Here is a 102,935-nt window from a genome sequence, read left to right on the forward strand (position 1 = left end):
CTTCTCCAGGCCTGAGACCTCTGTCAGACGCCTGAGGGCTGGGGGGACACCAGCATCATTGCCCACGGACGTACAGAGTGCCTGCGCATTCCTGGAGCCCCCTCCCTTCCTGAGGTCTGACCACGGTCGCTGTGCACGAGGGCCACTCAGTGGAGCCCAGGACAAGCCCAGTTCGACCAGCCAGGCAGGCACAGGTGAAGCTCCTACTGTGTGCCCCAGCCCGTGCAAAACTCAGGAGCGAAGGAAGCCCTCAGGCTAGTTAGGAAGTCAGGACCCCCAGAGACAGACCCATCCAGCTGCCGAACCAGGAATGAGGTGAGAGGCGGGGGCCGAGAAGATTCAGAGGTGGAGGAGCCCAGCGGAGCAGGCTTCTGCTTTCTGAAGCAGGTCGCTGGGCCAGCCTCTTTCTGCAAGACGTTCTCTCTACTCCGACCGAGTCATTTCTGGGCTGGTGTGCCTCTGTTTCCCATCTGATAAATGGGTGCAATAAATCCTACCTCGGAGGATTTAACGAGATAATATTAATACAAGGAAAGGGGTTGCTTAGCATACAATAGCAGGCACATTCGAAGCTCTAGCTAAGGGTTGGCCACTATTATTGTTGTTATTATTATTTTTAATCTTCTTAGTGTTTTTTGGTTTACAGGTTGCCAAGGGCTTGGTGGAGGCCAGGTGGAGTTAGGCTCTGGGACTATGGAGGAAACCAGAGTGTGGAAATAAATCAGTGTCCAGGGCTTCCCTGGTGGCGCAGTGGTCAAGAATCCGCCTACCAATGCAGGGGACATGGGTTCGAGCCCTGTTCCGGGAAGATCCCACATGCCACGGAGCAACTAAGCCCATGCACCACAACTACTGAGCTTGCACTCTAGAGCCCGCGAGCCATAACTACTGAGCCCAAATGCCACAATTACTGAAGCCCGCGCGCCTAGAGCCCGTGCTCCACAACAAGAGAAGCCACTGCAAAGAGAAGAAGCCCACGCACCGCAACGAAGAGTAGCTCCCGCTCGCCGCAACTAGAGAAAGCCCGCACACAGCAACAGAGACCCAACACAGCCAAAAATAAATTAAAAATAAAATTAATTAATTAAAAACAAAATCAGTGTCTAACCACTGGAGTCCACCAGCCAAGAAAGAGAACGTTCTCTGTCAAGACAGCGCAGATCAAAGGTGAAAGGGCTCCGATGGGCACAAGTCCAGTTTATACAACCGCCAAAGGGGCTGGAACCGGCTCCCGGGCTGGAGAGCAGGGCCCGGCTCAGCCCAGCTTCCAGAAAGAGCTTTGGGCTGGTGGGTCTTTGAAGGCGATGGAGGGGTGGCGACGGGGCTGGGCGGGGGCTTCTGCGGGGGCCCCCTCGCCGCCCTGAGCAGCGTCCTCGTCAACCCGCCAGGCCAGCGCCAGCTGCAGGTCCAGCTCCTCCAGGTCCTCGCCCTCGGGGCTCTCGGGCAGCTCTCGGGGGGCATCCTCCTGGTCCGGCTTCGGGCCGAATGCCCAGTCTGAGGCAGGAGGTTGGTGAGGAGCATCCCCGGGCCCGGCCACCCTCTGCCCCCTCCCTGGCCAAGGAGAGGCCCTCGGACACCCCCCACCAAGTGGCCCAGCAACTAGCCCAAGCCCAGGCTCGTCAAGTGGGTAGCGGCTCACCGGCCAGGTCGTGGGCGAGGTCCTTGATGAGATGACCGACAATGCGTAGGCTACGGCCACCACCAGGAACGCAGCCAGCAGCAGGTAGAGAGCGTACCTGGGGAGGCGGATGGTGTCCAGCGGCGGCGGGCGGGTACTCCTCATAGAGTGGCGAGGCCGGGCTCCAGCCCTCCATCCCCTCCTGACTGCCAGCGCTGGCATGGCAGCCACCTGGAGCAGGAGAGGCCCGGTGGTGACCCGCCGGGCGGAAAGTATTAAGGAGCTTTTGGGTAAGAGGATTTGGGGCTCCCCACGGCCTCCATCTGCCTGGATGGATCACATTGCAAATCACTTCCGCCCCCTGGCCCCCTCCCTCGCTCAGCTCCAGCCCGCCAGGTACTACCCTGCACGTCCATCCCCACCTCAGGCCTTTGCACAGAATTCTCCCTCTTCTGGAAAATCCCTGCTCTCGTGGAGCTGACGTCAAGATGGAGAGATAGACTGAGAAATGCATAACCTTAGAGTAAATGATATATCGTGTTAGAAAGCAAAGAGTGGTTTGAGGGTACTGTGGGGGGAGACCATGGTCTAAGGGGTGGGACAGCTAGGAGGGAAGGTAAAGTTCACAACAGAGCAGCCAAGCCCATGTTCAGATGACATTTGAGCAGAGACCCAGAGGAGGAAGGGAACCGGCCATGGGAGTACCAAAGGCAAGAGCTTTCCAGGCAGAGGAAACATTCGGTGCAAAGACCCTGGGGCAGGACCTTGCTGGGCTTGTTGGACGGGACCTGACTCAGGTGCTCACGGGCGCCCTGCGGTGGCTGCTGCGGGGAAGACAGGCTGTGGGGCGACGGTGGACCCGACTCAGGTGCTCACGGGCGCCCTCAGGTGGCTTTTCTGGGGAAGACAGACTGTGGGCTGAGGATGGGAGCCAGGGATGGGGAGGAGGGATTGAGCTGGTCCAGGTGGGCAATAATGATGCTGGACCAGGTGGAGGCAGAGGCTTGGCGGGGGGGGCAATGGGCAGAGCTGGGGTAGATTTTAAACTGATCAAACCCCAATGTTTGCAGGGCTGAGCAACTGAAATGGAGTTTCCATTTCCTGTGGGAGGAGCCACTTTGGGAGGGTACATGAGGAATTCTAAGGACATGCTAAATTTGGGATGCCTCATCATATCTAAGTAGAGATGTCGAAACTGGACCCGAGTCAGGAGCTCAGAGGAGGCCCCGGGCTAGAGTCAGGACAGTGGGCGTCATTGGGTCATAGATGGGGTTGGAGCCCCAAGAGTGGATGAGACCGCCCGGGCGGGGGTGTGGGTGGGGCCGGAGGACTCAGCCCTGGGCCAGTGAGGGAGCGGAACGGGGAGATGGAGGCGGGCCCGGAGGCGGAGTCCCTGAGAATTTCCCAGGAGCAGGGTGGCTGCTGAGAGGGGGAGGGCGCAGACTGAGATGTGACCACCATATTTGGACACTGGGAGGTCACCTGTGGGCAAGGACGGTTCTGGGGACAGGAGGGGCGGGGTTTGACAGAGCTGCAAGTCATGGAGTCAGGAAGGGCTGTGGGTGGTGGTGGTTCATGTTTTTAAGAAATTACAGATTGAAGGGGGGAAAACGGCGGAGGGGGTGGTGGTGGGATGAATTGGGAGATTGGGATTGACATATATACACTAATATGTATAAAATAGATAAATAAGAACCTGCTGTATAAAAAATAAATTAAATTAAATTTAAAAAAAAAGAAGAAAAAAAGAAATTACAGCCTGTCTATGCTGACGGGCAAAGAGGGAAAACTGGAGAAGGGAGAAAGGCTGAAGTGATGGCCGAGTTGGCGAGAGGGGCTGGGGGCCAGGGGATAAATGGGGGGGGGGCCCGCAGCCAGCGCCCGAGGGGTGACGCTGTGAGATAACAAGAGCTCTGTTTGGTCTTCGTCCTGGTTCCTGGCTTGGAGCTCCCAGGACCGTGTAATTTCCTGAGTGATGGGGAGAGATGAGCCGCCTTTGTGGTTCATAATCAGCCCCTTTCCACCACGCCTGCGTGTATGCTAATGAGGGCAGGGGCGTGGAGCTTCGGGATGGGGGCTGGTGGCCAGGGGAACTGACCCTGGGATTAGAGGGATGGAACTTTCAGCCCCACCCCCCAGGGAGAGGAGAGGGGCTGGGGACTGAGCTTATTGCCAATGGCCAGTGATTTGCCAAATCATGCCCACGTGATGGAACCCTCCATTAAAACCCTACAGGAAGGGGCTTGGAGAGCTTCCGAGCAGGTTAAAAGCATCCACCCCAAACTCCACGGGGACAGAAGCTCCTGTGTTTCCGACCCTTCAGACCTTGTGCCTCTTCATCTGGCTGTTCATTTGCCTCGTTTATGATAAACAGGTTAAGTAAAGTGCTCTCCTGATTCTGTGAGCCATTCTTGCAAATCATCAAATGTGAAGAGGGGGTGGTGGGAACCCCAATTCATAACCAGTCGGTCAGAAGTATGGGAGGTCCGGACTTGGGACCTGCATCTGAAGTGGGGGCAGTCCTGCAGGACTGAACCCTGAACCTGGAGGGTCTGCACTGATTCAGGGTAGATAGTGTCAGAACTGAATTGAATTGCAGGACGCCCAGCTGACATCCACGGAGAAACGGAGAATTGCTTGGTGTGGAAAATGCGTCACATGTAAAATTAGGTTCTCTTGTTAACACCCATTTTATAGAGCGGTAAATGGGCTGCTTGAGACTGCATGAGGAGGAAGTAAGGGGAGGTAGGTAGGATGGGAACTCATAGCCCGGACTCTTAGTCATACCACTAAACCCCTTCTCCTATGCCCCCAATAGTAGGTGAGGATAAGGCTTAGAGAGGGCCAGGATGTAGGGCTGTTCCCCCTCAACCCCCTTGGAGGGGGTCTGGCTGGGCAGATTTTACCCCTGGGAACTGATGTGAAACAGGGCCACAGGCTTGTGTCAGTCACACAGTGTCTGGGACAGGGCAGATCCCAGAGCTGAGCTCTCCAAACGCCCTGGCCCCCCACACTTAGGATATGTTCCTTTAGAGCAGCTGACCCTCACCCCAGAGGCCCCCCAACACACTCTGAGAGTCATCGCTTGGCAAAAATAATTTAATAGTCCATTTGGGGAATGTCCTGGGACCTGCTTGTCCCTGCCTGAACTCCAGCCCAGGCCACCCCACCCAGGGACCACCTGCCCACCCCAAGGACAGCCCTCAGACCCTGCCCAAGCCCGACGGGGACGGGTTTGCCCACAGCACCTTTCCCTGCACCCCCTCATTCCTAGAGAAGCTGGGCCACAGCACCCCAACCCCCCAGAGCATAGCCCTGTCCCCGGATCCCCTAGATACCCCTCCCACACCAACACTGCAGCCCTGCACTCAGAGGGGCAGAGAAGAGACCTCAGCCTGGCCCCGGGGAGCCTGCAGTCCACTTGGGGGTTCAAGATGCGAAAGCGGCTGGGAGACAGGGAAGCGAGATGCAATTCATTCCAACATGGTTTATGGGCAGAGTCCTCGAGGGAGACAGCCGGGCGCGGCCCTAGGAGGGGGGTGGGCGCAGGTGCTCCAGCCCGTCCGCGTACTGGAAGGCCGGCCCCGTCTCATACTCGTACATGTCCAGGGCCACCTCGCAGCTCTCCCGCACCACACGCTCGGGGTCTGCCGCGTGGGCCCGCAGGGCGGCCAGGCAGGCAGGCCGGGCGATGGCCCCCAGGGCCTCCGCGCACTCGTGCCGCACCATGGGGTTCTCGGTGGGTCGCGCCAGGGCCGCCACCAACTGGGGCACGGCCGCCTCATGCTGCAGCTGGCCCAGGACGTAGCCGATCTCGTGGCGGAAGAGGGCACTGCCGCAGCGCAGGCCGGTGGGAGAGAGAGTTGCGGGCTGGGGGCGCCATCGGGACAGGGGGGAGCTGAGGCGGGGCAGCCTGGGGACAGAAGTGTCCAAGAGGGGTGGAAAGGGTTCCCGTCTCGAGGACCACCCCGCCCTGGTGACTCAGCGCTGCTCAGAGGGAGGACCGGAGACACGGGGCAGGAGAAGCAGCGAGGGTCCAGCCAGGCACTGGGAACTCCGCCCTCCCTCCGGCCGGACCAGGCATGGCCTCCTCCTTCCCAGGCCCAGGGTCCCTCCCGGCCTCTGCCTGGGCTTCTGTACTCTGCGTTGTCCTCACACCAGCCAGTGCTATTTGCAGGCATGTTGTGCATTTGTGCTTCTGGGTTGCTTCCCACACGACTCCACACACGATAGAGTCTTATCAGTGACACTGGGAGTCCCGGGCCTTTCACCCCACCACAGCCAGACAGGCCACACTTCTCCTGATGGGGACCCGCGGCCGGACCTGGGAGCGACCTGCCTGCGATCAGGTGCCACTTCTCAGGCAGAGCTGGTTTGAAGCAGGCCCACCAGACTGTGCAGCCCCCTGCTCCGAGCATTACCCCAGGACAAACCCACCACCCACCCGCTCTGTGCTCCCACCCAGCATCCCCTGGGTCCCGGGTCATGGTGATGGCCGGGCATCTCCTCTGCCAGACAGGAAGCTCCAGGAGGGCAGAGGGGGCTCTGAGTGCTCTGTGGACCAGAAGCAGACCACCTCAGGCATGGGGGGGGGTGCCAGGGGACCCCAGGATTCCCTGAGTCCCCCCCCCTCCTTTTCAGGAGGGGGAACCACAGCCCCACAGGCTTGCACGGGGCTCCCTGCAGAGCTGGGATGAAAATGACACAAGTAAATGATGACAGGGCCTCTGGGGAATTCCCTGGTGGGCCAGTGGTTAAGACTCTGCGCTTCCAATGCAGGGGGTGCAGGTTTGATCCCTAGTCGGGGAACTAAGATCCCGCATGCCTCGCGGCATGGCCAAAAAAATTTAAAAAACAAAAACAAAAAACAAAAAAACAGGGCCTCTGGGGATCAAATCCCAACTCTGCTGCTCGGACCACTGTGTGATCTTGGGCAAGTATCTCTGCCTCTCTGGGCCTAGGCTTCCTCCACAGAGAAGAGGGGGTAATAAGAGGAGTACCTGCCCCAGGATGCAAGTGCCCTGGGACGCTGGGCTGCCCCGTATGACAGATGTGGCCACTGGGCCTCCCCAAGGGGCCCCGACCCTGCCCCCCGGGGCCCCTCCTCACCCTCGGCCAGCGCCAGGGCAGCCTCCTCCCCGCCAGCGTCGCGCAGGGCGAACATGGCTCGGTATCGGTCGAAGAGCGGCCGGGCCTCATCCAGCAGCGCCCCCCGCAGCTGCCCCACGTCGCGTTCCTCGGCGGATGGGGCCGGATCCACGGAGCGGTAGGGCCCCTGAGCCACCGGCTCCCCGCTGTGCTGCTGCAGCCACTCCAGCCGCCGGACGGCCAGCTGGCACGTCTCTGCCACCTGCGGGGACAGCGGGGTGGATGTGCCGGGCCCTCCCCCAGCCCCCAGGGCTCCCGGTTTAGCAGGGGTGGAGCCAGCAGACACAGGACCAACTGATCCTTCCAGACTGGAGACAAACCAGCAGGGGCTGCTGTTGTTAGAAAGTGACCAGGGGCAGAGGGCCAGGAGGGGCTAGCTCGAAGGTGACATCAGAACCAGTGAGAGAGGCGTCAGGTGGAATCAGCCAGTGCAAAGGCCCCGAGGCAGGACGTGCCGGACCTGTCAGGGAAGAGCCAACAACAGAGATGACCTGAGGTGGCTGGGCCAGACTACTTGGGGCCTGCGGGCTTGGGATTTTGTCCTAAAGGTGATGACAAACCGTGAGTCTTTAGGCACAGAGTAGGTTAACAGATGATGGATAAACAAATGTGGTCCCTCCACACACGGGAACATCACTCAGCCAGGAAAAGGAGAGAAGCACTGACACTCGCTACCACGTGGATGGACCCTGAGAACACGATGCTCAGTGAGAGAAGCCAGACACAGAAGGACACACAGTGTGTGATTCCACTGATGGGAAACGTCCAGAACAGGCAGATCCACAGACACAGAGAGTGGGTTCATGGTTGTCAGGGGCCGGGGAGGGGGTGGGGAGTGACTGCTGATGGGGGTGGGGTTTCCTTTTGGGGGGGATGGAATGTTCTGGAATTAGATAGTGGCGACGGCTGTACAACTCTGTGGATGTACTAAAAACCACCCAAGTGTATATTTTCAAAGGGTGGATATTATGGTATGTGACATATCTCAATAAAACTGTTATTTAAAGAAAAAAGAAGGAAGGAGGAAGGCAGCAGGGAGACCCTGGACGAGGCTGGGTGGCCCCGGGCGGCAGAGGTGGAGAAGTGGGTGGGTTGGGGGATCTCCCACAGGTGCAGGGACTGCCGGTGGGAGTCCGGGAGAGGGGAGAGGGGGACAGGGCCGGCCGACCAGGGCAGGTGTTACATGTGAATCAAGAGTTCAGCTTTGCCCAGTGGGGCAGTGGTCCTCTCTTGGCATCCCTGGGCCAGGTGGTTACCCTGGCAACCAGGCACAGGGTCTGAGGGGGTGTGGGGGAGGGGCTGCGTTACCTCGATGACAGGGTCGGTGGAGTACTGCTTCAGGATCTCCAGCACCTCTGGGTTCCCAATGGCCCCCAGGGCCTCCCCTGAGAAGAACGGGGCAGAGAGCTCATGTTGGTTGGCTGGAAAACGCCCTGAATGCCTCGGCGGGTGGAGAGGCGCTAACCAGCACCAACGCCTCCTCCGTGATCCCCCTCCCCATCGCTCTGCCTGTATCCTGCAGGCTGCTCCAGCCACTGAGGTTTGGAGCTGGAGCCGGTCCAGCCCTGAAGCTGTGCCAATTAGAGTCCCTTCCCCAGAAATCAGGCTTTGCTGGAACCAGACTCGGACCCCGCCCCGGCCCGCACCCCCAGAGCTCATGGCCTAGAGGGGAGACACAGACAAGCGTGTCATTACAACTTGGGGACACGGGTGGCAAGGAGCCAAGAACAGCTGGCTGAGTCGAGCCCATCAAGGGGAGCCCTGAAAACCTGGAGGAGGTTTTTAAGTTGCAGTGTGGGCAAGGAGGGTCAGCAGACCAGCACCATCCTGTCTCAGGGCCTTTGCAAAGGCTTTGCCCGCTACCTGGAGCACCTTTCCCCAGACATCTACCTAGATAACTCCCTTACTTCACTCGGGTCTTTAATTGGTACCACCAATTAAAAATGGCAACACCGGACTTCCCTTGTGGTCCACTGGTTAAGACTCTGCGCGTCAAATGCAGGGGGTGCGGGTTCAATCCCTGGTCGGGGAACTAGGATCCCACATGCCCCGTGGTGAGGCCAAAAAAAAAAAAGGCAACACCTCCAGCACCCCCATCCCGCCCCTTGCTTTATTTTCCTCCTTAGCACTTACATAAGTGTTTCCACCATAACACGATTGGGTGTTCTACAAAATCACACACTCAAACAAACAGCGCTTATGCGACAAGAGAGGTTTGGGGTCGAACATTCTTTGTAAGGAGAGCTCCAACAGGATCAGTGATTGCGATCTTGAGAGGTCCCCAGGGCAGCCTGGCATAGCTGGAGATTACCGTGGGGAATATTAAAAAGGCCCAAAAACAATCAAATGGCAACAATGCGCCCTGCTGGGCTCGCTGGATATATCAATACAAACGCAGCCTCGGCTGCACAGACCCGCCAGGGATGTTCCTATTCCATCTTGTTTGCCGTCTGAGTCCCTTGTGAGAACAGGGCCTGGCCCACAGCAGGCAGTCCATAAACATGTCCGGTGAATGAACTGAATGAGTGACCTCAGGGGTTGACCATCCATGGCCACCATCCAAAGACACCATATGTCTTTGTATGAGCGAAGAATGGTTTTTTTCCGTTTTAAATGGTTTTTTAAAAATCAAAAGGGGACTTCCCTGGTGGTGCAGTGGTTAAGAATCCGCCTGCCAATGCAGGGGACACGGGTTCGATCCCTGGTCTGGGAAGATCCCACATGCCGCGGAGCAACTAAGCCCGTGAGCCATTTAAAAAAAAAAAAAAAAAAAAAGAAAAAATCAAAATCAAAAGGATCACATTCTATGACGCGTAAAAGTGATGTGAGATCCAAATCTCAGGGTCCATACAGTTGGACTGGCTGGCGGCCACACGCCCATCTGTTGACTGGGGTTCAGGGTGGCGCTTATGCTGCAGGGGCAGAGTTGAGACCCGGGACAGAGACCGTGGGAAGATATTTATCGCCCACCCCTTCCAGAGCCAGCCTGGTATAGCCCGCACCCTCACCCGCCGCTCACCTGCCTCGTGGCGCACCATGGGCTCCTGGCGGGTGTCACGCAGCACGGCCACCAGCACGGGGATGGCCCGCGAGTCCTGCATCTGGCCCAGGCAGTAGGCCAGCTCGTGCTTGAGTAGGGCCGAGTCGTCGCTGAAGGCCCGGCTGATCCAGGAGATGGCTGCTGGACCCCCGAGCCCGCGCAGTGTGAACAACGCCCGGAAGCGGGCCTGCAGGGGCTTCTGGGGGTCCACCAGCGTCTGCCCCACGCCCTCCACCTCCTGCTCCGTCACCATGGCGCCGCCGCTGGGCTTGGGCTAAACCAGGGGACTCGTGGGCTTGAGAACCTGCGGCAGAAAACCAAGAGGCCAGGTGAGAGGCGCCCTTCGCCGCTCGCTGACTTGTTCGTTTCAGAGTTAGGACCTCGGGGGTGGGGGTGGTTTCCTAACTGCTGACCAGCCTGGGCATCTGGGTTCAAAGCCCGGCTCCGGCCCTGCCTACTTGCTGTGTGGCCTTCCCTAAGGTACTTTCCCTCTCTGAGCCTCTGGCCTATACAGTAAGTCCCCTACATACAAACGAGTTCCCATTCCAAGAGCGCTTCTGTAAGTCCAATTTGTTCATAAGTCCAACAAAGTTAGCCTAGGTACCCAACTAACACAATCGGCTATAGAGTACTGTAATAGGTTTATAATACTTTTCACACAGATAATACATAAAAAAAAAAACCACAAAAAAATAAAGGAAATTGAGAAGTTTCTCTATCTCCTCCATCACTTTTCCACACTTCTTTGGTATTATCGTTGACATCATTGGTACAGCAGATTTCACACGTTCCATGATCTTGTCCTTGTTCTTTAGAATTTTTCCGATGGCTGAACGATTCACGTTATAAGAACGAGTGACGTCTACCATCTTTTCGCCTGACCCCAGTCTCTCAATTATTTTCACTTTTGTTTCCATTGTTATTGCTTGGCGGTTCTTAGCAGTACCAGCTACATCACCACTGCTTTTACGCTTGCTTCCGGACATCCTGGGCTTGAAATAAAGATACTGTACTACTGTACTCTACACAGTACTGTAAAGTACACAAAAGCACAACCACTTGTAGAGGATGCACACACGTGACAAGGCACGCCAGACACATGAACTAACTTACTGGACATGTGAACGCACGTCCACGTCTTTGAAAGTTCGCAACTTGAAGGTCTGTATGTAGGGGACTTACTGTCCACTGGCAATGACCTCTGCTGGTCTGCTCTCTACACAGCAGCCAGAGGGAATGTGGTAGCTGGTCCCCAAGATGACCCTCAATGACCCCCACCTCCTGGTATCCGTGCCCTGTGTGGCCCCCTCCCACACCAAATAGGGCTGACCTGGGTGAATAACAGGATATGGGAGAAATGGCAGTGTGACTTCTGCGGGTCATAAGAGACACTGTGGCTTCCTCCTTGCTGGCTCTAGCGGAAGCCAGCAGCCATACTGTGAGGAGGCTCAACCAGCCGTATGTAGGGGCCCACGTGGTGGGGAACGAGGCCTCCCACCAACAGCCAGGTGAGAGCAGCGGGTTGAGAGCAGCTTCTCCAGCCTTCAGATGACGCAGCCCCAGCCAGTGTCTGCACTGCAACGTCACAAGAGATGAGAGCCACAACCACCTGGCTAAACCTGGTCCAGATCCCTGGCCCACAGAAGCTGTGGGAAGTAGTGTTTACTATTCTTTAAAGCTACTAAGTATGGAGTAATTTGTTACAAAGCACAGGTAACTGATACAAGAATCCTTTCAGTATATAAACTGGACCCTGTGACTCCCTCACAAAATCCTCCTATGGGCCTCAAGACTCCAAACTCCTTAACTGTCCCAATGGCCCTGCACGACCTGCCCCCATCACCTCCCCACTCTCCCCTCCTCCCTCTCTCCCCCTCACTCACTCTGCTCCACCAACCAGGCTTCCCCACTGTTCCTCCAACACACCAGGCACGGTCCTGCCCCAGGGTCTCTGCACGGGCTATTCCCGCCCTCAGGAACACTCTTCCCCAAATGCCCCCATGCTCACTCTCTCATTTCCTTGGGTCGCAAATGCCACAGGGGAAGCCTTCCCCTGATCCCGGTCTTGTTCTGCTTTATCTTTCTTCGAAGCAATTACCACCACGAGATATCATATTTGATATTTCGGTTTAGCTGCTTATGGTTGGTCTTAACCCTCGTATGAGAACTCTGAAGGCAGGGACTGAGTCTCTCTTAGTCACTGCTGTACTCCCAGCCCACAACTCCTCAGTAAGAACAATGACCATAATAATAACAGCAACTGACATTTACCATAGGATGTGCTATGTGCCACACATCTCTTCTAAGCCCTTTACATTCCTGAACTCATTCCATCCTCGCCATAACCCTTTGAGACAAGCACCATGATTGTCACCGTTTTACTGGAGAGGACACACAAGCACAAAGAGGTGAATCACTTGCTTAGGAACCACTGAAGAGTTATAAATCCAGGCAGCTGGGCTCCAGCTCTAAACCACAAACACCATGTTGAATAGATGGATTAAGATTAAAAGACACAGCTAAGGCTGGGCTCCATCCTCCAGACCAATGACATGCTTCGTAAACCTGACAAGCAGGCTGTAGCTCCCAGAGGCGTCAGTAGGGCTGAGCAGGTATAATGGGGGAAGTGCAGCTGCCTGCACACAGGTGACCATCAAAGGACGTGACATGCAAAAGAGCGGTCATCAGAAACCACAGAAGCCAGGGGTGAGCAAGCTGGCAAGGCATCATGGACCGTCGAGACCCAACTCTTTCTTCTACACAGATGAACTGTGACCTGTCTGGGGTCACACAGCAAGTCAAGTGCAGACAGCGCCCAGGACTCCTGAATCCCGGTCTCTGCAGGGCCTCCCTCAAGACACAAAGGAGAGACACACACTATTTTGTTCGCTGTTGTATCCCCAAGGCCAGGGCAGTGTCTGTCGCTATGGCAGCAGGCACTCAATAAGTGTTGTTGAATGAACTGAGCATCCACTGCCTGCCAGGCACGGTACTGAGTGGTTTATACACAGTATAAATCTGTATCATCTGTAAAATGGGCGTAAGGGGCACATGGACATCACAGAGTTGCTGTGAATGGAATGATGCTCATAGAGCACTTAGTACCCACTGCTGGTACTTAGTAGGCACTTGATAAACCAGAGCTGGTATTAAATATTTCCACAGGGAGGGCCTTCCCTGGTGGCGCAGTGGTTAAGAATCCGCCTGCCAATGCAGGGGACACGGGCTCGAGCCCTGGTCCGGGAAGATCCCACATGCCGCGGAGCAACTAAGTCTGTGCGCCACAACTACTGAGCCTGCTCTTTAGAGCCCGCGAGCCACAACTACTGAAGCCCGCACGCCTAGAGCCTGTTCTCCTCAACAAGAGAAGCCTGCGCACCGCAACGAAGAGTAGCCCCCGCTCGCCGCAACGAAGACCCAACGCAGCCAAAAATAAATAAATAAATTTATTTTAAGAAAAATCTCCACAGGGAGCCCAACACCCACCTCTATACGCAGGAAGCCAAGTAAGGCGGTACACCTGGAAGTCTGCTACTCATATTTTAGGCCCATTTTTCAGTGGGAAGGGGGACAGGGGTATGGACATGGGGTTGAGGGGATCAGCCCCCAACCAAGGCAGAATCTGGGAATCCGCTCACCCCTGCGAAGGTGTGTCTTAGAGACAGACACGTAGAATTAGCAAGGGATGGAGGAAGAGACGTTCTGGATACTGGAAATCCGCCCCCTTGAGAATTCTCTAAACCAAGAATTCCCAACAAAAAGATCTCCGATAACTAGACGCGCCCCTCAGAGAGGGGTCGCCCCGACACGGCATACCTCGGGGCTGCTCGCAGGATCCCCCAGCGACGACCAGCTCCCCAAAGCTCCTTGGAAGAGACTCCCAGGAACTGGGTGTCTCTAGCTCTGTTTATGTGGATCCCCCAGTACTGGATCCCTCACAGGTTGGTTCTCCCAGAACCCCAATAAAGGCGTTGCCCAACATGGGACCCCCGCCCCACGTGCTGACTCTTTAGTGAAGAGATCCCCGGAGGCAGAGTCTCCAGTGTTCGTGGGGAAGAGCTCGCCGGGACCTGTCAGAAGAAAGCCCTTCGACACCCCCAGCCAAAGAATCCCAGAGCCGGGACCCACAGCGAGGCGTCCTCCACGTTCCCCCCGCCGCCGGAACGCCCCAGCGAGCTCCCGGATCAGAGGACCTACCGGACCGGCCTGCTCCCACCGCTGCCACCAACCGAGACGCTCCTAGAGCGCTTTGGGGGCCGCCATCTTGACGCCCACGTGACAGGGCCGGACGGTACCAACGCAGCACCGAGGGGGAAATCTAGTCAAAGGCTCCGCAGCGTGAGGAGGCCCGGAAGCGCGAGTTAGCACTGGTGCCATAGCTCACCCTCACATATCAGGCGGAGTCTAAGGGAATTTCTCAGGGAAAGGGAAGGGCAACTTCCATCCTTTCCCTGCAAGAGATTTTCTCCGGCCTCCCCAGCCAGTACGACCAGTGGAAATGGTTTGTGCCGATTCAGCCCGGAGGTAGGGCCGGCTAGCGATAGAGCATGCGTAGCGTCCCTGGGGCGCGGTCAAGTTTCAGGGGCGCGGCCAATGGAGTCGCGTGGCTAGACGCGAGATTGGGAGGGATGAAAAAAAGGACTTGACCCAGTCGTTCGTTTATTCATTCATTTAACAAATAGTTTATGGGCGCTGAGGACAAGACGGCCTGCAGCCCTTACCCTTATCAACCTCACAGTCTGGTTGTCTGAAGGAGACAAACAGTAATAGGATAAGTAAAAATACATATTAGGTGGTGACAGGCTAAGGAGGAAAAAATAGGCACGTTGGTGCGTGTATGGCGTGGGCAGTTTTAGGAAGGACTTGGCTTTACTCTGACAAAATGAGAAACCACTGGAGTGTCGTAATCAGGGAAATGGCATGCTCTGACTGTTAACAGGATCATTCAGGCTGGTGAGTAGAACACAGGAGGGACGGTGAAGGGAGAGAGAAGTATTCAGATTCTGGATTAATTCTGAAGGTGGAGCAAACAGGATTTGTGGCTGGATTGGATATGGCATTTGGAAGAAAGAGTTCTGTTAAGGCTAAGTGCAAGGTTTTGACACGTAGGAAGGATGGAGCAACCATGAACCATTAGCCTCCCCATCCTAGACATCCAGGGTCCTGTTAACTCTACCTCTGAAATAGAGTCGTAATTCAGGCACTTTGCTCATCTACCGCCCCCATGAAGGTCCAAGCCACCACTGGCTGCCACCAGCCAGAGAAAAGAGAGCTTGTAAGCGATTGTGTCAAAAGAATATAGCGGTACCTCCAAAAGTTAAACATAGAACTACCATATGATCCAGCAATTCCACTCCTAGTTACACCCAAGAGAAATGAAAGCAGGGACTCAGATAACTGTACATCCATCTTCATCAAAGCATTATTCACAGTGGCCTCAGGCCCTGGTAACCTCTATTATATTTTCTGTCTCTGATTTTGACTACTCTAGGAAGCTTAGAAAGTGGGATCGAACAATATTTGTCCTTTTGTGTCTGGCTTATTTCACTGAGCATAGTTACCCTCAGGGTTCATCCACGCTGTAGCGTGAATCACAATTTCCTTCCTTTTTAATTTCCTTCCTATTGCATGAATGGACCACATTTTGTTTATCTGTTCATCCATCAATGGACATTTGGATTGTCTCCACCTTTTGGCTATTTTAAATAATGCTGCTCTGAACATTGGTGTACAAGTACCTCTTTGATTCCCTATTTTCAAATCTTTTGGGCATATACCCAGGAGTGGAATTTCTGGATCATATGGTAGTTCTATGTTTCACTTTTTGAGGAACTGCTGAACTTTGTCCACAGCAGCTGCACCACTTTACATTCTCAGCAGCAACATTCAAGGATTCCAATTCCTCCACATTGTCACCAGCACTTGTTATTTTCTGTTTTGATAGTAGCCATCCTAATGGATGTGAAGGGTGTGACTTATTTGGAGATGCATAAAAAGTGAGATATATTGATGGATGGATAAAAGGATGGATAAATACATAATAGGGCAAATATAGTAAAATGTTCATTGGAGAAAGTGGACGGTGGGCATATGACAGTGCACTGTAAAATTCTTTCAACTTTTCTGTACATCTGAAAGTTTCCTCAACAAACTGTTGGAAAAATAGGTGGCAGGGAAAAGGAGAGCTACTTCTATTCTCAGTGATTAAACATTTCAAAGTTAAACATTAGAAAAGTGTCTTAACTTTTAAATGTGGAACCTTTGAGTCTGCAAATCCATTTTGAGGAATTTCGCTGACACTAGTGTAAAGAAAAGTGAAAAAAGAAGTATTCATTGCAACATTATTTAAAATGGCAAAAAAGGGCTTCCCTGGTGGCGCAGTGGTTAAGAATCTGCCTGCCAATGCAGGGGACATGGGTTTGAGACCTACAAAAGGATGGGAAGATCTACCCACGTTGAATGAAACCTGGTCCAAGATGTACTTCCAAAAAGTGAAGAGAGCAAGGCACAGCATCAATAATGTGATCTCATTTACATAAATGGATTTAGATATGTAAATTACATATGGGTAAAATTTTTGAAAAATGGCCAACAATTTACCCAGAGTACTTACTTTAAATCTTATACCTCCTTGTGCTGCTTGAATTTTTTTTACTGTACTATTTTATTTGGACATTTGTTAGGGATGTGACAGCAGCCCCTTCAGGGCGAGCTGGCAGCCTTCACAAGGTGGTCACTTTGATCAGGGGACAGAATTCGCCTGGCTACTCAGGGTCCTGTTCTCAGCCATCTCCTGCTTTCTGGGTCAGGCAGGAAGCATAAGGGGGTGAATCAAACATAACGGGGGCCTGGGGCACCCAAGCTCCTTCTATGGGTGGCTGCCACCCCTCTCCAGCCAGTCATTGCCCTTTTTGGCCGGATGTTCCTTTTTTTTTTTAATTTTAAATCTTTATTTTTTGGTCGCACCGCGTGGCATGTGGGATCCTAGTTCCCTGACCAGGGATTGAACCCGAGCTCCCTGCATTGCGAGCATGGAGTCCCAACCACTGGACCACCAGGGAAGTTCCCTAGATGTTCCATTTTTAAGGGAAGCCAGGCAGCAATTGATTTTACATGCAATCTCTCCTTTAAAACATGAGGGCGATTAATGAAAAACATCAACATGCCACGCACAGCAAATAAGTCACTTTGATAGGCCAACTGCTGATTTAAACATTCAGTTATTCATTTTGCAAATATTTATTATCTGCTGTGTGGCAGGCGCTGTCCTGGGACAGAGGGCAGAAAACGAACAGACGGTCTCTGGCCTCATGGAGCCGACATCCCGATTATTGTTACTTTTCTTTTCTTTTTTTAAATTTTATTGGGGTATAGTTGGTTTACAATGTTAGTTTCAGGTGTTCAGCATAGAGGTTCAGTTATACATATACCTATTTCCATTCTTTTTTAGGTTCTTTTCTCATATAGGTTATCACAGAATATTGAGTAGAGGGACTTACCTGGTGGTCCAGTGGTTAAGACTCCACACTCCCAATGCAGGGGGCCCGGGTTCGACCCCTGGTCGGGGAATAGATCCCGCATGCCACAACTAAAGATCCCACGTGCCATAACTAAGACCCGGCACAGCCTAAATAAATAAATAATAAAATAAATAAATATTTTTTTTGAAGTATATTGAGTAGAGTTCCCTGTGCTCTACAGTAGGTCCTTGATGGCTATCTAGTTTATATATAGTAGTGTCTTACTTTTCTATTGTCTTTCTGTGTGTTGGAAAGCTGACGCAGAGAACTGGCTTTACAGTGGACCTGCCTGGCTCGCAGGGCCGCCATCTGGACCACGTTTGGTGGCTCACACTAATGTCCACACAGGACTACCCTGGGTGCTGTGTTGACTCTGGAAGGCTTCGGGGCAGCGTGCCAGGTGTGATCGGGCCCAAGGATGCTCTGGGAGTGAGTGGAGATAGACCCAGGGGTGCAGGAAGCAGATATGGGAGGCCACACCCAAAAGCCGGGCCTGTGTATGTCCGAGAACTTGGAATCTTGAACCTGCAGATCTATTGACAATAGATCTAAAGCCAATCTATTGACACTAGGTTGTGGTATAGAAAGTGCAGCGTATATTGCAGGGTCAAGCAAGGAGTCCAGGTAGCTAGTACTTAAGAGACCCAAACTCCCCAAAGCCTTTCAGGGAAAGGTGTTTTTGTTTTGGTTTGGTTTTTGTTTGTTTGTTTGTTTTGTTTTGCTTTTTAATTGAAGTATAGTTGATTTACAATCTTGTGCCAATCTCTGCTGTATAGCAAAGTGGCTCAGTTATACACATATATACATTTTTTATATTCTTTTCCATTATGGTTTATCACAGGATATTGAATATAATTCCCTGTGCTATACATTAGGACCTTGATGTTCATCCATTATAAATGTAATAGTTTGTATTTACCAGCCCCAAACTCCCAGTCCGTCACTCTCCTTCCCCCCCCCACCTTGGCAACCACAAATCTGTTTTCTATGTCTATGAGTCAGTTTCTGTTTTGTAGATAGGTTCATCTGTGCCATATTTTAGATTCCACATATAAGTGATATCATATGGTATTTGTCTTTCTCTTTCTGACTTACTTCACTTGGTATGAGAATCTCTAGTTGCAACCATGTTGCTGCAAATGGCATTATTTCATTCTTTTTTTACGGCTGAGTAATATTCCATTGTATGTCTGCACCACATCTTCTTTATCCATTCAGCTGCTGATGGGTTGTTATAAACAAAAAGTCCATTGGAGAAAACTGGGGGTTCAGACTGTAGTTTAAGTTGTTTCCACGTTTTGGCTATTGTGAACAGTGTTGCTATGAACATAGGAGTGCATGTATCTTTTTGAATTACAGTTTTGTCCAGGTATATTCCCAGGAGTGGGATTGCTGGATAACATGGTAATTCTATTTTTAGTTTTCTGAGGAACCTCCACACTGTTTTCCATAGGAGCTGTACCAACTTACATTCCCACCAACTGTGTAGGAGGGAAAGGTTTTTAAAGACAGGGTAAGGGAGAGGGTTTGTGGGGTGTGTGATCAGCTCATGGACATTCTTCTGATTGGGTGATGGTGAGGTAACTGGGAGTCAACATCGTCAGCCTTCTGATTCCAACCGGTCTGGGGTCTATGTGCTTGTGGGCATCATGCAGTTAACTTCTTCCACCTGGTGGGGGTTTCAGTATCTGCAAAACAGCTCAAAGGACATGGCTCAGAATATCATCTATAGCCCTTGAGGACGAACTAAAAGTCCTTGACTTTGTTTAATGGCTAAAATATTATTAGTTTGTCTTGCTTGACTGTTTTCCTTCCTTTCTGCATTTTCTCACTTCTGATAAAATTTACTCTTTTGAACTTGGGGAAGGCCTAGAAGGCTAAAGTCCTTCTACAGACAAGAGGCAGGCAGAGACTTCCTTGGTGGTCCAGTGGTTAAGAATCCACCTTCCAATGCAGGGGACGTGGGTTCGATCCTTGGTCGGGGAACTAAGATCCCGCACACCATGGGGCAACTAAGCCTTCATGCCACAACTAGAGAGCCCACGCACCACAACTAGAGAGAAGCCTGCGCGCTGCAACTGGAGAAGCCCACGCACCGCATGCCGCAACTAAGATCCAACGCAGCCAAATAAATAAATATTTAAAAACAACAACAAAAAAGGAGGCAGGCGGAGGACATGGAGGTGGGGGTGGTGTGTCTGTTCCGGGAAGGCTCCATAGCGTCCTGCTCCGTTACAGTAGAAATTAAGAATGCCCCATTCTGGCTTCCTGACTCCACTTTTTTTTTTTTTTTTTTTGGCCGTGAGGCGCGTCTTGCAGGATCTTAGTTCCCCGACCAAGGATCAAACCCAGGCCACAGCAGTGAAAGCTCCGAGTCCTAACCACTGGACCTCCAGGGAACTCCCTACTCCATTTTAAATGAGGTTTCTGTTTACTAATTTTCACACAGATCTCCAATTGTAGGAGTGGAATAGCTGGGCCATCCGGTAATTCTACATATAACTTTATGGGTAACAGCCAGTGTTCCCATAGTCGCTTCCCTATTTTACAATCCCACAGCAATGTATGAGGGTTCCACGTCTTTGTCAACACTTCTTTTCCTGGGTTGGGGTGATGGGGTGTTTATTTTTATTATTATTTTTAAAATCACAGCCATCCAGAAGGCTAAAGTGGTAGCTCTGTGGTTTTGATTTGCATTTCTCCATGGACTAAAGGTGGTGACCATTTTCTCATGAATTGGCCATTATTTTCTTGGGAGAAATGTCCGTTTGGATCCTTTGCCCATTTTTTGAGCAGAGATTTTTATCTGTTTTGTTCCCTGCTTGGAGGGCCTGGAGGAGCACTCATAGGAACGCAATAAGTGTTGTTCAATGAATGAGTGCATGTGTTTCAGTAGGCAGTGGGGTTTGCACGACCCTCACCTGCACCTGTTGTGGGCCTCACCTGCGCTTATCACGCGGTGTGACTACATCCTTGCGGTGTGCATCTGCCCAAGAGTACCTGTTTCTGCGACCGTCCCCTACTAAGAATGACACCCTAAACTGAGAAGGGCCACTCCCCCCAGATTCCCACGTAGCCGCCTCCGCGGGCCTCGGATCCTGTTCCCGCGCGGTTACCCTGGGCAACCCATGGCGCCACGCTTCCTGTATTGATTCGAATCTCGGGCTACGTCACGTCCTCCAGCGACGCCTGAGGCGCGCAAGCGCAGCCGCACGCAGGGGGGACGGGGTTGGCGCACGCAGCGCGCCGGTGCGGGGGCGTGGCCGGCCGCGGGAGCGCGCCCGCCGGCGGGCGCCGGACGGCGCGGAGTCGCGACCGACGCCATACTAAGGAGCGCGGAGCCCGGGATACCGTCAGCGGCGACCGCGGCCGGACGCGGCGTAGCTGCGCTCAGCGGAGGCGGGCGCGGCGTGGCGCCGGGAGAGGCGGGGCCGGCGGAGCCAGCGGGCGACGGGAGCGAGCCAGGTGAGGCGGCCGAGGTCTGGGGACCCGCCACTTGGATCCGAGCGCGACCCCCGAGCCGGGCGGGCCTGCCCGGCCCCCGAAACCGAGCCGGCGGCCCGGCCCGCCGCCCCCAAGCTCAGGCGCCCCCCACCCCTCGGGAGCCGGCCGGACGCCGGCGCGCCGCCCCGCAAGCCGAGCTAGGCCCGGGTGACCTCAGCATCCCATCTCCCGTCCTAACCCCCACGTCCGAGCCTCCGCCTAGAGCAGGCCCTGCGTGACCTCCGCAAGCCGAGCCACCTGCGGCCCGCCACCTCCCCGCGCGGTCAGCGTCCCTATCCTTTTGTAATTAGCAGGTTGAGCTCCGATCGCTCCCCGCCCCAAACCGGGGGACTCCCCACTCCGTCCCCCAGAACGGCAGGCCCACGCCCTAATTGGCCATGGCAGCTACTAAACAACAGCTTAGAACCTTTTTAGGTTGGCAGGCTTCTGCCGAATTTGTATCCCTACTTATGGCCTGTTAATTAAGCCTCTTCATGACGCTCTCAGAGGACCAGGAGATCTCACTCTTAAATGGATCCCTGAAATGGAGGCAGCCTTTAAACAAATAAAGAAGACCCTAGTCAGGCCCCGGCCCTAGGCTTACCAGACTTAACAAAACTCTTCTCTCTCTTTGTTCATGAGAAAATGGGGGTAGCTCTGGGAGTGTTGACACAATCCTTGGGACCATCTTAATGCCCAGTGGCCTACCTATCTAAAACCCTAGAGTTGACACTTTAGGGATGGTCTCCCTGTCTAAGGGCATTAGCTGCTGCGGCACTACTAACAGAAGAAGCCACCAAACCGACAACAGGACAACCGCTTACTGTTGACACTCCGCACCAGGTCATGGATGTCCTTAATTCCAAGGCATTCCGTTGAATTTCAGATAGTAGAATCCAAAAATGTCAAGCTGGGGCTTCCCTGGTGGCGCAGTGGTTAAGAATCCGCCTGCCATTGCAGGGGACACGGGTTCGAGCCCTGGTCTGGGAAGATCCCACATGCCGCAGAGCAACTAAGCCCGTGCACCACAACTACTGAGCCTGCACTCTAGAGCCCACGAGCCACAACTGTGGAGCCCACGCTCCACAATTACTGAAGCCTGCGCGCCTAGAGCCCACGCTCCACAACAAGAGAAGCCACCGCAATGAGAAGCCCGCGCACCACAACGAAGAGTAGCCCCCGCTCACCACAACTAGAGAAAGCCCTCGTGCAGCAACGAAGACCCAACGCAGCCAAAAATTTAAAAAAAAAAGAAAAAAGAAAAAATCAAGGTTTATTCCTAGAGGGGTCAGAAATATCAGTCAAGCCTTGTACCACTCTAAACCATGCCACTCTCTTGCCCAGCCCAAATCCCAACGCCCCTCTACTACATTCCTGTTTAGAAGTTGTTGATCATGCCTACAGTGCTAGGGCAGCTCTACAGGACACCCCTTTACCCAACCCAGATGCAGAATGGTGTACAGACAGCAGTCGTTTCATTTGAGAAGGTCGAAAGGTTTCGGGATATGCAATAGTCAGTTTAACAGAGGTGGTAAGAGTCAGGCCCACTCCATGGGGCAACTACCTCTGCCCAGAAAGCAGAGCTTATAGCACTAGCTAGAGCGCTCCAACTGGGAAAAGGACTACGAATTAACATTTACACAGACTCAGCATACGCCTTCCATGTAGTCCATGCTCATGCGGCCATTTGGAAGGAAAGGGCCTACTGACCACACATAACACCCCAATCAAACATGGACCAGACATCTTGGACCTATTAGAGGCCATAAAATCCCCTAAGGAATTAGCTATCATCCACTGCAGGGCACACCAGAAGGACCTGCTGGACATAACCAAAGGAAATAATATAGCAGATAGGGAAGCCAAAGCGCCCCCCAAAACGTCCTACAGGTTCTCCTGATCCGAAGTTTAGACCCTTCACCACCACAGTACTCACCATCGGCACTTAAAGAGGGACAAAACCGTGGGTTCACTCTAACCCCTGAAGGGTAGCTACAGAGCCCAGACACCAAACTTCTTTTACTAGAAGCCTCCCAATGGAAGATTCTAAACCACCTTCAGCAGGCTACCCATTTAGGAGCCAAATCCCTCTTCAGACTGGTGGGGACAATATTCACAGGAAAAGGAATCCTCTCAATCCTCCAATCTATATCCCAGCCCTGTCCGGTCTGTCACCGGGCCAACCGAGAAGGGGCTATAAACACCCCCGCCGCTGTTCCATCCAATCCAAAGGCAGGGGAGCCAACCAGGAGAAGATTGGCAGATGTATTTCACCCACATGCCCCCTTGTAAAGGCTTCAGGTATTTCCTAGTCATGGTAGATACCTTCATGGGATGGGTAGAGGCCTTCCCTACTAAGACTGAGAGCATCCGAGGTTACCACTACCCTCGTGGAACATATCGTACCTCGGTTTGGAATGCCACGCTCATTACAATCGGATAATGGCCCTGCATTTATTTCAGGTATGACCCAAGGCATCAGCGAGGCCCTCCAAATCAGTTATTATCTTCATTTGGCGCCCTCAGGCATCAGGCAAGGTAGAAAGAGCCAATCAAGCCCTCAAGAAATATCTAAGTTAGCAATAGAGACACACCAGACATGGGTCACCCTTCTTGCTATTGCTCTCTTAAGAGTCCAGATCACTCCAAAGGCCAGGCCTCATATAAGGCCTTATGAAATCTGTGGAGGATCATTCTTAAGCACAGACCTCCTGGGCGATCCAGAGACCCACTATTTAGTACAGTATCTCCCAACGTTAGGATTGACTCTTAAGAATATCTGGGAATACCAGGACCAAAATAGTCCTAAGCCAGATCCCAAATTCTCAGAAACCGCTCCCCACTTACATCCAGGCGAGGGGGTATATGTTAAGAACCTTCCACAGGAATGGAGACCACTCGAAGCAGTGTGGACAGGACCATACAAAGCCCCGCTGGCCACCCCTACCGCTGCCAATATACAAGGCTTTACTCTTTGGATCCATATGTCGTGACTAAAGGCAGCCCCTCCTCCAGAGGACAAGAATCCTCAATCCACCAGTGATTCACCAGATGCCTCCTATAGTTGCGAGCCTTTGGACAGCCTCCGCTTTCTCTTCAAAAGACAGGTGATGCCTCCCCAGCCCTCAAGCCTCGATAGCCTGATTTTTTAATCTTGTCACCCTCCTTTTCTTTTTCTGGGCTTTTTCCCTCCCGTGGGTTATTCTATTCTACTCCTGTGGAACTGCCTCTTGGTATTTTTGTCTTAACTCAAATATCCCAAAGGTGGTATAACTCTAATTCCACCCACACCATCCGCTCCTAATTTAAATATGCACTATGAGTCAACTCCTCAGTCTGACCTTTTCGTCGTCTCCCTCCGATTGGCCTCGGATTTCTGCCTCAGCACTCTGCTTTTATTGCTCCTTATTACAAGATATAAACCTCCAAAACCCCCATCTATTGAATCTAACCCCAACCCAACAACGACAGTACATGTATCAGTTAGCATGGGACAAAACCCTCCAAGGAGACTTTCAAGATTATACCCCGGACCAACTTTATCAATACTTAAAACATAGCCTCCTAAAAACCGTTCTGATTCTTCTCCCTTTTTCCATTCCTGTGCATACATACAGTCGTCACCCATATTTACCGCCAGTTCAGGAAGCCCTCAGACTCCTCAGTCTTCACCAGGTTCATACAGAAACTGTTGGATGTGTACCACTGTCTCCAGTCAGTATGGCCTAAAGGCAATTCCCATTCCACCAGATGAATGGAACCAACTTGAATCCTATTTAGCCCCCTCATATTTCGATAGACCAGGATGGGCCGTCAATTCTAGAGTAAAACCTACAGTGGACCATATACTTCTCAACCACATACATCAGAGGCCTCACTATAACTTTCAAGGGCCCATATTCTCCTCAGTCTCTATGGCACAACCGGCTCCTCTATATGTATCCTCTCTCTCTTGATCAGGGCCCCCTGTAGGTAAATTCCTCAATATTTCCCAGGCCTGTAATCATACGTTCACCCTTTCCTGTACCCAAACATGGGTTTCCCTCATAACTGACAACAAAACAAACTATCCCCATACTTACTATTTTGATTCCCCTTTCTACAGCATTTACTTCCCCAAACCTTCCAATGTTACCACCAATTGGACACAGGCTAGCTATTTTGGGACCTCCATCTGCCCCACCCCATCCCCAAGTTGTCCCTATCAGAACCACAATTTTTGATTCCAACCCTGTAATATTAAACAAGAAGACGACAGAAAACTCAAGACACCCGAGGACTATGACATAGGGTGGAACCCTACTATTCCTTCTTTTAACTGGACTTATAACTTTTCCCATTCCTCAAAGATTGCTCGCCTCTCCCCTTTAGCTGGAATGACTTTAGCTACCACCTATGGGGGCATAGAACATTCCCGTACTCATTTAGGGAAACCCTATTTCAACATCACTTTAGCAATCAATGCTTTTTTTAAAAAATTTTTATTTATTTTTATTTATTTTTGGCTGTGTTGGGTCTTCGTTTCTGTGCGAGGGCTTTCTCTAGTTGCGGCAAGTGGGGACCACTCTTCATCGCGGTGCGCGGGCCTCTCACTATCGTGGCCTCTCTTGTTGCGGAGCACAGGCTCCAGACGCGCAGGCTCAGTAATTGTGGCTCACGGGCCCAGCTGCTCCGCGGCATGTGGGATCTTCCCAGACCAGGGCTTGAACCCGTGTCCCCTGCATTGGCAGGCAGATCCTCAACCACTGTGCCACCAGGGAAGCCCCCAACATCACTTTAGACATCTGCTTAGACCATACAAATCAGCACCTATTTCCTTTGCTGATCCAATGTTTATTTATGCCTTCCAGCCAACTGAATGGGGACCTGTACCCTTGCATACATTATTCCTAACTTTATCCTTATCAGTGACTGTATCCTGCTTTCCTTATACTCTCAATCACATAAACAAAAGCAGGCAGCCCTCACTGTAATACCAGTCCTAGGGATTATCATTGGGATAGGAACAGGCTCAGCTGGATTTTAAACTCTATTTTCACTGCCCCACAGCTCTCGAACTCACACAACAGATTGTCAACCTAGCAGCGCAAATTAACACTCTACAAGAACAAATAAATTCTCCAGCAGGAGTGGTTGTACAGAATAGGAGAGCTGTAGCCTTACTGCTAACCAAGGTGGGACCGGTGCAATGTTAAAGGAGGATTGCTGTTTTATTTGCTTATTTAAAGAGAGGGAGAAATGTGGTGCTCCAAGGACAGAGAAAAGATAAACTCAGAAGGCCAACATCGCCGGAACAGAGAGTTATGGGACTCATCACTCTGTCACGTAGCAACCATTACGTCTTTGAGCCCTCCCAGCCGTTCTGCCCTGCTCCTTTCACGTCCCATATAAGGAAGGGTATTTGTCCTGTTCTTCCCCCACTCTCTGCACACTGGAAGTATGCATACCCTACCCAATCAGCAGATGACTCGCAAGTTCCTTTGTTCCCTGGCTATAAAAACAGACAAGTAACCCATGCTCGTGGTCAGCTCTCCCTATCAGAAAGTCAGCCCGCTGTTCTGGCAGCGACCCTTCAATAAATTCTATCTTTTTTACATTCTGCCTTGTGTCTGGAAATTCTTTTCCAACCCGTTGAATGAGTGAATGTGTTTCAGTAGGCAGTGGGGTTTGCACGACCCTCACATGCACCTGTTGTGGGTCTCACCTGCGCTTATCACGCGGTGTGACACCGTCACTGCGGTATGGGTCTGCCCAGGGGTACCTGTTTCTGCGACCGTCCCCTGCTAAGAACAACGCTCTAAACTGAGAGGAGCCACTCCCCCGGATTCCCACGTAGCCGCGTTCGCGGGCCGCGGATCCTGTTCCCGCGCGGTTGCCCTGGGCAACCCGTGGCGCCACGCTTACTGTATTGATTCGAATCGCGGGCTACGTCACGTCCTCCCGAGATGCCCGCGGCGAGCAGGCACACCCGCGCGGAGTGGGCGGGGCGGGACGCGGACCCGAGGCCCCGGCGCGCGGGGGCGGGGCGGCGGCACGCAGCGCGGGGGCGGGGCCGGCCGCGGGAGCGCGCCCGGAGGAGGGCGCCGGAGGGCGCGGAGCCGCGACCGACGCCATATTAAGGAGCGGGGAGCCCGGGATTCCGTCAGCGGCTGCCGCGGCCGGACGCGGCGTAGCTGCGCTCAGCGGAGGCGGGCGCGGCGTGGCGCCGGGAGAGGCGGGGCCGGCGGAGCCAGCGGGCGACGGGAGCGAGCCAGGTGAGGCGGCCGAGGTCTGGGGACCCGCCCCCTGGACCCGAGCGCGACCCCCGAGTCGGGCGGGCTTGGCAGCGGCGTGGGCCTGCCCTGCCCCCGAAACCGAGCTGGCGGCCCGGCCCGCCGCCCCCAAGCTCAGGCCCCCCCCCACCCCTCGGGAGCCGGCCGGACGCCGGCGCGCCGCCCCGCAAGCCGAGCTAGGCCCGGGTGACCTCAGCATCCCATCTCCCGTCCTAACCCCCACGTCCGAGCCTCCGCCTAGAGCAGGTCCTGCGTGACCTCCGCAAGCCGAGACACCTGCGGCCCGCCACCTCCCCGCGCGGTCAGCGTCCCTATCCTTTTGTAATTAGCAGGTTGAGCTCTGACCGCTCCCCGCCCCAAACCGGGGGACTCCCCACTCCGTCCCCCAGAACGGCAGGCCCACGCCCTAATTTGTGCTCTTCATCATTGGCCTGTCAACCCCGGGTCTCCCAAGTTCACACCATCCAGCTGGGGCCTGCCCAAATTGAAACTGCCCCCCCCCAACCCCGCCCCGATCTGTCACAACTCCCCCAGGCTCGGACCAGCCCCCGCCCCCCGCCCGGATAAAATACAATCTGAGGCTCGTGGACCCTGGAACAGCCAGGCTGAGGTGCGGAGACCCTGCCCGAATGGGCTCCCCATTGTGCTCACCGCGCCCCTCTCTGCTCCTGGCACACGGAAGCAGTTAGGCGACGAGTTTTGAATACATAAGTGCCCCACTGGCTCCCAGCCCGTCTGGTTTCTGCTCCCCGCACCCTTACGGCTTGACCCATTCTGGGCATGACCCACCCAGAATCCAGCGCTCCCATCTCGCCACTGACCTCCCCAAAATGTGACACCGCCTGGTGGTGCCCAACTGCCCTCCAAAAAGGGACCATTCTGGGTCTTCCAACAAGCACCAGCCCGGCCACCCCGGATCCCGCAAGTGTGGCACAGTCACGCCATCACAGCCGTTTTCCCCTGCTAAAAACTGACCCCCACCTCCCATTGGTCCTGCACTGTCCAGACCTGCCCCCAATTCAAAGCCTGAGTCCCACTGTTGTGCAGCTGTCCAGCCTAAACCCGTTTGGTTTTTCCCTGTTCTCTTTCCCCTCAAGTCATCCCTTGGTTCAAGGTGCCTCTCAGACTGGGAACTAGATCCCCCCACCCCCAGTCCGCTAAGCGATGACCTCATGCCTCTAGCTGGTGAGGCTGCAGCCCACTCTCCTCGCCCCCCGCACCCGGTCCCCGCCACTTCTTAGCATACTTGGAACAAGGACAGTTTACCTAAAGAAAAACCGTCCACCCAGACCTCATGCAGCCAGCGCCTGCCAGATCCACCTTCCAGATCGGGGCCAGGTGGGAATGCCTTTGAAATGAAGAAGGTTGGTTGGTCCCTCCTGGAGGTGGGGACGGACGGGATTTGCACTCTTGGAAGCTGATGAGATCCTGGGTGGGAGGAGGCAGCGTGCAGTCCTCAGAGTGGGTACACGTTGTCCCCCTGGCCCATTTATGGGCAGAGTGTCTCGTGGGCCGTCGTGACTGTTGATGTCGAGGGCCCCTTCTGTTTCGGCCACGCTGAGCCGGCTTTTCTTCTGAACCTGAGAGTGGAAGCAGGTGCGCTGGCTGCCCAGCGGGGCTTTGCATAGCGAGTGAGGTTGGATTGCTCCAAGAGCGTTGTGTTAAGGATGCAGGCTACTCCCCCTCCAAACGCCGGGGCTCTGGTCCTTGGACAGCTCTTGGTTCAGAGGACAGTTGCTTTGCTGTGGCTGGGGGCCACATCTCACGTGACTGTGCTGGCCAGCGTGCCACCGTGACCATTTCCCAGGACGAGCTCAGAATCTGTGCCCTGGCTGTTGCTATCTGTCTGGGGCTGGGCAAGGAGGACCTCGGAGCCTGATGAGTCTTCAAAAGCAGGTCTGCATCGATTTTCACACCAGGTCCTCTGTCTCCTGCCATTCGTAGTTTTGGGGGCCTCTGACTGGGGCAGGTTTTGTATACCCAGGACTTCTGAGTTTGGGGAGGCCCAGAGTGGGGTTGGTTGTGGGACCTTTCGCTCAGTGTTACTGAGACGGATGAGGATCCAAAGTCATTCAGTCTGGAGGGTCGATCCTGGGGACTTCCGGGTAGCATCAAGGGACTTGGTCTTTAAGAAAGCAGCCAACTTGCAGCACTCTTGTAATCCTTCTCTTCTAGAGCAGAGGCTCTCAACTGGGGACACTGGTGATGTCTGGGGACATCTGTGGTTGTCATGATTGGGCTGCTCGTGACATCGAGGGGGTGGGGGCCAGGGGTGCTGCTCCGCACCCCGCAGCGCCCAGGACGGTCCCCCACAGAGGATGATCTGGCCCTGAATGTCCACAGTGCCGAGGGGGAGAGACCTTGGACTAGAGTCCTGACCAGGAGGCCTGTGAGTACAGGGACTCCATCCCCAGATCCTGCACAGGGCCCGGTGAGGCTGGGGCTGTAGAATGCTGGCTTGAGTGGGTGCGGGGGTCCTGGCCGGCCCTGGGGGTTGGCACCGGGAGCCGGTGGCCTGCAGAGCCGGGAAGGGAGTGTTTGGCTCCCCCTCTTCCGCCCCAGGAGCTCCCTGTGGTCCGACTTCTGCTCCCTCACAGGCCCCAGTGGCTTCTTGCTCGTCGGCTCCACTGATCACGGCCCTGCCCACCCCGCACTGGCCTCCCCCAGGCTTTGGCCGCTTCGGAGCCTGCCCGGTGCAGGCAGGGAGTGTTTAAGTCAGGGGACAGGCGCGCAACCGGAGCCCCCCGAACATGGCACTGACAGTCTCGACGGGACGTTGGCCGCCTGACCGCCACGTCCTGTGTTCTTGGCGAGTGACTGCTGTCTCCTGCCTCAGCGTCCTCAGGTGTGAATGGAAGGAGAGAACGTGCTGTGCACCTTCCCGGCCTTGCTTCCTTTAGTCATCTGACTACTGCGAGTCGTAAAAAAAAGTGGAACGTGGAACCCACTCGCCTGACTTCCTGTGCCTCCCCCTTCGTCCTTCACTCGCCCTCCTTTTATCATCTTATTTATTTTTGTTGGTAACAGCTTTCCTCAGATGTAATTGTTGTATTCCACACTTCACTCATTTAAATTGTACAGTTGGGAGGTTTTCAGTGTATTTACAAGGTTGTGCAGCCATCGCCGCCATCTAGTTTAGAGCGTCTCCATCAGCAGTCACTCCCCATCCCCTTCCCAGCCCCTGGCAACCACTAACCACTCTGTCTGGCTTTGCCTGTTCTGGGCGTTTCATATAAATGGAATCACACAGTATGTGGCCTTTCATATTTGGCTTTTCTCACTGAGCATCACATCTTTAAGGTTTGTTCACATTGCAGCGTGTCCTCCCTTTTTTGTGGCTGGATAGTATTCCGTCGTATGGATGGGCCATATTGTGTTTGTCTGTCCACCAGCTGGGGGGCCCTTGGGCCGTTGACCCCTTCTGCGTATTGCGAATAGAGCTGCCAGGAACAGCCGGGCACGGTTTCTTGGGGGGCGGCCCTCCTGTTTAATCGGGACTCAGATGCCTCTGCATGCGCTCCTTGGTGGCCTGCCCCTCGCCCTTAGCTTCCCGTCCTCATTTGCTGCTGATGCCCAGAGCTGGCTCCTGACTGCAGGCCCACGCGGCCAGCAGCCAGTCGATCCTCTCCTGGGTGTCCTGCGGTGCGTCCAGAAAAGGTTGCTCTTTCCACAGACCTGCCCGCCCCCCTCCCCTACTTCCCCCAGCCTCACCTGGGCCCCTCCTTTCCGTCCCCCCATCTTTTCAGGACCATCTGCGTTCTCACCTGGGAAAGCAGGCCCCGTCTCCCTGCTCCCTGCCGCTCTGCCCAGTGCACCACCGCCGGCCTGCAAACGCGCATCTCATCAAGCCCCTCCACCCGTCCCTTCCCCACCTCCCTGCCACCAGCCGCCCTAGGGCACAGCCCAGGAGACTGCCATTCTGGCCTTGTCACCTTTCCCTCTTCCTGCCCCCAGTGTGCTCCTTACACCCCAGCCTCCCCAAACCATTCTTTCCAGACCCCCCATGCCCTTCCCCAGATCAGAATGGGCCCAGGAACCATTGCATTGTGACCATCAGGGAGGGTCTCATCCCTGCCAGGCATGACAGCCACTGCAGGAAGGGGGTCAGGCTGTATTTGCACTGGGTCTCACAGTGAGGAGGGGCCGCTGGGTGGAGGGGTGGAAGGATGGTGGGGGGAGGGAAAGATGGGGGTTGGGGCATGTCTGTCTGTCTGTCTGTCTCTCTGCACTTACAGAAGGGCTGAGCAGCTGAGAGGTCAGTGCTAGTCTTTCAAACCGGGGGGGGGGGAAGCAACTAGTCCCCCTAAGGAGTTCCCTAAACCAGAGGGTCTCCACTGGTTTAGGCGGTTGTCAAACCTGGGGGTGGGACATCCAGGGGGCGGGGCCAGGGAAGCTGCTCAACCCCCCACAGTGCCCAGGACGGCCCGCCGCAGAGCAGGACCCCGCCTGAGTGTCAGCAGTGCCAGGGCTGCCCAAAACACACTAGGCTTTTCCTTCTGCCACCGCCCCCCAGGACCCATGGGTGGGAACTGCGGTGAGACAGATTGAGGAAGCACTTTCTGTTGCTCAAGGCTGCCTGTGAGGGGGTGAGATCCCTGTCCCTGCAGGTGTGCACGCGGATGCAGAGATGTGTAAGGGCTCTGGGGTCCTGATGGGACATCCAGCCTTGAGAGTCAGGCTTCCGACATAAATCACAGTTGTGTGGCCCCCAAGTTGTTCTTCCTTTGCGTGGGGTTTGCATCCTCTGGGTTGCTGCAGACCCAGACGCCCTTACGGTCTGAACGTTTCACCAAGTCAGACGGGAGTGGGTGCTTCGTGTGCTGAGAGGTGGGGGGATGAGAAACTGCGCTTCAGGCATCATTTCTGAGGTTTCGAGCAGCAATCTCACATGGGGTGGAGGTGCCCTGCTGCCAGCAGTGTGCTCTTGGGGGTGTTGTCACGGAGAAAAGAGGTGTTGACGGGATTCTCCTCTCCTTGAGGCTGTGAGCCCGGGGGTGGGACGTAACTCTGGCTCCCTGCTTTGCAGCTCCTGCACCTGCCTGCACACAGAAGGGCAGTAGCCTCAGCTGAATGAATGAATGAATGAGCAAACGAACAAAAGGAAGATGCTCCTCAGGGCTCCGCCACCAGGCCTCCCTCTCCTAGTGATTCCCTTCGGCCACTCGGGAAGGTGCGCTGTCCCCCGTCCAGTGCCGGGCACGGTCCTTTCTGACTCTGGCCGTTCCCAGCCTTGTCCTTTGCTGTCCTTAGACATAAGGGGCCGCTAGATCGTTGTGTTCCCCCTGCAGGGGGAGACCACTCCCTTCACAGGAGCCCAGGTCCTAGCCTTGTACAACCACAGCCCACAACCCTGCTCCTCCCACGTCCTCAGGACGGTCCTCCCTCCTCCAAGGGGAGACCAGTCCTTTTCACCTTCGGGGGCAGCGTGGGAGAAGATGGGGCCCTGCCTGGTCACCTGGCCCACAGCTGTGGCCACCAGGATACCTCCCGTGCCGCACAGCCCACATCACCGCGCGGTGGAGCAGGAAGCAGGGGCGTCTGGGATCTGTTGTGCGCCTGTCACTGAGCCCGTGAGACCAGCCCCCATTTCCTAGCGTCTCCTTTGGGTCAGGCCCTCTACCTGCTGCTTCACGGAAGCTGCGCCCAGGTCACCGCAACATGTGCGGTGTTATCCCATTACCCCCATCTTTGAGCTGAAGAGACTGAGGTTCAGAGAGGGGAAGTTGCTTGCCCAGAGCCATGCAGCCAGGGAGGGGTGAAGCCAGGACTCAGAGCAGGTCTGTCCCTGTCTGCAGCCCGCCCTTTCTCATCCACCCTGCTGGGACTGGTTGACGATCGTGTGGGGAGGGGGCCGCCAGGCCGGCCTGCCTGCCTGGGCCCAGGAAGAAGAGGCAGAGCCAGACTCTGACTGGAGCGGAAGAGTAGGCGACCCCCATTTTCTGGTTGGGTCTCTCATGTGGGACTTCTCCCCCAACCCCTCAGAGACCGGCTGGAAGAAGACGACCAGCCCCCCGCCTTTCTCGGGGGCTGGTAGTCAGGAAGCCGGGGACGGGCACCAGAGCCAGCCCCGGTCTCCAGGTTCTTCCGCCTGCACGCTTCCGGGAAGGAGGGCGCTTCCCCGAGGTGTTGGGCCCGTTGCCCGTTGAAAGTCTGTGCCCCGAGATGACGGTTTTCAGGGAGCCCCAGCCGTTTGTCACCGTGATCCCTAATTGGATGGCTCCTGCTGGAGCAGGCCGGCGACGAGGCACACGTGGCCGTGATGACCCGTCCTGAGTGGGCCTTGGAGCTTTAGACGGCTGGCCTGCTGGTGCTGGCCTGGGGAGCCTCTCACTGCGGAGCCCGAGCAGCCGTGGGCAGGTGGGGGCGGGCGGGATGGAGCTGGACCGCCCCCCAGCCGCCCGAGCCCCGGTTTTGTGGAATGGAGATAGGATGGCACCTGGGGACCGAGTTGAGTCAAGCGCCTGGACTGCCTGGCGCTGTGCTGGCTGCTGGAGAGGCACAGGTGGCCTTCATGTCACCGCTCTCACTGTCCTCACCTGTGTTCTGACGGTCTCCCCACAGGGCCAGGGCAGTGCCCCGTTCGCCGGGGACGCAGTGCCCACATTGGACCTGGCAGGGCGGTGTCCCCAGGCTCCTGCTGGCATGCTTTCTTCCCCTCCCTTCCCTGTGCCCCGTGTGGGGAGCTGGTGTGGCCAGCCCCCCCAGAGGCCTCAGTTACCCTCACTCGGGGTGATCCTGCACCCCGCCCCCCCCAGGGGACACTGGGCTACGTATGGGGACATCTCTGACCCACACAACTCGGAGGGAGTCTCCCCTGACGTCGAGCAGGTGGGGGCCAGGGAGGCTGCTCCACACCCCGCAGTGCCCAGGACGGCCCAGATGTCAGCGGTGCCACGGGCAGGCAGGCAGGCAGGCGGCCACATGCCACACGCAGACCGTGCTCAGCCTCGAGTACTGAGTCACGAACCACGTCACACGGTATCTCCTTGGCCTCCGAGGCTCACAGCAGGAGAACTGCAGGACCGGTTTTAAAGATAAGCACAGCCTTGAGGGACTTGCAGTTTGAGCACTTCTGGAAGCCGTGCTGGCTGGGCCTGGCGTGAACTAGTGGAGGGTGTGCCCAGGATGCTGCCCTCGTGCTGCCCTCTGCACCGCACGCCCCCCGGGGAGGCCTTGACAGTGACAGTCAGAGGGGCTGCGCTGTCATGGGTCCGCCCCACATGCCCCTGTCTGACCTTTCCTCCTCTGTGGGCTGGGGGAGGGAGGGCCGGCTCCTGCCCGCACCTGGGGGCTGTTAGTGACTTGAGGTGAAAGCTTGCTCTTGGTATTGTTTCTCACGTGGGACCCCAGCCACCTCTGGCTCCAGCGGGAAGGAGGGCTCACAGGGCTGGGGCACTGGCTTATCTTCAGGCCCCTTGGTCCTTGCTAACCCCAGGGCCAGCCCGTGCCCCATCATCTCACTCACCAGGGAGCCTCCCTGGCCTGGCCCTACAGGGCCCTCCCCCCAGCACTGCGGACACGGGGGTCGGGTCATTCTCCGGGGGCGGGGGTGGGGCGCATCCCAGGCGCTGGGATGTAGAGTAGCGTCCCGGGCACCCACAGTCATGACAACCACAGACGTCCCCAGACCTGGCCCAGTGTCCCCTGGGGGCAGAACCACCCTGGTGAGGACCCCTGGGTTGTACTGACAGTGAACCATCCTGCTGAGTACCTGGTGCCTGGAACCCTGGCACGCTGTAGGGCCGAGCAAGGTCAGGGGTATCGAGGAGCCGCAGGGAAGGCCTCCTCAGGAGGGGCAGCCAGCTGTTGAGCAGCTGGCTTGAAAGCAAGGGCCCTGCTCTGTCACTGGGACCTCTTCATCCAGCATGAGTCAGCCTCACTCTCGGAGAGGACCGGGGCCGGGGTTGAACGTGGGGAGCGCACAGGAGGGCAGCCCTGAGGGGTCAGGCGGTCTGTGACACGTGCAGGCCCTACTCCTAGCCTTGTAGGGACCTCATCCTGTCCCTTCAAGTGACCAGGATCATGCCCATTTCCCAGAGGACTAGGCTGAGGCTTGGAGACTGAAGGCTAGTCTGAAGCAATGAGAGAAGGTGTGGGCCGCCTGGCTCTTCATTCTGGGGGCCACGAGGGGTAAAGAGGAGACGCACCTTCAGGGCTGGCTTGGCGGGTGGGCGAGCCTCCCAGTGACAGTGCCCTGCAGAGGGGGCCCTGGCAGCCAGCGACTGAGGACCCCAGCCCACCTCACAGACCACGGACACCAGCCTGCAGGTGCCGGCTCCTGGGCAGAGCGTCTCTAGGGCCAGGGTTCTGGCCCCTCTGAGCAGGCTCTCGTCGCTTCCTAACCCCGCTCTGTCTCCCGAGGCAGCTCTAAACCCCCTGCAGCCTGGGGGAGCCTTTCTCAGCCGCCTTGCAGATCCTCTGTGCTCGGAACTTCTTTTCAACAGAAAAGTCACTACTCTGTCTCTGCCTTTTACTAGGAAACTTTGCAGATACACAGCAAAGGTGGCAGAGCGTTCCCCTGCACAGCCAGCCATGCCCCTGCTGCCCAAACTCTTCTGGTCTCGAGCCGGGGCATGCATGGTCCCCGCTCTCCCCGGCTGCTCGTTTCTTTGAATGGCCGGCAAGTTCCCATGATGCAGAATCCAAGAAGCACAGAGTGACAAGGCAGGGGGACCAGGGCTTCCTTCCTCCCCTGACCCCGTCCTCTAGTTCCTCTTCCCCAGCCGACCTTCCCAAACCTTCCAGAAATGGCTTGTTCTACACAGCATGTTGTCACGTGCACTGGGTCCCAGAGACCCGCCCCCCTTTTACTGCAGTGCCTCCTGTGGGGAGATGGGCCACACCCTGCAGGTGGACGTCTGGTCTGTAGACGTCTCTCGTCCCCTGCTTTCCTAAGCAGCCTGCGGAGAAGTCTCCGTACACAGGCTTTTGCCCACACGCGCCAGAGTTTCTAAGGGTAAATTCTTAGAAGTCAGAGAGGATGTGCGTTTTTAGATTCTGAAAGCAGTTGCCAAATTCCGGCTCCTGCCAAGCGTGGGTGCGAGGGTGCGTCATCTGATCGTGGAGTTGCGCGGGGATGGGGGGAGCGGGCTCTGGGCTGGGTTCGCAGCCCTCTGGCCGCGCGTGCAGCCGAGCCTCTTTTTCCGGGAACCGTTTGTATCCTCTGCCGCTTTGGTCTGTCCTGAGGGTGGCAGGTACTTTTCCCTGTTATGTCGTTCTTTTTTTAGAAAACTGTGTTTGTGGTGTGTTTGCTTGCAGACACTTCTCATTTCTCCACACGTGAATCTATCAGCCTTTTCTCTCAGGGCTTCGGGCTCTTCTGGTCTTCTGCAGTGCGGCAAGCAGCAGTCTTAGAGGAGGTGGGCGGGCGTCCCCGAGGTCCTGGGACCGAGGACTCTCTCGGATGCCACCTCCACTCTCTAGGCCGCTTGCAGCCTGGCGGAGGCGCAGGCCCTCGGCTCTGAGAATGGGCTGGAGTGGGGGCTCAGCCCGGTTTTGTCGCCAGCATCATGTGGTTTGGGTGTGACTGCGGCCGACCAATGCTGCGAGTTACCGCTCTCCTCCAGAGATCTTGGTTGAGGCCCTTGGCGTCTACCTCCTCATCGAGACAGCCTGGGTGTGCGGGGCGGGTGCCCCTGAGGGCGCCGGCTTGTCACTTTAGAGAAGAGGGCAGCGTCCATGGTGGGGCGCGTCATCTGCATCTACAAGGGCAGAGCTTGAGAAGGCGTTAGTCCTGGAGCCCCTGCACCCGTGCCCGTGCCTCCGCGAGTCCCTCTGCGAGGGGTCGGGTCTCGGAGACACCATCCTGGGCTGGATGCTGGCATCTGACGGCCCCACACACTCACCCACTGCCCAATCTGGACCTCGCGTCCGCCTTGCCCCTCCGTAGACAGCTGGCCGCTGGGGCGCGCTGCCACCGGCATGGCTGCTCTTCCCCTGGTGACTTGTCTCTGGCTCACCGCCCCGCTCGGCAGGGAGCTCAGCACGGTGGGGCTGTGTCCTCACTGCCTGCTCCAGCCCAGCACCTGCCCCAGGCCTGGGGCTGCTCAGAAAACATGGGATTGGCGGGGTGAATGAAGACTCTCCGACACGCGTGAGCCGCACGGGCTGGGGCAGAGAGCAGGCCTCTGAGGGCCCCCGTTGAGGACACCCTCTCGACAGCCACCTCCCCCTAAAGATCAGCAAAGGTGGTCTCGGTGCTCTACCTTCCTCCGCCTGCCCCTAGTGTGTGTGTGTCCTGCAGTTGTAACAAATTACTACAAACTCCGTGGCTTAAAACAACAGAAATTTCTTCACACAGTCCTGGAAGTCAGGAGACTGGCTCGGGCCTCACGGGGCTAAAATCCAGGCCTGGGCAGTGCTAGTCCTTCCAGAGGCTCCAGGGAAGCATCTGTTCCCGCCTTTTCTAGCTTCTAGAGGCGCCGCCTCCCTGGCTCGCGGCCCCGTCCTCTATCCTCGTATCTCTATCGTATCCAGCAGTGCAGCATCTCCCGTCTCTCTCTGCCTCTGACCCTCTGCCTCCACTGGGCCCCCCGGGACATCCCCATCCCAGGGGGCCTTAACCCCATCTGCAAAGCCTGTTCTGCTATATAAGGGAACATACCCAGAGGTTGGGGACTAGGAACCTCTCTGACCCTCAACACACACATCTGTCAGCAGTGAGACGTCCGCCAGCTGCACGGGCTTCTGCAGAGTGTCCCGTTGGGATGTCGCCGGCAGATGGGGTGGGGCGCGCCACTCTGGGCGTACTCGCTGGACTCGGATTCAGCGCACCCCCGGCGCAAGGCCACTTGGCGTCTTAGGAGCAGCTTCTTTGCGCATCCCAGGAAACCAGTCTCCCGCTGCGTGTGCTCCGAGATGACCGCGGTGCTTTGCGCTCTGCTTAGGTTCTGGCGTGCGGGCGGCGTCCAAGCTGTTGTCTGGGCCCTGCCGTCTGACCACGCAGGGAGCCGCTGGGGGCATTGGCACGGTGGCTTTGGTCTGTGAATGGAGGGGCCGTGGTTTCCGTCGGAGATGAGCTCATGTGGACCGAGAGGCTTAGAGGGCTGATGATGAGGCCCCTCGTTCCCCTGGGCCCCGCCGGCCCCGAGCTGTAGCCCAGCAGTGGGGGCCCTGGAGGTGGTGCCGCCGAGCGCACGGCCGAGGGCGCCTGCACCTGCTCTCCCGAGGGCTCACTGCCCGGCGGGCGGCACACGAGGCCCTGGTCAGGGCCGCCGCGGTTGACCACACACGTCGGGCCAGGAAGTTAGCCAGGCTCTCTGAGCCTCATTTCCGTGTCTGCAGAGCAGGGACAGCCAACTGGCCCAACTCTGGAGCCGCTAGAACAGGGCCGTGACGGCTCTTCCTGGTGTCCGGCCCCACTCGAAGCCCGTTCACGGGCCCCTCAGTCGCCGTAGACGCCCGTCCTGCTGGGGCTTGGTTCTGGCTTGCACTTGGCCTGGCACTGTGGTCAGCGAGACGGCCGGGTCCACCCTTGGGAAACGGTCCCCTGAATGGGTGTCTCCCCCCAGGCCAGATGCTCAGATGGGCGCCTTTGTGTCCCGCTATGGCCCTGCTGCCCAGGAGCCGTCGGGTGTGGTGAGGGCTTGCGGGGGGCTCTGGGTGGGCGCGTGGGGAGGGGGAGGGCAAGGCCAGAGACGGAGACAGCCGTCTGTCATTTCAGAGACTATGTTCTGGGGCCAGAATGGACAAAATGTGTCTAGGGACGCCTGCTGGGGCAGGAAGCCGTTGGCCAACAAGGGGGTGCCTGCTCCCAAAGGTTTACCTGAAATGGGGGGGGGCTGCGGAGGTGTTGCAACCCTGCTTCTCACCGAAGCAGGAAGCCCGCTGTCTGTCGATGACAGGGCATGGGTGGCTCTGGGCCAGCACGGGCTCAGAAGGGCCCCAGGCTGAGTGGAGGGAGGGCCATGGGCACGGGGGCGGGTGGGCGTCCAGGCAGGAGCCCTGTCTCTTCCCCCACCTGACCCCTTGCCCAGCTTCGACAGCCTCATCTTTGCAAGGGGGTGCAGGCATCCAGTTCACGGGGCCACGTGGAGGGAACACGGCGTAAGATAGGCACGCTGAGGTGACCAGTGGCTGCGTTACTGTCCCGTGGGCTCTAACCCGACTGGCTCCGCTTCGGCCGAGCATCTGGCTTTGGGCCGAAGCCACACCAAGGCAGCCCTGTGCATCACATAATCCCGGCGAGGGACAAGGACCTGACCGGCTCATGCCGGTGCTTCAGCCCAGGGTTAGGCCCAGGAGCTCGGAGAGGCCGTTTGGGGGCATGAAAGTGGCACTTCAGCAGATTGGCCTGAGTGTCTCGTAGTCTCCTGGTCACACAGAGACGCGAGCGCTGGACTTTCCTCAGGTGTCTTTTTTTTTTTTTTTAAGGGCAAACGTTCTCTCTGGTTTACTTTCTTTTTTTTTTTTTTTTTTTAATTTATTTATTTTTGGTTGTGTTGGGTCTTCGTTTCTGTGCGAGGGCTTTCTCTAGTTGCGGCGAGCGGGTCCACTCTTCATCGCGGTGCGCAGGCCTCTCACCATCGCGGCCTCTCTTGTTGTGGAGCACAGGCTCCAGACACGCAGGCTCAGTAGTTGTGGCTCACGGGCCCAGTTGCTCCGCGGCATGTGGGATCTTCCCAGACCAGGGCTCGAACCCGTGTCCCCTGCATTGGCAGGCAGATTCTCAACCACTGCGCCACCAGGGAAGCCCTGGTTTACTTTCTGTCTGTACGGACTTGACAGCTCTGGGACCTCTCATGAGTGGAATCACACAGTATGTGGCCTTTTGTGTCTGGCTTATTTCACTGAGCATGATGTCCTCAAGGTTCATCCATGGTGTAGCAGGTGTCAGAATCTCCTTCCTTTTTAAGGCTGAGGAATATTCCAGGGTGGGGATGGAGCATGCCTTGTCTATCCGTTCACTGTGGGTGACACTTGGGTTGTTTCTCCTCTTAGCTTTTGTAAATAGTACTGGTAAGAGCATTTGAACATTAGCTTCTGTGTGGGTCTGTTTCCTTTCTCCGGGCTGTATATCTCAAAGTGGAGTTGCTGGGTCACGTGGCTGTGTGTATTTGATTTCTTGAGCTAACAGGGGCAAGGGGATGGGGAGGGAATGTTTCATGGGGACAGGGTTTCGGTTTGGGAAGACGAGGAAGTTCTAGAGGTGGATGGTGGGGGTGGTTGCCCGACAACGTGAATGGACTGAATGCCGCTGAACCGTGCACCTAAAAATGGTGAAGATGGTGAATTTTATGTTACGTATATTTTACCATAATTTTTTTTAAAGGCAAGTGTGGACTTCCCCAGGGTACTACACCTAGGAATTTGTATTCGTAAACTTAATTTCTGGCCAGCCTTCACTTTTCGAATGCTTGATACTTGGTCTGTTGTCAGAGCGGCGCCGGCCTGGAGGCCCGGGGGCCGGAACTAGCCAGCACTGCCCCGTCCAGCCCTCGGGCTGCAGCCGGAAGCGTAGGGTGACCGTTATGGCGCGAGGCCGCGGGGGTGGGAGGCTGTGCTCGGGGGCCCCCTCGGCGCCGCCCCCCCCCCCCCCCGGAGCCTCAGGCATCCCTGGGCTCTGGCCTGCCGTCCCCCGGGAAGGGTACCCTGCCCTCTGAGGCGTCCGCTGGCCTCCGCCCTGTCCTGGCAGGCGCACAGCCCTCCGGCCTCAGGCCTGCTCTTCCCTCTCTGGAATGCCCCTCGGCATCCCCTCGCTGCGGCACTCGCGCTCCTCTTCCTCAGAGGCCTCCCCAGGCGATCGGGGAGCTGGTGGGAGCTGGGCGGGGGCGTGTCCGCGGGAGGCCGCCGTCCCCCGCCCCGGCAGGCCTGGCGCCCGGTCCGCTCCGCGGACCCCCGCGAAGGGACAGACAGGCGACTGACGGGCCGCCCCGCCTCCCTCACGGGGCCTGAGGAGCTAAGGGGCGAGGACGAGGTCCCGGGGGCGGCTCACGGCCTAGAGCGTCTGAAGCAGGAAGGCGACGAGATGGGTGCCTGTGTGGGATGGGGGGGCCTGCGGTAAGTGGGCGACCGGCCAGAACCAGGACAAAGGCGTGCGGGCCCCGTGGAAGGTTCCTGCAGAACAACCAGAGAGGAGCCCCGTTTGTCCCCGTCACGTCCCGCTGGGCTCCTGGGAGGGAAGGGCCCCCACCTGGCAGGGGACTCGGCCGTCCCCGAGGAGTGCCCTGTGCTCGCCAGGCGGCGGTGGGGACCGCTGCACGCCGGCACTGACCTCTCGCGCCCTCCCCGCCCAGGCTGACGGCCGCCATGGACCAGGACTACGAGCGGCGCCTGCTCCGGCAGATCGTCATCCAGAACGAGAATACGATGCCGTGCGTGAGTGCCCAGGGCTGCCCCGCCAGCGCCAGGGAGACTTGGGGGGCGCGGGGGGGGCAGGCAGCTGCTGGGCTTTGGCCCTCGGAGAACAGAGGTGCCGACGGGTGACAGACACGTCCTCCCCCGCGGCGGCACAGCCACGCCAGGTGTGAGATCCCCCAGCACCTCCCTGCGCTGCCCTCCACTGCCGGGGCCACAGACCCCTCATCCTCGTGGGCAGCCAGGGCAGAGGAGCGATGGTGGCACGGGAGGGCCCTGTTTTGCTCTTTACTGCATCGCCACCCCCTCCGCCGTGTTGTGTTTCTCTGTCCTGGGCTCCCGACACGTTGCAGGCTGCGCCTGCCGGTTCTCAGCGCTCTCAGCTCCACGCTGGGCCGTCCAGGGTGGGGTCCTTCCTGCCTCTTCCAGATTCTGGTGTTGCCGGCAGTCCGAGGCTTACAGACCCACTCTCCAGTCTCTGCCTCATCTTCACGTCCCCCCTTCCTCTGTGTACCGGTGTCTCTGTCTCTTCTGAGAACACCAGGCCTTAGATTTAGGGCCACCCTGCTCCAATATGACCTCGTCTCAACTTGATGATACGTGCAAAACCCCTATTTCTAATTAAGGTCACATCGCAAGTATCAGGGTTCGGGACTTCAGCATATCCTTTTGGGGGACACAGTTCAACCTACAGCAGATCCCTTGTAGAAAGAGGGACATTCCCACTGTCTGGTTCTGGGGTTGGGTCATGGTCTGATGGGGGAATAGCCTTGTGTGCGGGGAATGGGGCTGGCAGGACGACAGGCTCTCAGTGTCGGGGGACAGATGCTCTTTGTTCTGTGCTGTCAACGTTCCCGTCCTTTGGTGACTGCTGAGAAATGGATCTCAGCACCTGGCGGTGTCCATGGTCGGGCTTTCGCTCCCCGGCCTCTTCCCACCCACAGAGCCAGACGGACGAACTGAGCTCCAGACGTGGTGCCTCTAGCAGGTTCCAGCACGTGGGTCACTACCAAGATCAAACCCTCGTTCAGTGGCCAGAGGCCAAGGGCGAGGAGGCACAGTGGGCGGGGCCTCAGTCGGGGAGGAGAGGCTGGCCTTGGGGCGCTCTGGGGGCTCTGAGGCACCCAGCCCGCCCTGCCGTCTTTCCAGGTTGCAGAGATGCGGCGAACCCTGACACCCGCCAACTCCCCCGTGTCCTCCCCCAGCAAGCACGGGGACCGCTTCATCCCCTCCAGAGCCGGCGCCAACTGGAGCGTGAATTTCCACAGGATCAACGTGAGGGGGCTCGGGAGAGGGACCCTGACGGCGCAGCCTTGGGGCACGGGCCGGGCCCTTCCCACTCAGCCCTACCTCCTTCCCCTCCCTGTCCCACAGGAAAATGAGAAATCTCCCAGCCAAAACCGGAAAGCCAAGGACGCCACCTCGGACAACGGCAAAGGTCGGGACTCAGCCCCCCCCGCCCCCGGCCCCCTCCGCCCCACCCCCCCCAGCCCGGCCTCACGGAGCTTGGTGCCCACAGACGGCCTGGCCTACTCGGCTCTGCTGAAGAACGAACTGCTCGGTGCCGGCATCGAGAAGGTGCAGGACCCGCAGACGGAGGACCGCAGGCTGCAGCCCTCCACGCCTGAGAGGAAGGGCCTCTTCACGGTGAGCCCCGCTGGCTGCCCCGGCCTCCGGTCTCAGCCTCCGCGGGCGTCTCCTCCCATCTCAGCCCTGCCCGGGGGGCTGGAACCCCAGAGGCACGGGGGACCGCTTAACCCCGTGCCTCGCACCAGGCCTGTCGCCCTCCTGCGCGGCCTGTGGGTTGGAGGGACCTGGGACCGGTGCCGCCTGCAGGGCGGAGGGGCGGGGCCTCAGCCTGAGCCGCCCCGCAGCCCACCTCCCTGTTTGGGCCCCGGGGCAGCGCCAGAAGGCCTGGCTTGGGTCCCTCAGGAGACTCTGGGCTGAGGGGCTGGTGGCTGCACGGGGGCTGGAGAGACAGGCTGATGCCAGCAGCCCTGCAGGAGGACGCCTTGGGTGCGAGGCTTGGTTTGCCCGGGATGCGCATCTCTGGTCAGAGCCCCTCCCAGTTTCGGCGCCCCCTGGACTCGGGCACACGCCACCAGCATCCACTCAGCGGGTGTCCCCTGCCCCCAGTATTCCCTCAGCGCCAAGCGCTCCAGCCCCGACGATGGCAATGACGTGTCTCCCTACTCCCTGTCCCCCGTCAGCAACAAGAGGTGAGTCCAGACCTGCACTGGCCAGGGGTGGGGCTGGGGGGCAGCCGGGCAGGGCCCGGGAGCTGCCATCAGTTCTAGAGCTGTGTACGGGGTACGGGGTGGCCCAGAGGACCCCCCTCATTGGGGACTTGCTGCAGGCCCAGACCAGGTGCTGGGAGCCCAGGAGGGGTCCTGCAGGAGGTGCTGGGCAGAGGGGAAGGTGGGGCTGTCGGAGCTCAGGGCGGCTGAACATCCAGTGGTGGAGGGGTCGGTGGCCGTGGGGTCACCCACGGGTTTGGGATCACACAGTGACAGAGTCGGGACAAGCGGGAAATGACGCAGCCTCCCAGCGCCACCGGGAGGAGATGGCGTCTCTGCAGTTCTGTGCAGTTGTTGCCAAATCTCTGCCTCGGTCTCTCTCTGCAGTCAGAAGTTACTACGGTCACCACGGAAACCCACCCGTAAGATCTCCAAGATCCCCTTCAAGGTCCTGGACGCGCCCGAGCTGCAGGACGACTTCTACCTGAACCTGGTGGACTGGTCATCCCTCAACGTGCTCAGCGTGGGGCTGGGGACCTGCGTGTACCTGTGGAGCGCCTGCACCAGCCAGGTGCGCGCCGCTGAGCCTGTGCGCACGCACGCGGGCTGCGGGGCGGCAGCCGAGCCGGGCCGGGGCCTGTGTGAAGGGTGGGAGTGTTGCCGGGGGCCTCCAGAGCCTGGGGCAGCTCCCGGCCACCCGCTCCTCCCAGGTCTGTCTCCTCAGTGTGCAGACTCTCCTGGGGTCGGTCAGCAGGGGTGAGCGGAGGCCCACGCCCGTCCCTGCCCTGGGCTGGCTTCCGAGAGTCAGGAGTCCTTGCTCCCCGGCCCGAGCTCCAGCCTCCGCCCGTGCCAGCAGAAGAGGCGCGGTGTCTGGGCCCGACTGAGTGCAGTGTCCCCCGCCCAGCAGTAAATGTCTCGGAGTGGCTGCTGGACACACATGGGCTCAGGGTCTGCAGGGCACAAAGACCCTGCAGGTGGGGTGTTTGAGGGACAAAACCAGATGCAAGTGGGTTCAGAGAAGGCGAGCGAAGCCAGCACAGGGAGGCCGGCGCACCCGCACTCACACACACACACACACATACCCGACCCCCGACCCGGCAGCCTGTGGCCGACACCCGCTGCAGGGACTCCCCCCCCCGCCCCGCCCCGGGCGTGATGCCCACATCCCTCCAGGCTCTGTGCCGTCAGCATCCCTGTGCTTGGGTGTGTCCCCTCCCGGCCTGTGGCTTCCCGAGCCCCCCAGCCGCCTTCTGCTGGCTCCCAGCACTGACGCTAGCGCCCCCGGGCCTGAGGTGTGAATGAATGAATGAATGGGTGAACAAACAGATGGATGAGTGGACAGTCTGGGCCTTGAAGGAGCAGTGGGCACCAACTGCTCCCCCTTCCGCCAGGTGACCCGGCTCTGTGACCTCTCCGTGGAAGGGGACTCGGTGACCTCCGTGGGCTGGTCTGAGAGGGTCAGTACACTAGCCCCATCACCCCACTGGGCAGGGTTGGCCCAAGGAAGGTCGACCGGACCTCACTGGAGGGGCCCTCCACAGTGTTGGGGGCCTTGGAGACCCAGAGGAGCCAGAATCTGGCCTTGTGGTCACTTGTCCAAGCCCCAGTGACACCTGTGCCCCCAGCTGTCCCCAGCCTGGTAGAGATGATTGGAGTGACAGAGACTCTGGGGCAGGCTCGCTCCACACGTTGAAGCATGCGGATCTTGGGGCACGTTGCATGGATTTTAACAGTCCCGCTCTCTGTACTACCATCTGCCCAGAAAGTTCCTAGGAGGGGTGTCTGAAGGGGCGTGCGTTAGAGACCTTGAAAGAAGTGGGCCCAAGGGTCTGCTGCGGGGAGGTGAGGGGAGCTCCCCAGCCGCCCGAGCAAGGGGTCCCCACACAGGGGCCTGATGCCCGCTCTCGCCCACGTCGTCGTCCTAGGGGAACCTGGTGGCCGTCGGCACACACAAGGGCTTCGTGCAGATCTGGGATGCGGCCGCAGGGAAGAAGCTGTCCATGCTGGAAGGCCACACAGCGCGCGTTGGTGAGGAGCCGCTCGGGGCCCGGGGATGGGTGGGTCCCGAGGGGCCGGGTCGCGTCGTCATCCCACCCTCTGCACGGCCGCAGGGGCGCTGGCCTGGAACGCCGACCAGCTCTCGTCCGGGAGCCGGGACCGCATGATCCTGCAGAGGGACATCCGCACGCCGCCCTTGCAGTCAGAGCGGCGGCTGCAGGGCCACCGGCAGGAGGTGTGTGGGCTCAAGTGGTCCACGGACCACCAGCTGCTCGCCTCAGGGGGCAACGACAACAAGGTAGGCCCAGCCCCTGCCCTCCCTCCCTCCCCGCCGGCCCCCCTGCCGTGGAGCAGGGGTGATGGGTGACAGGGGTGCACCCCGAAGGAGGCCAGGATGGGCCCTGCCTTCCCTTGGGGGACGAGCTGCCTGGGCCTCACGGCCCCATCCCCGCAGCTGCTGGTCTGGAACCACTCAAGCCTGAGCCCCGTGCAGCAGTACACAGAGCACCTGGCGGCCGTGAAGGCCATCGCCTGGTCCCCGCACCAGCACGGGCTGCTGGCATCCGGCGGCGGCACAGCCGACCGCTGCATCCGCTTCTGGAACACGCTCACGGGGCAGCCGCTGCAGTGCATCGACACCGGCTCCCAGGTGTGCAACCTCGCCTGGTCCAAGCACGCCAATGAGCTGGTGAGTGCGGGGCGCAGGAGGCCAGGCCCCGGCCGTCCAGGTCTGGCAGAAGCTGACCTGGTGCGTGTGCCCAGTGACCGCAGGAGAGGCCCGAGGGCTCTCATGTGCAGTGTGTTTCTCTGTCTGGAGCCAGTCATCGACCAGGGTGTGGGGCTGAGGGCTGACACCTGTGGTCTCTGCACCCTGCGGGCGGGCCTTGGTGTCCTTGTGCCTCGGTGGGTGTGTCGGAGGGCGGGCGGTCTGCGCCCTGGGGTCACTGGAGGGGACCCCCAGGCTCTGACAGCGTTCTCTCTGTCCCCTAGGTGAGCACGCACGGCTACTCGCAGAACCAGATCCTCGTCTGGAAATACCCATCCCTGACACAGGTGGCCAAGCTGACCGGGCACTCCTACCGGGTCCTCTACCTGGTGAGTCTCCCCAGCCGGGCCCGGTTCCTCCATCTGGCCCAGCTTCGGGCTCTGGGGCTGAGCGGCAGGGTGCAGCACCGTCGCTCTGAGTCTGTTTCCCCAATGCCCCGCCCCCGCCCTGTGAGCGGGGGCAGCTCTGCCCGCCTTTATAACCTCCAGGTATTTGTTTCCACATAAAAATAGAAGATGCCACGAATAACCCACATCCAACTGCTCAGATCATCTCTAGATGTTTCACCAAATAACCATTTGCACGTGTCTGGAGAAAGGAGCCCCTCCCCAAATCCACTCACTCTTCAATATTTTGGTTTTTTCTAGAAAAAAGTTTTGTGCTTAAACCAGCAAATCCTTTGCCCAATTGCACAGAGTGGGACCCCTGCTGGGGCAGGAAGCCATTGGCCAACAAGGGGGTGCCTTGTTGTGGTGGGGTGTGGCATCTCACGGCTTTGCCCGTAGGCCACAAGGACAGCGGGGGTCTCTCTTCTCCCGCAGGCCATGTCCCCTGACGGAGAGGCCATAGTCACTGGTGCTGGAGATGAAACCCTGAGGTTCTGGAATGTCTTTAGCAAAACCCGTTCGACAAAGGTAAAGTGGGTCGGTATCAGCGCCAGATGTTCCCCCACGTGTGTGCCCTCAGCCTGTCCTGGGGCCTCCTCCCCCGTCCCCGCCGCTCAGCCAGCCCGTCACCCCGTCAGCTGTGCTCTCCCCGGGATCCCCACACCCCCTCTCCTCCTCCTGCATCACCTGGTGTCCTTGCACATCCTGGGGCACTCGCCGCGCAAGGTGCCCGCACAGGCCCCTCCTCAGGCCCGGAGCCTCAGGGTCCCTCCAGGCAGAACTTCCTTCCGGTGCCCCAGCAGCTGGCGCCCAGCCCAGCGGCCTAGCCCCGCAGCCGGCCCCTGCGGGAGGTCCCCGGACCAAGGGCTCAGCGTCGCTCCTGTGTGCCCTGCAGGAATCCGTGTCCGTCCTCAACCTCTTCACCAGGATCCGGTAAACCCGTGGCCGTGCCGTCCTGGTCGCAGAGCGCCACCTCTCAGCGTGCATGGACCCTCCCCTCCCCCGAACACGGGCCCCAGAGGAAGACAGGCAGCCAGGGTGGGGCGGGAGCCGGGCCTGGAGAGACCCTGAAGGTTCTATTAAAGCCTGATTGTGAACCCTGTCAGCCGGTGTTTGGGGCGGGGCCGGGCTCGGGCACCAGCAGGAGTGGGGCCTCCGGATGCCTCCACCCTGGGTGGCCCCGGCTCGGACGGCTGTGCTCGGAGCGGGATGGACGCCTCCTGGACGCCGCCTGCTTCCGTCCGTGTCCGTCACCGCCTCGCTGGGGCTTCGTGCTCTGCCCGGAAGCTCGTGCTCACTGCTGCCCACACCTGCTACGGGACAGACAGCTGGACACCAGGCCGGTTGGCCGGGGGAGGGCCCGGCAGGATGGCGGCTCGGGTCGGCCCATGGATCGAAACGACGTCCCCACTCGAGAGGTTTCTTTGCAGCCCCCTCTGCTCTCCCTGCCCCAGCAGCCGGCCGGTGGCTCTTTCAGGGGCACGGCGTTGGGAGCAGGCCACACGCCAAAGGAGGTCACCTTGAGGCAGACTTGTTGTCTGAGGGAGACTGATGTGGGACCTGTTCGCCATCATGGCTCGCCCCGACTGTCCTTGTCGCTCACGGGGTCACAGCCGACTGTGGTTCTTGCGGCTTGCTGGGCGGCCGGTCAGGGTAACCTGAGGGCAGAATTGACCCTGCGGGTCAGGTCGTGTGGGTGCCCAGCCCTCCTCCCCAGCCCCTTCCCCTCCAGGCCACCCTAGTGGGTCCTGTCCATCTGCGCCTTCAGCCGGGGGAGGGGGCACCTGAGGGTTCCCCCGGAAGCTTCCTGAGCTCCCCCGACCCTGGGCCCACCTCATCGTTCTCCTCTGCCCTGTTCTCGGCTGCACCTGGGGAAGACGGAGGAGGGAGGTGGGGCTGGTGTGTGGCCAGGGGCCTGAGCAGCCACCCTGCCTCTCCTCCTCTCCCTCCCTCTCCCCTTCCCAGGCCGGAGGACACTGATGGACGTGGCCTGGGCAGAGCAGGCCTGGGCGGGGCGGGGGTCCAGTGTGGCCAGGGGAGGCCCCGCGGAGCCCCACCGGTCACCCCGGCTCTGCCGGAGCCCCTGCTCCTCCGGTTGTGAGAGCCCTGTGCTCCGCTCAGCCAGCCACACGTGTGCATGTGTATCTGTGTATCTGTGACTTTCCTTTGGATTTGTTTCTGTGTTTTTGTAAATCAGTCCCCAGAACGTTAAGGCTTGCTGGGGGAGGGCAGTGGCCCACCCCTACCCCTGGGGGAGACAGAGGTCACAGCTCTTAAGGTCTTCTCCTTCAGAGGGGCAGGCGGCCGAGCCTGCATGAACTTGGGGAAGGGTGGGCCCCGCCTCCCGGCCCATCCCGGCTGCTTGCTGGGGACGGGCGGGGACGAGCAGGGGCAGTGTACATAGATGTGTGTATTCCGATGGGTCCAGATCTTATTTTTGTTTGTTTGAGTTTTGTTGTTTTTTCTTTAATAAGAGAGCAGTCCTGTGTCTACCGCACCCTGCCCTGGCTCTGCTTGTAGGCCCCGAGCCTGGGAGCGCAGACGGGCACGAAACGACGGCCTGCGCCATGGCAGGGCTGGGTGCAGGCGCCTGGCGCAGGTGAACCTCGCTCCTCCTGGAATGCAGCGTCACCGTCATTAAACCATGTGGGTCGTGCCCAGCTGGGGCTGCCTGTCTCTCGATCCGTCTGGAGTCTGCACACACCGGGACCCCAGAGCGGCCTGAATGTCACGAACCGGTGGGGAGTGGCTGGCTCTGGGGGAGAGGCTGCGGGGGCCACTCAGAGGCGGTCAGCAGGGGGCGCCGGGGTCCCTGAATTCATGGCCCCGTGATCCAGGCCAGTCCTCGCAGCCAGGCTGGTTCTGTTGGGAAGTGGAGGGTGGGCCCGGGGGTGGTGGTCTGAGCACATAGCGAGGCCTGGCCCGGGGTAGAGGGGGCGGCACCTCTGCCTGACAGATGGGCTTCCGGGGCCAGCGGGGACACTGCCGGCCCAGCGCCCTGTGCGTGGGGAGGGCCAGGTGTGGTGCGGCAGGATTTGTTTCCATTGCTCCTGGACTGGCGGGGGAAGGGAATTAGTGACAGCGACAGCCAAGGGTGAGGCAGGGAAGACACAGCGGCTTCCAGGAAGGAGCGGAGAAGAGGGGGGCAGGAGGCCCCAGGGAGGAAAGCAGCCTGGACCAGAGGGGTTGTGACACTGGGTGGGCCTGCGGGCCCGGGGGCCCCAGGGGCCTTGAGAAGGAAGGGCGGTGAGGCCCCCTGCAGTCAGCAGCTGCCCACAAGTGGCGGCGCACCCCCCCCAGGCCCTCCGCCCAAGCCCGGGGAAGACCCCCATCCCGGGCAGCCGGGGACGAGGGAGGCCAGAGCCCAGACCTGCCCTTGAGGAGCTTCTGTGTGTCAGGGAGTGGACGACAGAGTGTAAGTGCATGTGGCCGTCACGGTGTGAAGGGTGGCGTGGGCCTTGGGAGAGGGCAGCTTGAGCCCAGGGCTGACGTGTCAGCAAGGGCCTGATGGGGGCACGGACACACCCGGGCAGAGCTGGTGCTCCACGCTGTGGACCCGTGCAAAGGCCCTGGGGCAGGACTGTGCCTGGTGAGCTGGAGGAACAGCCAGGAGGCCCCTGCGTCTGGAGCGAGAGGGAGGAGGAGAGGGCAGGGAGGGGACGGGGCAGGTCCTGCAGGGCCTTGGGGAGGAGTTGGACTTTTACCCCAGGAGGGAGGGTGGGACCCTGGAGGGCTGTGGGCAGAGAGGGGAAGGGAGACCCTTCCCCTCTCGGTGTGGAGACCTGGAAACAGGTGGGCAGGGGCGCAGAGACCAGGGAGGACGCCCTGCCCGGGCAGGCAATGACAGGACTGCGGCCACAAGCAGCTGGAAATGATGAAAGGCAGGCAGGTTCTGGATTTCTTGTGAATTTTTTAACATGTAGTAAAATGTGTGTAACATTTTAAGGTGTACAATCCTGTGGTTTTTAGTATATTTACTATGTTGTGCTGGCCACCACCATCTAATTCCAGAACATTCCATCACCCCCAAAAGAAGCCCCATCCCCATTATCAGTCACTCCCATCCTCCTCCCAGCCCGACAACCACGAATCCACCCTCTGTGTCTGTGGATTTGCCTGTTCTGGATGTTTCCCATCAATGGAATCAGACACTTTTGTGTCTGGCTTCTCTCACTGAGCTTCGTGTTCTCAAGGTCGTGTCGGCGCGTCACCCCTTTTCATGGCTAACATTCCAGTGTGTGGAGGGACCCTGTTTTGGGTTTCTGTTGTGCGGTTGGTGGGCATTTGGGTTGCTTCCGCTCTTTGGCTGTTGTGGGTTGTGCCGCTGTGAACACGTGTGTGCAGATTCTCGCGCTAGATGTATTTTGGAAACAGATGAAGGACTGGACGGGGGTGGAGTGAGAAGGGAGGACCTGGGGGCTGCAGGGCTGCTGGCCTGAGCACCTGGAAGGGTAGGGCTGAGATTGTGGAAAGGAAATTCAGAAGCTTCGTTGGGTTTGGAGGCCCCCATACGGCGGTGTTGGGGGGCAGAGAAGAGGTGGGAGGGCTGAGCCCCAGGCCGGCCCTACCCAGATGAGCGCCCGCCTCCTCCAGCCTCTGCTCTCCCGGCTCGGCCCCTCAGCTGGGGGAGAGGCAGTGGCCTGGATTGTGGCCAGCAGACCCAGCTGTTGCCAGGACACCGGGCCGCCTTTGTTGCTGTCAACAATGGCCCCGCAGGCCTTGGAGGCAGGAGCCCCTGGGCACGCAGAGGCAGACATGCAGACCCTGAGGCAGGAGGCTGCCCGGCCCTACGTCCCCCGGGGGACCCTGGAAGTGAACCTCCCGGCATCTCTCTACAGGTGAGCACATCCTGCCCCTGCACTGCCTCCTTGGGTTTGCTTCCCACCAGCGTCATTCGTTCTCCATAAAGGCACGTGGGTGCTGCACCTGCTCCCTGCACCCTCCCCACCCACCTGCACCAGGCTTGGGACCTGGCAGGAGTACACGCAGGTCACACGTGATGGTTCACGCATGCAGGACACGCACACAGCCAGCCAGCAGAGCAGATACGTTCCCGGGAGCCCTGCGCTGCTGGAACAACCCCACAAGGGGGCAGCCTCGAGCACAGAATTTACCTCTCCCAGCTCTGGGGGCCAGGAGTCCCAAGACCAAGGTGTCAGCAGGGCTGGGGCCTTCTGAGGCCGTGAGGGAGCATCTGCCCCATGTCCCTCCTGGCTTCTGGGGGTGCTGGCGGTCCGTGGCGTCCCTCGTCTCGTGATGTCCCCTGACTGTGCAGATACCCCGGCCTCACCAGGGCTCCGCGTTAGGGTTGCATTAGGGCCTCCCTGACCCGGCATGACCCTGTCTTAAGTTGCATCTGCTAAGATCCTATTTCCAAGTAAGGTCATGTTCTGAGATTCCGGGTGGACGTGAATTGGGGAGACACGTTCAACCCATTAGAGGATCCATTAATAAGCGTTAATAAAGTATGATGGGTTACCGTGCAGCTTTACAGAAAAGGCAAGTCAGTGCCCTTGGTGCTGCTCCATTTCCAAGAAAATTAAGTTAAAAAAAAAAGCTGTGCCACCACGATAGAAGCAGGCTCCCACAGGTGTGTGGTGGGGTGGAATGGCTCGTGCACACACACTGCTTCCGGAATGAAGCAGAAACCAGTAAGAGTGGCAGCCCCGGGGGAGGAGACTGGCAGCTAGGTCAGGGAGACTCGCTGCTTTTTCCAATACTTTTATTTATTTAAATGCCATTAGGGTTCTCGATTCTAGATCAAAAAGGCATTCATTTATTATGAGGGAAAAAAATGTTTTTCGGCCATAACGCGATGTTCTTTTATTAGTTTTTCTGAGGTATAATTGACACAGAGACTCGCTTTTCATTGTGTTAGTTTTGACTGTTTTAATTCCTTTTTACAAGCCAGGTGCATTTTGTAGTTTCGGTTCATCTTGTAGTTCAAAAGAGTGGGGCCTGCCAGACGGTCCCCAAACTCCCCTCCCTGCAAGTGGCAAACCCAGCCTGCGGCCACTTCCCGGAACTGACCAGGCCGAGCCCACCTCTTATGAAAAACGTGGGTTTCTGGTTTTCCGTGTGGAGTGAGAACTCCAAGCAGGCACAGGGGAGAACGTTTTATCAGCAGCTCTGCTTGGACCATCTTGGGGCCACGGCCTCCTTCCCTGGGGCATCTCCCTGAAGCGAGCTCGCCAGGTCAAAGCACGTGCCCACGTCTGTCTCTCGGGCAGTGGTGCTGCGAGGGTGTTCCCGAAGGGTAGCTTTAGTTTTGATGGTACCTCGTTGAGGTTTGATTTTTGCCATCGTTAGCCTATTTCCACTTCCCTCTTTGCTCTGCCAGCCTCTGTTCCTTACACCATCCCTGCTGCCCCAGGGCCTTTGCACAAGCGGGTCCCTCCTCACATCACTGCCACCTCCTCGGGGGAGCCCTCCTGATGCTCTCAGCCTGGGACGGGCTCTGGCAACAGAGGCCCCCGGAACAGGCACTCCTGTGTAGCTGCAATAGTTTCTCCTTTAGATGTGAGCCTGCCTTCACTCCCCGCTGGCCCCGATGGCCCCGATGGCTGGGCGGGTGGTGATGGCACAAGGGTTCCCCAAAGGTCTCCCTGGGAGCCTGGGCTCCCCACACACTTTCCCAGTGTCCCCAACCCACGGCTCCCAGGCCAGACCAATGACAGTGAAACCTGCGCCACTCACTCAGCCATAGCTGAGACCACGTCCTCCTGGTGCACCTCCAGGCCGGGGGGGGCTTCCTGGAGGAAAGGGCCTGCAGGTCTGGGATGCTGGGCAAAGGACTTAGTAGAGGCAAGAAAAGATGAAATGTTTAGGAGGTCCTGGGGGTTGGGGAGGATGTGGCAGAGAGGAGGGGCTACAAGGGGTCAGCCTCCCACCCTCTGCCAGCCTGGGTGGGAGGGTGTCCAGTACTGAAGGACAGACAAGGCCCCCCGCACCTCGGGCCAGGCTTCTGCATTCTGCACCCTCAGTGCTGGCGATGGGGATGAAGAGGCCCGGGGAGGGCAGGGGGGCTGAAAGCTCAGTCTCTCTCCTCCCACCCCCACCCTCAGCGATGACTACCTGTCCCAGGAGGGGCCCCGCCAGACGCCGGCCATCAAGCAGGCGACGCGCTGGAAGTACACGCCCATGGGACGAGACGCGGCCGGCCAGCTGTGGTACACGGGCCTGACCAACTCGGACTCCCGAGAAGCCTGGAACATGCTCCCTCGGGCTCTGGACAGCCCGCACCTCGAGGCTTATGCCCGCAGGCACGGATGCCACAGCCCCCAGGAGCGCAGCATGCCCTCGGGTGAGTGCCCGGCCCTGCCCACCCCCACACCAGGCCCGCCTCGAGGGGAAGGTGAGGCCCACAGGTGCAGAGATGACCGCTGACCCCTACCCCGCAGCCTACACCCAGCGTCTCCGGGAGACCGCCTGGTACGACCCCGTCATCCCCGCACAGTACAGGGGCCCCCGCGCGCGGTACGGGAGCGTGCTGTGGAAAGACAGACCCATCCAGGGCGAGGAGTACGGTGAGCCTGGGCCAGGGGCAGGCGACCCAGGGGCTGGGGGTGAGACCGCCCGGGGCCAGGAGGCGGGGCCAGCCGGTGACCCGGGTCCTGGCCCCCCAGGGATCCACAGGCACCAATTCGGGGTCGAGCCGCTGTGGCGGGCGTCTGACTACGTGCCATACCTGTCGGCGCCCCAGCGCCCGCGCTACACCACCCAGAACTACCGGCAGTGGGACCTGGAACCCCGCTGCCCCTCCACCGGCCGGCAGCCCCCGCCCGTCCACGTGGCCAGTCACTGATAAAGATCGCGCTGCCCGGTGTGGCTCTTCGGGGACCCGGCGCCTCTCCCTCAAGGCGTCTGTCCACCTCTGGGGCCGGGGCCTGGGGCGGTCAGGCAGCCAGATGAAGGGAGCTCTGAACCAGGACCCTGGTGACCAAGCTCCAGGGCAGAGTCAGACGACCTCTCCTGCCCTCAGCTCCCCCTACCCCGGGCCCCAGGCCAAGGCACAGTCCTGGCCCCGGGCGGCTCTTTATTCACTGCAGCAGTGGCCTGGGCGCAGGGAGCCGCACTCGGGCCCCCGGGCCAGCATGCTGAGCCTCACCGTCGCCACAGCCAGGGTCCGGGCCCAGCCCCCTAACCCAGAGGCTGGGGCTCCTGGCAGGCTCAGCAGTGGCTCTGTCCTCCAGGGCCTGGCGGCACCCGGGAGCAGCACCCGGGAGACCCTAGGCTGGCCGGGGCTGAGTTCAGGGCAGGCCCTGCGCCCAGGAGCCTCACATCCAGCCCCCACACAACACAGGGCACCCCGAATCATCCAGACAGCTGGGGGTGGGTTAGAGTTGAGATTGGGGTACCCCAGACCCACAAGGACCCCACCAGCCCCTGAATACCAGAGGGCCTAGCTCGGTGGGATAAGCTGCTGGGATCCCACCCATCCTGACCGCGCCCACCAAGCCCCACCCGACCCCTCAGCCAGGCAGGGACGGGACAGACGCAGGAGTGGGATCAGAGCAGCAAAGGGGCCGCTCCAGGCCTCGTTTGGCAGCGAGTGTTCACAGTCGCGGTTAAGTTACAAAGGGTAAGGGACCATGGGGCAGTGTCAGGGTTGGGCTCCAGGGTCCCCTGCAAGAGAAGGGGGTGGAAGTGGGGTTAGGGAGGGCGGGGCCTGTCCTGGCCCAGACCTACACCCATGGCTGGTTTGGGGCTTTTGTGGGGTGGCGGGGCCTGCAACTCACAGCTCCGAAGGCGGACGGGCCAGACCAGGAGAGAGCACAGAGCCAGGGTGGCGGCCACGCCCACGCCACCCGTCACGGCCACCATCACCCAGTGGTAGAAGGCCATGCAGGCTTTGCAGCAGAGCTCTGAGCTGGGGGCGGGGGAAGGGCAGAAGGGGGTGAGCAGACGCCTATCAGTACCTTCCAGCCCCAGCCTGGACCTCCTGCTCCTCCCATCTCAGCCGGGGCACCCCATCTTTCCCAGCACTCAGGCCAGGAACAAGTGATTGCCCTCAACCCCCTCCTCCCCTGCAACATCTGATACTTTAGTCAGTAAGGTCAGCTCTGCCTTCCAAGTCTACCCCAGACTGCCCATTTCTCCTCCCTCAGGGTCCAGCCCTGTCACCACCTGCCCCCCCACCACCCCGCCATCCTAGGCCCCTCCCCTGTTCCCACCCTCCCTTCCCTGTCTGACCTCCCCGCAGTAGCCGCCAGAGGGCACCTGTGAGCACCTGAGTCAGGTCCCGCCCCCTCTGCTCACAGCCCTCCGGGGTCCCACCTCCCTTGGCCCACAAGGCCCTGCACGACCCGTCCCCTCCCTGCCCTCCCCTCCTCCCTCTCTCCCCCTCGCTCACTCTGCTCCAGCCACAAGGGCCTCGTTGCTGTCCTTCCACCATGCCAGGCACAGTCCTGCCCCGGGGTCTTTGCACAAGGCTGTTCCTCCCCATATGCCTAGAACTCCCTGACATCCTCCAGGTCTCGGGTCCCATGTCACCTCAAGGCAGCCCTTCCTGACTTCTCGCCCCACTCAGGCCTCCCTAAGTAGTGTCCTTCACACCCTTTGTACACATTTATTCATGAGATTATTCATGTGGCTCGTGTTGTCCCCAGCTCCATGAGGACAGAGGACCAGGCCAGCTTTCATTCCCAAATCCTGGGCTTCTACAGGGTGCAAGCTCAGGTCTAGAACCTTCTGGGGCTGGAACCCTAGGTTCTGAGGGTCTGAATTACAGGGATTCCAGGCTCTCCCTCTGCCCTGTCTGCTCACATTCCCCTGATCCATCTGTGTGTCCTCAGCACCCGGCCCAGGACAGACTGTCGGCTCAGTAAATAAATGGGTGCTCGAGGTGGGGAATAACCCGGTCTCCCTGGCTGTGAGGCCACCGGGGCGGGGTCTCCTGTTCTCATGGAGTTAGCAGACCTGGGGCAGCGCCTGGCGCACAGCACGGCCTCAGCACAGCTCATTGAACGCGAGAACGAATGGATAGGGGTACTCACGAGCAGGGGTGCAGGCTCTGGATGGCCATGACTGCCAGCCCATTGGCCACCTTGTCCGAGAAGCTCATGGCGCCATACACGAAGGCTCCGCTGTGCTGGGGGGACACGGGCAGGGGGGGTCAGCATCCCAGGCCTCGGCCCTGGTCCCCAACCCCAACCCGGACCGGCTCGGCAGCCCTACCGTGTGGGGGCCGATGAGGTCAGCCGTCATGGCCAGCGAAGTGACGAGGATGGTGGCACAGCCTGTGCCCAGCAGCACAGCCACCACGTACACAGCCACACCCAGCTCATCTGCCAGTGCCACCCAGGCTGCGAAGGCCAGGATCACCAGGAGGCCCACAAAGTAGGTCATCTGCAGAGAGCCCGGCCCGGCGTCAGGCCTGCCTCGCTGGGCAGCCCTGAGCCTGGCACTTGCCCTTCCTGATCTTCAGTCTGGCCCCCAACCCCAGCAAAGGGGGGTTTGAGTTGGGTTATCCCTAAGGAGCGCCCAGCTCTGACCTCGGAGGATTCTGAGATTCTCAGCCTCAGAGGTGCTCCGAGCTCCTGGAGCAGATGTTCTAGGGCTATGCTGTCTGTTACGGCTGCCACTAGAGGTGGGCGGCTACTTGGGTCTCAACGCAAGTCAATTAAAAGGAAACAAAATGAAGCATTCAGTTCCTCAGTCACGCCGGCCACCCTCTGGCTCCCACGCTGGGCCGTGGTCTGGAGTCGCCCAGGTTCTGCAAGGCACCCTGCCCTCTGCCCGGCCCACTCACATTCCTCCCGATGCACTTGTTGACCGGCTTCAGGAGGAAGGAGGAGAGGAAGCTGCTGAGGTACATCACCAGCGGGATGGTGGCGATGAACTTCTGTCGGGGCAGAGCGGGCACAGGCGTGTCAGGCATGGCTCATCAGGCTCGGGGCCCCGCACCCCCACCGCCCGGCCAGCTCACCTTAGGCAGGTTGAGGGAGTAGGTCAGGTACATGGCCATGTATGTCTGGGACAGGTTCACAATGAGCCTCGTGCTCATGTACAGCAAGCCCACCTGCAAACAGAGGGACGGGTCAGAGGGGGCCCTCCTCTACTCCCATAAGCGGGGAGCACTGGGGGCCAACGTGAGTAATTCTGCAGCTGGCACCTGATCCATTAGTAGTGACTGCCTAGCTGGTCAGGTGGAGAAGAGAGCAGCGACTGATTAGTAATGTCTGCCCTCGGTGTGACTGGAGAAGGGGCTACGTTTGCTCCAATGTCTGCCATCCCTGCCTGCAGCCGCACAGAGTGAGGGCCTGGTGGGAGAGGGGCATCAACTCCAACACCCTCTGCCCCTATGATGTACCTGATAAAAGGCCGGCTCCCGAAGCCAGTGTTTCCAGAGCAGCAAGGGCCGGGCAGTAGCAGGGGCCAACAGGGGGCTGTGTTCATCTGGCTCCTCCACCTGCCGCCGGCGCCCCTCCCCGGTGCCCAGGTGGAACAGCAGTGAGAAGACAGCTCCAATGCCCACCACCAACAGCGAGAGGTTCTGGGGACCGGGCGGGAGAGGGGTCAGCAGCGACTCTCGGCCCGAGCCCTGAGTTCAGGGCCTTGGGGTTGTCCCACCCGGGCAGCGGCCAGCCTTGGCCCACCCCGGGCCCCAGCTCACCCGGAACACCGGCACATCTTGGACCCCCAGCTGGTCATAGACATCCTGGGTGGACCCCATGTGGGGAGAGCCCTGCAGGTGGAGTAGAAGCCAGGCAGCCCCATAGACGGTGATGCTGGCCACCACGGTGAAGGCGTACCTGCCAGGGCACAGGCGAGGCCTCAGCAGGGCAGCCTGGGAGCCACGCGACCACTTCCTCCCCAGGCAGGCGTACAGTCAAGAGCTGCTTGTGGCGTCTGGGGAACCTCCGGCCAGGTGATTTCAGCCACCAACACACTGGGTAGCTCAGGAAAGCCTCTGCTGGCCTCAGTTTCCCCAGCCTGCACGTATCTGATTTCTCTGGCCCAAGACCCCACCGTGAGGTCCCGTCTGCCTGGGGCCTGAATGCAGAGACTCAGCAAAGCAGGGCCGAGTCAGGCCTGCAACCCAGAAGCCTGAGAACCCAAGATACCCAGAAATCCTGGGCTTCAGCTGGGCAAGGGCTCCATGGTCTAGAGTCATCTGAGTCCACTCCTGCCTGCAGCCCCAGAGCCACGTCCCGCCTAGGGCCTCAGCCGGGGCGAGGAGCCCCTGGATCTCACCAGGAGTCCACTTCCCTTTCTGAAAGTGAGAACAAGAACACCCGCAGAGGTCAAGGCGAAGATGACACGAGGCAGGCGGGAAAGCACTTGCGGGTAGAAAGCGCCCAGAGCTTGGCCTCTACCGGGCCCAGCCTGTCCCCCTCAGCTGGCACCCTCGGGGGCCCCAGACATTGAGCAACCCCCGCCGTTAGTGCCCACAGCTCTCGGCCACAATGGGGAACTGGGCTCAGACAGGCAGGGCCCTCATGACAAGCGCTTATGCCCACACGGCCACCTTCATGCGTGACGTCCCTCCTGCCGAGAACTGTCATCTCCTGATCCCTGTTCCCACTGCACAGGCCCCGCTCTGCTCCAACCCTGTCCCTGGGCACATGACAACCACTAGGGCTTGTCGTGAGAATTCAAGAAGATCTTCTGCGTGACGGGCCCGGAACTGTGCCCAGCCCACAGCAAGCGTTCCATAAGTGCTCCTGCTACCATCACATGCAGAATCACCTCCTTCAGCACCTCAAGCAAGTCAACAGATGCGCTGGGCGCCAGCTGTACCCACGTGTGGGAGGCGGGATTCTAAGACGGCTCAGACATTCCCATGGCCTGTCCCCCCTGCCCCCCTCTAACCCCCTCCCCTTGGGGAACGGGACGTGTGAATGTGATGGGATGTCAAGCCCGTGTTAGGTAACTGTCTGTGGCAAAGGTAAAGGAATTTTGTGGATGTAAGTAAGGGAGATTATCCTGAGTGGGCCTGACCTAATCAGGCGACCCTCAGAAAGTGGGCTCACACCATCCCTGAGACGAGAGACTCATGCTGGCCTCAAAGAAGCAGCAAGCCCCTACAACTTCTTTTTTTGGCCGTGCTGCACGGCATGCAGGATCTTAGTTCCCCAACCAGGGATCGAACCCGCGCCCCCTGCAGTGGAAGCTCAGAGTCTTAACCACTGGACCACCAGGGAAGTCCCAGCCCCCAAGACTTCTAAATCTATAAGAAGACAAACACTGCCAACAATGACATGAGCAGGGTAGAGGGACCCCAAGCCTCAGATGACACCCCAGCCCTAGCCGACACCTTGATTGCAGCCTCAAGACTAACGCTGAGAACCCAGCTAAGCTAAGCCAGGCTCCTGACCCACAGAAACCAGGAGGTGGTCAATGTGTGCTGGTTGTAGTTGCTAACTTGGTGCTCATTTGGTGCCCAGACATGGAGGGTGGCCCTGGGCCCCCGGCCGTGCCTGCTCTTCGCACGCCTGCCCGCCCTGCCCCGAAGGTGGCACCTGAGAGCCGTGAGCTCCACCTTCTCATGGTCGTTGGTGACGAGCTCCGGGATGAGGCTGAGGTGGGCAATCTGTGTAGCAGCCCAGCCGAACTGGAAGATCACGATGAAGGGCCCGTAGTAAAGGAGGGCAACCCACTCAGGCGTGCTGGCCTGGCAGCCCAGGCAGGGGCTGAAGATGAAGGGGAAGGACAGCAGGACGCAGATGGTGCCTGTGGACGAGCAGAGCGGGGAGGGCACATGGCAGGGCCTTCCCACGCGGGCCCAGGGCACCCCAGGTGAGCGGGTGGGGACAAAACCGAGACACGGAAAAGGTTAGAGACGCCCCCCCACACACACACACACAACAACGTCACACAGTGAGTGGCCGTCAGCAGCCCGGGGCTCCCCAGGCTTACAGCCCCTGTGACAGATGGGGAACTAAGGCCGAGAGATCTGGGGCCCCCTGAGGACACACAGCCAAACAGGACAGAGGGGCTGGGCCTCCCAGCCCAGGCCCTACGCCCCTTGTGGGTGATGGGGGAACTGACACAGAGCCGGCCACATGCTGGAACCATGCAGGGGCAGGGCCAGGTGATAGGGGGCAAGAATGGGGCCTCGCCATGCCGGCTCAGGGCTCGCCAAGTTTGCCCCCTTGGTGACAGTTGGGGAAACAAGCCGAGCCTGAGGCCACACAGCAGGTTGAAAGGGCGCTGTGGAGGTCCCCTGGGGAACTGCCCACCACAGATGTGCCACTTACCCCCATCACTTCCCCTTCCCGCCTCGCCCATGGAGGGGGCCTTTTCCTCCCAGCTCCTACCAGGCGTCCCATGGGGCTGCCAGGAGTCACGAGGCCCAGGTGACGCTGGGCAGGGCTGGGCCGGATCCTGCCCTCCCGAGTCCTAGTGTCCCTCCTAGTGTCCCCGTCAGCCTACAAGGGGGCCTCTCCCTGGAAAACACTCATACCTCAGAACAAGTACAAGTTCTCCCTGAGGTCCCAAAGGAGCCTGCACCACCCGCCCTGCCCCGTCCCCTCCTCCCTCTCTCCCCTTCGGCTCACTCTGCTCCAGCCACCGGGGCCTCCTCCCTGTTCCTCCTGCCCCAGGGCCTTTGTACAGGCTGTCCCCTCTGCCTGGAATGCTTTTCCCATGACATCTTAGCAAGGCGCACTCCTCTTCATCCCTCCAGGACTCAACTCAAATGCCACCTCCTCAAAGAAGCCCCCCTGACCAGCCCAGTCACCAGCAGTCCCCTCCCCACCCTGACACCCTCTGTCTGAACCCTGCTTTCTCTCCTTCATACCCCTTTGCACACACAGGAATTCTTTTGTCTCTCTGTCTGGGGGGTGGGTAACAGGTCTCTCCAAGTCACTTCTGTGTCCCTGGCACCCAATATAGAGTCTGGCACATCAAGATCTTTTGAATGAGTGAATAATAATAATAGTGGCCTCTATTTAAAACAGCCCCCCCCCAAAAAAAAAAACAGCCCAAAGAGGTGAATGTTATTATTAACCCCATTTCCTGATGAGGAAACTGAGGCCCACTGAGTGAGCTGCAGAGCTGCGAGGCCAGCCTGCTGGACCCCGAGCCATGCTCCTTCCCTCCAGCCCTCCATCCTTCTCCTCCCATCCCAGAGTGCCTGGAGCCAGACTTCCTTCCTCCCCACCAGGCCCCGGAGGTGACCTCATCCCCCAGACCCTGGGCCCGCCCCAACAGTCCAGGGACTGGGAAATGAAACCAAAACCACGCTTGGTATTTCTCTGGAACTGGTGCCTGGAAGAGGCACCCCAGGCAGATTCCTGGTGGCCTGGAGGCCACCCCGGGGCCAGACAGGAACTGTAGACTCTGGTCAGAAGAATGTGCTACCCTGGCTGGACGGACTCTTACCCTGCTGCTGCCCAGGCCACGTTAACCATTGTCAGGGCCAGGCTGCCTGGCTGGGGGACTTTGGGCGAGTGACTGCCTCTCTGGACCTCCGTTTCCAGGAAAGGAGCTAATAAAAATACCTCACAAAATTGGCATGAGAATTAAGAGTTAATGTGTGAAATTGGGAGCTCCTACTACTTTGAGCCACTGCCTGTCTCAGCAACTTCAAAGCCATGAGATGTCACACCTTTGCAAAAGCTGTTTCAACTACTTGGAATGCCCCCCTACACACACACACTCCTATTCGTCCTTCAAAACCCCAAAGCTAATGTCCCCTCCTCCAGAGCTCTGCTTCTTCCTATGAAGCCCAGTCTACCCACCTGCCCCAGCCTGGACCCGACAGGAGTGTCCATGTCTGGCTTTCTGGGTCCTCTCTGCACTAGACGGGGAGCCCCGAGGGCTTGTTAAGGGAAAGAATGAGTCCGTCGCCACCACCCATAGACTCGGGTAAAAAAGAGAAGTGAGCACTGTGGCCGAAGGTGACCTTCACTCAAGTCACCTTATCAGGCATCACAAGGGGCCACCCTGGCTTCCTCTCTCCACAGATCTTCCTGGATCTCTGCACGTGCAGGGAGAGGGCGCAGGTGGAGGCCCTGGTATCTGGTTGGGGCACCCATCATAAGCTGAAGGCATAAACACAAAGCCTTCAGTGTACTGACAAAGGTGCCTCCACTACCCTAACCTCCCCTCTGCAAGGGGACTCAGCGTCTCCCTCTGGGGTCAGGTGGGACCATCGCTGAACCTCAGCCCCCCACCTACAAAACGGGAAGACAGGCTGTTACGAGGTCCCACCTCAGGGCCTTTGCACATGCAGCGTCCACTGCCAGGCAAACCTACCTGTGGCTGACTCCATCTCCTTAGAGGGGGCTCACCTGTCTGCACCAGAGAAAACAGCCCTCACATCTCTCTGACCCAAGAACTACCTTTTTTGTGTGTCAACGGGTCTACCCAACTATTATGAACAAAACTGCATTTGAGACTCTGGGCTCAGCTCTGTAACCAATCCCAACCGCAGCCCGCAGAGGGATACCTCTGTCTGGGGTCTGAGTCACGTGCCTCTCCCTGCTCCCCGCTCCCCCCGCGCCCCCGCACCCGGGCTGCTAGCTTAATGTGACCCAAGAACAGCCTGGGCATCCTCAGTGTCTAAGACACTGAAATCCAGACCCTAAGCTGCGGCCACAGCAATGCCAGCCACTTGCAGGCAACTTGGAGATCTGTTGTACCTTGGAAAAATGTCCCTCATGAGGGCCAGGGCAAATCACTGCCTCCTCAGTCATTGTTCCCAAGGGCAAGGAGACACCAGCCGGCCCTCCTGGTTTCTGGAAAGCTGCCGCCCAGAATTCCCAGAAGCGGGCAGGATTCCTGGTTCTGCCTCCTGAAATGCCCGGCATGCCCCAAGCGCCAGGATGCGGCGGGTACTTCTGCCAGGGAAAGAACAGCAGGCAAAGTGGCCAAGGCTAATCTCAGGGCCCAGGGTCCGGGTGGGCAGAGAAGGGATGCCAGGAGCCGGGCCTTATCATGGATGTGCACCAGGCAGGGTGCCCCGGCCCCCGTGGGACCCACCTCCTCCCCTCACCAACAGCCCTTTAGTCCAGGTAACTCCCTCATAACAAACAGAGGGTGACCCCATTACCTGCTCTGCAGACCCGCATCCCATCAGCCGGACAAGCACAGAACCCCGACCCTTCTGGCTCACCCGGTCCCCAACCCAGATCCCAGGACAGCTCCCCAAAGCCACCAAGTGCCAGGTTGCCCGAGATGAGGGAGGGGATGGATGCACAAAGTGCGCTGGGGGAACAGACAGACAGAGGGGACTCTAGGCAGCCTGACTCAAGAGTTGTCCTGGATGGTCACCCTGACACAGATGAAGTCAGGCCAGACCAGACAGACTGACAGAGGAGGCGCTGGCAGTAGACCCAACCCAGAGAGGGTTCAGGGTGCCCCGGAGAATTAGACAAAGAAAAGTGACACTGGACGGTCACACGAACAGTCAGACGGAGGAGGCTCCGCGGGTCAGACGGCAGCCATGCGACAGACAAACAGAAGGGGTACTGGGCAGTTAAGCAGACAGATGGGAAGGCTCATGGGTTGGGCAATTAGAGAGGACGGAGCAGTGGGACAGAGCGGGGAGGTTCGGGCCCTGAGGCAGGCAGTCGGATGGGGGAGTCCGGGCCGGGGCTTACCGACCAGGTGCCAGGCCTTGCGCGGGCCGAAGCGGGCGCAGCGGCCTGCGGCGCGGTCAGCCTCGAAGCCCACGAGGGGCGTGCACAGCCCGTCGGCCACCTGACCGAGCAGCAGCAGCAGGCCGGCGCCGCGCGAGCTGTAGGCGCGCACCGAGTGCAGGTAGAGCAGCAGGTAGGTGAACCACATGGACGCGCAGAGGTCGTTGAGGAAGTGGCCCACGGCGTAGCTCAGCCGCGCGACCAGGGACAGCGGCCGCGGGGGCGCCCCCGCTCCGGCCGCCGGGGGCCCCGGGCCCATGGCGGCGCTCCGGGCTCGGCCCGTCCGTCCGGCGCCGGCAGACGGGATCCCCGGCCCGGGCTGCCCGCGCCCCGCTCTCCCTGCTTCGCTGCCCTCTTCCGCCCCGCCCGCCCCGCCGAGCGCTTTTGCGGCGACAAAACCGGTGGACCCGAGACTAGCTCGGACGGGGCGGGGAATCCCGGGAGCGGCGGCCGCGTCCGCCAATCGGGGCCGCAGGCCGGGGACGGAAAGCCAATCATCACGAAGAAAGGCGTGGTCTCGGGGTTAGCCCGGCCTCTACGCCCGGCACCGACGGGGCTGCTGGGTCCTAGCGCCCAACGGTCTCACAGTGGTTTGCGGACCCCTCCCACGGAGATGGGGGGCGACGCCAAGGGCACCCTTAATCACATCCCCGTCTCCAGGCCCGCGCCATCTCAGCCTGCCTGCAAATTTACGAGGCCTGCCTGCTGTAGACCGGGGCAGACGGGGTGGGTTCGGGGCGTGGGTGGGTGGAAGAGAGGTCTGAGTCCGACCTCGCCTCTCTTGGGGACCGGTGATTTCCCGACGCGGAGAGACCCAGTCGGACGCAGAGAGGACGCATTAGTTCTAATTATTTAGTTATTAACGATAATAATGGGGATAATCAGAATTTTAACACCAGCTGGCATTTAATGAGCGCTGACTGTGCCGAGCGCCCCACGTGGATTTTCTCATCCCAGCAGAGCAGGAGGCGGGGCAAATCTCCGATTTCACAGGCGACAAACCCGCCCAGAGAGGGGACGCAGGTGCTCTGGGGCGCACAGTGAGTCAAGTGCATGCGACTCTGAGGCCTGTGCTCTGGACCCCTCCCCATCCTCCTTCCAACAGCCCTCCCACGATTGGGTCACCACGCAAGCAGTTTCAAGTTCCTCCAAGCGTAGGGTGCAGCTCCCCCGGCCTCCCGGCCTCCACCAGCAGTGGTTTAAAACCTGCACTCTGGGGCTTCCCTGGTGGCGCAGTGGTTAAGAATCTGCCTGCCAATGCAGGGGACACGGGTTCAAGCCCTGGTCTGGGAAGATCCCACATGCCGCGGAGCGACTAAGCCCGTGAGCCACAATTGCTGAGCCTGCGCGTCTGGAGCCTGTGCTCCGCAACGGGAGAGGCCAGGATAGTGAGAGGCCCGCGCACCGCGATGAAGAGTGGTCCCCACTTGCAACTAGAGAAAGCCCTCACACAGAAACGAAGACCCAACACAGCCATAAATAAATAAATAAATAAAATTAACAAAAAAACCTGCACTCTGGAGCCAGAGTCACGTGATCCAGACCCAGCCCCACCCCCTCCTAGCTCTTCCGGCTGGGACGAGTCCATTTCGTGGGGCCTCAGTCTCCCGAGCTCTAGAATGGGTATAATGTATGTTTAAAAGGATATAAGCGTTATCTTTTTTTTTTTTTTTTTCTTTTTGGCCTCACCGCGCGGCAGGTGGGATCTTAATTCCCTGACCAGGGATGGAACCCGCGCCCCCCTGCGGTGGAAGCGAGGAATCTTAACCACTGGACCAGCAGGGAAGTCCTTTAAGTGTTCTCTCAATATTCTCAGCCAGAAAGGCTTTCCAGCACCCTCTCCTCCCCCCTCGGTTATTACTCCGGGTTCCACAGTGTCCTGGGCTGCCCCCATCACAACCCTGACACCTCCTCCTCTCCCCGCCCCAATTGTAACTGTCTCCCCCACTGGACCATGATCCCTGTGAAGGCAGGAACCGGGTCCGTCTTAGTCACTGCGTTGTCCCCAGCGATGCCTGGCACATAGTAGGAACTCAAGAAACATCTGTCAAACGATTGAATGGTGGACATACAGGCAGAGAATCAGAAATGCAGACAGAAATTGGGAAACAGAGGGGAACCCACTTATAAACTTGAAGCCCAGGCAGCCCAAGGGGTGCCTGACCCAGACGCCCACACTGACGCAGACCACCCACAATTCTCTCATGAAAAGGAGGCTGAAAAACTGGTGTGGATGGGGAATAGAGGCTCCAAGAGAGATAGCCTGGCAGGGGAAGAAAGGAGATAAGGGGTAGACCCAGATCTTTGATAAATGGATTAGGAGAGATAAGAACCACAAGTCTTTCCTCCCTGCTGGGCATGCTCCCCTTTGATTTCTCCGAAGGAAATGGAAGACGACTTTTAAAATTACTAGCCTAGGGACTCCCCTGGTAGTCCAGTGGCTGAGACTCTGTGGAGTTCCCAGTGCAGGGAGCCCAGGTTCAATCCCTGGTCAGGGAACTAGATCCCACATGCTGCAACTAAGAGTTCGCATGCTGCAACTAAAAATAGATCTTGCATGCCGCAACTAAGACTCAGTGCAGCCAAATAAATATTTTTTTAAAAAATACTAGGCTAAGCTTTTTAAATTTATTTATTTATTTATTTTTGGCTGTGTTGGGTCTTCGTTTCTGTGCGAGGGCTTTCTCCAGTTGCCGCGAGCGGGGGCCACTCTTCATCGCGGTGCGCAGGCCTCTCACTATCGCGGCCTCTCTTGTTGTGGAGCACAGGCTCCAGTCGCGCAGGCTCAGTAGTTGTGGCTCACGGGCCTAGTTGCTCCGCGGCATGTGGGATCTTCCCAGACCAGGGCTCGAACCCGTGTCCCCTGCATTGGCAGGCGGATTCTTAACCACTGCGCCACCAGGGAAGCCCCAAGGCTAAGCTTTTTATTTGCATTCCTCCTCTCCTTTCATCCCTCAACACTTCACACCCATTTTTTTTAAAGTCTTTATTGAACTTGTTACAATATTGCTTCTGTTCTTTTTTTTAATATATATAAATGTATTTATTTTTGGCTGCACTGGGTCTTTGTTGCTGCGCACGGGCTTTCTCTAGTTGCGGCGAGCGGGGGCTACTCTTCGTTGCGGTGCGCGGGCTTCTCCTTGCAGTGGCTTCTCTTGTTGTGGAGCACGGGCTCTAGGCGCGCGGGCTTCAGTACTTGCGGCACGTGGGCTCAGTAGTTGTGGCTCGCAGGCTCTAGAGCACAGGCTCAGTAGTTGTGGCGCACGGGCTTAGTTGCTCCGCGGCATGTGGGATCTTCCCGGACCAGGGCATGAACCTCTGTCCCCTGCATTGGCAGGTGGATTCTTAACTCCTGTGTCACCAGGGAAGTCCCCACACCCATTTTACAGATGAGAAAACTGAGGCTCAGACAGACGTCCCTTGCCAGAGGGCAAGCAGCTAACAAGAGGCAGATTCAAGTTTCCAACTGAGCTCCCTGTGACTTCCAGTATCTTTGAGTTATTTATTCACTGGCAGGAGAGAGCCCACCTGGAGGGAAAGGTGGCTCAGTTTTCCCTCTTATCCGCCTCCTGTGTGGGTCAGGAACACAAGAAGTCATCCCCGCAGCCCCTTGGGGCAGATGCAGCAGGGGAACGAGGAGATGTTTGGCAGAAGCACAGCACATCTCTGATCTCTGGGTCCTTGCGCTGTTAGAGTCAGCTAGTATTTCCTGGCCCTGACTCTGTGGGGAAGGCAGGAACAAAGCTGATTCTGACCCTGGGGGAGCCAGGGAGCTGCCTCCCAAGCATCATCATTCATTCATTCATGAACTCGTTCATTCATTCATGAACTCATTCATTCATTCATGAACTCATTCATTCAGTGGATCTGGTCTCAGGCTGAGCAATGCTGGACCCCCAAAGCTTCTGAAGCCCCTAGTCTTAAGGTGGGGGGGGCAGAGCCACACCCTCTGAGCCCCCCGTGGTCAGTGCTGGGGCTGGAAGAATCAGACCAAAAAGGGTGATTGAGGGCTTCCCTGGTGGCGCAGTGGTTGAGAATCTGCCTGCCAATGCAGGGGACACGGGTTCGAGCCCTGGTCTGGGAAGATCCCACATGCCGCGGAGCAACTGGGCCCGTGAGCCACAATTACTGAGCCTGAGCTCTAGAGCCTGTGCTCCGCAACAAGAGAGGCCACGATAGTGAGAGCCCCGTGCACCGCGATGAAGAGTGGCCCCCGCTTGCCGCAACTAGAGAAAGCCCTAGCACAGAAACGAAGACCCAACGTAGCAATCAATCAATCAATAAATCAATAAAAAATAAATAAATAAAAATCTTTAAAAAAAAAAAAAAAAGGGTGATTGAGTGGCAGAGGAGGAGTTGGGAAGTTACCCTCAGGTCACTGGAGCCACAGTAGAGTTTTTAGAAGCGGGGAGGGTCAGATAAAATGTCTGTGGGGGTGAGGGTGAGGGCGGTTTATTCCAAAGCAGGCCTCAGCTGCATGGGTGGGACACCAGTGGAGGGCATAGTGACCCGAATAAGAGGTGGGGGCAGACTTGCTGGGAAGATCAGAGAAGGCCATTGCCTAGGGGAAGGAATGACGGGAAGGAGAGATAAATGCCCAGCCCTCAGGGAAGGACAGAAGGACAGACAGGCTTGTGGTCAGGAGAGATCCGGACATCCTCTGATGCCCCCAGAGCATCCCCCAGCCACCTCAGACGCCAGACCCGCGTCTCCCCTCCTCCCAGCTGGAGATCAGATATCCCGGTGGCCCCTGTCCAGCCTCAGGAGAGGTGCTTGCTTTGATCTTCTTCTGACCCAGGTCAAAATGGGGGGTGGGGGGAGCACTCAGAGAGGGAGGGTTCGGATGGAGGCTCAGAAGAAATTTCCTTAGATCCCTGGGTGGTTGTGCAGAGCCCACAGCCAAGACCAAACCCAGGCAGTTTCATGCAAGCCACCGGGTCTCAGTTTCCCTTTCTGTGAAATGGAGGTGAGAGTAGCAACTCTGAATAGAGTTCTTGGGAGGCCTTAGGGAGATCAGACAGGTAAAGAACTTCTTGGGCCCTAGAACAGGGTTTCCCAAGCTGGCCAGTATTGACAGTTGGCACTGGATTGTTCTCTGTGGTGAGGGCTGGCCTGGGCATTGCAGCATCTCTGGTCCCCACCCACCCCCAGCCCCAGTCGTGACAACCAAAATTGTCTCTAGACATCAGTCCGGGTGGGGGTAGGGGAGGGGGCGAATTGCCCCCAGGTGGGAACCATGGCAGTAGAAAATTCTCTGTAACAGGGGCTTCAGTCTCCGTGGACAAGACTAGCCAATGCTTGTCTGTCCTTCTGTCCTACCCTGAGGGCTGGGCATTTACCTCTCCTTCCTTTCGTCATCCCTTCCCCTAGGCAGGGCCTTCCCTGATCTTTCTGAGCACTGTGCCATGAATTAAAGTCATTATATCCTTCCAAAGACCTCATAAAGGCAGACATGGTTATTATCCTACTTCACAGAGGGAGCAAACTGAGGTGCAGAGAGTTTTGATAAATTGCCCAAGTCACACAGCTGGGGCTCAGCGCCACCTCCCTGAGCTCCTGAGGGTCCAGCAGCAGTGGGGGTGCCCCCTCCTCAGAGGTCTGAGACCCCTGTCTCCACACCCCTTCGTTCCGGCAGCTGATACCTCTGTGTTTCCCTTTTGCCTTCTCGGCCCTTCAATGCCCATGAAAGCAATCCCCTGTGTTAAATTCACTCTGTAAAAAAGCCTGAGCAGGGCTGGGATATCCTGGGAGCACCGACAACACCCTGATACTTCCTGGGGGTGGAGAGAAGTTGAACCACCCTATGTTGGCAAATAAGCATTAAAAACATAAACGGGGGACTTCCCTGGTGGTCCAGTGGTTAAGACTTCGACTTCCAACGCAGGGGGAGCAGGTTCAATCCCTGGTCAGGGAGCTGAGATCCCACATGCTTCGCTGCCAAAAAACCAAAACATAAAACAGAAGCAATATTGTAACAAATTCAATAAAGACTTTAAAAATGGTTCACATCAAAAAAATCTTAAAAAAAAAAAAAAGAAATGTAAATGGGAGACTTCCCTGGCGGTCCAGTGGTTAAGACTCCGTGCTCCCAATTCAGGAGGCACAGGGTTGACCCCTGGTCCTGGTCGGGGAACTAAGGTCCCACATGAGCACGGCATGGACAAAAACAATAAAAATTAAAAAATAAACGGGAGGCACCACACCCCAGTAATTTCATGTCTTCCTACCTACCCTGGAAAAGCCAACCAAGGGCATTAGACAGCAGGTTGGGAACGTTTGAAGCGGGGGCTGCAATACAGTCATATCGAGAAGGACCAGAACCTGTGTCAGCCAGAGCTCGTTAAACAGGCGGTGATGCGGTCCTGCTGTGGAATGTTACCCAGCGCCAGAGGGAAAGAGGCACTGCTCTGGACCTCACATATAAAACCACTGGGAGAAAGGCTATGGACTCACAGTTTGCAGGGGATGTTCACAGCATGATGGCCATGTGATCCCAAAAAGCAAGATGTGAGCTCACATTCCTTATAGGAATACATTCACACTCGTGTGTGTGTGTGTGTGTGTGCGCGTGCATGGGCGCGCACACGCGTTGTGTGTTTTGGGGTTTTTTTTAATTAATTTATTTGGCTGTGCCAGGTCTTAGTTGTGGCACATGGGATCTTCGTTGCCACACGCGGGATCTTTGGTTGGGGCATGTGGGATCTAGTTCCCTGACCAGGGATCGAACCTGGGCTCCCTGCATTGGTAGCGTGGAGTCTTAACCACTGGACCGCCAGGGAAGTCCTGCACGTGTTGTGTTTTGCACTGTGTCCCCCCAACATTCCTAGGTGAAAGTCCTAACCCCCAGGACCTCAGAATGTGACCTTATTTGGAGATAGAGTCACTGCAGATGTAATGATGTAATGATGAGTCACAGCTGGAGCAGAGTGGGCCCTAGTACAATATGACCGGTGACCTTAGAAAAAGGGGAAATTTGGACACAGACACATAAGCACAGGGAGCGTCATGTGCGCATGAAGGCAGAGATGCCGTGATGCTTCTACAAGTCAAGGAACGCCGCAGATTGCCAGGGACCCCCGGAAACTGGGAGAGCACACAGAGCATGGGACAGACTCACGGCCTCAAAAGGAACCAGTCCTGACCAAGCCCTTGATCTTGGACTTCTGGCCCCAGAACTGTAGCCCTAGGAGACTCATAGAGTGCATGTGTGTGTGTGTGTGTGTGTGTGTCTAGGAGAAGTTTTGCTAAGAAATGTAACAAGCTGATAATGGAGAGTATGGTGGAGGTATGGTGGCCTTCATACACTACTTTAATTTTGTACAAATGAAATGAGTTTGCACATTATTTGCATAATAAAATTAGTTTTGTAAACAAAGACATTTAAGCCATCCTTAACAGATCTCATATTTCTAGGACCACAAATCGGGATACTCCTCCTGATTTCATACTATAAAAATTTCCAAATGGAGCATAGAAATGAATGCAAAGAAACTAGCAAGAAATTATATGACATTAGACAGCTAGAGTTCCTGGTTTTACTGAGAGCTAGGACTTGAGAGAACTTTGTTGCTAAGAAAAACCTATTTATAATTTGGGGGCAAAAGGATCTGCTTTTAGATAAACATATGAAGGATGTAAAGTCAAACAGCAGAAATGCTACTTCTTACATGTTGCTTGTTGGGGGGTGGTGTGTGTCTGGATTGCATGCATTGGACTGAATGCAATGCAGTTTGGACTCAAGACACTTTTGTTTTTTCTAGAAAATACCCACACAGCAAGGAATTTGTCTTGATGCCAAAGAGCTCCAAACTTCTTTCAAAATCAACCTCAATAGGGACCTCCCTGGTGGCTCAGGGGTTAAGAATCCGCCTGCCAATGCAGGGGACACGGGTTCGAGCCCTGGTTCGGGAAGACCCCACATGCCGCGGAGCAACTGAGCCTGTGTGCCACAACTACTGAAGAGAAGCCACCGCAATGAGAAGCCTGCACACTGCAACGAAGAGTAGCCCCTGCTCACCGCAACTAGAGAAAGCCCGCGCAGCAACAAAGACCCAATGCAGCAAAAAATAAATAAAATAAATTTTAAAAAATCAACCTCAATAAATTGGAATGTTGGGATTGACATACACACTACTATTTATAAAACAGATAACTAATAAGAACCTACTGTATAGCACAGGGAACTCTACTCAATCCTCTGTAATGGCCTATATGGGGAAAGAATCTAAAAAAGAGTGCCTATATGTGTATGTATAACAGATTCACTTTGCTGTACACCTGAAACTAATACAACATTGTAAATCAACTCTACTCCAATAAAAATTTTAAAAATCAACCTCAAAACCTTTCATTTCTTTTTTTTTAAATTAATTAATTTATTTATTTATTTTTGGCTGTGTTGGGTCTTCGTTTCTGTGCGAGGGCTTTCTCTAGTTGCGGAGAGCGGGGGCCACTCTTCATCGCGGTGCGCGGGCCTCTCACTATCGCGGCCTCTCTTGTTGCGGAGCACAGGCTCCAGACGCGCAGGCTCAGTAGTTGTGGCTCACGGGCCCAGTTGCTCCGCGGCATGTGGGATCTTCCCAGACCAGGCCTCGAACCCGTGTCCCCTGCATTGGCAGGCAGTTTCTCAACCACTGCGCCACCAGGGAAGCCCCTTTCATTTCTTTTTGATACACAGGAAGACCCCTGAATTCCTTGTGTGGTACCTTGGGAGTGGAAGGACAGTTTCTATGCCAACACCAGCCTTGTCAATCAAGCCAAAGAGGCGGGGCTCGGAGGGCGGGTCTTCCCCTGTCTTCTAGCTTGGAATTCTCACCTAGATATCCATAGTTTCTAACCCAGCAGAGAGGCAAGTGAGAGTGGGAAGTACCACATCGGATGAAGCAACAGAGCAAGGTGTGGAATCTGGGTCTGTCAAGATTCCAGGGAACTGCTCATCTTCCTCAGCCCTGGGCTGGCTCTTCGAAATACAGGTTCATTGCGATTTAATTCACACACCAGATAATGCACCCATTTAAAGTGTACAGTTGCGTGGGTTTTAGTATATTTAAAGAGTTATGCAACCATCACCGCAGTCTAATTTTGGAACATTTTGAACACCCCCAAAAGAAACCCCGTGCCCATTAGCAATTACTCTCCATTGCCCCTCCCCACTGATTCTCTAGCCCCAGGCAACCACTAATCCACTTCCTGTCTCTCTGGCGTTGCTGGTTCTGGACAATTCACATAAATGGAACCATATACTGTGTGGGCTTTTGTGATGGCATCTTTCATTGAGCCTAATGTTTTCAAGGCTTATCCTTGTTGTAGCATGAATCAGCAATTTATTCCTTTTTATGGCCAATGATATTCTATTGGATGGATGGACCACAGCATTTATCTGTTCATCAACTGATAGACATTTGGGTTGTTTCCGCTTTTTAAAAAAATTTTTTTTAATTTTATTTATTTGGTTGTGCTGGGTCTTGGTTGCGGCAAGCATGCTCCTTAGTTGCGGCTCGCCGGCTCCTTAGTTGCGGCATGCATGTGGGATCTAGTTCCCTGACCAGGGATCGAACCCTGGCCCCCGGCATTGGGAGCACAGGGTCTTAACCACTGCGCCACCAGGGAAGTCCCTGTTTCCACTTTTGCACTAGTGTGAATCTTGCTGCTGTGAACATTCATGTACAAGTGTCTTTGTGGATGTATGTTTTTAATTCTCTTGGGTGTATCCCTAGGAGTGCAATGGATGGATCGCATGGTAACTCCATGGTTTTTTTTTTAACCTTTTGAGGAACTGCCAGACTGTTTGCCAAAGCTGCTGCACCTGCCTGTTAGAAATTTACATGATTCATCTATTTGTTTATTCAACATATATGTATGGAGAGCGCCTGTGGGCACTGTTCTGGGTGCTGGGAATATAGCAATGAGCAAACAGGCAGCTCACAGGGAGCAAACGAACATATGGAGAAAAGATTAGACGAGGTGGGGTACGAGCCTGGGAAAGTCTCACTGAAAAGGGGGCCATTTAATCCGGGGGAAGGGTACTCCAGGTGGAAGAAAGAGCGAGTGCAAAGGCCCAGAGGTGGGAATGAATGAAATGTAGGTATCTGAGGAACATCGAGGTAGCCGGTGCGGAGTGAGGAGGAAAGTGCAGGGAGGTGAGAGCCGGAAGGTGATGTCGGCAGATTGTTTAGGTTCTAATGGGCCATCATGAGCACCCAGTAACCACAACTAGCATCCTGGGGTCAGAGGTAACCCCAGTCCAGGCTGTAAGAAGACCAGGCTGCTGCCTGGGGGTCCCCAAGATCCCAGGGCAGAGTCTCCTGGCCCTCCATCTTCACGAGGTCCTTGCAATTTTCCTGTCCACACCACCTTTTCCTAAATGCTTCCAGCCCAGCTCCCGGTCTCATCCTCGCAGCATCCCAGCCTCCTGGTCCTGAACACCGTGCAAAATCCCCATTGCACAGGAGAGAAAGCAGAGGCCCCTTCACAGGAAGGAGAGTAGCCCCTGCATCCAAAGGCCCCCGGCTCAGAGCAGGGCGGGGCACGGCGGGGGCGTCGGGGGCTACAAGTCCTGTCAAAAAGGGGAAATTTCCCCGCCAGGTTTGCTAAGAACAGGTCCCCACCTTGCCGTGGGGTAAGGGGCTGCTCCGAAAGACCTTAATCCCTCCCCTAGCAACCTGCCGCCGTCCCAGGGCAACTAGGGCGGGGCTCAACTCGGAGTCACAGGTCCCCGGATCCTGCAGGGGCGGGGAGTCTCGACTTCAGAGGGGGAGGAGGAGTCCGCGCCGCGCCTACTGGCCCTTTAAGAGGCTCCTCCTTGCGATGCTTCAAAGCATCCTGATTGGTCCCGAGAGCCGCCGAGCGCAGCCGAACTTGACGTACCCGCCCGCAGTGTTCCCTACTTACCTCCCACGCGGCTCAGCGGCCGTGCCAGCCAATCACCAACGGGCGCGCCGACCCTCATCTGCATGGTCACGCCCCAGGGGAAGTGCATACCCAATCCGACCGCTCGCCGAACCGTCATTAGCATGCCGGGGGCGGGCCAGGGCGGGGCGGACGGCAGGGGTGGGCGGCAGGGGCGGGCTCGGGGCGGTTGGTTGGAGCGTCGTAGCAGCCGAGAGGTCCGGGAAAGTTTCTTTGGAGGTGAAAACAGCCGCGGAACTCGGGGCCCTGCGAGGGGGCGGGGGCGCGGGGGTCCAGGGGCCGGAGCGGGGCCCCTCCCGGGCTGGGGGGTTGCGGACCCGAGCCTCCTGGGGGGGGCGATTGCCCAACAAAGGATCCTTGGGGCGCCCGCCCTCGACGGCCTCCCCGCCCCCGGTTCCGGCCCCCCCAGGCGCCCCGGACCCGGCTTTCCGGGGCTCCCCAGCCCGGCCCCGCCGTCACCGGCTTGGGCGGCCCTCACTCGGCCACGCGTCTACGTTCCAGGTGCGGCCGGGAGTGGCCATGTCCCACGGTCCCAAGCAGCCCGGCGCGGCCGCCGCGTGAGTGCGACATCCCCTCCCCCCACCCCACTCGGAGCTGCAGCCTAGCCCCCACCTCGTCCCGTTGGAGCTCCTCGACCCCCGCCCCCCAGGGTCTTGACTTCCCCGACTTGGGGCAGGCCCTCCCCCTCGGGCCCCCACGGGCTTCTCCCTCAAACCTCCGGGCTCCAGTCCCTTTCAGGGGTCCCCTACTAGCCTCCCCTAGTGCTCTTGCCCGAACCCCGGATCCTGACCTCCTCTGACCCCTGCTTCCAGAACTCAGGCCCCTAGCTGCCAGCGCTAGCGTCGTGGGGGCGTGGATGACCCTGGCGTCCCGTGGCTCTAGTCTCTCCCACGCCCCCTGTGGCCCCCCCCTAGTGCTTCTGCCTCAACCCCCGGATCCTGACCCTCTCAGTGCCCTCCTCTGAGGGAGGACTCAGGCCCCTCGCTGCCAACTCCGCCGTCGGTGTTGGGGAGTGGGGGGTGACCCTGGCTTCCCATGGCTCCAGGCCGGCGAGCGGCAAGGCTCCAGGACAGCATGGGGGCTTCGTGGTGGCTGTCAAGCAAGAGCGCGGCGAGGGCCCGAGGGCCGGAGAGAAGGGGTCACACGAGGAGGAGGTGAGAGTCCCTGCACTGTCGTGGCGGCGGCCCTTAGTCTTGAAGCTCCGCCCCGAACTCAATTTGAATTCGCTGTGGCTCCGCCCACAGTCCAGATTTCCCTCCAGCTGCTGAGGCCCCGCCCCGTGCCAGATATCACGCCCCAAGAGCTCCACTGCCACTCTAAGTCCAGGCCCCGCCCACTGGCCAGGGATCGAAGCCAGTACGGAAGCCACGGCCACAACGAGGCCACGCCCACAACACAAGCCAGCCCCATCCCTGGGCTGATCCTCTGTCCCCAGTACTTCTCTGATCCCTTCACCCCTGGCCAGGGGTCCCTTAACCCCAATCTCCCAACCCTGAACCCTGATCAGGCCATACTTCCAGGCCTTCTGGGTCCTACCTCGTGGTTAGGCCCCGCCCAAGTCTTTCAGGGCCCCGCCCCTTCCCCTCTGGGCCCGGCCCCAGCCCTCCAGGCCCCTCCCAACGGCGCGGCTGGGTTCTGCAGCCGGTGAAGAAGCGCGGCTGGCCCAAAGGCAAGAAGCGGAAGAAAATCCTGCCGAATGGGCCCAAGGCACCTGTCACCGGCTACGTGCGCTTCCTGAACGAGCGGCGCGAGCAGATCCGGACGCGCCACCCGGACCTGCCCTTTCCTGAGATCACCAAGATGCTGGGCGCCGAGTGGAGCAAGCTGCAGCCGGCGGAGAAACAGGTGGGTACGGCTTGGGACCACTGACCTTCCCTCACCCACTCAGATACCCACCTGCAGCCACTTACCCCAAAGGAACAGGTGTGGAGGGTCCTTCGTTCCTCCTGGACTCCAGGACCTGGAGAATTGACCACCCATTAGCTCTCTCCAGCTTGTTGAAGGGAGGAGAGAGTAGCAGTAGGCTGGAATAGACATAAAACTTAATAAACAACGTTAGACTAAAGAAGTAGGGGTGAGGGCTGGATTTCTGTTAGAAACCTTATGGTTTTTAAGTTCTGATAATTAATTTAAAAATTGCAAAAATATCAAGGAAACGTTAGCACCAGCTTGCACCCTCTACCCTGGGATTTCAACAAGCAAAATGCGTTTGGGAGGGCAGTCCAGCCTGGAGGTGGGAGCCTGCAGACATTCAGACACCAGGGAGTGGTTTATAAAGGCTGGAATTGGGGTGAGGTCGGTGAGGTCAGGGAGTTGGGAGGTGGCCTGAGCAGCAGCCTGAAGGGTGGGGTTTTGTCTGGAGGGTAGTAGGGCGCTGTGGGAAGGTGCAGCACAGTGAGCTGAGGGATGGAGATGGGGTCTTGGCCTGCGAGGGCTACCCTGCCCCTGGGCTGGGCCAAGCCTTCTCATGCTGCCCCCGCCAGCGGTACCTGGACGAGGCAGAGCGGGAGAAGCAGCAGTACATGAAGGAGCTGAGGGCATACCAGCAGTCAGAAGCCTACAAGATGTGCACAGAGAAGATCCAGGAAAAGAAGATCAAGAAAGGTGCGAAGGACCCCAGCCCCCAGGCAGCTGAGTGCCTGTTCTGAGATAGGTGACACAGGCAGACCAACCTACCCCCTCCAAAGGGCTCTCACGGTCCCATGGGAATGAGACACACATAACCAGACAGTTGTGAGTGAATAGGGCTGGTCAGCGCTGAGATTGGGCACACAGAGGTGCGGGGGCGGGGGGAGGGGACCAGGTGGGGATCTTGACCCAGGATGAGTAGGGCTGACTAGGGGAGGGGAATGATGGTGTTCCAGGCAGGGGGAACAGCACGTGCAGAGCAAAGCGTGGGGTCCGAGGAGACCTGGGAGGCTCACCCTGCCCTCCTCCCTCCCCCACCAGAGGACTCCAGCTCCGGGCTCATGAATACCCTTTTGAATGGACACAAGGTAAGCTTCCCTCCTCCAAGGAGGACACCTGGGCAAGAAAGGTCTGGAGGTATTTAGACCTCTGGGTGAGTGAGGACCATCGCTCCTCGGATGAAGTGAGCTCCCGGTCCAGATGTGTGCAAGCAGAGGCTGGACAGCCACACAATGGGAAGGCTGTAAAATGGACTCTGACCCAGGTGGCCTGAGGAGACCCTCCCAAGCTTAGGGGATGTCCCAGAGGGGGTGTGGCTGCCCTCCCACCCCCTCCCAAAAATATTGCTACCTTGTCCTGTCGTCCCAGGGTGGAGACTGTGACGGCTTCTCCACTTTCGACGTCCCCATCTTCACGGAAGAGTTCTTGGACCAAAACAAAGGTGAGCGCTGACCACAGGTTCTTGGAGCAAGTGTTGGGCCCAGAGGGCGCCAAGGGGGTAGGAAGTGGGTGCCTTCCTCTCCTGCCCCCGTAGACCAGAGAGCTGAGGTGTGGGGCTGGAGGCAGAGCAGTGACGGAAGGCCTGGCGGGGGGCACAGCTAGGGGCAAAGCGCGGCTGAGGGAAGGCAGGAAAGCGCCAGGATCTGACCCGGCTCCCCGCCTACAGCGCGGGAGGCGGAGCTGCGGCGCCTGCGGAAGATGAACGTGGCCTTCGAGGAGCAGAACGCGGTGCTGCAGAGGCACACACAGAGCATGAGCAGCGCGCGCGAGCGCCTGGAGCAGGAGCTGGCGCTGGAGGAACGGCGGACACTGGCGCTGCAGCAGCAACTCCACGCGGTGCGCCAGGCGCTCACCGCCAGCTTCGCCTCGCTGCCGGTGCCGGGTGCGGAGGCCCCGCCCCCAACACCCTAGCCCCGCCCCTCCCACCCCCGCGAGTCCTGCCCCGCTAACTCAGCCCTCGACTACCTCGGGCTCCGCCCAGGCTACCTCGAGTCCCACCCCCTCTGGCCCGGCTCCGCGAGCCCTACCCCTACCCCTTCACCAGTCTCTTCACAAACCCTCACCTCCCTCCCATCCGCCGCGCCCCTGCGGACCCCGCTCCCGGCTACCCGAGCCCCTCCCGTCCCGCTGCCCCACCCGTCCCGCTGCCCCACCCTGCTGCGCCAGCCCCGCCCACGCTGGCCCTCGCGCCCCGCCTCGCCTCGTCTCTGACCCCTCCCCTCATTCTGCGTTCTTTCCTCAGCTGACCTGGGCCAACTTCCCCTCCCCCACTAGCCCCCGCATCCCCCCCCCATCACGACCCCGCCCTCTCCAACTTCCATCGTCTGACCCCTGCCACAGCTGACCTTGATTTCCCCCGGTACAGACGCCCTGACCGCGCCCTCCCGGCCCCACTGAAGTGCGCCCCTGACCCCCTCCCCAGGACCCCGCGCTTACAGACCCCCACTCTCTGACCTCTGCTTCGGTGGAGACCCCACCGCGGTGACTCCTCCGCTGGGCTCGGCTGACGGGTCCTCCCCCCCCCCAGGCACAGGCGAGACGCCCACGCTCAGCACCCTGGACTTCTACATGGCGCGGCTGCACGGCGCCATCGAGCGCGACCCCGCGCAGCACGAGAAGCTCATCGTCCGCATCAAGGAGATCCTGGCTCAGGTCGCCAGGTATGTGCCCGGGCAGGTCTGCCCCCCAGGCCCGTTCAGCCCAGCTGGGGCTGCCTTGCGTAGGGGCTGCCTCAGGCTAAACCTTCGCTGGCGGGCCCGGCGAAATAGACTAGCTTTAGGCCTCCAGCGGGGTTTCTGGGGTCTGTGGGCGCTGCCCAGTGGGATCTGGCTGCCGGCTCTTTTACGGAGGCCACAGCCCACGCGGGATCTACTAGGTGGGGCTGGTTTGATGCAGGTGGCTAATGGCCTAGCCCCTGGGGGCGCTGATTCGGCCTGGTACTCTATTACGACTCTGGGGAATCGTCCAGCACCCCCTTGGCCCAGGGGACCCGAGCTTCCCCAAAGCTTCAGGGTGGGTTTTTCTGGGTGGCTCCCAGCTGCCCAGGATAGGTGGGATCAACTCCAAGCTCCCCACCCTGGCATCTGAAGGAGCAGAGGGGCATGGCCTCTAGGGTACCCAGGAAGGGGGTGGGGCTGAGAGATGATGGGGGTCCCCCCTCACAGATCTCCTCCCTTCTGTCACAGTGAGCATCTATGAGGGTGTCTGCCGCCCCATGATCCAGAGAAGACCAAGCCCTGGTCATGGCCCCTCCCCCGCCCCCACCCCATGGAGGAGGGGTGCGGGTCCATCCTTTGGGGCCAGGCCCAATCCTGCACCTTGGGGGCTCCAGCCCCCCTAAAATTAAATTTCTACAGCATCCCTCTAGCTTTCAGTCTCCCCAGCGCCCCAACCCAGAAAAATCGCCCACCACGCACAGCACACATAGAACCCCATGGCCCCAGGGCCCAGCGAGGCCTGCTCGACCGACAGGGCACATCACACTACGCGGACGTGGGAACACCACGCGTGGACAGCGTGACCCGGGACAGGAGGAGACCCACAGCCGCTCATACGTCCGGTGTGGGGAGAGTTACACACCCTACACCGGCTCTCCAGGACCAGTCCCTGGACACAGGGCAGAGAAAACCCACACCTGACACACTGGGATTCCTGCCTGGCAGGTGTCACCCTAAGTGCCCACACGGCCGGGCACGCCGCAGGGATACACTCTCACACTCCGGGCGGGGCCCTCTACCGTCGCCCTCACATTCCTGCACCCCAGAATGGGGGGGCTGGTACTGACCACCCCACCCTCATCCAGCTGAGGGACCCCCGTGGAGGGGGCCCCTTTGCCACTGCTCAATTGGACTTTTTAAATAAAAATGGAATTTGAATTTCAAGCTTGTGAGTGTGTGTCTTTTGGAGGAAAACAGGCCAGGACCCTCTGTTGGGGTCCTAAGCCTACTCTCCCCAGCCCCTGGCAACCAGGAATCCACTTTTTTTTTTTTTTTTTTTTTTGGCCACACCACGTGGCACGTGGGATCTTAGTTCCCCGACCAGGGGTGGAACCCATGCCCCCTGCACTGGAAGCCCGGAGCCTTAACCACTAGACCACTAGGGAAGTCCCACGAATCCACTTTCTGTCTCTGGATCTACCTGTTCTGGACATTTCATGTAAATGGAATCACATGCTGCGTGTCCTTTTGTGTCTGGATTCTCTCACTGAGCATCGTGTTCTCAAAGTTCATCCACATTGTAGTGTATGTCAGTGCTTCATTCCTTTTTCTGGCTGAATAATATTCCATTGTGTGGATGGACCACGCTGTGTTTGTTTATCCAGTATCTGTTGATGGCCATTTGGATTGTTCCCACCTTTTGGTTGTTGTGAATCGTGCTACTGAGAACATGCACGTACAGGTTTTTGTTTGAACACCTGTCCTCACTTCTGGGTAGATCCCGAGAAGCAGACTTGCTGGGTCAGATGGCAATTCTATGCTTAACTTATTGGGGAACCCTCACAGAGACTTCAGCCTTTAATGGAATGTTTGGGGCAGCTTAAAAATTCTGGGGAGTAATTTGACAAGCACTGATGTTACTGGTTGAATTTTGTCCCCTCAAAGAAAATCTTGAAGCCCTAACCCCCAGAACCTCAAAATGTGACCGTATTTGGCAATAGGGTCACTGCAGATATGATTAGTTAAGATGAGGTCATCTTGGAGTGCGGCAGCCTCTAATCCAATATGACTGATGTCCTTATAAGAAGATAAAGATTTGGGCACAGACGCAGAGAGGAGACAGCCACGTGACAACAGAGGCAGACGCAAGCAAAGCACGCCTCCAAGGAAAGCCAAGGATGACCAGCAACCAACAGAAGCCAGGATGGGCAGGAAGGATGCCACCCAGGGTGTCAGAGGAGCTTGGTCTTGCTGATTTCTAGCCTCCAGAACTGTGAGAGAGTAAATTTCTGTTCTTTATAAGCCAGCCAGTTGGTGATACTTTGTTACGGTTGTCCCAGGAGACTCGAAAAACGATACTGTCACACACCCACCTCCAAGTGTGTGCTCCCTCGTCTCATCCCCTCCCTGGCTCCGTACTCTCATCCCAAATTTGGAGTTTACCATTCCTGGGCAGATCTTTACCTACTTTTAGCACAAAAGGATGTCTTCCCACAAGAGTACCATTTTGATGGATTTTTTTTGGTTCGTTTTCTAAAGGTTTGAAAGTAGACGACTCTGTGGTTTCTAGTTTAATCACAAAGTTGTGCAACCACCAGCACAACTTAATTCCAGAACATTTTCATCACCCCCAAAACAAACCCCCCTCCCGTTAGCCATCACTCCCCATCCTCACCTCCCCCAGCCCCAGGCAACCACGAATCTACTTTCTGTCTCCATGGATTTGCCTGTTCTGGACACTTCATCTAAACGGCATCACACGCTATGTGGCCTTTGTAATCTGGCATCTTTCAATGAGCATCATGTTTCCAAGGTTCATCTGTGCTATAGTGTGTATCCCATTTTGCACGTTTTTAAACTTTACATAAATTTTCTTACATCGTCCAAAGCCTGCAACTTGCCTGTTTTCATCAATGCTTGGTTTCTGAGATCCATCCAAGGCGAAAGACCTCTCTTTGGAGCTGCTATATGGCATTCCACTGCTGTTTATTGAGCCAACCAACGTTCCTGTTGGTGATGCCTAGATGCTGTGTTCCCAGGGGATTCTGAGAGACGCCTCCTGGTGCCGAGAACCTCCTTCTTTATCTGTAACCCCGTGTGCCCACTGTGTGCCAGGATACAGCAGGGGATAAAAGAGACCAGAACTCCTGCCCTCCTGAAGCTGACATTCCAGTTGGAGAGACAGAGGAAACACAAGATGAATAAATAAACTATCTGCTATGTCAGGTCATGCTCAGTGCTAGGGAGGAAAAAAGCCAGAAAGAGAGATTGGGAGGTGGTGATAGGAGGTGACAGCTGAGACAAGAGCCGAAGGAGGTGAGGGAGTGAACCTTGGAGATCTGGGAGAAGATGTTCCAAGTGTAGGGGCACAGCCTGTGCAAAAGCCCTGGGGCAGGATTGTGCCTGGTGTGTTGAATGAACAGCAAGGAGGCCCGTGTGTCTGGAGCAGAGTGAGCAAGGGGGAGAGAGGGAGGCGGGGGGAGGGCAGGGAGGGGCCGGGGCAGGTCGTGCAGGGCCTTGTGGGCCAAGGGGAGGACTTGAGTTTTTACCCCAAGGGAGGTGGGAGCCCTGGAGGGCTGTGGGCAGAGGATGGACGCGATGTGGCTCAGTTTATACCAGGGTAAGCGTCCTCCCCACCTCCTATGGTTGTTGCAAGGATTAAATGAGTGCGCCCAGCAGAGAGCAAGCGCCCGGGCACCCGCGGCTGCCCCATCCTTATTTGTGATCCTTATTTTTCCCGCTCCCCGGAGAGCTCACAGCTGGCCCTGGCAAGGCCGGCACACCTGGGGCCCGCCCCCCCCGCCCCCCCCCCGCCCCCCTGCCCCACCCCGGCCCCGCACTCCGCGGTGTCGCCTTCCCGGGAGGCTCGGGTTCCCGGATCCCCTTACCCAGGCGGCTCGGCTGTCGCTCCTTGGGCCGGGGGAGGGGAGGCTGCAGGAAGCGGCGGATCCGGCGGCTGTGGCCGTGGCCCCGGTGGCCGAGCTCCTCCTGCCATGGAGACCACAGCGGCCCGCGAGGCCCGGGGGGCCGAGGCCCCACGCCTGCCCGCGCCCCCGCCCTCGCCCGCCGAGCCCCCGGCTGCGTCCCCCACCCCGGCCGCGCCCCGAGCCCGCCCGCGCCTCGTCTTCCGCACGCAGCTGGCTCACGGCAGCCCCACGGGCAAGATCGAGGGCTTCACCAACGTCCGCGAGCTTTACGCCAAGATCGCCGAGGCCTTCGGGATCGCGCCCACCGAGGTGAGGCCCCCGGACCCCCAGCACCCGAGGCCCACCGGCTGACCGGGGGTATGGGTGGACCCTGGACGCCGGGACTGGGGCCCCAGAACGCCCATCTTCGGATGGAGGGGATCCCATCTCCGGATCTCAGAGACGCACCTCTCAGATCCTGGGGTGCCCATACCCGGTGGATCCCCTGCGCAAAACATGAGCACGTCTTAGGGTTAATGGATGCCTAGTTCGTCCAGGAAAACACTGGGCTGACCCAGCTAGGAGTGGACCCCAGCTCTCAGGGAAGCGCCTATGTTTCCTGGGCGCGGCTGCGGGGCTGTGTTTCCAGGCAGCCCCCTTTCAGGTGAGAAGTCAGAGGCCGCGGGGGGTCAGGGGCTGGGTTGTAGGAGCGCCTCGCAGCCCCGAGGGGGCGCCAGCAGATTTAGAACAGTCTTAAAAGATTGGGGGTGACAGGGCACCGAAGGGTTAAAAGGGGAAGTCTGGGGGGTGGGAGAGGGGGCGACCTCCTGCCCGAAGTCTCCTTCTCACCCTGCTCCCCATTCTGGGGGTCCCAATCTCCTCGCCTCCCACCCCATTCTGAGAGGATCCCATACTCTGCCATTACACGTGACTGCGATCCTGGTAGGGGATGATTGGAGTCAGTTTCGTGCCTCTGTGCGCCTTGGTTTCCCTATCAGACCCCTGAGCCCAACCCCCGGTTGTTCTGCGCAGACGGTGGGGGATGAGGTCTCTCGTTAATTTTGGGCTCCCCCTCCCCTCGGGACAGATCTTATTCTGCACCCTAAACAGCCACAAAGTGGACATGCAGAAACTCCTGGGCGGCCAGATAGGGTTGGAGGACTTTATCTTTGCCCACGTGCGCGGCGAGACCAAAGAGGTGGAGGTCACTAAGACCGAGGACGCCCTGGGACTGACCATCACTGACAACGGGGCTGGCTATGCCTTCATCAAGGTGCCCGTGGGGGCGGGTGGCTTCCCGGGTGCCCCTCTCTGCCCCTCTCTGGTGTGAGCAGGACCTGAGAGGGGTCGCTGGGGTGGCCCTGTGAGTGACTCTGGGTCCCTGCAGAGGATCAAGGAAGGCAGCATCATCAACCGGATCGAGGCAGTGTGCGTGGGCGACAGCATTGAGGCCATCAACGACCACTCAATCGTTGGCTGCCGCCACTACGAGGTGGCCAAGATGCTCCGGGAGCTGCCCAAGTTGCAGCCGTTCACCCTGCGCCTGGTTCAGCCCAAGAGAGCCTTTGGTGAGGGCCACCTGGGGCCCAGGGGGCAGGCTGGTGGGGGGGGGCGGGGAAGCTCTTCCAGAAATTGGTCCTCTGGATGCACGGGGTGGCAAAGGGTGGGGGGGATGGGACAGGATGGAAGGTTCTAGATGCCTCTGGTGACAGGACAGGGAGCTTCTGGCACTGTATGAGGAACAGGAGGGTCATTTCTAGATTGTTATAGAGTTGGTCTGGGCATGGGGGTCGGGGGAGGCTTGGGAAGATTGGGAAAGGATGAGGAGGTATCTGAATCTATTTTGTAGCTGGTCTGGGAGCTTTTAAAGTACTGCTATGAGGCTCTGGTGAGTTCTTGAGAGTGGCTCTCAAAGGGAGCTCTAGAATGGAGGTTTTCAAAGAGAAGTCTGTGACTGGTCCATGGATGAGATAAGGAGGTCCCCGTCAAAGAAGGATTCTTAACCTTAGCACTATTGACATTTGGGGCTGGATGATTGTTGTGGGGTGGTCCTGGGCACTGTCAGGTTCGACCTAACAGGTGCCAGTGTCTCCCCCGAGTTGTAACAATCAAAAGTGTCTCTAGGTATTGTCAATGTCACCAGGGGTGGGGGGCAAAATCACACTTCCCACCCCGTGCCAACTGGGTTGAGAACCTTGATCTAGAATGTAGATCACCTTGTTTAGTTCAGCAGACAATTTTTTTCCATAGGTAGACTTTCTCAAGGAAGGAAGCAGGATGCTTATTTCCATTCTGGCACAGCCTTCTTATCTCATCATGGACTGGCCCTTTGAGTCGCCCTGTCCCAGAACAGGAGGCTCTAAAGTTGCCCTGGCCCATCTGGAGGGAGGTCCCAGGAGAGTGTGACAGGATGGGGTCCTAGATCTGCCCTGGAGCAGGACAGTGAACTCTGAGAGCCATGAGCAGGTTAGAAAGAGCCAATTCTAGAGCAAGGAGCTTTCTAGATTGACCCTCTGGGCACAAGGAGAATCTTAACCAGTCTCTTCTAGAGAAAGTCATTTTGAGAGGAGGAGGGAAATTTGAGGGAAGAAAGGATTCTCAAGCATGGTCCCTGAGGATTCACCCATGGACATAAGGAGGACTTTGAAGGGTAGGAAGGTTCTAGAAAGGCTCAGCTGGTGGCTTCTGAGTGTTTAGGAAGATATGGATCTGCCCAGAACACATGCACCTCCCCCACTCTGTCCCCTCCAGATATGATCGGCCAGAGGAGCCGGAGCAGCAAATGCCCCGTGGAGGCAAAAGTCAGCAGCGGGAGGGAGACCCTGCGGCTTCGGTCTGGGGGGGCCGCCACCGTGGAGGAAGTGGTGAGTGGAGGGGAGAAGGGTGGACTTCAGGGTCTCTTGCACCTAGAGTTCTATCGCTGACTCAGCATGACCTTGGGTAAGACCCTCTCCTTTGCCCAGCCTCAGTTTCCCTACGTGCAAAGTGGGCCCTTGTCAGTCAGGGCAGTAATGGTGGGACCAGAAGCATTGACTAATGGGTGGTCCCAGTCTGCTGTCACCTAAGGGGTGGGGGACTGGGGAGGGGGCTGGGGCGGAGGGATCCCAGGCTTCTGACCCTCTGCTTTGCTCCCTACGCCCCCAGCCTAGTGAATTTGAGGAAGAGGCATCTCGGAGGGTAGATGACCTGCTGGAGAGCTACATGGGCATTCGGGACCCAGAGCTGGGTAAGGGGCCAGGGTAAGCCGGGTGGACCCTGGGGGGAGGACAGCCCACGGGGAGGAGGCAAGGGTCCCAGGGGAAGCTGGCGTCCCCCCAGGGAGCGCCCTCACCCACTTCCCCTCGGCTTGGCCTGCAGCGTCCACCATGGTGGAGACATCCAAGAAGACAGTGAGTGTCCAGGAGTTTGCACGCCATTTAGACTCCGTCTTGGGCGAGTTCGCCTTCCCGGACGAGTTTGTGGTGGAGGTGTGGGCCGCCATCGGCGAGGCCAGGGAGGCCTGTGGCTAGTCTGCCCCGGGGCCGAGCGCAGCCCCAGCCCGGAGCCCAGCCCCCTGCCCCAGCCCTCCCGGCCAGTTCCCCAAGCCCAGCCCTGCTCTGGAGTCCAGAAGCCCAGATCTGAGACCCAGCCCTGCTCTAGAACCCAGCTCAGCTCAGAGACCAAGCCCAGATCTGAGACTGGCATCACCTCTAGAACCCACACCAGTTTTGAGAGCGAGTCCAGCCCTGAGACTCGGCCATGCTCTAGAACCCAGCTCAGCTTGGAGACCAAGCCCAGATCTGAGACTGGTATCACCTCTAGAACCCATGCCAGTTTTGAGACCAAGCCCAGCCCTGAGACTCGGCCATGCTCTAGAACCCAGCCCAGCTCAGAGACCAAGCCCAGATCTGAGACCCAGCCCTGCCCTAGAACCCAGCTCAGCTCGGAGACCAAGCTCCCCTCTAGAGCCAAGGCCAGCTCTGAGACCAAGTTCATCTCTAGAACCCATACCAGTTTTGAGACCAAGCCCAGCTCTGAGACCAAGCCCTCCTCTGGAACCCAGGCCAGCTCTGAGGTCCAGTTCATCACTAGAACCCAATCCAGTTCTGAGATGCAACCCAGATCCAGAACCCAGCTCTCCTCTAGAACCCAGGACAGCTCTGAGGCTAAGCTGAGCTCTGATATAAAGTCAAGTTTGGGAACCCAGACAAGTTTTAAGAGCCACCCCAGCTCTGAAATCAAACCTAGTTCTGAAAGCCAGGCCAGCTTTATGACCCAGCCCTGCCTTAAAACTCGACCCAACTCTGGAACGCAAGACAGCTCCATGACCCAGCTGTACCTGGACACCTGGTCTAGCTCAGAAACGCCAGTTAGTTCTGCAACCCAGGTGAGACTCAAGAAGCAGCCCAGTTCCAGAAGCCACATCAGCTCAGGATTCAAAGACAGTTCCCAAACCCAACCCTATTCTCATGCCCAGACCAGCTCAGGAACCCAGATGCATGCTGCAGAGCAGCCCAGGTCCAGACCCCACCCCCATACTAGGGCCCAGTCCAGCTCCAGTGATGAGTCCAGCTCAGAGACTGAGCCCAGCTCTAGACCCCAGACTAGTGCAACAAGCAGGCCTGTCTCCAGAATTCAGACATGCTCTGGACCCCCATCCATCCCTGGGGCAAGGCCCGCCTCCAGAGCTCCACTTGATGCCAAGCCCCGCCCTCACTGCAGAACACAGAGCAGCTCTAGAACGTCATCCAGCTCTGGGACCCAGACAGACTTCAAGGCTTGGCCGATTTCCAGAGTTCAGTCTAGCTCAGGCACCCCACCCAGCTCCAGAACTCAGCTCAGTTCTAGAGAACAGGCTGGCTCTGAAATCCCATCCAGCTCTAAAACACAGTCAACTGCTGAGACCCACTTGAGTTCCAGAATCCAACTAGAGTCTGGTCCTGGGACCCAGACCAATGCAGCAATAGACTTAAGCTCCACAGCTCTGTCGAGCTCTGAGAGCAGGCCCAGCTCCAGGACCCAGCCCTGCCTGGGAGCTCAAAAAACCTCTGGGACCCAGCTCATCTCAGAAACCCTGCCAAGCTCTAGAAAGCAACTCCAGGCCACGCCCCCAGGCAGCTCTGGTATTGAGCCGGACTTTGGGAGACAGACCAGCTCTGGAACTCAGCTCATCTCTAGAGCCCAGCCCAGCTCTGGGACCCAGACCAGTGCAAGAATTCAGCCCAGCTCTGGAGCCCAGCTGTGCTCCAGAACCCAGTTCAGCTCTAGAACTCAGTTCAGATCTGAGACTCACCACAGCTCTGAAACCCAGACCAGTTCAAGAACCCAGCCCAGCTCTGGAATCCACCTCAGTTCCAGAACCGAATCTGTTTCTGAAACCCAATCCAGCTCCAGAAGCCAGACCAGCTCAAGAATCCAGCTCAGCTCTAGAAATGGGCTCCGCCCACAGACCCCTGGCCTTGACCCCAGAACCCAGCCTGATCCCACTCCCCCAGCCCGACCTCAACACCCAGGCCCACCACCCAGAGCCCCACCTCCAGGTCCTAGGAGGGTCTCTCACCCTCAGCCCCATGATCTGGTTCAAGGAGCCCAGGCCGATACTGGCCCAGGCCGAAGCCCATCCACTTCTGCCCTGGTGCCACAGCCGTGGTCCCCCTCCGCCCCGCAGAAACCAGCCCTTCCCCCCAAGCCCCAGCTGGGACCCCAGAAGTCCACCCTGCCCACCAAATCTGTCATCCCTAGTTCTGCCACCAGGGCGGCCCTCCTGCATTCCCAGCCCCCTGAACCCTCAGCTCGGGGGCCTGCCCCCTCTGCCATGCTCAGGGAGCCAGGACCGGCTCCGCAGGCGTCAGAGCCCCTCCCCTACCATGGGGGGCTATAGCTTGGGGGTGACATACTTGTGGCCCCCATGCCCTCTCCTGCCCCTCCCAGCCTGGGTCCCCCAGAAGCAGCAGGTGACCTCATTCCCCCACAGGCGGGGTGGGGGGGGTGAGGGAGGGTGGACACAGGGGCTTCGGTTTCACCTGGGCCTGGCTCTGGGAGCTGTAAGCAGATCCCAGGTCTGTGGAGGGGAGGTGGGGTGGGGGGGGGGAAGTGGGGGCAGGAGGCGGTTTCCTCCTCATGTACCTTGAGGGCTCATGGGGAATAAAGGCACCTCCCACCCCTGCAGCCTGGTGTGTCGTTTTTGGGGGGTGTTTGGGGGAGAGCAGAGGAAGGGGCAGGCGTGAGGGTCTGGGGGGCTGACATGACAACACTGGATGCTTCTTACGTGGCTACGATGTGCCAGGCACGTTGTTAAGTGCTAAGTGTGCAGGTGCTCATGGACCTGCAGACACACGGTGCTCTATACAAGCTCAGTCGTTCGGCCATTCCGTCTGCCTTTATTGAGCACCTACTATGGGCCAGGAGCTGCTTGTTCAAGGCATGGGGAGTCTGAAGGGCTGAGCGAATAGATGGCTAAATCACAAGCTTATGAGGGAGTGCGCCCCGTCTTCCGTGGAGGAAGCAGGCGTGTACCCCATGGTCTCCGTGTGTCTTGCCCTCTCTTTTCCTCACCTGCAAAATGGGTTTAATCCCAGAACCCTCTCCTAGGGGCTGTAGGGAGGCTTCCAGGAGATCCAAGCTGTAATGTGCTTAGGGAAGACTCAATAAAGGAAGTGGGGAGAGGAGCTGGAAGCCAGCCCAACCTCTTGGGGCTTCCGCAGTCCCCCAGTCCTGCTCGGCTGCCACACGGTTGGATAGGAATATTGATACAAGAAACTTCAATAATTGACAATTTCAGAGCCAAAAGAGATTATATTTTGGCAAGAGAGGGAGTCTCTTGCCCGTTCTCATTCAACCTTTTCTAGACAGAGCCTTCTCAAATTGGGCTGTCAAAGGGAATCAACTGTACCCCAGTAAGTAGGTCATATTCAGGGGTCAGAGTCCCCCATTTCTGGAGGATTTCTGCAAGGGGAGGCTTACAAGTCTGCTTTCCTCCAGACACCATACCAGCATTGCCCACACCCTTCCTGGGATTCGGAGGGGCCTCTGAGTGGGGAGGGGGCTGAGAGAGGGGAGGAGCTTTGGAAAGGGGAGTCAGGGAAGAGTTCGAGGGTCCCCAGGGATGATGGAAGACAGCACACAATCCTGCCGCTCAAACTGTCCATCCTGCACTCCTGGCTCCTGGACTTCCGAACAGGCAGATGCGACTGACAGGGAGGATGAAGGTTTGATGGGGGACATGCTGGCAGGGTGCTCTGTCCTTCCAGAGCTGCCCCCGACGTCCAGCCCTGGCCCTACTGCATCGTGGACCTGCGGGTGAGCTGGGGTTGCAGGGAGAGCGACCTGGACCTGGTACTGAGGCGAGGGTGGAGGCGCCGGATCACCGCCCGGCGAAACAGGATGTACACCCAGGGGTCGAGGATCTGGTTCCAGGTGGCCACGCGCAGGTAGATAAGCAGCTGCTGCTCGGTGGCTCGGGACAGCTGCCCGGTCGGGCTCATGGCAGGTGGGCTCCGCAGCACCGTCTGGGCGATAAAGACCTGCGAGGGGAGGGGGGTGTGTGTGTGTGTGGCCAGAGCGGTCAGCCGGGGGCCAGGCCGGCCACCAGCCCTGCCCTCCACCAGCACCTGCCCGGGCCACCTGCCATCCGCCGAGATCCCGTGCCGATTCTGTCCCCGAGGTGCTGTGTGACCTCGGGAGAGCTGCCTGACCTCTCTGAGCTTCAGCTGATGTGGCCGAAAAATAGCACACTTTTCCTGCTCCTCTCCTGGGCACAATTAAACGTGGTGGACAAGAGGACTTGCACACGTGAGCAGGTGGAATCACTGTGACTGCCAGTTTCATTATTCTATCAAACATTTATATTTTACACAAATTTTATAATATAATATCAAATTATGGTATAAAATTGTATATTAAATAATTAAATTTTATGTTGTTTATTTTATTTTAAGTCAGTTTATATTATATTAAAATTTATAGTTTATAAAATTTTATGACAAATAATTTTATGTTAAATTCTTATATTAAATCACTTTAATATATTTTATTAAATATTGGATTTTATATTTAATATTATACAATATGTAATGTAATAAGGTATTTACAGATTATCATAGAATATAATTAGTTACCTAATAATTAATATATTGTTAATTATAACTATTATATAAGTTATGTTATATATATTATATAGTATTTAAAATTATATATGTAATTATATAATATATAACATAATTATAAGGATGTGACTATAAATTACATAATGATTGATATAATTATTAAGTATTAATTAATAATATGTAATTATAGCTATATGTTATATAGTATTTAACAATTATATAATATATATTATATAATGATTGATATATTATTAAGTATGAATGAATAATATATAACTATAGTTATATGTTATATAGTATTTAACAATTATATAATATATAACTATATATTATATAATGATTGATATAATTGTTAAATATTAAGTAATAATATGTAATTACAGTTATATGTTATACAGTATTTAACAATTATATGATTGATATAATTATTAAGTATTAATTCTAATATAATATAATTAATTATAATTATTATATTTCATAATTATAATCAAATTTATACTATATTTAATATAATTATATTCATATTGTATTGCATGTATTATATTAAAATAAATTTTTTTCTTTTTTTTTTGGCTGCGCCGTACAGCTTGTGGGATCTTAGTTCCCTGACCAGGGATTGAACCTGTGCCCTCAGCAGTGAAAGTGCAGAGTCCTAACCACTGGACCGCTAGGAAATTCCCCATAAATTATTATTTTAAAATTGTTTCCTGAGCACCTACAGTGTGCTGGGCAATTCTGGGGACACTGCAGTGGCCAAGACAGACCCAGGTCCCACTTGCACAGGCTCACAGGCTCACAGCCCCATTAGGACATGTGACCAAGTGGTTGCAGCTTGGCGGTGGGAGTGGGGGTGACCTAGCAGTGATGCAGGCACTGTTGGAGCCCAGAGTAGGAGCCTGACCAGGCTTGGGAGAGGTAACCAGATGGCGAATAGGAGTTTCCCAGATGAGTTTGAAGGAAGTGTCTGTGGGCCTTTCTTCTGGGACAATAGGGAGCTATGGGAGGTTTTAGAGCAGGAGTTGGCTCGTGGGCCAAATCTGGCCTGCCACCTGTTTTTGTTTTGCTTTGTTTGCTTTATTTTTGCCTTTTTGGTTTGTTTTGTTGTTTTGCTAAGAATGTTTTTACATGTGTCAATGGTGAGAGAAAAAAAATAGAAAGTATATTTTGGGGGTTTTTTAATTTAAAAAAATTTTTATTTTTATTTTTTATTTTTTGGCCGTGCCACGCAGCATGCTCGACTAGGGATCGAACCCGCAACCCCTGCAGTGGAAGTACAGAGTCTTAACCACTGGGCCACCAGGGTAGTGGCCTAGAAAGCATATTTTGTGACGTGACAATGACATGAAATTCAAATTTCAGAGTCCGTAAATGAAGTCCTACTGGTGCACAGCCGTGCCCGTTTGTTTCCATGTAGCTTTCATGCCACAGCAGCAGAGCTGCGTTGTTGTCACAGAGACTGTGTTTAAAGGGTTTACTATATGGCCTTTTAGGAAAAATTTTGCTGCCAAAGGGGACCAGGAATCGTTTAATGATTCAATGATTCTACCTAGGATGCCTTCTTGGTTTTTACCTAACAGTTCAACCCCTATTTAGAGCAGGGCAGGGCTCATCCTGGGTATTTCAAGAGAGTCAAGGCTGGAGGGCAGGGAGACAGAAGAGGCTGAGGCAGATCCTTCTCAGGGACTTTGTGGTGAAGGTGACATTTGAGGAAAGACATGGAGGAGTGAGGGAGTGATCCATGTGGAGATCTGGGGTAGGGGGAAGCATTCCAGGCAGAGGGTACAGCCCAGTGCAAAGGTCCTGGGGCAGGACCGGGCCTGGCATGTTGGAGGAACAGCCAGGAGGCCCATGTGTCTGGAGCAGAGTGAGCGAGGCGGAGAGAGGGAGGTGGGGGGGCAGGGAGGGGACAGGGCAGGTAGTTCAGGGCCTTGTGGGTGGCAGGGAGGACTTGGATTTTTACCCTGAGGGAGGTGGGAGCCCTGGAGGGCTGTGGGCAGAGGGGGGGACCTGACTCAGGTGTTCACAGGCACCCTCTAGATGCTGCCCGATAAATAATAATGATAATAATTATAAGTGAATATAGAAATGGGCTCAGCTCGACACAGATGTAGAGAATAAACGTATGGACACCAAGGGGGGAAAGTGGCGGGGTGGGGCGGTGGTGGTGGGATGAATTGGGAGATTGGGATTGACATATATACACTAATATGTATAAAATAGATAACTAATAAGAACCTCCTGTATAAAATAAATAAAATAAAATTCAAAAATTCAAAACAAAAAAAAGAAATGGCCTCAGCTCTATGAGACCAGGCCTGGGAGGGACACCCCAGGTACAGAACAGAAGCACATTTCTCAGCCAGAAGCATCATCCGGTAACTGCCACTCCCCTGGGACCCATCAGCGCCTGCAGCTTCACGTATCACAAAAAAATTTATGTTCCTTTCTTTTTTTTCTCCCACCATTGACACACGTAAAAACATTCTTAGCAAAACAAAGCAAACCAAATTTGCAATCTTCCTATCCCACAGGTTTAGTTTTTGTTTTAGCCCTTATCACTTCCTAATATCTACCATTTCACTTATTTATATACTATGTTTATTTTCTGTCTTCCCCATGACCTAAGAGTTCCAGGAAGTCACTCAGTTTTGTCAGTTTTGTTCCCTGTGCAGTGCCTAGACCAGAGCCAGCAACACACTCATTGCTCAATAAATGTTTGTTGAAGGAACAAATGAATAAATGAATTCATGTCATCATCCTGACAGTCACTCTGAGAGGCTGGCACCTTTTTAGTCATCCCCATAATAAGAGGAGATTGAGGCTGGAGGAGGGAAACCCGTAGCCAGAGTCACATGATAAGTCCTTGTTGGATGTGGGCTGGAAACCAAGTATCTGATTCCAGTCTCCAGACTTGTCCCCATCCAGTCAGAAATGGAAAAATAACCACTCCAAGCGGCCAATTACATCAATCAGTGGAAGGACTTCAGCGAGCTCCCCTGACTCAGGGAAGATCTGTGCAAGGCTAGGGTCCAGCCCAGAACTAGGCACAAAGTAGAAATGATTCAGTAATTGTACCTGGAATGTCCTCCCTGCTTTTCTCTGGCAGGTAAACTCCTCTTCATCCTTCAAAACCCCAGCTCCAATGCCCCTCTTCCAGAAAGCCTTCCCTGATATCCCAGGGAGAGCCTGGGAGCCCTTCCCTGGGCATCTCAGTCCCAGGACACTGCCTCTGCCCCAGTCCTGCCCCCAGTTTGGGATTATCTGTGTCTTGCTCATGGGTTCCTCAAGGAAGGACCCTTGAACACTGGGGTCACGCCCACATTTTCTTGGGCGGACGAGAACCTGAGGGTTATGAATTCATTCGGGAGGAACCGAGGCCCAGTCACCAAGGGTGGGCGGGAGACCCCGGCAGCCCCTGCCCCCGCCACTCACCAGCAGCGGCATCCAGCAGATGCTGGCCACCACCATGATGCCCGTGAGCTGAGCCATCATCTCGACCTCGCAGTCCCGTGGGCGCTGCTGGGCGGCCTCCTGCCCGTGGTAGACGTGGCACAGGGTGGCCACGCTGATCGTGTTGAGCAGGAAGGACAGCCCCACCGAGAGGCTGCCGAGGAGGGTGAAGAGCAAACCGAAGGCCACGTCCCCCGGCTCGGCACCGAGCGTGAGGAAGCACCAGGAGCCCGGGTACTGCACGGTGTAGCGACCCACGCCCAGCAGGGGCAGCAGGCCCAGCGCCAGCGCGGCAGCCCACACCAGCCCCACCGTGGTCCAGGCCCGGCGCTGCGAGGCGGCTGCGGGCCGTGAGAAGGGCCGGGTGATGCCCAGGTAACGCTCCGAGGCCATGGCGGCCCCCAGCAGCAGCGGGCACAGGCCAAAAAAGACCATGATGACTCCCATGAAGTGGCAGAGGTTGCAACCTGGGTCCACGGACTGCCAGTCCAAGAGGGCGGCGTGCTGGGACACCACGATGGTGCCAGTGACCAGCAGCCCCATGAAGTCGGTGATGACCAGGCCGCAGAGGAAGGTCAGGAAGGAGGATCGCGCATGGGAGCTGCCCTGCCGCGCACTCACCAGCACGCTCAACGCCAGCAGGTTGGAGGCCAGGCCCACCAGGCAGAAGGAGGCCGCGAACCAGGGGGAGGCGATCAGGCGCCGTTCCTCCAGCGTGATGTTTGTTGGCCGCAAACAGGGCCCCAGAGAACTGCCATTGGGCCACATGGCGCCAGAGCGGAGTGGGGAGGGTCACCACCCCATCAGGCCAAGGCTGCAGGTGGGGCGGACTGGCACTGGCTCAGGCACACCTGGGGAGGGGGGTGGCGGAAGAGAAGATTTGCTGGTGATTCATTCTGCATTTTAGTCTGAGCAGCCCTGGTGAACTCCTACACAACCTTCAATGCCCCAGCTCAAATATCCCCTCCTATAGGAAGCCTTTCCTGACCTATCTCACTCCCCACTCAGTAAGTATTACTATTACTACTATGACTAGCTCCAGCCCTGTCCTGCCCAGGCTCAGTGACCCTCAAGGGTGAGGATCAGTTCTATCTCCTCTGGGAACCCTGATAAGACACCAGTTAGTATTTGCCAGGTCTCAGAGAAGGGCTGAGAAGCCCCAGTTTGAACTCCAGCCCTGGTACCCACTGTGTGACCCCAGGCAAATGATTTCTTCTCTCTAAACTTCCATTTCCCTGCTGGTCATCCATCTGAGCCCTTGGTGGACTGCAGAATCCAGAACAGATTTCAGCTATTGTAAAACAGGACACACCCAGTGTGGGGAGGGCGGCTGGCTGGTGGCCAGAGGTCGCTGGTTCTCGAGCGGGCTCCAAGGTCAGCCTTGTGGGTCACAATTTCTCGTGAAATTGTGGGGGAGGCCCAGCCCCATTGGTGTTTTAGGGAGAGCCTTCCTCACATGTTGGAATCGTGTAGATTCTTTTTTTTCCCCCATTTTCATTTAATAAGAAATAAACCGGGGCTTCCCTGGTGGCTCAGTGGTTGAGAATCTGCCTGCCAATGCAGGGGACACAGGTTCAAGCCCTGGTCTGGGAAGATCCCACATGCCGCGGAGCAGCTGGGCCCGTGAGCCACAATTACCAAGCCTGTGTGTCTGGAGCCTGTGCTCCGCAACAAGAGAGGCTGCGATAGTGAGAGGCCCGCGCACCGCGATGAAGAGTGGCCCCCGCTCGCCGCAACTAGAGAAAGCCCTCGCACAGAAACGAAGACCCAACACAGCCATAAATAAAAATAAAATAAAATAAAATAAAAATAAATAAAAATTAAAAAAAAAAAAAAAGAAAGAAACCCAGAAATCCAGTTCCATCTGGGAGCAAAACTCAGGTCATTTGGAGCAACAGGATCCCCAGGGACGGGCTATAAACAATAGGAGGAGGGTAATGGGCTATAAACTACCCTGTGTGGGGCTGGGGGAGAAAACTGGAGAGACATGTAGGTCTGACTGCCTCGGGTGTGGACGAATCAGCCAGATATGGGGACGCTGAGTAGAAATAAAATGAGACCATTCAAAAGCCAGCTTCCAGGGGCTTCCCTGGTAGCCCAGTGGGTAAGACTCCGCGCTCCCAATGCAGGGGGCCTGGGTTCAGTCCCTGGTCGGGGAACTAGATCCCACATGCATGCCGCAACTAAAGAGTTACATGCCACAACTAAGAGTCCACATGCCACAACTAAGAAGTCTGCATGCTGCAACTAAGAAGTCCGCATGCCACAACTATTCCCCAAAAGGACACAGCAGGGAGGGCATAAAGTCACCCAGGGGGCCGGCACCCCACCCTGGGTGCACAGCACGAGCCATCCTTGTGCTGGCAGGGAGGGGGCACTGGGTGGCAGGATCAGAGTGGGCAAAGGTGGGGAGGCAGGACCATAGGAGGCACAGATGGCCCAGGCAGTTAAAGATCAGAAAGGTCCTCTTATGATCCCCATTTTGCAAAGGCAGGGAACCTGAGGCACAGAGAGGTTAAATAACTAATCCAAAGTCACACAGCCTAGCCGGGGTGGATCTGAGATTTAAACTCTGGCCTCGTTACATACAAATGTGTGTAACTGAGTCAAAGGCCTGCCAGTCAGGTGGAGGCTGGTGGCAGGTGGGTGTGGAGCGTCACCATCATTGGAATTTTCCTTGATGAAAAACAGATAGAATTTTTCTAGGGAATTCCCTGGCGGCCCAGTGGTTAAGACTCCGAGCTTTCACTGCAGAGGGCATGGGTTCGGTCCCTGGTCAGGGAACTAAGATCCTGCAAGCTGTGCAGCTCAACCAAACAAGACAAACAAAAAACACACCAACCAACCAAACAAACAACAAAAAGGGATAGAATTTTTCTAAAAAGTTGGTCAGACTGGATTCGAATCCACGAACCCTCTTTGCCCCGCTCTGAGTCTCAGTCTCCCTTCCTATAAAATGGGGCGGATGATGAGAATGATTTCGTCTGTGCCCAGGGCTAAGCCCATGTAGGCGCTGCATTCGTGCTGGCCCTGGGCCCGTGCCTGTGACCTGGCCTCAGCAGTGAGCGTGCTCAGCTACCCCCTCACTCCCCATCTCATTAATTCAGCTCAGCAACTCCTTATCGAGCCTCATAAATTATCCAGCTCCTGATGGCCAGCTCCACAGAGCTTCCCTCCCAGGCTGAGAGCCAAGGCCACTGCCACTTCGATGGGGGCGGGGCCTGGAGAGGGAAACCAGAACCCCAGAGGGGTGGGGGCGTTCCACGGTGCTCGGCCATCTGAGCCGTCCACTCCCGGGCAGGGGTGTGCTCTTTGCCGTCTCAGATTTGGCCTGCACTCGGATTCCCCCTGGGGCGGGGCGCTTGCTCCCTCCCTCCCTTGAGAGCTGGTATGCGCTGTTTCTAAACATTCCTGGGGACTCGGGCTGCGCCTGCGGTCACTGCCCCTGCCTCAGCCCTGAGTGACCGCCAGCTCCTCCCGGGTCTCATGGTCCCCTGGTTCCCCACCTTGCGTGGGAGCTTATGCGCCCGGGGACACACACCTCGTGTCTGCCTCGTCTCCCATGTCTGGGAACAAACCTGTGGCCCAGGGCCTTTGGCCTGGGGGAGGCTGGAAACTGGCACCACTCCCTCTGGCCCCAGCCGGCGGTTTCCAGTCCCCCCGAGGGGTTCAGGTGAGAGCGGCCAGCTCAAGTTCCCCAGGCAAGCGGGCCAGAGGGGCACCTGGTGAGGCCTCCCTTCCCCTCCCACATTGGCCGGGAGGGCTGGCAGGGCCCCCACCCTGCAGGGGACCGTGCTCTTCCCAGCCCGAGGTCCATAAGCACCACTGTGTGGCCCTGGGGGGAAGTGCTCTCCTTCTCTGTGCCTCAAGAGAAACATGCACCCCAGATTTGCTGGACAAACCCAGGATTCCATGGCCCGAGAGGGGGGAGGTTTGGACTTTGAAGGTCCAGGGTTCTGGAATTCTAACGAGTTCCCAGTTCTGGAAGCTGAAGGCCCCAAGAATCTAAAATTTCAAGGGGCTGAGGTTCCAGAACTTTGATGGGAATTTGGTTGGGTCCTGGGTTCCAGAAATCTCTCTCTCGGGTCCTGGCTCCTCTCTGGAGGATGGACTTTCACTGCTCCCTCAGCCTCCCTCGGTGAGGCTGGGAGGGATCTATTCACCGCTGTCCCAGAGGCCTGTGCGCTGGGTTGGGCTCGGGCACCAGGCTGGTCCTCCCTCCGCCCACTATGGTGGCCCCGATGGAATGTGGCCTTTGGTTCCCAAGGGCCAGGCCCCTCCTCTGCCTGATGGTCCGTCATCACCTGCCCCATTCTTCTCCTCCTGCTCCTGTGATCCATCCGTCTTTCAACAAGTCCCTTGCTGAGTCTCAGTGTCCCCCTCTGTGAAATGGGGATAACAAGGACACCGACTCGCCTGCTGGCATTCTGGCTGGTCTTCCCAGGCCTGACCTTCTCCTGCCACCGAGACTTTGCCTCCGCTGTGCCCCCCCCATCCCCACCCCGCCTGGTGCACCCTTCCTGCTTCCTGGCTGTGCTCACAGCTCGTCTCCTGGCTGCGTGCATGGGGCACGCAGGTGGGAGCCCTGATGCTCTGTGTGACCTTGGCCCACTTCCACATTTCCTAAGTCCTTTAGTGCTGCCCAGGTGACCAACGACGATGTCCTCTGGCATGAAAGTGCAGGGACCAGGCCAATCTCTGCATCATTTCCTGCCCTTACCCGATGCAGACCTGCACGCCTGAGGGTGTGGATCCCCTCCACGCCCTTGTGCAGCCACAGACGCCCACACAGACACAAACGCATACATGCAGGGCCGCTGTCAGTCCCCAGGCCCGCCCCTGCCTTCCCCCACCACAAGACTCAATTTCCGGGAATTTTCCTGTTGGTGACAGCAGCCAGGCCCCCACCCCAGAGACATCACAGTCAGCCTGTCAGGGTTGGAGCTGAGCCTTGGCCCGGACTCACACAGTCCCTCCCTCTGAGCCTCAGTTTCCTTATCTGTCCAGTGGGCGTCCCCCAGCACTGGCGGGGGACGGATGGGTGATGAAGGGACAGGACCCAGGCCAGGCGGCAGTGGTTAATGATGGGCACAACTCCGAGTGTGCACACAGACACACAACCAACCAGACGTGTGCTCACACTCACAGCCACACCCAGCACCCTGGCACCCTCTCCGGCTGTGGCGGCACCACTGGACACGGAGTGGCCGGGCACAGACCCAGCGAAACCCACACACAAAGCACATCCTCCGCCACACTGGCCACAGAGGCACACGCAGGTGCCCAGGGCCGGTAGCACTCCAGGCACGGGACCCAAGCTCACCAATGCCCCGGAACACCCAGCACCTGGCAACTGTCACCGCCCACGGTGAAACACCCACAGCAGGGCGGGTCACCGCAGGATACACCCAAGCCACACCTGCCCACTCTCATGCCCCGCCCCTAACCTGATAACCAATTGTCCTCAGCAGGCGATGGTCGATGGGGCGTGCAGGAGTAACCAGCCGCGCAGTCGTGTCCCGGCGGACCTGCGGGTGCCGGGCTGGAGGGGGGCGTGCGGAAGCGGAAGCAGGGTGGCCCTGCCTCCGGGGCCCCTGGGGAAACTGAGTCACGGCGGGAGGACCACGCCGAGGACCCCGGCACTGCCACGTCGCGGCGGGACACAGATGGAGGGTGGGGCGGCGCGGGGTCCCGGGCCGCGGGAGGGGCGGCGAGGTCCCCTCCCGGCCTGGAGGGGGTTCGGCGGGGGCTAAAAATAGCCCGGGGCTGGGGCTCCGCTCTGCGGCCGGCGCCTGTCTCTGCTAGTGTCTGGCTCAATCTCTCTGTCTTTCGGTCTGTCTCCCATCAGCCCCTCCCGCCCCGCGCTGGCCACGCCCCTCCCGCCCGGGCCTGGCTGATGAGGGTCAGTGGGCGCCCCCCAGCCCCGCGGGGAGACCGCGAGGCCTCCTGGGGGAGGGGGCGCCCATGGGACCCCAGGGCCGTAGGGGCAGGGGCGGTGGCGGGGGTGGCCGGTGCCCTCTCGGGAGCCTCCGCCCACTCCCCTCCCCTCCCCCAAGCCCGCCCCAGCCAGGTCCCCTCCCGGCGCTCCGGCCGTCAGGCCCAGTGTTATTCACCGTCCGGGCAGCACCCGAGGCTGAGAAGGGGCGGGGCGGGGGCGGGCCCCGCTCCCCAGGGCGCCCAGACCCCGACCCAGGGACCCAGGGCTCAGAGCTGGTGAACCCGGTGAGGTGGGGCCTGGCACACAGTAGGTGCCTCATCAATGTAGGGTCTGTCTGAGGCCCCTGCCCGGGCTGGGGGTAGGGGTGCAGGGACGTTTAGAGGGGAGAGGCGACCACACTCTCCACCCAGGAGCTTCGTGGGCAGCCTGCTGAGACAGGCTTCTCGAGCAGGTGATCTGGGAGGGCTGTGGGTGGTGGCATTCTAGGGGGAGGGTCCTGTGAGGACACAGGCTGGCATTGGGGCCAGAGGAGGCAAAGCCCCCTGCAGAGCCGCCTGTGGTCGGGGTGGGGAGGTGTGCTTTCCCTCCGCCCCCCAGTTCAGGGTGGGGAAGGGTGCCCAGAGCCCGGCACTGCAGGAGTGATTGAGGATGAGCAGGGGGCTGGAAGCAGGGCTGGGGAATGACTCCCCAGGCAGGATCGGCTTCCTTGAAAGCCCCCAGACTCACTCGGGGCTGTGGGCCAGGGTCTGATCAGCCCAAAGCCATGAAAGCAGAGGGTGACCACCTGGGTACGGCTAGAGCAAAGGCATGGAGGCTGGACCGTGATGCAGGAAAGTGAGACGCTCCTTAAAGGTCCTTCCTGCCCACAGTCCTTGGGCCTCAGGTGGGTGAAGGGGGTCCACGGGCCTGGGGCTGGCCTTTGAAGATGTGTGGAGGGCAGGGCTTGGTCATGGAGGGGTGGCCTTGGGCCTCCTTGGCCCTCAGTTAAGGCCTGGAGTGGGCCGGGACTCTCTGGCTTGGCCTTGACCTCACCCCACCCAGTCCTCGGGGGCCTGGGAGGGGCACAGAGTACAGGCTCTGAGTGAGAAAGATGGACTCCTGCCCTGGCCCTGCTCTCCCCTCCATTGGGTCTACCCACTATCCTTCCGGCCTCTGCATCCCTCCAGATGGCACCTCCTCTGTTCCATCCCACTTAACCGTAACTTCTCTTCCTTGACAAGGAGTCTCCCCAACTCCTATGCATCTGGCAGAGCCCTGGCTCCGAGGCCCTCTCCTCTGTAAAGCCTAGTTGTTCCAGGCAGTCTTGCCTCCCCCAACCCCTCCTTAAGGGCAACTCTGTGTGGCAGCCCATGTGGTAGAACAGGTAGACTAAACCTGACCTGCCCTCAAAGATCCCCCTGGCTGGAGAGAGAGAAAGCTGGATACAGACAGTCCCAGTCTCCTGCGCTCAGGGCTGGGCCCAGGGAAGTGACAGGGCTTAGGTAGGAGCCCAGGAAGTGAGCCGGGAAGGCATCCTGGAGTGGGGGTAGGGGAGAAGGGACTGAGAACTGGGGCTTTGTGGAACGCGTAGGAGTTCCACAGGTCCAAGAGACGTGGCAGAAATTACACGTGCAAAACTTTGGAGGCAAGAGAGAACATGAGGCTTCGGGGAGCTGTAAGGAGGGCAGACTTGGTGGGAAGAGGATGTGGGGCTGGGGCTTCAGATGGGGTGGCGGGTGAGATGAAAGGGAACTA

General features: G+C 57.7%; 7 protein-coding genes across 24 annotated transcripts; 4 read left to right on the forward strand and 3 right to left on the reverse strand.

Moving 5' to 3' along the window:
• Positions 1-4,716: 4,716 nt before the first annotated feature.
• On the reverse strand, positions 4,717-14,295 carry DOHH (deoxyhypusine hydroxylase). Of its 2 annotated transcripts, none has more exons than XM_036849315.1 (5): positions 14,191-14,295; positions 9,786-10,110; positions 8,075-8,151; positions 6,729-6,968; positions 4,717-5,467 (listed from the first exon to the last, which is right to left on the reverse strand). In XM_036849315.1, the coding sequence occupies exons 2-5, from the start codon at positions 10,057-10,059 to the stop codon at positions 5,147-5,149; spliced, it is 912 nt and encodes a 303-aa protein (XP_036705210.1). In that variant the 5' UTR covers positions 10,060-10,110; positions 14,191-14,295; the 3' UTR covers positions 4,717-5,146. The 2 variants fall into 2 exon arrangements, with proteins under 2 accessions (XP_036705210.1, XP_036705209.1); XM_036849314.1 differs by lacking the exon at positions 14,191-14,295 and adding an exon at positions 14,004-14,155.
• A 12,599-nt stretch (positions 14,296-26,894) lies between these two features.
• FZR1 (fizzy and cell division cycle 20 related 1) lies at positions 26,895-47,860 on the forward strand. Of its 4 annotated transcripts, none has more exons than XM_036845822.1 (14): positions 26,895-27,063; positions 41,316-41,397; positions 42,526-42,651; positions 42,751-42,814; positions 42,896-43,023; positions 43,513-43,595; positions 44,001-44,184; positions 45,005-45,070; positions 45,539-45,641; positions 45,725-45,909; positions 46,066-46,299; positions 46,602-46,706; positions 47,199-47,300; positions 47,659-47,860. In XM_036845822.1, exons 2-14 carry the CDS (start codon positions 41,329-41,331, stop codon positions 47,698-47,700), a joined length of 1,491 nt encoding a protein of 496 aa, XP_036701717.1. In that variant the 5' UTR covers positions 26,895-27,063; positions 41,316-41,328; the 3' UTR covers positions 47,701-47,860. The 4 variants fall into 4 exon arrangements, with proteins under 4 accessions (XP_036701717.1, XP_036701718.1, XP_036701720.1 ...); XM_036845823.1 differs by having other exon boundaries at positions 47,199-47,291; XM_036845825.1 differs by having other exon boundaries at positions 41,316-41,393.
• On the reverse strand, positions 44,983-64,652 carry MFSD12 (major facilitator superfamily domain containing 12). 7 transcript variants are annotated; one of them, XM_036845818.1, is made up of 10 exons: positions 64,313-64,651; positions 60,227-60,437; positions 58,378-58,516; positions 58,075-58,257; positions 57,691-57,783; positions 57,514-57,606; positions 56,940-57,110; positions 56,759-56,853; positions 55,502-55,632; positions 48,013-48,421 (listed from the first exon to the last, which is right to left on the reverse strand). In XM_036845818.1, the coding sequence occupies exons 1-10, from the start codon at positions 64,608-64,610 to the stop codon at positions 48,363-48,365; spliced, it is 1,473 nt and encodes a 490-aa protein (XP_036701713.1). In that variant the 5' UTR covers positions 64,611-64,651; the 3' UTR covers positions 48,013-48,362. The 7 variants fall into 7 exon arrangements, 5 of the variants coding, with proteins under 5 accessions (XP_036701713.1, XP_036701716.1, XP_036701714.1 ...); XM_036845819.1 differs by lacking the exon at positions 48,013-48,421 and adding an exon at positions 55,248-55,388 and having other exon boundaries at positions 64,313-64,650; XM_036845821.1 differs by lacking the exon at positions 55,502-55,632.
• C3H19orf71 (chromosome 3 C19orf71 homolog) lies at positions 48,421-54,597 on the forward strand. Of its 3 annotated transcripts, XM_036845828.1 has the most exons (4): positions 48,421-51,601; positions 53,828-54,066; positions 54,164-54,289; positions 54,389-54,582. In XM_036845828.1, exons 1-4 carry the CDS (start codon positions 51,336-51,338, stop codon positions 54,565-54,567), a joined length of 810 nt encoding a protein of 269 aa, XP_036701723.1. In that variant the 5' UTR covers positions 48,421-51,335; the 3' UTR covers positions 54,568-54,582. The 3 variants fall into 3 exon arrangements, with proteins under 3 accessions (XP_036701723.1, XP_036701721.1, XP_036701724.1); XM_036845826.1 differs by having other exon boundaries at positions 54,164-54,597; XM_036845829.1 differs by lacking the exon at positions 54,164-54,289 and having other exon boundaries at positions 54,389-54,597.
• A 10,760-nt stretch (positions 64,653-75,412) lies between the features above and the next one.
• Positions 75,413-81,048, forward strand: HMG20B (high mobility group 20B). 5 transcript variants are annotated; one of them, XM_036848937.1, is made up of 10 exons: positions 75,413-75,478; positions 75,761-75,816; positions 76,305-76,413; positions 76,901-77,104; positions 77,743-77,863; positions 78,209-78,255; positions 78,536-78,608; positions 78,834-79,049; positions 79,695-79,827; positions 80,353-81,048. In XM_036848937.1, exons 2-10 carry the CDS (start codon positions 75,779-75,781, stop codon positions 80,363-80,365), a joined length of 954 nt encoding a protein of 317 aa, XP_036704832.1. In that variant the 5' UTR covers positions 75,413-75,478; positions 75,761-75,778; the 3' UTR covers positions 80,366-81,048. The 5 variants fall into 5 exon arrangements, with proteins under 5 accessions (XP_036704832.1, XP_036704830.1, XP_036704833.1 ...); XM_036848935.1 differs by having other exon boundaries at positions 80,524-81,048; XM_036848938.1 differs by having other exon boundaries at positions 78,834-79,003; positions 80,524-80,667.
• Positions 81,049-83,782: 2,734 nt separating this feature from the next.
• On the forward strand, positions 83,783-89,730 carry GIPC3 (GIPC PDZ domain containing family member 3). Of its 2 annotated transcripts, XM_036845422.1 has the most exons (6): positions 83,783-84,059; positions 84,817-85,002; positions 85,117-85,297; positions 86,481-86,593; positions 86,874-86,955; positions 87,087-87,306. In XM_036845422.1, exons 1-6 carry the CDS (start codon positions 83,817-83,819, stop codon positions 87,236-87,238), a joined length of 957 nt encoding a protein of 318 aa, XP_036701317.1. In that variant the 5' UTR covers positions 83,783-83,816; the 3' UTR covers positions 87,239-87,306. The 2 variants fall into 2 exon arrangements, with proteins under 2 accessions (XP_036701317.1, XP_036701316.1); XM_036845421.1 differs by lacking the exons at positions 83,783-84,059; positions 84,817-85,002; positions 85,117-85,297 and having other exon boundaries at positions 85,425-86,593; positions 86,874-86,968; positions 87,087-89,730.
• Positions 89,731-90,497: 767 nt separating this feature from the next.
• TBXA2R (thromboxane A2 receptor) lies at positions 90,498-101,058 on the reverse strand. The gene is made up of 3 exons (XM_036847739.1): positions 100,711-101,058; positions 95,246-96,114; positions 90,498-91,231 (listed from the first exon to the last, which is right to left on the reverse strand). Exons 2-3 carry the CDS (start codon positions 96,029-96,031, stop codon positions 90,986-90,988), a joined length of 1,032 nt encoding a protein of 343 aa, XP_036703634.1. The 5' UTR covers positions 96,032-96,114; positions 100,711-101,058; the 3' UTR covers positions 90,498-90,985.
• Positions 101,059-102,935: the final 1,877 nt, after the last annotated feature.

This window comes from Balaenoptera musculus, chromosome 3 (assembly GCF_009873245.2).
Source record: "Balaenoptera musculus isolate JJ_BM4_2016_0621 chromosome 3, mBalMus1.pri.v3, whole genome shotgun sequence".
Taxonomy (NCBI): Eukaryota; Metazoa; Chordata; class Mammalia; order Artiodactyla; family Balaenopteridae; genus Balaenoptera; species Balaenoptera musculus.

Coding starts and splice junctions, on each gene's coding strand:
- GIPC3 (XM_036845421.1), top strand. CDS start 86,483: ATGATCGGCCAGAGGAGCCGGAGCAGCAAATGCCCCGTGGAGGCAAAA. Junction 86,594..86,873: donor CCGCCACCGTGGAGGAAGTG/GTGAGTGGAGGG, acceptor CTACGCCCCCAG/CCTAGTGAATTTGAGGAAGA. Junction 86,969..87,086: donor GAGCTGGGTAAGGGGCCAGG/GTAAGCCGGGTG, acceptor CTTGGCCTGCAG/CGTCCACCATGGTGGAGACA.
- C3H19orf71 (XM_036845826.1), top strand. CDS start 51,336: ATGAGCGCCCGCCTCCTCCAGCCTCTGCTCTCCCGGCTCGGCCCCTCA. Junction 51,602..53,827: donor CTCCCGGCATCTCTCTACAG/GTGAGCACATCC, acceptor CCCCACCCTCAG/CGATGACTACCTGTCCCAGG. Junction 54,067..54,163: donor GGAGCGCAGCATGCCCTCGG/GTGAGTGCCCGG, acceptor CCTACCCCGCAG/CCTACACCCAGCGTCTCCGG.
- MFSD12 (XM_036845817.1), bottom strand. CDS start 64,610: ATGGGCCCGGGGCCCCCGGCGGCCGGAGCGGGGGCGCCCCCGCGGCCG. Junction 57,784..58,074: donor GGGAGCCGGCCTTTTATCAG/GTACATCATAGG, acceptor CTCTGTTTGCAG/GTGGGCTTGCTGTACATGAG. Junction 57,607..57,690: donor ACTCCCTCAACCTGCCTAAG/GTGAGCTGGCCG, acceptor CTGCCCCGACAG/AAGTTCATCGCCACCATCCC.
- TBXA2R (XM_036847739.1), bottom strand. CDS start 96,031: ATGTGGCCCAATGGCAGTTCTCTGGGGCCCTGTTTGCGGCCAACAAAC. Junction 91,232..95,245: donor TCTGCTGGATGCCGCTGCTG/GTGAGTGGCGGG, acceptor CTCCCCTCGCAG/GTCTTTATCGCCCAGACGGT.
- DOHH (XM_036849315.1), bottom strand. CDS start 10,059: ATGGTGACGGAGCAGGAGGTGGAGGGCGTGGGGCAGACGCTGGTGGAC. Junction 8,152..9,785: donor CATGGTGCGCCACGAGGCAG/GTGAGCGGCGGG, acceptor CGTTCTTCTCAG/GGGAGGCCCTGGGGGCCATT. Junction 5,468..6,728: donor CTGCCCTGGCGCTGGCCGAG/GGTGAGGAGGGG, acceptor CTCTCTCCCACC/GGCCTGCGCTGCGGCAGTGC.
- HMG20B (XM_036848935.1), top strand. CDS start 75,779: ATGTCCCACGGTCCCAAGCAGCCCGGCGCGGCCGCCGC. Junction 77,105..77,742: donor TGCAGCCGGCGGAGAAACAG/GTGGGTACGGCT, acceptor TGCCCCCGCCAG/CGGTACCTGGACGAGGCAGA. Junction 78,256..78,535: donor CCCTTTTGAATGGACACAAG/GTAAGCTTCCCT, acceptor CTGTCGTCCCAG/GGTGGAGACTGTGACGGCTT.
- FZR1 (XM_036845822.1), top strand. CDS start 41,329: ATGGACCAGGACTACGAGCGGCGCCTGCTCCGGCAGATCGTCATCCAG. Junction 41,398..42,525: donor ACGAGAATACGATGCCGTGC/GTGAGTGCCCAG, acceptor CCGTCTTTCCAG/GTTGCAGAGATGCGGCGAAC. Junction 45,071..45,538: donor CCGTGGGCTGGTCTGAGAGG/GTCAGTACACTA, acceptor TCGTCGTCCTAG/GGGAACCTGGTGGCCGTCGG.